Below are 132232 nucleotides of genomic sequence, written 5' to 3' on the forward strand. Positions count from 1 at the left end.
CGTAAATGTTGGTGTATGAAGGTGAATGAGGGTGAATAAAGGTGAATGAGGATGAATGATGGTGAATGAAGGTGAATGAGAGTGAATGAGGGTGAATGATGGTGAATGAGGGTGAATGAAGGTGAATGAGGGTGAATGATGGTGTATGAAGGTGAATAATGGTGTATGAAAGTGTATGAAGATGAATAGAGGTGTAGATAGGTGAATGGAGGTGTATGAAGGTGAATGGAGGTGTATGAAGGTGAATGAAGATGTATGAAGGTGAATGAGGGTGAATGAGGGTGAATGAGGGTGAATGATATTGTATGAAGATGAATGAGGATGAATGATGGTGTATGAACTGAAGGTGAATGAAGGTTAATGCGGGTGTATGAGGGTGAATGAAGGTGAATTAGGGTGAATGAGGGTGAATGATGGTGAACGAGGGTGAATGAAGGTGAATGAGGGTGAATGAATGTGAATAAGGGTGAATGCAAGTGACTGAACGTGAATGAGAGTGTATGAAGGTACATGAGGGTGAATGAACGTGAATAAGGGTGAATGCAAGTGACGGAACGTGAATGAGGGTGTATGAATGATCGTGGATGAGGCTAAATGAAGGTAAATAAGGGGAATGAACGGAAACAATGGGTGAACTAGGTATTATCAGCAGTGTTGGGTATGGTCAGCGGTTTATTATCAAAAGGCTCGCAGCCATTCTTACAATTAATGGCTACTCTGTCTGCATTCTGCCGCCATATTGTTCGTTGGCCATTAGAAGTCTGGGTTCTAGTCACCAGCTCCTGAGCGATTTTTCGCTTGAAACGCCTGACTGTTTTAGCTGAAAGGCTATTTCGACCATGAAGCCTCCAATAGTTACTTTACGTTTTGCCCTCTATGGCTGCAAGAATAGGCCTTTCTTTTTCATCGTGGCAACCAACAGAAAAAGGCCTCGAAACTATGGATATCTGGAGCAGGTGAGGAATACTTATATCCACGGTTATAACTTATTAGCTTTGTTTTGGGATGCGGTGTAAACAGTCACATGTTCATGACCTGTAAATGTTACTGTATGTAAAAGTTCAAGACGAGACTAGAGTATTAACGAAACAAAAATCTATCTATCAATTCATCTAGGTGGGGACTTTCGATCCAATACCTAACACCAGAAATGAAAAGCTGGCAAGCTTAAACATGGATAGAATAAAGTAAGTTGAGAAGTCACCTGAATTATGTTTCATAAGGCAGTTATAAGTTTAAGTTATAAGTTATAAGTTATAAGTTATGAACTGCGATATGTCGTGAGATTAGATATAAGAATTACTTGTGAATTGTTTCAGATATTGGTTATCGGTAGGAGCAAGACCTTCAAAACCGGTGGCTATTTTACTAGGAATGGTAAGTTGAGAGCAGCTTTAAGAGCCAGTGCCCATAATTATGGACCAAACAACGGCACAAGTCGAAAAATCGATTTTGCTCATTTTTTGCCCATAGATTGGCCCTAGCTAGTAAACAAACGGACCATAGTTAGTTTCTGCTAATGCAGCTTTTTTGGGGAGAAATTTGCGAAAAACGATTTTTTTCCGATTAGGCTCAAAATCTACTTCCGGTTTTGCTGAATTTTCTGAATATTTGTTTGCTTCGCGCTCCGCAGAACAGCTACTTGAGAATCTTTCAATGGTCTTTACATTCAGCTCAGGTCTTCATGGTATGACTGAGCGATAAATAAAATAAATCGAGGCTTCGTTTCAGCCTGAAACGAGATCGAACACGAACGGAAAATATTACGATGTGTTTCAAACGAATTATAGCACTAAAATATCGCCATATTTTTCTATGGGCTATAACTTTAAATGCCATAAAAACACTTTATACGGGTTAACTGTACACCCACCTGTTTGAAAATCAAAAAATATCTCTGGGCAAATGGTTTTAAGTCGCCCGCCTTGGCCTGTGCTTCTCATGAATTTTTCCCTGAACCGCCGTGAGAATGTAAACAATTGCGTGACTCTGGCGGTCACCCTGAATACATAATTCGTTTCCAACAAACCGCAGATGGCTATCTTAGAACATTTGGGTGAAAAAAGAAAAACATAATGGACCACTTTTAACTTTTATATTTTGAAAGTCATCGCTTTGGAAATTTCGTTAATTAAAAACGCCAATTAAAAGCAATTTACTCGGAGTTCGGGTGTTACTGCTATGTCGTTTTAGGCTGTCGTTCTTTCTCTGATCATTTTAATTACAAGAACGAGTTCTAGAAAGAAAATCGTTCTAAGTTCATTTGTTAAGCGTAACGAAAAGTTGATATTGTTGGTTTGTAGCCTTACGTGATCTGAAGGAACGCTACAGTGATTAAATTTGCATTTGTTGATTTCGACGGATCGATTTTCGGTTAAACCTTTTTATTTGTGCCAGCACATTTAGTGCTTTTTCTCCTGCTAAAAAGTCGGAAAAAGTAAAGTAAACAAATCCTAAAAGTCATAAATAAGAGGCATCGACAGTGCGAGTGTCTCGGTAAGCTGTTAATTTGAACAATTACTGTGCTGGACGGATTGCTTTCCTGGTTACCCACGTACTATACCTAGTTCATTGTGCGCGAATGTTTCTGTTTCAAACAACTGAAATGCTCAGTGCTTTTTCCTTTTTTTCTTCAGTCTTAAAACTAAAGGTTAAAGTTAGGCCAAACCCTAAACTGTTTTGGCGGCCAACCTATTTTTGGCTAATTGCTTAATCAAATTATATATATATTTCATTGAAATTCGCTCCTCTGTGACCGACTTCCGCGAACAAAACAAGATGGATGTTCGCTGTTCATTTAAGACTACAATCCTGGTCAAAAGTGTTGGGACAGTTACGGCAGATGACTTCACAGGCAGCCTCTCTTAAGACCAAAACCGCGCAAGCCCGCCTACCCCCTCCCCCTGTCAATGTTGATAAAAATCTTGAAGAAAAAAAATCCTTGACAATAGCCTCAGAATAGCCTCGTTTCAAGAGTTGTTCGCCTCCTAGAACAGTATTCTCGAACTAAAGAGACGATAAGATAGATATTCACGTCTTATTCCAATAATAGCGATTTTTCAGCAATCGCGTTTGGTTCCAACACAACTGTCTAACCACTTTCTATTGTCCCTTTTTCCTTTTTTCCCACATCCAATCTAGTCTTCAGAATAGCTTCATTTTCATGCAACATTGCTAGGGGAGAGGGGGGATCGATTGTACTTGCTTCCATTCATCTTTTGTTCTAAAACGTTAAGGACGTAGTTGAAATCGTGGGTTTCAGCGCGCAAAAATGGGAGGTGTCCCAACAACTTATGGCCAGGATTACAGGTTTACACTAGAGGAAATTGTTCCGGATTCGTGATGAATCCAGAATGTTTTAGTGCCGGATTGATTTTGCCATTTACACAAAAGTGGACGAAACCGAAATAAAAACCCCCCGGTTTGGTCGTGTCTCCGGAGATTTTGAATCCGGAATTTAGAGTGGGAACTTTGAATCCGAAAACTTTTGAATCCGGAGAGTTTTGTCGTGTGAACGATTTTCTCTCGAATCCAGATATTTTTCCGCCTGTGATCTTTTGAGTTTGCGGTGGAACGAAAATGGCGGATTACATGATCCAGTCGTAGTCGAGTCGTAGGCGCATTGATGGCCATTTGATGGCGGTCGCTGGGTGATTACCTCGTGCTGTTTCAGGTGTAGGTAATCACTTTTATAATGGGTAATGCCATACTCCTCAGAAACCGTGCCCAATTTACACTTTACTGCGCAGATGACGACGATGGCACGATCGAAAACCTCGACGGTTTTCGACCCTAAACCCTAAGTAAATACCTGGAGGAACCTGGCATGATGGACAACAGTACCGTAGTCAGCGAATTGAAAGAAAACTTCAGACTGTCTCAACCTACCCCTAGCCTTATTTTCGGAGGCATTTTGTTTCTCGTTGTCGAGGCAACAAACTGCTTGTTAACCATTCCATCATGAATGTTCCCGGAGTTATCGTCGTGTATAAACGATTAAGAATCCGAATATCCTTTCACTGTAAACCCCTACTAATCCGAATACTCTAAAATTGATGAATTCGGGAACTCCTTTATTGTAAACCTAGTCCTAGATCGACCACTGTAATGTTTATTTGTCTACCAGTGTTTTGATCTGCAAATTTCAGTTAATTGATCAAACAACCAAAGTAGAAAAGATGGATTTTTTTCCCAGTATGATTGAAACTTAAACGCAATTTCTTCCTCGGCTAATTCAATTCAAGAAATTCCGGGTTTTCTAGCTGAGTTTGAGCATATTGTGTAGGTACAAATTTTCTGCACAGATAGAAGAGCTGAGATGCCGTCACGCTGATAGTAGTCTATAGAAATTATGGTATTTCCACTTGACTTTATTTGTCAGTCAATGATTCAGTTGCCATAAATCATAGAGGATTGGTTAAGTGTATCTCTGAAACTGCTACTGTGTTGTAAGTTATCAGTGAAATCAATAAAATAAACAAGTGTTAAAATCATTTCCCGGAGTACTGTAGTAACGTTCTTTATCATGGATGTCGTGGGTGTCGCAATGCAAATGAAAAAACATATATGTTTATACTAAGTTAAACAAAAAAAACAAAAACAAAAAACAACAACAACAAAAACATTTTCCATTATATTATCCACACAACGTTTCAAAAATTGCTTTCATCGGATTGCTGGAAACGAATATTTTACTCGAGAGTGGCTATCCGCGTCACGCAATTGCTTACATTCCAACGGCGGATTTTGGGCAAAATCTATGAGAAACACAGGCCAAGGCGGGCGACTTGAAACCATTTGCCCAGAGATATTTTTTGATATCCTAACAGGTGGGTGTATATTTAACCCGTAGAAAGTGTTTTTATGGTATTTAAAGTTATAGCCCATAGAAAAATATGGCGATGTTTTTAAGCAATAATTCCCTTGCGACATACTGTAAAATTTTGCGTTTCAGTTTTACCTCTTTTCGGGCTCAAAACTAACTTTGATTTATTTTATTTTTCGCTCAGTCATACTACCAAGACCTGAACTGAATATAAAATCCATTGAAAGATTCTCAAGTAGTTGTTCTGCGGAGCGCGAAGCAATCAAATATTCGGAAAATTCAGCAAAACCGGAAGTAGATTTTGAGCCCAGTCGGGTCGAAATCGTTTTTGGCGTATTTCTACCAAAGAAAGCTGTATTAGCAGAAACTAACTATGGTCTGTTTCTATTCTTACTAGGACCTATCTATGGACAAAATACAAGCGAAATCAATTTTTCGACCTGTGCCATTGATAGGCGATTTAGGTCCATTTTTATAGGCATTCACTCTTAAAAGCTTTTCTACTGCATCTGCCTGTGCGTAAACACTCATTCAAATGGAAGAACCATTTCTAATTATTTATAACTATTTTTTAAACATTAATTAATGCAGTGGGGGATGATGTGGAGGGAATGTTTAATCAGAAAAATCATTTCATTTTAGAATATACAAATTTACTCATCTGTCGTACCTGCATGTTTCCTCTTGTTGCAGTGCCTCCTCAGAGTTATTTAATTTTAATTAGTAAATACAATTATACAGACAGTATACTTTATCCTACAGGAATAGTACATTTGTTGAAACTTCTACATGTATACCTGAAGTTGTTATTTCCTTATTTTCCAGTGTTTTCCCAAGTTGACTGACCATGTTTTGTGAAGCATTCTCCTAAGAAGATTCATTCCAAAATATTGTCTCCATGTTGTTATTACTGACAATTTTTATAATTAGAAATTGATTATTATCACATTTAATTATTATATGTACATGTACCTGTCTGCCATCAGGTGACTGAACACTGGTTGCAGAGGAGGTTTATGGTTTACTGTTTCTCTGAAATGTGAGGAACAGATACATGATGAAATGTTTTGGTATAGTTCTGGAACGATTTTTTGTGATAAGAAAGTAGCAAATATGCAGTATTGTTTTGGTGGGAAGAATTGGTAAATAAATAAATGAACAAAATATGGCTCCAGCCTATTTTGTGTGTGTGTGTGTGGACTTTGTGGGACTGGTATTTCAGTTTCAGGGGCATCAAATATTAGTTATATGTTGTATAATTATCTCAATGTTGCATTAGACCAAAGCAAGCACTTCAGTTACTTGTACTGGTGGAACATAGTCTGGTTCACTGGAGAAAACACTATCAGCAATCATGAACACTTATTACACCATCGGGTTCCGGGCTGGTAAGTAGGGACATTAGCTCCTACCCGATCAAAGAGACGGTGAAACCGCCTGGGGACTTTTCTTTTCGACAGCTCAGTGGAGTGCTCCAAGAGTGGAGACGAGCAATATTCATTCGCTTCCCGAGTGGCTCTCATCCAATGCCGAGTACAGGCCCAGCAATTTAAATTCCTGTCCACGAACCGAGCAATAGCCTCGTCAAACCGCCTCAATCGACCTTGGCATGTTTCTCCAGCTCGTGTTCGCTTAACAAACCAGAAAGTCCGCTCATTTGGTTTTGCATGTGGCCCAAAGAACAATAGAATGGACGTAAATAAAATCCAAAACACGGCGAAAGATGTCATCTCCGAAGTCCTCGATAAATCTATCGTGTCCACGCGCTGTTTTCACCAATTGTACAAACTTTAAACCCCCGTGTACAAAAAGGTATGTGCCGGCCAATGGTCGAGGGAACTAGTGTAAAGATTTCTTTCTACCGTTTTTAGCTTGGCTCTACTTTTTCACCATGAACCGGGCGCTATACGAAACTTTTTGAAAACGCCGCCATTTTTTCGAGGTTTGTTATGGTGTACAGGCCATTCGCGGCAGCGCGAGCCATGAGATCTCGCACATGCGCAGACGTTATTCAGCCCTGTTCTTCCGCCGCACTTTCGTGTGAAAGCGTACATCGAACTCAAACAATAGCTCTATAGTTTTTAAATATGTTTAAGATTGATAAATGTTTGAGAACATATTAAAAGCTAAGCTGAAAATATGTGAATAAAGCAGAAACAATCAGCAAAGTTACGATGACGCTTTCTTTAATCAACTGGGAATAACGATTTCGATTTTGTTGATCGAGTTATAAAAACTCCTTGTCTATTTTCATTTTCGCAGTGTAAAACTTCACTATGCTTATGTTGAAGAATCACACATGATGTTAGTAGCCTTTTTTGCATTCGTTAAATTTGTTGCAGCATCTCAACACAAAAGATAACGAAAGAAGTCTTTGTCAAGATTTGTTGACAATTGAAAACACCGACTCGGACTTGAAAGTGCACGAGCTGCGCTATGCAAATGAGCTAATTGTACGCGTCAGACTTTCCTTTTAAAAACCTTTGCAAACTTACCAAACAAGCAGAGACAATAAGAAACCATCAAAACAGGTTTTGGTTATGATTAAACATTGTCTGAGAAACTCACAAATTAACTCGATACCAGAGTAGAGAGTTTTCTTGTTATATTCTTAAGCATACGCGTGAGCTTACAACTAGCGTGAGCAGATCTTATTATTCATTCCCAGCGCGAGATTGAAGTCTTGTTTTCGACCCTGAAAAACTCACCTTTTCCGTTAGCTCAGAGCATTAAACTACATATAAGCGCTCTGGTCCGTATTCCCTTGCCTTATTCCCTGCCATCGCTGTGAAAAATACGCAAGAGAATCTCTAACTCTCACCATTTGATCACGCAACGTGACAACATCCACGCGAGAGCCCCTGACATGTGCGTGAATCCGCGCGGATGTATGACGTCAGGATGGCGCAATTTGTTCTAAAAATAGAAAAATTGTCCCATATCATAGGTGCGCGCGAATCCCGAGACTTACGGTCTCCGTCCCCGATTATGGCTCCTGATGAAACTTGAGAGACTACAGAAACTGGCAGCGTCACACAACGTATCAACAAATCGTGACCTCTTCACTAGCATGGACTTTGACACTAAGCATATCTGACTGTAAAACCTCGGTTGCTGCTGAAAAATGTTGATTTTAGCAATAGACAAAGGTTGAAAGTCAGCTAGTGAAATCATTTATTTACGATATAAAACTATATATTAAAGTGAGAGCGTCGAACGCACTCTCATAATCTCTGATTACTACTAGTTTTATATATTTGATTTCATTTGATTTTGATTTTTTTGTTTTCATTTTCTGCGTTTGTTTCCTTTGATAAATTTGAAGACTAGTTCGGATATTCGTTTTAAAAAAATTGAAACCCAAGGTGGCGGAACTTTTGAAATCTGACTTATTCAGTGGTATGAAGTATTGATTGATACGTGAGTACCTCCATAGCGTAGTACTTAGCATTCTTTTGGATGCCACGTTCGTTTGATTATTATTATATATTAATATTAAGTTAATGTTGGATACGGAGTATCTCAAACATGTCTTCCAAATTTAAAAGTGTGTAGTTTCTAATGTGTTAATACTTTGAAGATATATGAGGGGATGGAAAAAAACCCAGACCCATTTCCCCACCCCCATCAAGGCTAACGAACAAAGAAATAAGCACAGCCTAGATAGGGTTAGACTGTGTAGAGTTGTTATATCGAGACTGAACTGCTGCATGATATAGCTCGGTTGAATTTTTACCCTCAGCTAATTTAAGAGTCTAGGGATTTCGAATTCAGAATTAAAAGCAATTTCTTCCCCTGAAGAACTAGCATCCTTCCACAATGACAAATGAAATTTTGTATTAAATATTTCTTACCTCTGTTCCACGGTACACATAATCTGGGTTTTCCTCCAGGTCATTTTCATCTCCTTCATGAGTAGAATTATTCAATTCACATCTCTGTCCTTCATTTTCACTCTTCTCCATCAAGTTATAACTTGCGCAATTGTGCTCCATGTAACAAAGCGCATCACAGAAGTCCGCCATGATGACGTCGTGAACCCGAATCACATGATTTACGAGACGTTTGCTCTCCAATGTTTGTTCGGCTGGGAACTCCGGATCCAAGTCACGACATTGATCTGTAAAAGAGTTGGCATGCGCTGCACGTTGTAGGCTTTATAGTGTTATATTTCCAATATATTGTAACGGTTCTTGGATGTAATTTACTCTTAACCTCAATTATACTTTTCTGAACTTAACAGTCTCTTGATATATTTTACAAGCTCGAAGGCTTTCAAAAGTTATCTCATTCCACAGTTGTGATTATTATCTTGCATTGACATATTCAGTCCTTTTCTTTGGTATAATCAGATGCAAGAAATGAAATTGGTTGAGTTCTAGGACCTACTGGTGTCAATGAAGTTTGGCAAACTGATCATGAAAATAGAAAAACGAAACCTTTTAAGTTTAACCTTACTTGAGCAGAGATCATTTTGTCCAGCGGAAACAAGAACCACTTAATCATCGAAAAGGGGAATATTTGCTCGATAGACGAATAGAGTTCAGTTTTATTTATTGATAACAATGATTGCATTGATATGTAAACATTCGATAAAAAAAAGGTTAAAGCAAGCAACCGCAGACGATTTTTTTGCTGACATACGTTGGATCAATAGCGATCTAATAGGCTCATAATGAAAAACATAAATGAAAAATATAAAAGCAGAGGTCAATGCAACTTAAGTTTTCTTTTCTTAAGGCTAGGAATGCTATATTGAGGCCCTGCTAGGCCTGGTGGTCTTTTTGTCCCCCGTCTGAGTTTCAGACCTTCAGAACGTTCATTTCGCTGTCGGTATTTCGTCCAAAGCCACTAATATCGATATCGGAAAATGTTCAAGTACGGAATGTTTAACGTAAACGCGTGCACGTAATTCTTTCCTCTTTTTTTTTTTTCGGATGATTATCAACCAGGCTTAATGGTCTTGCAAATTGCGACACAAATGGGAATACAGAGAGAAAAAAGACCCAGAAAATAAACTTTTTGATTTTTTATGTGTTTGACGCTCGACCAGTTATTTTGTGTTTCTTTGAAGGTATTTTTTTGGAGATTTTTAAGCACTCTCTGGCTAATTCGCATTCGTAATTGAGCGGCTTGTCGTTCTTCGTCATTTCAGCTCCTTCATGCATGTCGCCGTTTCAGAGCCGTGTCGCCTGTCGGAATTCACCCTAACAGGGCCTCTATGTTACCACTTCTTTAGGTACAATGGGACTTGTAAAATTCCCTTTGTACCTGAAGGATTGGCCAGCCGAATACAGTACGCCTTTTAAAAAAATCATCCTACGTTATGTCGATCTGTGCTTTGATATTCTTCATTTAATGCACGTGGTACGCTTGCATCCAGGGGTGTGGGTTTGCAATGTACTAAGATTCCTATCCTTTGTTTGTTGAATCATTTGGGTCTTCGCCCTTAGCCATTTTTAGTCCAAATCTCGGTACGTCGACGGTGTCTTCTTATATCTGTCAATGCCCAGTAAACAAGCGCGGTGAAGCTACCTGTCTACCTACCGTGCATTGTTTAAGCTTGTTTAACATAAAGAGCAACAGGACGAAGAGAAGGCTGTTGACATCCAACTGAAAATAAACTCGTTAGTTGTTCTAGTCGTTTTACTGTGGCGGAATAAACTTCAATTCCAATCTATTTTCCTTTTAATTGAACAATTTTTCCTTCTATTAATGAATTTGCTCAAATTGTTAACAGAATTCTCCATTTCGCAAATAAAACAGAGCGACCCGCGGCTTCTTACACCATTAATTAATCATTCTTAATTATAATAATTATGTTTCCGTCTCGTATTTTATCGTCCTCTATGAATAGCCGTTAATGGCCGTTTTCGCTGATAACTTTTGCCATATTCATTACGATGTAATCAAAAATACATGGGAGACAATAGCCCTTTTCACGGTTAATTTTTCTCATTTGCATTACGATGTAATCCAAGGTGGATACGAGACTCTGATTTCGGGCTAAAACTACAAAATAGTCCGAAATAGCCCAATTTCGATATATTAAAATTCAGGCTTCAACAATAGATCCCAGCACGAGGCTCCGGGGAATAAACCCCACAAACTTTGTAGTTATTCCCCGGAGCCTCGTGCTTAGGTCTATTGTCTTAGGCTGAATTTTAATATATCGAAATTGGTCTATTGCCTCACACACATGCTAGATTTTATTGTAATGCAAATGAGCAAAGGTAATCTGAAAAGGCTATTGCGGGTAATTTTGTAGTTTCTGCCCGAGATTGTCCCATATCCATGTTGGACTACATTGTCATGCAAACGAGAGAAAGGGCTACACTGGAGGCGAACTGAAATAAATAATAACTAATGGTTTATATCGGAATCATTTACCAAATATCAGGACACGATTGCTAGATATTGGCCAGGCCCATAAATAAGTAACACTCACTAACACTTAAACCGATGTAAAGCAGTAGACGATAGATAATGACAGTAAAGTACGATTAACTGTTCAAGGCAAACCCTAGCAAAGCAACCTTCAAAATGAGAAATTGTTTTTAGAAAAATTACGATAACAGCCACACATCACCGTCAGTTGAGATTAAGTAATATAAGGTATAACAAAGTTGTAGTTGAAGACTAATTAAAACAGTAAAATCGACCTTTATGATAAGCTCATAATTTGTTTCCCTCCATCTGTCACTAAAATTTAAAGTCGAAAGTAAAAATATATGAACGATAAGTGGACCAAGCTTTTACAGTGGCAATTATAAAAGTACAGGCGCTCGAGAGCTTTTAGTGAAGAACAAAGACATTTGCCCCCAAAAAACACTGACTTAAAAACCAGCCTTTACAATTTCGAGTTCAAGCTGTAGGTTTTAACATTATTTACCGTAACTTTGCAGTTACCATCGCTAATGGGACGAGGAGATAGATGGGATGGGAAGGTTTTGCTTTTTATCGAAGTATTCGGACGACATTCTGTCGTTCTCCGTGGGGAGAATCAGAAGGTGTAACCTAAACAATTTTAAACTCTCCTCGCAAAATATGTATCGTCCTCTGAAAATAGGCAAGAGTACTGAAAGGGGAAATTGAACTTACCGGCAACAAAGCTGGCCTTTGGCATCAAAAAAGACAACAAGAAAAACTGAACGGGGCTGATGAAAAAGCTAAACATGCTCACTAATAATAAATACGTTTCGCAAGGTCGTTTGCTCTGAAAGGCTAAACAGAGTTGGCAAAGTTAATTTTTTATCGCTAGTTTTTACCAATGGACGTTGCCTTGGCTCAGGCTGTTATCTACTGGTTATTACCACTGCTATGTTGTTTTACTGTTTTGATGTGCCGCTATGTCGTAAGAAAATAATGCTTGAACCTTTTTGCAAGTAGTACAAATTCTAGAGTGTGTATATGGTAAGTCATAAAGTCACCAGCTTTAACTCGTGGAAAACAAAATCACTCACCACTCTACAATTTTCATTTGAAACGACGCTTTGTGAAATCAATCAGTCGATTTTAAACAATATTAACAAGATGCACCTGCTCTTCAGAAATAATTCTCGGTAAATCTAGTATGATTGAAGCTTACTTGATTCAAACGGAAGTTTGAAATTCGTGAGGAAGGAATTTTACATAAACGTACACCTTGAACGAAATTAAAATTCCTTACTTATTCGTTGTTGTATTCCTTCAAAATACAGTACATGAGAAAAATCAAAGTCCTAAAACGTTTCTTTGGCCGGTTAGCTGATTGGCATGTTTTAAAATGTTTACATCCTAAGTAGATTGCTTCCCGAGCGCAAGTTTGTTGTGTTGATTTCTACCCGGTATGGCATTGCGCGTCCTTAATTCGGGCAAAAATCTTTCAGGACGTAACTAGCATGCACACATTAGGAACAAGAGGGAGTTATCTCGTGCGTTTTTAATTTGGAAGATGAATAAATGGTAGAATATAGTAGACCAGTACACAAACTATCTTTGATTTTTCGGCACTTATCAGCTTTCATGTTGGTTATGTACAGCCGTCGCGCTCTTTCAGTGTTTTTTTTTTTTTTGCAAGTTAATTATGGTAGTTCTAATTATTTTTTTACAGGTAACCTTTAAGGAAATGTTATTTGCTGGACGCTTTGTTTCTTTGATACTCTAGGAAAGCGACTGGCAAATAGGCAAATAGTTAAGTAGGCAACCATGCACTTACCTAGATAGATCTAGAAAAAACTCGACTATGGTCTGCAAAGAGATACCTATGTTTGTAATCACGAAGTAGTGTAGAGAATGGGAACGTGTGCTAATATGCTTGACTATTGTTGGTAGGATCGTAGTAGCTACCTGGTTATGTAACTGATATTTTAAGGATCTAGAGACCACAATGTCAGTGGCCTTACATTAAAAACTACTTTATAACGCTGGCAAACTAGATGAGCGAGGTTTAAAGAAGGAATCTACGCCTTAGTGATAAAAATGTAACCCATCGCCTCAATGTACTTGTCTCCATTATCTGGTGAGTGTTTTGCCACGTTTCCACAAGTGTTTGAAACATCAGGATATCCTTCTGTACCAAACCCAATTCTGGAATCACACAACTTGCAATCATTTTCATTGTTGGCAAGAATACCGATCCTTACTTTGCTGTGAGATTGTATAGAACAAACGGCGTTGAAACCTTCCATGTTGCAGTTCTGCTGTAAGGAGGCTCGAGAGCCAATCAGCGTCTTCCAAGTGTCCCGACCCAGTGACGTAGCGCGATGTTGTCCGTCAGCGATCAGCGAATACAAAGAGTCAGCTGCACGGTTTACGACGAGAAAATTGATATTTTCCTCGCCGTGGATTTTCATTCCGAGACAGATCTTGGTAAAGGGTGTGTCCCAATAGGTAGTCAGTTTGGTCTCTTGTGTGTCAAATACGGTCTGCCCTCCTGCAACATTAAATGTTTCGTTGCTGCTCCAAAGGTCTGCATAATAGTGAAAGGTTCCCTTTAAGGCAAAATTTCGAGAAAGGTAACTTTGCAACTGAGGACTATGTGTAAACATATTTTACTGACATTATTAACAGCAAGACTTGACAAAATTCAATACCCACAGTCAAAATCAGAGTTACTAAGAGACGGGTATTAATGTACTTAATCTACTTACAATACACACTAACTGTATCTATTTTACTTTACAATACATTTGACGATTTTATCAGCCCAATAAATTACTTAAACTAGTTACTTGTTAAAGATATCAAGACAATCATGCCCCCCGTCTATCATTTAATTATCAATAGAGTGCATTTGCCCCGAACAGTAACGTTCAAAAACATCTAACATAGTAACGGTGTAGGTTAAACGTTCTCGGCTTTCTTTTAACTAGAGCAATCGCGTTATCGTTCCCTCTCATTCTTTTAAAGGGCACTTAACCCCCAAAATTTTTTTCGCTTAAACGAATCCACTTGTTATTCGAAGCATTTGGGCGAAAAAAAAATTTTGAATTTGGTTGAATCCTCGATTTTCTATGCCTTTTCAAGGTCGCGCTTGAAGTGTTGCACGACCGCGTTTTAGGGAGTCTGGGGCGGCGGTTGCTGATGACGTCTACCCAGGAACCAAACACAATGGCGCCTCAGTCAGCTCTCTGTATTTGCTCGAGAAAATGGAAAACAAAACTAATCGTTCCAATATATTTTGGGACTAAAACGACCAAGTTTTGTCTCAGAATCATTTCTCTTTCGTCACTGGAGTCAGAGTTAAGTTTCGATTCGGAAGAATCCGAAATAAACTTCGATCGAGCACGTTTGACAACTGAGAGCAATTTGCAATATTTCAAGCGACGACGGGGAAGACTTCTTTGCGGACGAGCTGCTTGTATATTAGATATGGAAAACTAGATGTGAAGTGGAGGAGCAGGCAAACGAAAACTAGTAAAGAAAACTCAAGGACTGCTTGGATGGTAATTTCGTCACCTAAACACAAGATTCCCACGCGTGTTTATAGCCCGTTTACATTTGTCCCTAGCGAGAATGTATTTTGTCAAGGTGTGGTTGTTCTATTAAATCCAGTTTGTGTTTTACTTTCTGGAATGCTTCATGTTTATAAGAGCGACGTAAGTGTTGCAGTTTTCGAGACTTGATGACCTCCAAAACACTGGCTTCAGATCGATTGAAAATCGTAGAATTGTTTGGACCTGTATTTTTGAAGTTGCGGGAAGCAAAGGCGGAAGGAAACATTTCATACAATTACCGATTTCACATTGTCACACGTTTTAAGTCGTAACTCCAAATAACCAATGTAAATTTTTCTCAAAGTTTGCAGTAAAATTCGACGGACAAGCGAAAAGGATGTGTTCCCGCGGTCCGCAGATGTTACGCGGTCATATTTTCGACACTATTGCACAGATTACGAATACGAACTATTGCACAGAATGTTTGTCGCACTGCTGATTTCCAAACCTTTGAAAAACTCTCTGAGTCTAACAGTTTTGTTATCATGTAATTCGTAAGGATTAATCTTCGACTTTTATCTCAATCGAAAGAGAAATAAGTGTTGGTTGGCGGCGTACAGCTGCGACCTACATTTACATATCAGTACGTCGGTCGTAACGCTTCTTGATTGATCACACAACTTTGCCGGCTATGTTATAAATACTGCGGGACTGGAAGATATAGGCTGTTGGTAGTGCTTCTACGAATTGCTGGTTGGCTTTAAGCAGAAAATTTTGAAAATAGCGTTTGAAAGTCGGCGGAACAAATTCCAGTGAGAGTTTTCAATGGTTCTCAGGGACTCAGTTCGCTTGTTTCGGTTCGACAAAATCAACCACCGTTTACGTCTTTATTGTAGCATTGACAGCCTATCGCCAGTAAATCGTACAGTACATGTATATCTTTCTTTATATCTGGGATATTGCTGCAACGGCCGATAGCTCTTCTGGAAGGCTTTTCTGAACACGTTTCGAATGTGTACTGCACCATCCTGAAGGAAATGAGAGGACGTGAGATATTCAACCTTCCTAGATAGACGTCACAACAGTCGCTGGACCCATTCTCCTCAAACTCGGTCGCGAAACAAAATGGCGGTGTCTTAGAGCTATTTTCGAGATTTCGTTGGGGCACAGAAAATTGAGGATTTAACCGAATCCACATTTTTTTTCGCAGAAGGATTTCAAATAACACATAGATTCGTTATAGCGAAAAAAAAAAAAAAAAATGGGGGTTAGGTGCACTTTAACTGTCAAGCTGCCCGTATTTAGAGTTATGTGGAGTGAAAACAAATTATGGTAAATGCAAGATACCATATTAATCCAGAGCTTTCTGACCTCGGAAAATGATTCTAACATGTGCAATGATTAAAACTAACAAGAGACTTATATTGCGTTTTCTATACCTTTTGGGGGCTGGAGAAACAATGAATATCAATGGTAATATCTTAACATTTAACACAGCAAGCAGAAGTTCAGATAGTGTGAACGAAAGTAGTCTGGTCACTTTCAATAGACCAGACTAAAGACACCAAGACCGTCTGACCAACACTACCCTCTTAACTCTCAGGCTCTCAAAATCTTACACACTAGCACATTTTGATTTATTATTATTATTTGCAGGAATATTTTCAACACAATGTGTAATAACCTTTGAGCCGTCAATCTTCATGACAAGAGCCCATCGGCTCACTCCACATGCTCCAAGACCGCAGTGTGGATTCGATCCGTTGGTCCTGTAGAATTAAATTGCTTCAACAATCACAGACCCAAAACTGAACTAATAATAATGATGATGATATCATAGGTGACAAATTAGTCCTTAATTTTGGCGCGAAATTTCAGCGTTAATTTATCATTTCTAACGCGATGATACAAAATTGCCAAGGCAACGTTCGACGCGAGATTTCTCCAACCAATACACAAGTCAAAAGGCCACGTGTAACTGGTCACCCATAATAAAAACGCAATCAAATGGTATACTCGTGAACTTAGAGAAAATAATTTCACTTATATTCTGCGAAAATTCTAATAAGGTCTCTCGCCTAAAGGCTCGGGAAATTATAATATAAAACGTAAAGTGTCTAAATAATTTCCTAATTTCACTCGTCACCATTTAATTATCCATACTAATTAGCGAACACTCCACTCAGTGATTTGAAAGGGCTCAGAGCCAAAGTTAAAGGTGCTTTAGGTGTAGTTGGAGTATATTCACGCCAGAATTAATGCAAAGCGAAGTAAAGTAAAACTTCATTTAGCCATGGTGAAAAGGATCTAAGACGAAGTCATCCGCTATATATATATAGTATCTGGAACACCAATATTCAAGGCCTAGTTTCAAGCCGCCTCTTAAATGTTTTAAATCTTTGCCCAAAGTTATGTTTTGCCACGTTGATGAAGATTTGATAACCGGCATAAAATAGGTGTTACTGAACTCGTTTTTAGTTCCATGACATACCATTATTATCATAGTAAAACATATCTATATATAGTGAAACTCGTAAAGAATAAAAATTATCAAACCTTACTTACAAATTGTTCTCGTAAAGTTCCTTGCATGACAAAGCTAAATAAAAAAAGGTAAAGCAAAAAGTAGAGTACTTTCGGGGAAAAACTGTATTACTCAATGGATAGAACAGAAAACAATTCAAAATTGTAGGACTGTCCAGACATGATTTTGTTTCCTTCTTGTCTTGTATAACTGTGGAACTAAACTATAATTACTCAATTAATGATTTCGGAAATGGTGCAGAATGATGCTTAAGGTGCAATATACTTTTTAAGCTCAGTCATATGCTGCCTCGGAGGGAATACACCCTTGATTGGTGACTAAATAAAATACTAATATTCACTTTTGGAAGTTTTGATATCAGGAAAATGTCCATATGATTTTATTTGGATAACATTTCTAATACTGCAGAGTCATCTAGCTATAGCTTCATCTGGATGAATCTGTCACCACACGTTATCTTAACAGTCATACCGCACGTTTATCGGTACGCTCGTTTATCGGTACGCACGTCATGCAAAACAAACAAACAAACAAAAGGAAAACGCACCAACTACAACAAAACCCTTCAATTGGAACTAGTTTTCCAAGCCAAATTTATTCATGAAATAACCTTTGGCTCTCTTTCGTTTGTCTTTTATCTTCCTTTCCTTAAAGTACCATTAAATTTAGTTTTCCTTTTTTCTTTTTTTTTTTTTTTTGATTCCCCTCCTCGTAAATTCCTTTACTTTTCCTTTTTAGTTCTCAATTCACAGTTTTAATTTTAAGACTCCATTAAACGTCTATTGTCTAAATAATTCGCCACTTGAGAAACGATAAGAAATCTGGGTCGAGTTGCGTCTCGCAGTGGCTTGTGGGATCGTTACTGAACTTTACTAGGAACAATGAAGCGTTCCACATTTCGTTTGTCTCCAGTAATGGTCCCACAAGCCACTGCGAGATGACACTGGCCTCAGTTTCTTCTTGTTTCTAAAGTGGGCAATGAGAGTATTATCTCACCTGTACAAACTTTTCCATCTCCAGAATAACCAGGACTACAAGAGCAGTTATATGAGCCTACGGTATTAATGCACACTGCACCTGCAGTGCACTTGTACGTTCCCAAAGCACACTCGTCGACATCTAAAACGAAAAAAAAAGGTATTCTTTGTTTCTGTAACGATGTTATCTAAATCACCTTTTAACCATATGAACGCAGAATGAGTAAGACAAACAAAGTTGATTTCATTCGTCTCTTTTAAAAATATTGTTTCTGTGAAAACTCTCCGAACCAGACGTTAATTTTAGCTCATGATATGAGCAACTGCATTTTGATTCAACAAACAAATCTCATTTACTTTTCTCCTGCAAGGCAATTTATTTTCGATAAAAAAGAACGTGGTGCCATGGGTATGAGACTTATACAAGAGAAGATGGACAATGAAAGAGTTACTGAAAAGGAAATTTAGTCGGCCACGACGGCAAAGGTAACGAGAACGTCGCCAAATATTTGTTTTGATTAGTTGCACAATGGCCGTGTACGTGCGTTATAAATCGGTGTACATTATTCTTCTTGACCGTCCTTTGTTAACAGCAGCATGAAATGACAAAGGTTTCCGTATTTAGGTAGGGCTAATTTTTCGCATTTCCTTTTGAAATTGAATGTTGTTGTTATTAGTTATTTAGCGTGAGAAACTTTTTAGATCAAAAGGCACAGCGAACAGATCTAGGTGATGGCAAAATTGGAAGGTAAATTTAAATTCCTTTAACAATTGTATTAAGAGCTCGAGATTTCTAGCACGTGAACTATCATACATAGAAATCGAGAGCGAATAGTCCGCCAAATTTGTCATTTTACGTTGTTGTTTCGCAGACGACAGCTAAATGTGCAACGATCTACAACGCACTTGCATAACCATGGTTTTGGTCATTATATTCTCTTGTTTGTTGAGGTTCTCGTTTCCGTGGCCCGTTTGTTTCAGCTCCAGTTTTCACTAAACCACCAGTTTCTCTCACCATTTTGACATTCCTGACCCTGGAATCCAGCAGTACACAAACAGCGGTAGCCTTTCTCCGTAAAACCGGTTTGACAGGTTGCGTTGTTCTTGCAGGGGCTATTAACACAAGCACTCTAAATAGGCAACCGCAAAGTATGTCAACATTCAATAAACGCGGAATAAACGCCACTAGTATCACCCAGCTAGTGGACTAATGCAAATCCTGCATTTTGATTGGCTACGCTACTAGGGGACTATTAGTAATAGTCCTCGAGTAGCGAAATTGGCGCAATCGAGCGTGACGCTTTCTTTCGTTTTATTCCCAAATAAATATTTCTTCAACTTGCATTTGCTAATTTTATTATTACCTTTTCTGTCCGACTAGTTGGGTGATACTAAAACAATTAGACCCTTCGCCCTCAAGGGCCACGGGTCAATAGCTCATTCGGCTTCGCCTCATGGGCTATCGACCCGTAGCCCGCAAGGGCTATGGGTCTAATTGTTAATTAGTTGAGCTCATAAACTAGTCATTGGCATTAAATATTTTTGTATCAAGTTACATGTACATGTTGAAACAACCAGAAACATCTACCATCTGTTTGATGTGACCAGCATATTTAGCCATGTGGAAACATTACTCATTTACTTTCTTTATTTACCTTTTCCGAAAGGTTTGTTTCCGTATTTTGGGAGTGAGAGACGTCAATGACCTCACCATGTATCTTTAAAAAATCGGAGCTACGACAATGGAATTAACTAAGGGGGTTTATATAATGTCAAAAAGTATTTCCTCTGACGTCCGTAATATGGAACTATAACGTCATATTCCCGAAGAAGCCACCGTTTTGGATTCGCCATCTTCTTATGTAATAACTTAAAGAAAACGCTAAAAGAAGCACCAAAAACGTCAATAAAATTTGAGTTCATTTTTTGATATAATTCTTACTTCTGTCCCACGGTAAACATAATCTGGGTTTTCCTCCAGGTCGTTTTCGTTTCCTTCATGAGTAGAATTATTCAATTCACATCTGTTTCTCTCAGCTTCACTCCTCCTCATCAAGTTATAACTTGCACAGTTGTGCTCCATGTAACATAGCATATCACATAAGTCTGTCATCAAGGGGTCGTGAACCCGTATCACGTGATTCACGAGACGCTTGCCCTCGAACGCTTGTTCGGCTCTGAACTCCAGTTGACGACACTGGTCTGTGAAAAAAAAAAAAAAAAAAAAAAATGGTGGACAGGCTTACACAGAGTTAAGAGATTAATGTAATATCGTGACGGTTCGTAATCCGATTTTTTAATCTCGGGTAACTTTTACAGTCTCTTAACTGATGCATTTTACATGACCTGACACTCCCAAAAGTTATTTTCTATTGGTTGTAAAGATATTTATTACTTTACATTGAGAAACTGTATGCACTATTTTTTTTTTGAGACACCGCCGGCATTTCCGATCCCATTTTGAATGCCCGGGTCGAGACAGCCAATCACATCAAGGTTTGGTTCATCCATAGTTAATAGAGGGAAATGGTTAGGAAACCTGGCAAAGTTTTGTTGTATGCATGTTTTTGTTGGCTATTTTAGGAGTTGACCCTGCACAAAACCTGGCAAAATACAAAAGGCGGTCATGGGTGCTCTTGCAACTAACCAATATCAGCATTGCGATTATGTAACTCATGAATAGTCTATGAGCATAAAACAAAAGATGTGCAGGGTCAAGGACCTTAAAAGCAGGACATAAATCTGAGAATTTTTGTTTGCTTCTTTGACATTTACCGGCCTTCTTAACCATTTTCATCTATTAACTATGGTTCATCTTACACGCCCTCTGAACTGACTGTATAAATGTATGTTATTGAACTAGCTTCTTCAGTCCGTGTTGGACTTTTTTGCAGGTGTATGGACCAATATTTTCCAATACGGACCGAACAAGCTAGTTGATTAAAGTATTTATTTAAATGGCTCTTTTCAATCTGCTGGTAAATTGATGTGTCTCCGGGATCATTTTCGTTGAACGCGAGCGCGAAAGGCGCCTTTATTTAAGTTGTTTTCGTCGCTTTTGTGAACATTTAGGTTTTTTAAACTGAAATTGCCCTCTAAACATAAAAAAATGTTTCTCCTGTACAAAACAATAATTACTTTATGCAACGAATGAAAAAGCATTTCGCTGAAATTAATTAGGCGGTCCACCTTAGTGATCCATATTGACTACTAAGGGAACCAATCAGTTCAGGCATATAAAAATTGTAAATAATAATGCCAGCTGCTTGCTTAGTTTAGTGCAATACCCATTAATAACTTAACGAATGTTTATGCCATCACTGTTACTTGGTATTAAAGAAATGTAAACAACGTGATAGTCGAAGAAGAAAAAATTACGATAAAGTTATGTTTTGTTTTCCCTTGACCCGTAACAAAAAATTTAAACACAGAAAATAAATACATGAACATTTTAACCTTTCTACTTTTTGTTTTTGGTTTTGAATTTTTAATATTTTATTTCAATCTTTATTTTCGTGTCCGCAATTAGTGCTTGTAACGTAAAATTTGTAAAGGTTTTTATCCTATATGATCTTATCTTACGTAGAACAAGATCTGAAGTGGCCCTTTTTGTACAAAATGTATTTTCACTATTGGATGAGGAGATAACAGTAATGTTTGGCTTTTTCTTGTAGTTGCATGTCCAACGACAGTCGTCTCCCCTGACAAGAGTCAAATGGTGACAGACTCAAGTTAACAATTAAAACGCCCCATGCGAATTTAATGCCGTCCTTTAAAAGTGAATTGGAAAGCAAGGCAAGTGTACTGAAGGAAAACAAACTTACCGGCATAAGAGCTGACTTTTGGTATCAGAAAAGACACTAACAAGAACTGAACTGGGAGGACGAAGAAGCTAAACATGCTCGCAGGCGGCCCAAGAAAAATATTAATGAAAAATCCTGCTAGTTATTTGCGTTGCAACGTGTAACAAAGAGATATTTTGTTATTAGTATTTTTTGACAGAGTTAATTATTTCACCGATAGATTTTGACCAATGGACATTCTCGTTTGTTCAGTTTACTAATCACTGGTTATTACCACTACTATAGATGTTGTTTTGGATAGGCAAATTGTTTTTGATGTGCTGATACATGGTAATGTCAGCACCTTTTAGACCCAAATGTTGCCAATACTACAAGACAAATTTGATGGCCAGGTGTATATTGTAGGTCTCCAAGTAAGCAGCGCACGCCAACCTCAGTATTCATTTGAAGTAGTCGCCTGTGGCATTAGCCAGTCGCTTAAACAGAATCACCGACGGATGCAGCTGCTCTTGTAAATAATTTGAAATTGATTAAGAAAGCTTTTACAGGTCTTCACATAAACGTAACATTTAAAATGGAATGACGGTTCAGACTTTCTTTTCGACAGCTCAACTGCCTCCACATCCCGATCTAGAGATGGAGATTACGTATACTTTTAGAAAGTTGAATTAAACTTTTAAGGTCCTAGATTGATACTTTGATCTTAGCTCCGTAATTAGTATTTTGCATGCACATATCTCAATTAATGCATTTTATTCCAGTAGTATACACGACCCCAGAAGCTTTGTAGCATCTGTTGATATAAATGTATATTGGGAAAATTGTTCTTAGTTCTGTATTTAGTATTTTATACTCGCTCTAAACGAAGCAAAACAAAGCAAGTTTAGTTTAGTTTAGTATTAGGGCCAAAAGGTTCAATACTTTTACAAACTAAAATTATGGGCTACTTTAACGTTAAGTTATTGAAGAACATCCACTAAAGTACAGATGAAGATACATACAACAAAAGTTTTCTTTTAGTTATATTTCCTTCCAACCCTCCAAGAGGAAGAAGAAATCGATAAAACAAAGCATAAAAAAAAAAAAAAAAAAAAAAAAAAAACACGTCGTTTTATCTTTTTTGTGCGGTTGCCCGCGTTAGGTGAATAAACAAATAGATAATTACAACAATTACAGGTAACAACGGTATATCAGATAAAATACTACATGAAGTAAATACTTTAATAAAATTAATTATATAACAATGTTTTTGTTTGTTTGTTCTTTGTATTCCGTTGAATGTTAATCGATCAAGAATATTATGGTTTGTTTTTAAAACAGCTTTGAAAGTCTCAAAGTCTGGTTTACTCTGTGAATATATCGGCAGATTGTTCCAAGAGAGAAAGAAGAACGATAAGAATAACTGTTAAGGCGCTGGACGTGAAGTTTAAGGCTGTCTCTTAGATTTTTCCGCGAAAAGTGTTTAGTAAAAAGAGAGTTTATACGATCAGGTGCTCTATCTATGCCATCAGGTGCTCTATTGTAAAATGCTATTAGTATGCGTGTCATTCTCTTCTTATAAATGTTTAGCAGAGATTTTCATTTCGCTACCGGCAAAAGATCAACAATGCAAGTGGAGTCCTAATATCAAAAACTCTAGCTGCTCTAATGTGAATATCTTTGAGGGCCTAGGGTGAGTTGGAGGACCCCCGGAGAGGAATAGAGTACGCAATACTTGGTAGGATACCCTGTGATTCTAGAATGCGGTTATCAAGGCCCTGGAATGCTTTAGTTTCTTCAGTCTCGTAGAGAAACGTTTACGCAATGACTTTATATGAGGCGACCAAGAAACTTTAGACAGTTCAACCCCTATTAAACTGCCACCCTAGGCCTCGGGGAAATGGATAGTGGCCGCCTAAAAGGGGTTGGCCGTTTAATAGAGGTAAAAGCAATAGAAAAGTCCTCATCGGGACTTTCATTACAGGCCGCCTAATAGGGATGGCCGTTTAACAGGTGGCCGCTTAAAAGGGGTTCGATTGTATTGTCGATTTGAACACCTAAACATGTTAATTTTACGACAAAATTGGTTTCGTTGGAACTAGATTGCAAACCAGTCGTATTTTTTGCGAATGCAGGCGACGGTCAATATTCGAACGAAAGGTCTGAAGCGAATGTAAAAACGGCGAGGGAGAATGGGGAGAGACGCTAAAAAATACTTCAGGATATCGACCAGCAAATAGGCAACCATGTACTTACATAGATCAGATAGAACCCGACTCTGGCAAGCTAAAAAGATACTATGCCTGTAATCACGGAGTAGTGCAGAGAATTAGAACGTGTACCAGTATGCTTGACTAAGTAGTATTGTTGGTAGCTACCTGGTTCTGCTGTTAACATTTCAAGAATCTAGCGACCCCACGGGTCAATGGCTGGTAAAAATGGGGTCCGTAAGCCGGAGGCATTACATTAACCACAACTCTATAACGTTGCCAAAAAAAATGTCGGATATTTAAAACGTAATCTAAGTCAAATTAGATCCCGAATGTTTAAAAACGGAATTTAAGTCTTAGAGGATAAAAATGTAACCCATCGCTTCAATGAACTTGACTCCATTATCTGGTGAGTATTTTGCTACGTTTCCACACGTATTGGAGTCATCAGGACTGCCTCCTGTGCCAAACCCAATTCTGGAATCACACCTCTTGCAGTCATCTTCATTGTTTCCAACAAAACCAATTCTTGCTTTGGTGTTAGATACCCGAGAACAAACAGCATTGAAACCCTCCATGTTGCAGTTGAGCTGTAAGGAGGCTCGGGAACCAATGATTTTCTTCCACGTATTACGACCCAGTGAGGTGGGGCGATATTGTCCGTCAGCGATCAGAGAATACAAAGAGTCAGCTACCTGGTTTATAACGAGAAAATTGATATTTTCCTCGTCATGGATCCTCATTCCGAGACAAATCTTTGTGAAGGGTGTGTCCCAGTAAGTCGTCAATTTAGTCTCTTGGGTATCAAATACAATCTGTCCTCCTGCAACGTTAAATGTCTCGTTGCTGCTCCAAAGGCCTGAATTATAGTCAAAGGTTCCCTGAAAGACAAAATTTCCAAAAAGAAACTTTCTTTCCAGTCAGGTAATAAGTTTTAACATATCTTACTTACATTATTAACAACACAAAATGACAAATTTTAATACTCACAACCAAACTTAGAGTTACAGAGAGACTGTCACTACTTAGTCCACTCACAAAATATTTCTTACAATACTTGCTTATATTACTTAACCCATGATACTTTTAACGATTTTATCGGTGCAGTTACTTGGAAACGGTGTGACAATGCCACTGTGTCTATGCCATTTATTTATAGCCAAGTAATAGTAATTACAGTAGAGTGCCGATAGCTTCTATTCAAGAGCACAGGCTCCTTTTACAAACATTCAAAGAAATGAAATGATTCTCTTGTAAATCTAACTAGAGGCCTATATCGCGTTTAATCATAAAAATGACAATTTCCTCGATTTTGACTGGTTTAATTTCAAAAAAACTCCTATTTTCCACTAATTCACTTGCCAAGTTGCTATCGGACAGTTTATTAACGGACAGTTCAATAAGCCAATCACATTCAAAATTGTAGTTACGTGCGTGCGTGCTTGTTTTTGTGTTTTTTGCGCCTAATTGCCCGTAGGAGGGCGGTGGCCTTAAAATGTTTACATCTCCTTTGTAGGTATTTTAATGCAAATTTTCCCTTTCTCTCATAACTTGGTTATTCTTCTTTTCTCGGAAATTGTAATTTCTACCATTAAATTTGGTCTGTAATCATACTCGTGATAAACAAATCGGACCCCCGCTGCTTGGTCGTCCGATTTTTTTATCACTCTTATGAAAACAGACCGAATTGGACTCCACTCAGTCCTATTACCATTACTTATTTACCTTTTGGGGTAGGTTTGGTGGAAATAATGAATATCTGGTATTATTAAATTCTCAGCCTCGGATAATGCAATTCTAGCTTTCTGATTGGTTCACTGGATCTCGGTTACCAGCCATTATACCTGCGTTTGACCTTATATGGAAATGAAAGCGGCAAATGTCGCTCAGCATAAGCTTTTTCGCGTGAAGCGAAGTTTCGTCGACAAAAAAATTGGATGAAAAAAAGCACACTCGGTGAGCTATCTACACAGGAAATACAGGAAATTATGGACAATGCCGTCCCAGTAACAACAAAAAAGCCACAAAGTTCGATATAAGGTTATTTAACGGTACGTGTACGTTAAGTTTCCCTTAAAGTTGCAAAATTAAAATATGACCGGCGAGATTTTACGCATTCATGAAGATTATGTGACAAAAACAATGTTTACCTTAACAGAATGGCTTGCTAGTCCTGGTGGCACCAAATTTTCGAAACCGATATAAGAAAAGTCAAAAGAAGAACTGAATGTTCAGTTGAAGTGTTTTTACTCGTCTGCGAGGAAGAAAGATGACACGTATTGCAAAAGTTCATTGATTAAATCCATTAGAGCCGCCGGTTGATCATTTCCTTTGCACGCCGCCGCACAACAAACCGTTTTCCTTTATCTCTGACCAGGCAAATAAATTATTAGAGCATATGCATTTGTAAAAGGCCGCAGGAAAACAGGCATAATTGCCGGCGTAGTCTATAAGAAACCAGTTTCCAATGAGCAGATGAGGAAACTCTTCGACTAAGCAAGCTCGGATCGGCCGAGTGCAAAAATCCCGTACAGTTACAGAGGACGATCTAGTTTCATCTCAGTCTCTTTTTTGGCCGATGACGACGAGAGAATCAACGACAGCTAGCGCCAACAATTCTGTCCTTGCGAAAAACACCTCAAGGAGTTGAGTGTTTTGAGCTGAACCGAAGTGAGCCCGGTTCTTTACCAGCCACGAAAAATCACCAGGGTGGCCTCGGAGATTCTGAAGATGAATGTGACGCTAAGATAGTTTCTGTCCTTGACTCTAAATCTGGCCAACAATGAGCTCCACACATACAGCTCGAAATGCCAAGGTTTTCAAAGCAAGGGAATCCTGAAAGGGGTCTTGTCGAGAATAATATTGGCACAACGTCTGTGTCACATTGCGATCAAAGTTTTCCGCGGCATTATTACAACGGCAATGTGCAAGTGCACAATTATTCGGCTCTTCTCCATGACTCGAACTTGAACGCTTTTCAAACTTTCTGACCAGGGTTATATCTCCTTCATTTGATAGACTTTCCTTGAATTCTACGTGATTGTAATTTCATTCAGCAAATTCGCTTGCTTCGCTTTCAAATTTTTCATTCAACTAATTTTACAAACGACGCGCATGTCATGTGATTTCCCACTTGTTGTTGTTTTTGTCACACCGACTTCCGGTCATTTTGTAAAATTAAAATCCAATAAAATTAAGCTATATTTCCAAGAATACAAAAGCACCGAATTTAATAAAACAATTATTCCATTCGCGCTTGTTGGATATGAGATTGGTTATAGCCAACTCGGCCCTACGGGCCTCGTTGGCTATTAACCATCTCATATCCAACGCGCGCTCATGGAATAATTGTTAAATATCTTGAAATTTTAATACTGTGGAGCAAACAGAAGTTCGTATAGTTTGATGGAAAGCAGTCTGGTCACTTTCAGTACAACAGACTAAAAATAACGAAGACTGTCTGACCAACACTTCCCACTGAACTTTCTGGTTCTCGAAACCTTGCACCTTAACATAATTCTTTTTAAAATACTGTCAATACAATCTGTAATAACCTTTGAGCCGTCAATATTCATTACAAGCTTCCAACGTCCAACTCCGCATGCCCCCAGATTACAGTGAGGACTCGTTTTGTTGGTCCTGTGGAGTTAAATTGGTTCAACAATCACAGAACCGAAACTGAACTTTATAATCTTTCGTGCCTTGCACTTTTTTTACACCATAAGCTCTGTAAGACCCACTCGCTATTAGCTGAGGACAGTTTTTTAAGTGTAACGAGAGTATACAGACTCGACAGAAATCGAAAGGGATCAAAAACAAAATTATCCGTAAAGTCTTTGAATCCACCAGTATTGAAGGTTTGTGGTTCCAAGCCGCATCTTTAATGTCTTTAGAACTTTATTTGCAAAACGTTGTGTAATGCCATGCTGATAAACATTTAATAACAAGAACAATTGAATTATTGATTTCGTTTTTGATTACCGAGACATACCAGCATCGCAGTATTAACTAAGGAAGGGTGATAGTATTGAACAATCAGAGAAAACAAGTCTGTAAGTGCCCGAAACCTTACCCAGCCAGCTTAAAACATATCTGTATTGTGAAACTCGTGGATGATAATAATAATAATAATAATAATAATAATAATAATACAAATTTTATACTTACAAATTTTTCGCGTAAAGTTCCTTGCATGACACTGGATGAAAAAGGGCAATGCGGAAAGTATATCAATTTTAGAGTAGGATTTGGTAAAACTGTACTGCTCAAAGGATAGAGTAAAAGTTAAACTGTAGGACTGTCCAGACAAGGTTTAATTTACTTCGTTTCTTGCATCATTGTATAACTAAAATATAATTACTTATAATAACATCGGAAATTCTGCGGAATGATGCTGAAGGCGCGATTAACTCATTAAGTTCAGTCCAATGCTGCCTTGGAAGGGATACACACTTGATGGCTTTCTATAGAATACTGACCCTTTACTTAAAAATAATAAATAAATAATCAAATAAATAAATAAATAAATAGACAAATAAAAAAATAAATGAATAAATGTATAAATGAATAAATGAATGAATGAATGAATGAATGAATGAATGAATGAATGATCGAATGAATAAATGAATAAATAAATGAATAAATAAAACGAAAACAAATCCCCACTTTAGGAAGTGTAAAATAGCGGGAAAATGTAATGTCCATGATTTCATTTGGATAATATTTTTAATTTTACAGAGTCATCTGGATGTATCTGTCAGCAAATGGAACTTAATTTGCCACACCAAATTAATTCATGAAATTACCATTGGGTCCCTTTCGCTTGTCTTTTAAATTTCTTTCCTTTCCCGTTTAACTCAGTTTTTTTTGTCCTTAGTTTATTCACCTCCTCGTTAAATTCCCTACCTTTTCCTTATTATTTCTCAACTTTTCCTTTCTAACGCCTTTTAACGTGTTTTTTCGATAAGAGGTATCACTTACCAGTTCATGTTACCATTACCTAAAAACGATTTTTGTCTTAATAGAAGAATACAAAAGCAAAAACCGACACAACGTAGAATGATTTTTTGAAGGTGTACTATATTTCGGCTGGCCAAACCAACCTTCTTCAGGTACAATGGAAGATTTTACATTGGTGCGTGTTTTTATGTAGCCGATATTTACGTAATACCGGAAATACGCAAAAGTAATAGATAGTGTAAATTGAAGATAAGCCTACGGTAAAATAAAATAACATGATAAAAGAACATAATGAACATTAAGAACATAAGAACATTATGTTCTTTTATCATGTTATTTTATTTTACCGTATGCTTATCTTCAATTTACACTATCTATTACTTTTGCGTATTTCCGGTATTACGTAAATATCGGCTACATAAAGACACGCACCAATGTAAAATCTTCCATTGTACCTGAAGAAGGCTGGTTTGGCCAGCCGAAATATAGTACACCTTCAAAAAATCATTCTACGTTGTGTCGGTTTTTGCTTTTGTATTCTTCATTTTATATGTAAAGCCGATTAGATCCCGGCCTTCTCACCACTTTGACATTCCTGACCATGGAATCCAGCAGTACACAAACAGCGGTAGCCTTTCTCAGTAAAACCGGTTTGACAGGTTCCGTTGTTCTTGCAGGGGTTATTAACACAAGCACTCTGAATAGACAACCGCAAACCATGTCATCATTTAATAGACACAACATAAAATCGTCTGTGTGAGTGGTTGAGCGAGCCATTAATATCAAATAGTTTTTGCTTAAACCTTACTTGTTAAAACAATCAAAATTATGTACCACCCGATTGACGCGACCAGTAAATAAGGACAACTACTTTCATTTAGTCTTATGGAAAAGTAGTCATGTACTTTCTTTCTTGACCCTTTTCAGACCGAGTTGCTTTGGTCTTCCGGGAGGGGGAAAAAATTATGGCCCCCACCGTGAAACTCTTACAAAATTGAAGGCGTTACATTAAGACTAGGACGGTTTATACCATGTCAAATAGTATATCATTGGAAGTCCATAGCACGGACCAATAAACGTCATTTTTTCCCAACAGCAGCCATCTTAGATCTACCTTCTTCTGATGTTGTGGCTTAAAAAAACTTTAAAAAAGCACTAAAACGGTTCAACATCAATCGCAAATGGTTGCCATTATAACGTGCAGATCTTAAACAAACGAAACTTAGCACCAAATTGTTTCGAGATAAATTCTAAAACATCAATAAAGTTGGAGTTCATTATGTGATATAATTCTTACCTTTGTTCCGCGGTACACATAATCTGGGTTTCCCTCCAGGTCATTTTTGTTTCCTTCATGAGTAGCATTATTTAATTCACATCTGTGTCCCACAGCTTCACTTCTCCTCATCAAATTATAACTTGCACAGTTGTGCTCCATGTAACATAGCTTATCACAGAAGTCTGTCACCAAGGGATCATGAACCCGTATCACGTGATTCACGAGACGTTTGCCCTGGAATGCTTGTTCGGCTCGGAACTCCAGGTGACGACACTGATCTGTAAAATAATAATTGTAAACGCAATCTGATTTTTTTTAAATCTCGTGCAACCTCTATAGTCTCTTGATACATTTTATGGCCCCATAACTATAGGAACAGACCCATATGTATGCATAGGAATAGAAAACCGTGCACCTCATTTTTCATGGTCAACTTGGCTAGCGGTGTGGGTCTTGGGCTCGTGGCCCTATGACCAAAACCGACGACTCCGCACAATATGGCAACCATTTCGACGGATCCATGCAGCCAGGCTTGGTTTACAGCGTACATATTCGATATTGAACACCCATGTTATGTCAATTGGACTGTCAATTGATACCCGACAAAGTAAGGTATCCGCTGACCTCTATCACGTTACCAAATTACGGGCACGGATTTAGAGCTCATCGAGGTCACGTAGTTTCATGAAGCTGACCACTGACCAGGAACTGCTTTTCGATTAGATCGTAGGCTTAAGTCAGGTTAATTTATTGCAGTCGGAGCTCCACCTTTAAGCTTGGTTAAATTTAGGGTTTGTTGGGTTAAAAGTGACCAAATGGTTGAAGTGTCACCTTAATTTCGCTGAAGTAAAAACAAATAAGAAGTTCAATTTCACTAGAACCAAGGTTACAAGCGGCACAATTAAGGTTTTCAGGGCAGCACTAACTTGCCTAAGCGTACAAAAAATGCTTTTAATATCTTTCTGTAAGTTTTAAAATAATTTCTCTTCTCTTTTTTTCGTACTTAAAAAGATTACAGTAGGACGGGAAGGCTGTTTCACATCAAACGAAGGCAAATGAAAAGAAAGTTAGTTGGTTTTCAGTTGTCTAATCAATCCGAAATTAATTTTCTTTCTAGATGAAAAGAATTTGCGATAGTCTTAATAATATTGTCCATTTCGAATTTAAAACGAAGTCATCCGTTTTTCCGTAATTACTCTATCCCACTGCCTTTGTAATTACCGTCAATTTTTTCACATTATTTTTTCTTCTTGATCCTCGGGGGAACAAAGGGGATGATGGATGTCGAGACCCCCGTTCCCCCTTCCAAAAAAGGTTTTTTCAAAGTTTTGGAAAGAAGATTTTCTCTAAGAGGTTGAGACTTTTCGTAGCTGTTCATGATTCATTCTCTGCAAAAACATGTAAATGTCAATTATGAAGTCATAACAAACAACAATTGTGTCATCTTGTAGAGCAAGCTTAGGGCTATCTACTCAACGTAAATTCATTTCGCTTGCCCTCACAAAACGAAAATCTAGGGGAGGGGTTTCATCCCCCCCCCTCCCTCCAACTACTTGTATTATAGTGGGGGTATGAGTTAGCTTGTACGTCCGAGTGTTACTAAGCGAAATGAGCCACATATTAGCCATTTTTGATACATTATGGGTTATTAGACCAAGTGAGAAGCCACCATAGGCTGGATATTGACATAGCTTGTTTTTATTTAGTATTTTCGTGTTTATCAGTGAAACAATACTCATTCGAGGGCCATAAACGTATGAAAAGATTAGCCAAACAAGCTTGGTAAATAAAGGACTTATTACATGGCGTAAGGAACAACATTTTCTTCAGGAACATAGCCGGAATTTCCAAGCCCATCTAGAATGTTCGGTTAGGGGAGCCCAACCGCAGCGCAAGCCGTTTGGTGCATCTTACACGCTTTCGGAGCTTACCATATAGATATATGTTATTTAACTAGCTTGCTCAGTCCGTGTTGGAGAAATATTGGTCGAGTTCTTCTTGTTTGCAGGTGTGTGGACCAATGTTCTCCAGTACGGACCGGACAAGTTAGCTTACTTTTTGTTACAGTTTCCGAACGAGTCTTTCGTTCTGGCAATTGTCAGATGGTGGCAAACTTAAGTTGACAATTAAAGCGCCCCATTCATATGCGAAATAAATGCTGTCACTTCAAAAATGAGTTGGAAAATAAGGCAAGAGTACTGAAAAGAAAATTAACTTACCGGCTAAAGAGCTGGCTTTTGGCATTAGAAAAGATACCAACAAGAACTGAACTGAGTGGACGAAAAAGCTATGCATGCTCGCTGATATTTTAAACAAGTTACTCGAGGAATTAAATAAAAACAAATGTCAATAAAAATCCCTGTCAGACATTTGCCATGTAAGGTGTAACAAAGAGATATTTTTGTTATTAATATTTTTTGACAGAGTTAATTATTTCACTGATAGGTCTTGACCAATGGATGTTCGCGTTTGTTCAGTTCACTAATCGATGTTTATTACCACTACTATACATGTTGTTCTGAACAGCTAAATTGTTCTTGATTTGCCTCTACATCGTATAGAGGAATGTCTGCAACTTTTTAGTCCCACATTAGGCCAATAATATAAGACAACTTTGACAGTCAGCTGTATACAGTAAGTCGCTTTCGCCAATCCTCATCATCCATTTGAAGCAATCACTTTGTGACGTCTGCCAGTTGGATTTAAACAACAACGCTGAAGAATACACCTGCTCTCGGTGAAGAATTTGAAATTTCTCAAGAAAGCTTTTACATATAGGTAAATTTAAAATTGAATGACGGTTCAATAGATATCTGTTAACGTTGCCACATTCCTCCAAAAAAATGGTGCGTGTAAGAAGTGTCTAACGTTGCAAAATCCTATTTGGTCACAAAGCTGTTATGCTAAGTTAATCGAGAGGAGGTCGTTTCCCGAGCGCAGGTGTGTTGAGGTAGTCTCTGGTATTGCATGCACGTCCCCCGACCTAGCGGACACAATAAATATGAAGAAATTTTAAGCCGCAAGTTTAAAAGGCAAATTTGCAATATCAAATACCGGAAATAAGAACTGTTCTGACCAACACCTAGCGACCCATGACACAACAAACTTTGGATAAAAACAAAAATATTGAGGCTAAATTAAATTAACATATCAAAATGTTAATGGTCTGGCACCAATGCAGAACAAGACCATCTGAACTTAAAACGATGAAATAAAGAAAAGACATAATTCATGGAAATACGTTGCGAGAGGAGCCAAGGTATAATACCATTTGGACATTTAACGCGAAAATCAACGCAGGCCTTGTTGTTTACTCTCAATTACATTTGGTTAGCTGACAGTACAGCTATTACAGTCTATAGTTATCCATTTTTATGTTTGCTGGGGTATTCCTGGAAGCAACGTTTTTCTATTGTAGAATTCTGTTGTACGAACTTCCTTATTTGCAAACTATTCCTCTGGCTTTAACATTCTACCCATTCCAACCACGTCATCGAACCTTTCCTTGCTACTTTTACTTAAAGCTCATCACCCAGAGGCGTTACTCGAAAAAGTGGCAAAAAAAATGCTGAGTGAAAATCTGAATTTCGATTTATATGATAAAAACGACGAAAATTGCTTCAATGAGTTGGTCTCTATTATCTGGGTTGTGCTTTGCCACATTTCCACACGTAATATAATGCTGAGGAGATCCCCTGTAATCCGATTCTGGAATCAGTATTTTTACAATCACCTTCATTGTTGTCAACCACACCAATTATTGCTTTGAAGTAACTCCCCGCAGAACAAAGGGTATTGAAACATTCCATGTTATGTTGCAGTTGAGCTGCAAAGAGGCCTGTGAACCAATCAGTGTTTTCCACATGTCCCGACCCAGTGAGGTGACGCGGTGTTGCCCGTCGGCTATCAGTGAGCACAGAGAGTTGGCCTGCTTGTTGATGACAATGAAATTAATCTGTTGGCCGATCTTCATACCAAGACAGATCTTGGAGAAGGATGTGTTCCAGTAGGTCGGTAACTTGGTCTCTTGTGTGTCAGACCCAGTCTCCCCTCCTGCAAAACTGAATGTTTCGCTGCTGATCGAGAGTTCTGAATCATAATGAAAAGTTTGGTGAGAGAAACAATTTCGATAGATAGTTATTTCAAGTTCTAATATGATATCTTGGATGCAAATTTTGTGTCAATTTCAGAGGAACAAAACGGTCGTCTTATTTGAGTTTATAGTCGTGAGGCAAAAAGGAGAAACAACAACCAGTATCATAATGTCATATTTAATGCATATTTAATGATACGTTCTCCATTTTACATTGTCCTTGCGTTAAGACCGCGGGAAACTTTCTCGTTGATAAACGCAGTAGCAAAATTTAATTCTCTGCTCTGAACTCTCAATATCACTCCTCCAGACTTATCATGGTATCAGGGGATGGTCAGATCACATCACGAGTGTCACTGTACTGGCAGATCTCCGCTTGCGGTGATGTTTTATGTTCCGTCTTGAAATGTCCAGGAGAGAAACTTAGACACAAATTTGCATTTATTATCCCATCTAAAAACCACCTTAGTCCCCTGTACATTTTTCGGGAGAAAAGGAACTTAAGGACATATAATCCTTTTGGCCATTCCTAGTGAAAGTTAATCTTTAATTTACCATTTTTGCATTGATTTTACCAATAGACGTCCGGTTTCCGGAGCATAGATTTTTGATGAAATGCTAAATGGAACACTGCAGTTTCCGGATATTCAATATAAATAAAAAAAACAACCACTTGTTTTCAAGGATTCTTAGAAAGAAATACCTAGTGACATTGAAGAGGGTGGCAAAGTGGGTGTACCTATCACGTATCATGCTGAATTTTTCTATTAAATCACGCATTACAGATAATTTTTTTTTTCACCAATCACGCGTCACTTAAAAAGAAGTAAGTACACCGCCAATTTTTCTTTCTCGACCCTAAAAAGCGTCTTTAAAAGGAGAACTTTGCCGATTCAACCACAGAACTGCATCGGCAAATTTTCTGAACATTTTCCCACGAAAACGCCAATTATGGTCAAATATTGGCCAAAAATAAAAGTGGTGACCCGTACGGGAGACCGGAAGATTCAGTCTGTATTCAGGAGGTTCGAATTCCTGGATAATCTGGAAGAGTTGGCACCGTCTGTGAACAGGCTCCTTACATGTGCGGAAAAAAAAAAAAAAATAGCGTGAGTGAAGCGAGCCTAGCGGGCTGGGATTTTTCCCTCTCCATACCACCGCCCGACTATCTCCGCCCACCTGTTTTTTCTTTCCCCTTCACCACAAACGGGAGCCTAGTTGGCGGAGACATTGTATACGAATTTAGAAGACGTCTACGCCACCTTTGCCATGCTTTGATATACAGGCAATATTTGTGTCAAAGTTTTAATCTTAGGCCTGCAAATTCTCTTCGTTGCGGCGACGTTTATGTGTCTGTGAATGACATAACACGGCTTTTGAATTCAGTAAGGTCTTTATGACGACCTTCATTAAATGGTACACAAACTTTTTCCTTGAATCTCTCATTGCTTACACAACTGTCTTCTCGAGGGGCATAAGATGACACCAAACTCTAGCGTCTCTTATAGTTTCAGCCGTTTGGGGCGACTTTCTTTCAGACCTTTCACGCGATAGTCGGATTTGGATATGGTCTGGTGCACTGCCAATAATGATCGGTCGGCAAAATGGACAAAAATTACACTGAAGCTCATAGTCGTGTTAAATAGTTACAATTGACTTATTCCTAATGAGTCGCAATTGTTTGGACCTACAGTACCATGAAGATTCACAAAGGTCAAAGACATCAGAAGTCTCTTTACTATTACTTTGAATGGATTCTATCCTTCTAGTTCAAAGAATGTTCAGTTATCACGGAAATCTAATTGGTAAATCACGCATTACGTACTTGTAAAATAGCAAATCACGTATCACGTTATAATGTCCCGTCCCGCGTCACGCGGCTAATTTGGTCTCAATCACGCATCACGCTGCTAATTTTGGGGTGATCACGCATCACGCAAAAACCCTTTGCCACCCTCATTTCAGTTTTTAGCTGATACTTGCCTTTATTGGAAGCCCTTATAATATATTTCAGGTGTCCACCTCTAGCCTATATGGGCATGACGTTTTATGAAAAGGACATTATCATGGTATTTTGTTGCAGTTTTCAGCTGTGGAGCAGACGAAATGCTCAAATAAAATCTGAAACATTTAAGTCAGTCTGAAATGAGGCGGGAGTAAATTGTCATTACTCCACGCGAGAATTTGAAAGTGGTCGGCATGAAGTTTTCACAACTTTGAATTATACACGAGTAACCCGTTTAGCGACAATGCAAGTTTGATAAGTTATGTATGTATTTAGTTGGTCGGAATGTCGCCATACCCGTGAGATAATATTTTGGCAGCCCCCCCCTCCCCCGGAGTACTTTCAGAAAAGTTGGGAGGGGGTGTGCAGTTCACTTCCTAAAACCCTTACCCTATTTATGACCAAAATCTGCGTTTTTTATGCTACCCTATTTATGACCTGTCCAAAAATTCGATAGCCTATTTATGACCGTTGCGGCTGACACAGTTGCCCCAAACATAAGTTATGTAGGGCCTTTGTTGACGGTTTTATCGATGAAGATGAAAAGGTAGCTTCTTCTAAGAACATACCCGATTCAAGACTAGAGTGTTAAAACCATACCCTATTTATAACCAAAATGGGCAAAATCGATACCCTATTTATGACAAAAACGGCTGAAAAACCCTACCCTTTGGGGCCGCACATACCTGTATAGCCCATATAAGGCAGTGCCCTCGGGTCGGCAACACTCAGTGGGTTTCCTGCGATGTCAAATTAATTTACGCTTGCAACATCGGAGCAGAACATTTTATTCATTTCGAAACAAAAGGAACGAAAGGTCATAAATAAAATAAAGACCTAGCTATTTACTCATACATGTAGCGCGTTAAACAATGCAAATCGCATCAAACCATCTGTCACAAAAAGGACTACCAAAAACATCACTTTCAAAAAGGTCACTTTTAGACAAACTTAGTGTAGTGATGAAGTGTTAGTTACCCATTTAAGTGGAATATATACACTGTAAGCTAAACAAGACAAAGTGAAGAGTACTTTTGAGACGCACTGGTTAATTATCGTGTGATATGTGTTCGTTGGTTTATTTAGTCCAAAAGAAAGGTGAAGGGGAAAAAATAATCCTCCAAATCGGTCTCTGATTCCCAAGGTAATCTGCCTCAGTGATTCAGTTCTTCCGAGAATGTTGCTACGGAAATTGTGAGGATGCTTTTCGCTCTTTTTTTCTTCTTTTTTTTCTTTTTTTACGAGTTATCTTGCTATTTCAAACTTAGACTATTTCAAAATTAGACTACGATCTCGGTCAGCTCGATGTATCAAACAAACAAAGATGTTTTACGTGATTATTTGTACATATACAGCTAAAGATTCTAACAAAGTCAGTTAGCCGTGCGTCTGGAACCCATAGCACGTGGATATTATGGTATGTTTGAATTTGCTTCATATTATATTTATTTCGCGACAATTTAACACAAGAAATTTTTCATAAGTTCGGTGACAAATATCAAAAGCCGAGTGTCACACATGTTGTTTTTACTTAATTCCTTTCGCCACTAACTCGCTTTCAGACGTAACACTCTTATAATATTAAAACAAACTTGAGTTCCTTTGGTGCCCGAGTTAAGTTTCTCACTGCTTTAAAGCAAAGAATGGAATCAAATTTCCATTAATGATTTCTCCTTCCGCGTTATTTATAGGAAACCGTTGACTGGTTATGACTGAAAAGCTACTTAGTGGACAAAAATGTAGCCCATGGCTTTAATGAATTTATTTCCATTGTCACCGTTTTGTGCCGTGTTTCCACACGTATTGGAATCGTCAGGAGATCCACCCGAACCAAAGCCGATTCTGGAGTCGCAAGTCCAACAATCGTCTTGATTGTTTGCAACGAAACCGATCCTTGCTCTGGAATTAGGATCCCAGAAACAACGAGCATTGAAGCCTTCCATGTTACAGTTTACCTCTAAGGAGGCCTGGGAACCAATCAGCGTCTTCCAAGTATCACGACCCAGTGAGGTGGCGCGATGTTGCCCGTCAGCGATCAGCGAGTACAAAGAGTCAGCCACCTTGTTTATGGCGAGAAAATTGATATTTTCGTCGCCCCGGATCTTCATTCCGAGACAGATCTTGGTGAAGGGTGTGTCCCAGTAGGTCGTCAATTTGGTCTCTTGTGAGTCAAATATTGTCTCTCCTCCTGCAATATTGAATGTTTCGTTGTTGGTCCAAATGTTTGAATCATAATGAAAGGTTCCCTGTAAGAAAAAATGTCGTTTGAACATAAAGGAACTGTTGCAATATAATTATAAACTAAGTTATTCTAGTTGTAGGCGTTGATCTTTTAAAGATACTTACTCCAAAACGTTGCATGCATGTAGCTTTTAGCCCTTTCATAAGCCCCCATCTCGTGGCTTGAGCAATATTAAAGATTTAAATTAAACTTTTCATGGAAAAACAAGGACTTTGTCATTCAGCATTAAAAATGAAAATCTTTTTTATCCATTTGTCCAACCACCAAATAGATGGATTGAAATAGAGGTCTATCTTGCAGTTATAATGCAATGTGCAAAACGATGGATTGGCGATACTGTACATGTTAACGTTTACGCTCAGGCGTAGGTTATTTAATATTGTGTCAAGCTCATAAGTAGGACAAGAGTGGTCCATTTACACTGGAACATCGCTTTGTTTTAGAGGTTGTCACATTCGTTTTCCATCCAGCTTGACGGATATTGAACCGTTTGATCAGCTCCTGAGTCCTTTTAAAACTAACAGAAGTTAGACGTTTAAAGTGCTGTATCTAAGGAACTCGCTGGCCAGCGAGTTCCTTGGATACAGCACTTTGAACGTCTGCTGAAAACTGTTTCCTTTCATATACGCTTTTAGTTGGTTTGTTAAGAAATTTATTTGTGATTACTCTAAACCTTTGAGCCGTCAATCTTCATGACAAGTGTCCAGTGTTCTTCTCCGCACGCCCCAAGACCACAGTATGGGTTTCTTTCGTAGGTCCTGTGCAGGATTAAAAGTCCCCCAATCGTAGATATATGAGATTTATCAATATTTTATATCTACATGATTTGTGCTGCATTTTTGTACAATAAATTCCGTGAAACACTCTTGTGCTTCATTAAGGCCAGTTTTTTAGTAATTATTAGTAAAAGTACATGAGTACCACTGGCACAAAGCTCAGGCGACGAACTTTACTGGACGCTGGAAAGAATAAGACCCCGTTCCCAATACGCCGGAGAAAGTTCAATACGGCGTTTTCACTCTGAAACCGCGTGAAACGTTTTCCATCCACACTACGCCAAACAGATTATAAACGCAGCAATCACCAGTCATTTTGGATTTGTGTTTGAGGAAAACTCGGCAGGGAAATCATATGATCATCGTCACTTCATCATTTTCGAAAAGTTCCGCTTTCAAAATGTTCCAGCTGCGCTAAAACGCAAAGCCACCGTTTTCAAATTCTTCCGCTTTTTAGAGCCTATTCGAAACGATTTTCGAGACAGATTAGTGTGGACGGTAGTCCTCGCCGTAGAAACATAGCATCGTTTGAAATTCATCCGGTTTGAAGAGGCTTTTGGAAACGATTTTCGTGACAGATTAGTGTGGATGGTAGTCCTAACCGTATAGAAGTTTAGCATCGTTTTCAAATCTCTCCGGCACGGTGTAGCCGATGCCTAAAGCAAACGCCAGCGCCTTTGTCAGACTGTTTTCTCAGACGAGCTCGGATCTCTAAGTGCTTAAACAATTATTTTTAATTGTCTTTCTACTATTTCTACTGATTACAAAATAATTGCACTTAATTTTTCTGCAAATTTTAGGGTGCTCATTTCCTTCTTTTGTGTTAAGGAACGTTTGTTCTTCTTGTCCTTTTTTTGAAGTCCTTTGAAGGTCGTCCGATCGTTTTACATTTTAATAATTAAGAGCTTACCTTCATTGTGAAACTACTTTAGCAAAACAGTTATATATTTTTTTCCACTCACAAATTCCTCTCGTAAAGTTCCTTGCATTGGTAAACTAGATCAACAAAAAAGTACCGAGAACTCAGAATAGAATCGACCAAGACTATATTAGAATGAAGCAGTATATTGAAAGAAAAGTATTTACGCACTTGTGGAGACGCCGTGTAAAATAATTTATTAGTAATATTCTCAGAGAGTAAAATAACGTAAGATTCAGTACTGAAGGTGAATATTCCTCTCTTTTGTTCGGCTTAGTGTGGGTTGGAGAAAATGAAAACAGTCTGTCGGTGATCAAACAATATTGGAGCCATATCGTGAAAAAAAATTGATTGTTTTGAAATTTCTAATTTTCAAGGAATTGTTAAAATTTATGATTATATCGACTATTTTTGTGGGAGGGGGTGGGGGATTTTATTGCAAGTTTAGGTTTTTTTCTTTTTGATTGTTTCCGTTGTTTTGTTTTGTTTTGCTTTTTTTTTTTTTAATGGATTTTTTTCCCGTCTTAATTACGTTTCTTTAATTCTGTGTTTAATCTTTAAAGGATAGTTTTCACCTGTACGACAAGCATAAGCAGTGGATAAGCAGAGACGCAATGAAATGTCAAAAGATCAGCGCCTTTGGTCGGGAAGCACCTAATTGTGTATCCGAAGGTTACTTATGTTTATACTTCTGCGCTAGTAAAAGCCAGCCTTGAAATGGCTTACTAACTGTCTTTTTTCATTGTAAAGAATAGCTCACCTGCGCAAACTCGTCCATCTCCATAATATGAAGGTATGCAATCGCATTTGTATGATCCCTTGGTATTACTGCACACAGCATTGGCATCACAGTCGTGTGTTGCTAAAGCACATTCGTCAGTATCTAAAAGGAAAGATATATTAGTTATTGAACAAGTGCGAGGTCCATACAGTAGGATATTTACCAAGTTATTTAGTTTGCCTTATGTTTTTCTGACGGAATGCTTAGCTTGTAGTGTTAGGATATTTTTTTAAGGTTGTGTTGTACTGCACTGTAGTTATGATCAAAAAAGATATATGATACTCCTGAAGATAACATCATTATACTACACAATTAGATTATGAACTCGAGATTTCTTTCGCGTGATAGTTGACGAGGGGGCGGCCCGAGTCAACCATCACTCACAGAAATCGAGAGCGAGTACACTGTACGCTACTCACGATCTATCACAGAATAGATTGTAAGTATCGTAACTAATCAGAGATCGGCATTCGTGAACGCTGGTAGATTTATACTAATACTGAATAAACATCGTGCAAGGGGCAGATAAAAGGGAGGTGCCGTGCCCTAAAGGCATTGTTGGATATTTCGGAAAAAAAAACAGTGTGTGGTGCTGTAACTTTATTAGACGGTTCCTGGACGTCGTTTGGTATTAATATAGACTCCTCAATTTAACATGCAATTGAAGCTGGTTTCCTTTTGTTTCTATCTTTATTACTCTGCGCCAATTTTTGATTTTCTGAGAAAATAGCGACTTCAAAGATGGCGTAATTAAAGACGTCACAAAACGTCGGATGACGTCGTAACCAACAGAAAATATATCATCTAATAGAGCGGGCCGTGGACTATCTAGCTTGATCTATTAAACAGAAAGCAATGTTGATGTGTCCTCTTTTCTTTTTTTTTTTTTGGGAAAGAGTTCCGTCCTCCTCTCTTTCTCCCCTTTTGCACACGATGGGCATCTGGTTGCTACACATCTGAGGGCTAATTATTTCTTCAGATTATGTGATTCATTTGAAACATCATTCGGCTACTGTCATTAGCATAAATATTACCTTATGTTAGAACAGAGCTCACCTTTGCAGCGCATACCATCGCCATGATATCCAGGTCTGCACGTACAATTGTATGACCCCTTGGTATTATTGCACATCGCGTCAGAACTGCAGTTGTGTTTCCGTGCAGCGCACTCGTCAATTTCTAGAAGTTATGTACGTACTTTGTCAACACTTAGCCACAGCCTGCTTTCACACACTAACCACTTAAGGTTCGTAGGGAATTCTAAATATTTGGCGTTCTTTTATGTTGTCCTTCAGACTTGAATTAACGAAGGGGAATCATCGTATATAAGCCCAAGAACAACGAAGTTGTTCCTCTTTTTCTTTTGCTTTCTTTTGTTTTCTTTTGTTTGTTTGTTTGTTTGTTTTTTTTGGGCTAATGCTTAGCATTTTGGATTTAAAACCATATGACAATATTGGATTCCCTCTCAGGCAACAATTCTGCTATGTTCTCACGTACTCTCCCTTGACAACCATGACTCATGAACTGTGATTCACATCCAAAGTCATTAAAGCTCTGGCCAAACGGACTCGCAAGTAGAAGCAAGTTGAAAACTTGGGTCTACCTGCGACTCCGTTTGGACAGGCCTTAGGCGCACTTGCGTTGACTTGCGATGACTTGCGCTCACTTTGGTCGAGATCCACGCAAGTCCACGTAAGTTTTTAGCCGTTTGGCCATCCAACCCAAGTCAACGCAAGTTGAGTGACGCCCATTATCCTAAAATACAGGATGTCTGTCTTGAAATGGGTTTTCTGCGACTTGGGTGTACTTGTGAATAAATTTGCGAGTCCGTTTGGTCACCCAAAGCAAGTCTCCACGCAAGTTCACCTTGCGGTTACTTGCGACTATTTGCGAGTCCGTTTGGCCAGGACTTAAGACTGTATTTCTTTAATTTTTCTTTTATTTATAAGATTCTAGAGAAAGGGAAAGATATTAGTTTGAAATACATTTACCCAGACAACTCCGGCCATCTCCATAATACCCAGGTTTACAAGAGCAGTTATATGATCCCTTGGTATTAATACACTCAGCATCAGCACTGCAGTCGTGTGTTCCTAATGCACACTCGTCAATATCTGAAAACATATATCCATGCACAGATGAATTTCCTTTTATTTTGTTGCGAGACTGTTTTGTTTGTAGTGTCTCGGAATATTTCTTCGGGTGCCTTGCCATACAATCGGTCCTGATAACCAGCAACCAGCACTGCGTAACCCTGCATAGTAAATGTAATCTTAAACTAACAAGTGAATATTGTCATTTATAATTATACTGTACCCTAGGTAGCGTGCCGTAATAAGTGTAAAGCCCTGGCCAAACGGAGTCGCAAGTAGTCGCAAGTTCTCAACTTGCGTCTACTTGCGACTCCGTTTGGCCAGGCCGTTTGAGGGCTAATTATTTCTTCAGATTATGTGATTCATTTGAAACATCATTCGGCTACTGTCATTAGCATAAATATTACCTTATGTTAGAACAGAGCTCACCTTTGCAGCGCATACCATCGCCATGATATCCAGGTCTGCACGTACAATTGTATGACCCCTTGGTATTATTGCACATCGCGTCAGAACTGCAGTTGTGTTTCCGTGCAGCGCACTCGTCAATTTCTAGAAGTTATGTACGTACTTTGTCAACACTTAGCCACAGCCTGCTTTCACACACTAACCACTTAAGGTTCGTAGGGAATTCTAAATATTTGGCGTTCTTTTATGTTGTCCTTCAGACTTGAATTAACGAAGGGGAATCATCGTATATAAGCCCAAGAACAACGAAGTTGTTCCTCTTTTTCTTTTGCTTTCTTTTGTTTTCTTTTGTTTGTTTGTTTGTTTGTTTTTTTTGGGCTAATGCTTAGCATTTTGGATTTAAAACCATATGACAATATTGGATTCCCTCTCAGGCAACAATTCTGCTATGTTCTCACGTACTCTCCCTTGACAACCATGACTCATGAACTGTGATTCACATCCAAAGTCATTAAAGCTCTGGCCAAACGGACTCGCAAGTAGAAGCAAGTTGAAAACTTGGGTCTACCTGCGACTCCGTTTGGACAGGCCTTAGGCGCACTTGCGTTGACTTGCGATGACTTGCGCTCACTTTGGTCGAGATCCACGCAAGTCCACGTAAGTTTTTAGCCGTTTGGCCATCCAACCCAAGTCAACGCAAGTTGAGTGACGCCCATTATCCTAAAATACAGGATGTCTGTCTTGAAATGGGTTTTCTGCGACTTGGGTGTACTTGTGAATAAATTTGCGAGTCCGTTTGGTCACCCAAAGCAAGTCTCCACGCAAGTTCACCTTGCGGTTACTTGCGACTATTTGCGAGTCCGTTTGGCCAGGACTTAAGACTGTATTTCTTTAATTTTTCTTTTATTTATAAGATTCTAGAGAAAGGGAAAGATATTAGTTTGAAATACATTTACCCAGACAACTCCGGCCATCTCCATAATACCCAGGTTTACAAGAGCAGTTATATGATCCCTTGGTATTAATACACTCAGCATCAGCACTGCAGTCGTGTGTTCCTAATGCACACTCGTCAATATCTGAAAACATATATCCATGCACAGATGAATTTCCTTTTATTTTGTTGCGAGACTGTTTTGTTTGTAGTGTCTCGGAATATTTCTTCGGGTGCCTTGCCATACAATCGGTCCTGATAACCAGCAACCAGCACTGCGTAACCCTGCATAGTAAATGTAATCTTAAACTAACAAGTGAATATTGTCATTTATAATTATACTGTACCCTAGGTAGCGTGCCGTAATAAGTGTAAAGCCCTGGCCAAACGGAGTCGCAAGTAGTCGCAAGTTCTCAACTTGCGTCTACTTGCGACTCCGTTTGGCCAGGCCTTGCGTGCACTTGCGTTGACCTGCGATGACTTGCGCTCACTTTGGTCGAGATCAAATTTGCACGCAAGTCGACGCAAGTTTTTCACCGTTTGGCCACCCAACCCAAGTCAACGCAAGTTAAGTTACGTTCATTAACCTATTATTAGCCAATGAAATACAGGATATGTCTGCCTTGAAATGGGTTTTTTTGCGACCTGCGTGTACTTGCGAGGAAACTTGCAAGTCCGTTTGGCCACCCAACTCAAGTTTCTACGCAAGTTCAACTTGTGGCTACTTGCGACTACTTGCGAGTTCATTTGGCCAGGGCTTAAGCTTTCTATTGAAATAGCTATTTTCTTGTAATTAGTGTACTTGTATTATGTAGCATACCGTAAGATGGTTCTATGTAATGTGTAGATTGTAATGGGTAAGAACGTACTTTGTAGACTGTTTTTTTGTAACTGATGCAATGTAATAATTGTTGTAGTGTAACTGATGTAATTGTTGTGATTGTTCAAGCAAATAATAATAATGCAAAAAAAATACACAAATATTTTAAAGGTAATTACAACAGACGACCATCAGATTAACTCAGTAAATAAGAATGCCAAAAAAAAGTACCTATCGATATTCATTGACACTACATTTCGCTTCATGTTTGTTCCCTATCTAGGATTCCAGAGAAAGAGAGAGATATTAGTCTTTAATACATTTACCCAGACAACCCCGTCCATCTCCAGAATATCCAGGTTTACAAAAGCAGTTATAAGATCCATTTGTATTATTACACACAGCATCAGCACTGCACTCCTGGGCTCCTGATGTACACTCGTCAACATCTAACACAAAACGGGATAGAACGTTTAATGAAAAGCTAATGTGGCATGCCAACTAAAAGAATTCAAATGCCTGATACTGAAATTTGCAGATGCAAATATTGATTTATTTAAAGTATACAATTTCCTGATGTTTTGATACGTAAATATTATTGTATAAAATCTTATATAGAAATATGTATGCTATGGAAACTGTTCTACTTTGAGAATTCCAATATTCTTCATCAGTGTTACACATTATTCAGTGAGCTTTACTAATTCAAATAAAGTCAACTATGTAAATATTCAGTTATAGCTTGTTCTTGAAACACTACTCTAATCTCAGATGTAAGTTCTACAGAACATTTCACCTTCGAAAAGACTCCCATCTCCAGAATATTTGGGTAAAAAACTGCACAGATATGATCCCTTGGTGTTACTGCATACGGCGTCAGCACTGCAGTCGTGTGTTCCTGAGGAACACTCGTCAATATCTGAAACATATAGCCATACACATATGAATTTCCTTTTACTTTGTTGCGAGACAGTTTCGTTTGTAGTATCTCAGAATATTTCTTCGAGTCGCACTGTATTTCACTGCACCGTACTGTAAAATTGTCTTATGAACTACAGCGTCTCAAGTTAACCTGGTGTTTCTAAACAATGAATCTTATGTCCATTAGGAAATTGGTTCTCTCCTTAAGCAAACGTTTCTTCTTATCAAAGGAAAACAGCTTGGGCGTCATGTAAACGCTATCTATAAAAAGATTATGATTTAAAATCCTAGATTCTGATTAAATTTTAGCAACGCAGTTTAGTCTCCTCTAGAAGCATGTTTAGATTTCAATCTTAAATTTTAAACTTATATCTTCTTAGTCACTTGTTGAAGGTATTTTCTCAACTTTAGTTCTTTTATTTTACTTTCTGTGTTATACCAGCAAACTATAGCTAGCTTGTGAGTTTTCTCACAGAAGTTAAGTGTATATACACAATAAACTTGATTTACTTACTTACTTACTTACTTACAATTTACTAATCTCTTATACATTGCCTGCAAAACTATGACAAACGGTTCCACCTATACTGCTACCGTTTATTCACGAAGCTGCCATAATTATATTTTTACTGAACAAAAGTTACTTCACCATTTTGGCAGTCCAGACCCTCAAATCCAGCACGACACAGACAGCGGTATCCTTTGTCTGTAAAACCAGTTTGACAGGTTGCTTCGTTCTTGCAGGGGTTATTGATACACACGCTCTATTATGAGAAAGAAAATACAATGAATACAGAGAAATAAAATTACCACTCTATTTTATTTCAATAATTTAGAAAGATATCTTGTAACATAATAATGACTTTATAATATAAAAAGTATCTTTGTAACATAATAATGAATGAAGTAAATAACAAAACAAACAAACAAATAATAAACAATCAAATAATTTACATCCTGTATGTATCGAGAAAAGAAAACTTATATTTTGAAACAGAATATTGACTCCTGATAACGTCAGTTGTGTTAAGGAATTTTTCATCGCAAAAGTGATTTTGTTTATTGCGACCTCATTATCAAAGGATTCATAAAAAGCCACGTAGTAATATGATATTTTTTCAACATGGCAATCCCATAAATAATTTGAATAGGATATACATTTAATTTTGGCGTATAAGAATTGAAGTGGCTTGAAGCCGTACGTAAAAAATAGTACTTTTTCAAATCATTCGAGAAATCATTGTTACCTTAGTTCCACGGTATTCATAATCAGGGTTTTCCTCCAGGTCGCTTTCGTTCCCTTCATGAGTAGCATTATTCAATTCACATCTGTGTCCCTCAGCTTCACTTCTTCTCATCAAATTGCAACTGGCACAGTTGTGCTCCATGTAACATAGCACATCACAGAAATCCGTCATTGTGACGTCATTAACCCTTATCACGTGATTTAGGAGGCGTTTGCCCTGGAATACTTCTTGAAACTCCAGGTGACGACATTCGTCTTACAAAAAGAAATTAAGAGTCAATGCAATTGTTCTGGTTGATTATTAATTATTTCACCTGAAAGGCGATTCATAGAGTAGAAAGAGAAATACAAGTTTGATGCAAGGTGGCAAAAGCAATGTACGTTCCTTTACTTTTATATTATAGAAGAAGTAAAATATGTTATTTCTCCCAATCTTCTCTTTAATAATGTTCAGATTTTCAAGTTAAAAAAATATTTTCCATCTTGCCGTGCGTCTGTTCAGTAGTTGATCACAGATGACGTCAAAATGTGGTAAGAATGCTAATGTTCCTACCATATACAAAGATGCAAATGAAACTTTGCTTGATCCGGACAACTTAAATTATTCTCACCAAATAACTCAGTCGGAGAAGATGCTGATTATTGCAACTCGTAGGAATGGGAAACTGTATCTTTTAGCAATTTTGCTGCAGTTTGGTACACAAAAGCAACTTCCTTAGAATTTACGGTTAGAACTTTTATTATGCTAAGCCTAAGCGACCAAGTGCATCAAGTTTCGAATGTGACCTATAAATTTTGTTCAAGTAGGGAATGTTTTAATAATTCCGAATCTTTTGAATCGAAAACTGGAAGAATATTTCGCTCCTGTACGAATTTGACATTAGAAATCTGTAGGCGTGTTTCACGGAGTTCAGTTCTAATAGCGCTTGTTACGATGAAATAATAATTGTGTCGCTGCTTTGTGGTCTGAGTGCAAAGTCTAAGGCCTGGGCGATTTGACTCGTTGTTGTTGTTTTATATTAAAGAGAATTCTAGAAAAGGTCGCTGTAGTCCTTGTTTAGTAAATAAGCCTTTGTTTAAGTGATTCGCACAGAAATAGACTGGTAGAAATTGCATGTAAGGCTGAGTTTAATTTCGCAGGTAATTACCTACCATAAAACTTGTTGATTACAAGACAGCGCTGCGAAAGAATTCTTGCTTATTGCATAGCGGTCAAACTATTGTTAAATAATTAACTAAGAAAGCTACTCTAGAACCCGAAATTTGAGAAATTAAGTCATATTTTCGTTTTCTTTGATCAAGCGTTGCAGTTACATGTAATACTGAGAAACCTTCAAAGGCTAAACTATTTTAAGTAATCAGTATTTTCCTGTGGTTTGAAAGCAGCGCTGATTCTGACTCGAAAATATTTGTTTCGATCCAAATGAGCCGTTTAACTTAGCCAGTTAATATTAAAACAAAAGTAAAGAGTTTAAATTACTTTTCTCTAGCAGTCATTGTCCCAGAAATACTCAGAGGATTCGCTTCCGCGAGACGAAATCAGCTTAGTAGACGATTGACCGGGCGAAATATTGAGGTCTGAGAAGAAGGCAACGTATTTAGTATACTGAGCCATGCGCGGTGGCCTCCTGGTTAGTGCACTCATCTCCGGACCGAGCGGTCCGGGTTGGAGTCCTGACCGGGAAAATTGTGTTGTGTTCTTGGGAAAGACAGTTTACTCTCACAAAGCCTCTCTCCACCCAGATGTATAAATGTGTTCCGGCTAATTTAAAGATGGAGGTAATCCTACGATGGACTAACGTCCCAGGGGTGAGTGGAAACACTCCTAAACACTTCATGCTACAGAAACCAGGAAAAGCTCCGGCCTTACGGACCACTTAGGTCATATGCAGACTTTACCAACGCTTCCGTTTTTTTTTTTTTTTTTTTTTTTTTTTTTGCACGAGCAGTAAATACCATGCAGCAACTTCTCGAATTTAAAATTTGCCTAATAAGACGGTGAATATGGAGAAAAAGCAGTAGTGAACATTAGTTTGTACTCTGTTTTTAATTAATCTAACCAATGAAACTGACTTATTATTCCGTCTATGCAAACTGAAGAGTATTCAGTACAAAAAAAAAGAAATATTCTTCTCTTGTGAAATAAGGCATGATAAATATTTAATATCAGTTGCTACCGCGCTATTCTTAACAAATATCGCTTGGCTTCTTCAAAGAACTCGTGTCAACTTGGATATCTGAAAATGTTTTGGCATTTTTCAGTCTCCCGGGTAAAAATATATTAAAAATTACCGTGACGATTGAGAGCAGTGAGATAAAATTAAAAAAGCCTCTAGAAATTAAAGCGAAATGTTGGCCTTAAAAGTTAGTCAGAAAAACAAACTAACAAACAAGCAAAAAAATGAGACAAGAATACTAATAGGAGAAATTTACCTTCAAAACAGCTTGACTTGGGTATCAGAAACGACAACATAAGCAGCTGAACGCAGTGGATAGAAAATTGATACATTGTGCCAACATGAACTCAAGAGGTTCGAAAAAAATGTTACATTTCCATGGAAATCACTTCAAAAACTTTACACTACATGGTTTAAACTGAAAACAATTTTAGTTTTGTAGCTATTATTATTGCTTTTTTTTTATTTGAGATATCATTTGTTACGTCAGTTTTGACCAATAGACTGACTCAGTCCACCATTCACCTCTAAATATTTTTTGTTGTCAGCAATAACATAAGGCCTAGCCTACTGTTAACGGCCTAAAAAAGCCGATGAGTTTGATAGGATACTAAAAATACTTTAAGTAAAAGTTTAACTGCAAGTAAATTAATTTTGATACGTGTAGTATGTTTTTAGCTAGCCAGAAAGTAGCAATTCCGAGTGAAATGGTGAAAAAAACATTCCGCCACTACTCAGCTGTCTTGATGCGATGTGAACCAATCTTCCCTAACAACAAAGCAAAGCATCTGGGATGTCGTTTTAAAACAATAGGCCCGCGGGATTGAACTGATCCAATGCAAATGAAAGTTTCTTTTTATCGTAAAAACGTTTTTGAACAGCCCAAGTGAGCTTTGGCGAAAATTGGCATATGCTCTTGGGCTTTTTCAAGAGATAGATGTTGTTGCTTTATTCATATTTAATTTCTAGTTTGTTCACAGCCGTTTCGTGTACTCAAAAGTGGCCTCGAAGCTCGAAGCAGTTATTGGTCAGCTGCATGTAATTCAATTCAATTCAGTTCATTCGATTCTTTTATTTACACTATACTCGGTATTTTAAATACAATTTATGGGTGAAGTTAATGAAAGTAGTAAAAAAGAAATAATGTTTAGCAATTATATTGGGAAAGCTTTCGTAACCCACCACACACTAGGGAAATAGGAACATAATTTTAAGTATTATTCCCAGACAAGAAAAAAATGACTTATACTCTTGATCAAAGGAAATTAAAGTAATAAAATCAAGTTTTAACACTGTGTGCTCTGAGACAAACTCACTAAAAGCCTAACATCGAAAAAAAACCCTTTTCCAAGAAAAAAAAAAAGATATATATATTTTAAAGATGGATAAGGAAAGCCTTTTTCTTCTTTTTTTAAGTACTCGTTTTGCATCATGATCAGCAGAATTATAGCCTCTTGCTGAGCTCAGAAATCTGCAGAAACAGCCAATACTCCGTGACTTCCATCTGAAAGCCGTTTAATTTTCGTAGATTTTCGGAAAGCAACTTTTCAAAATACATTAACCCATCCTACCTCTGTCATTCTTCTCAATATTAACATCATTCTGGCAAATTCTACATGTCCGACCTTTCAAAAAAATTCATAATATATTTTCGTAGCTATTGGTTATAGGAGAATTATGAAAAAAAAAAAAAAAAAACGTTGCTCAATTTTAACCAAGAATTATATTTTCCCATTTTGTACAGCGCGTCAGTGAGACAAAGCGTAGTATCTGAAGATGGTCCGATAAGGCATGAAAACTACACGGAGCTTCAAACGGTTAGCTCTGGAGAACTGCACAATCTCGGACATGGAAATAAAATATTTTGAAGGCCCTCGTTTTTCCATTAGAGCAGTCAGAGTTTATCGAATAATTCAACAAGTTATAATTAGAACGATCACTAGCTGTTTAGTGACGAGGGACTTAATGAGGAGATAGCATGAATGCGATATGCCTGAAAGCAGTTTGAGTAATTCGTATGTTAAAATTTCGAAGCCGTCTGTCAACTGTTTGACCATATTTAGGCCTGCTTTTAATGTAACATAAACTTAAAGACCCACGGAGATCAAAAAATACACTTTATAACTTTATATAATCCCTCCAGATATAAAAAAATAAATCAACCGAATAGCAATTGAACCAGATCTTAAGTCAAAGAGAAGAACGATAAATTTGATTGTAACTTCGCACTTAAACCGTCTGCCGTTACTCTTCAGTTGCTTTGCTGTATCGTGTGTTTTGACAATGATTTCGCAGGTATAACTATCAAATACATTTTAGAGAGAGAAATAGTAATATCAATAAAAATTATTCAAAAATAGTAGCCTGTTTGGTGAAAGTTATTTAACAGATTTTACAGAGCTCGGTAAGCTCGATGTTACCACATAAAAAGAAACGTAGATATTTGCTTACATATTTCATTTTCATTCAGATGTCAGAGTAGCATGGCAGCGCTAATATCTCTGAACAGAGAAAATAATGATGGCCCTCAACGAACAGTCTTAAAAACGTGGAAATTGTAGCATATTGAATTTGATTTCATTCTTCACTTGAATTCTTCTGTCTTGACGAGTGGCTAATTTAATTATAAAAAGAGAACTGAACTCGCCTACGTATACCTAAAATACTGAATTAATGCTCCCAACCCAAGAACAGCAAAGGATACACAGTAACAGCTTTTTGGGAAAAAGGGGGAAAAAATGCTCGCACAGGTCAAGACTACAAACTAACACCACATAACAGAAAATAGTCACAATCCTCCCTGCAAAGAGGGACATAATCCCCAAACCCCCCTTCCGGGGGTCGTAATCCCCGCAAGATAGGTCCTTATCCTATCCGAGTTAGGAAGCTTAAGGAGAGGTCGTAATCATCTCCAGCCAGGGATTCTTAATCCCTCAATGCTCTCCAAGGAGTCAAGATCCCCAATGAAAGAGATCCTTATCCTAAAATATGTTCGTCTAGTTGCTATAGTAACAATGTTATAACGCTGCACTGGGGCTCGGTACCCCAGAATAGAAGAAAAAAGTTCGCCTAAAGGGCAAAGGGGGACTTCTATGGGAGCACTTCACTCCAAACTCGTGTTTAATTGAAAGTTATAGAAACTTGAAACTAATTATGTTAGGAAATGTACATCAGATAACTGGAGTGTCCAAGTACAGTGGAACCCCACCTTACGGTCACCTTGTTAACACGATCGCCTCGTTATTACGGCCAGTCGTTTTTATCCAGGCGAAACGCCCGTACGTTTTCTTATAACAAAACCCCGGTATTCCGGAAGCCCCGTTAATACGGCTGCCCCAACGTCCACATTCTGAAATCCCAACCTGTATAATCCTTTATAATTTTACCCCGTTTATACGGCCACTCGAACCAGTTATGTTTATTTTCACTTGGTTAAAATTGTATTTACTGATTAGAGATTCAACTTTATGAAAAAAATTAACGCTGCATTTGGAATGCTTGTTAAAGAATAGTTGTTTAGAAGAGCAATTGTGCTATATCTGTAAAGAAATCACTAAAAATTGACTAGTCATGAGATTTGACCCAAGCCCTTTAATAGTAGCAGGCTACAGTAGCAGGCTACAGTGGAAAAACTAAATTGAAGCACATGGCAAGGATGAACCAGCGGAATTACTATGGCAACGCTACGTGCATAAAAGCATCACTTGATTGGCCAAATGTGACATGAGATGCCGTTTGCACTTGAGTAAGAAACGACCTTTGAGAGAAACAGCCAAGCCCTGCCCAGATAGTCTGTCCCACAATGTGGTTGTCACATTAATTTTAATTCATAGTGCTATAAATTTGCTTGAACCCTATTTCCCGACAGTTTGCTCATGTACTTTAACAATTTAGGCTACCAATGTCAACATCCGAGTATCACACAAGTCGTTTTCACTTCATTCAGCTCGACATTCTCTTTCGGATTCGCTCTCTTACGATATTAAAACAGTCGAAAGTCCCATTTGGTGCCGGTGGTAATTACGTTAACTTGGATGTGCACAACACTGAAACAAAGAACGCAATGCTTCCATTAATATAGAGCGGTTTTCATTTGAGAGTCGAAAGTAATTAGACAATGCCTTTGGTTTTGGTTTTGGTTTTGGTTTGAGACTGGCTGGTCTAATTGGCAAGTAATTGGTTTGGTTTTGGTTTTACGACACTCAATTGAAAAGCACTCTGCTTCTACATCGCTATTTATAGGACATTTGACGGAAAAGCGATTTTTCTTGTCCGATGTCGACTTAGTGGACAAAAATGTGCCCCATGGCTGTGATTTCTCTGTTTCCATTGTCAGGGCGTACAGCAGCAGCGTTTCCACACGCGTTGGAATCGTCAGGATACCCTCCTGTACCAAACCCGATTCTGGAGTCACAAGTCCAACAGTCGTTTTGCTCGTTAGCAATAAAACCGATCCTTGCCTTGGAATTAGAATCCTTGAAACAACGAGCATTAAATCCTTCATATTACAATTTATCTGTAAGGAGGCCTGGCGACCAATCAGCGTCTTCCAAGTGTCCCGACCCAGTGAGGTGTTGCGATATTGTCCGTCAGCAATCAGCGAGTACAAAGACTCAGCTGCCTGGTTTATGACGAGAAAATTGATATTTCCCTCCCCGCGGATTTTCATTCCGAGACAAATCTTGGTGAATGGTGTGTCCCAGTAGGTCGTCAATTTGGTTTCTTGAGTGTCGAATACAGTCTCTCCTCCTGAAACATTAAATGTTCCCTTGTTGGTCCAAAGGTCTGAATCATAGTGAAATGTTCCCCGAGAAACAAAATGTTGACATACCATTATGTTACGTTAAAAATCTATCTATTTATCTAATTTAATATTTCCGCTGTGATCTCGCGGCATTCCCAGCTCTGAAAACTATGTGCGTTATTCATACGTTTTGTTTTAATCTTAATATCAAGAAAATCTAGTGGGTTTTGCTAAAAAAAAATTACCCTCCTGATTTGTGATTACTATGATTTTTAATAACCTTTGAGCCGTAAATCTTCATGATTGTCCAGTGTTCTTCTCCGCACACCCCAAGACCACAGTATGGGTTTCTTCTGTTTGTCCTGTGGAGTAAAAGTCCCACAATCTTACAACAGAATATAAAATTATCAACATTCTATATCTGGATGATTTATGCCACATATATGTGCAATTAACTCCGTGAAACGCACTTGTAATTTAAGAACAGGGTTTTTTGAATAATTCTTAGCTCTTGCTATTGCTAGGAGGGAGTAGTCAGTGTACACAACTGACGCAATGTGATCAAGCTCAGACGACGAACGTCATAAAATAGCGAATGTTTCTTGCGATATGATCATTTGCATGTTCTGAAGAGTAAGGTTATGGGCGATCCTTTTGTCCAGCTTTCTTCTCTTCATGAAGAGTTCGGATCTCCAAGTCTTTTTAATTGTCTTTCTACTAATTGTATGACAACATAAGTGCACTTTTCTGCAATTAGCAGAGTTCCTATTTCTCTTTTTAATTTACGATGACGTTTGTTGTTCATTTCTCTTTTAATCACCTTTCCTTTCGTTGTAAGCCTTATTTACTGTATCTCGTTTTAGCTGGATTCTTCCTATCGTTTTAAACTTTGCTAAATATGGCTTATCTGTATGATTGTGAAACTACTTCAAACTAACAAAAAACGCTCTTTGATCGTTTCCACTCACAAGTTCTTCTCGTAAAGTTCCTTGCATTCTGGAACTAGATCAATAAAGAAGAGTGAGAACTTAGAAGGAAATCGACCGAACTGGCTCCTTCGCAGAGGCCTCTTTCGTGCTGCTTTGACTGTAGGCTGGTGGTTCGGAGGTTGTGAAGAGGGAAAAACGAAAGTGCGTGGGGAACACCGGCAAGGAAAAAGACAGAACAGAGGCTCCCGCCGTTTCCGTCCTCCAATCGTCCCCCGCGCGCCTTCCGGCTCTCAATTCAATTTCCCATAGGGAGCCTCTGCGAAGGAGAGAGGACCTAGCCTGTATTGGAGTGAAACAATACATATGGAAAGAAAGTATTTACACATTGGTGGAAACATGGCTTAATTTACTTGTTTTGTTATGTCGGTGAAGAATAAAGAAAGATTTCGTAATGAGACAATGATACTATGTTCGAGAAATTTTTATAATTTAAGATTGTGCGAACATGGAACAAAATTGGAAACATAACGTGAAAAAGCACACATTCTCATTATTTGAAATTTCTAATTTTCAAGGAATCATTTAGATTAAAGGGTAAAATTCACCATTTCGACCAAATCTTTTCTTTTTTCTTTTTATTTTTAAAGAACGTTTCACCTGCGCAAACTCGTCCATCGCCATAATATGGGGGTATGCAAGTGCATTTGTATGATCCCATGGCATTACCGCAGACAGCATTGACATTGCAGTCGTCTGTTCCTAAAGCACACTCGTCAGTATCTAAAAGGAAATATATGTGGAATTTTGTCCGATCGTTAGGTCAAGATGGTTGGATTTTGGCCATTTTTTTCCCAACGGTTATTGAACAAGGCACAGTCAAGGTTCATTTACAAGCAGAAAAAGAACGAATTCAACAACAAGCCTTCTAGGCCGAGAAACCTAACTTATTAACGGGAATATGCGATGCTAAAAAGAACGCCACATTCTTTTGGGAACAGAAGGTGATCACTATAGCATGCGAGATGACTCCTTCTTGCCCGCTCGGGTAACCATCCATTTACAGAGGAGGATAAAGGTTCATCTGGCCAGTTCGCAGAGCTATAATAAATATGTTTAACTCATGTCTTTCAGTTCCTATGAAAGATGTCATATAAAACGAACAATTTTCTCTGCTTCTGTTGAAAATTTGTTAAAGAAATACTGTCTGTCACGCGGTCTTTTGAGCCAGTTCTGATATGATCCATTTGATTTTGTTTAGACAACGACAAATATCAATAACTTGAATCTGAAAGCAATTTAGCTACGATGAAAAAAGAAATGTAACAATCCAGAAGATAAATTAGGAACCCTCTGGGGTGGAAGCGCGCGGTGGATAACACCTAACCTCCGATATAATTATTATTATTATTATTATTTTTAAATCATTTTTGAGGCAGATTTCATCTGTGGTGCTGAAACTTTCAGTAGCTGTTCATTCATCACGAAGCAAAGTAATGATATTGATATATGTATAACCTCAAGAACAACGAAACTACTCATTCTTCAGTTTATGCTATCTTTAGATCCCTAATATAGCAACTGCTTTGTTTTTACGCATCTCCCCGAAGAAAACTAGGAATCGATGAACTAAAAAAAAAAACTTCACATAAAAAATCAGATTTCGCTCCATGTTTGCCTCTTATTCATGATTGCAGAGAGGGAGTAAGTCTGAAAATACATTCACCAAGACAACGTCGTCCATCTCCAGAATATCCAGGTTTACAAGAGCAGTTATATGATCCCTTAGTATTATTACACTCAGCGTTAGCACTGCAGTCGTGAGTTGATTGAATACATTAGTTAATATCTAGCAATAGTAAAGATACAACGTTTAATGAAATAAATATGTCAAAATATGGGAATTCAAAGACTTTGTTCGCAAAATAATCTCTATAAATATTGATTTATTTACTGAGTGAACTATTGCTTGTTGATTTGATTCGCAAATATCACAAACTCCTTAAATCAAGCAATATTTCTGCAGAAATATAAACTATGTTTGCCATAGATGGTTTAGCTTTTTGAGAAATTCAGTGTTGTTTATTCAAAGTGTGGTACAGCATTATTCGATTAGGTTTAATAAGATACATGCTAGCGATGTTAATACTTTGAAACTGTTTCCTAAAAAAAGCACTTTCCTCTCCTATATTAGCTGTACGGAACATTTCACCTTCGCATAGCCTTCCGTCTCCAGAATATGCGGCTAAACAACTGCACAGGTATGATCCCTTGATGTTATTGCATGCGACGTCAGCACTGCAGTCGTGTGTTCCTGAGGAACACTCGTCAATATCTGAAAACATATATCCTTGCACATACATGCATGAATTTCCTTTTACAATGTATTTGTTTCAACACAGCTTTGTTTTTAGTGTCTCAGGACATTTCAACGACTCGCACAGTGCAGCACCGTACTGTCAAAAACATCTGACGAATCGCATCGTCTGACGCTATCCTGGTTACATCGTTGTTTCTAAGCAGTGAATATTTTGTCCGCTGAAAAATGAGTTATATTCTTTAGCAGACACTTCTTCTTGTTCAGGGACAACAATTTTTGTCGCGATGAAAACACTTTCTAATTCTAATTCTAATTTCTAATTCTGGAATCGGATGAAAGTTTAAGCTAGGCCAATGTATCCACTTTTTGGAGCTTACATGAGTAGTTAAAAAGTACAGTCGTACCTATGCCGCTGATATTTGTATTCAGCAAAATGTTTCATGATCGTTACTGTTGTTGTTGTTGCTTTTGTTTGTTTGTTTCAGAGTTTTTTTTTTTTTTTTTTTTTTTTTTTAGACTTTGCTTTCACATTGGTGTACTGTTACCATTACATTACTTTTAATAAAATGACTGAGCTACTGCGCGCGCTCTCATTGGTCGACAGGTGTGTTTAGATGAGAGTATGTAAACACGGTTGTGGCGTTTTAGATTCGCGCGTATTTTTGAGAATTATTTTATATAGCGCACTGTTTCCGTGTTTACATAGCCTCATCTAAATACTCGGGGGGCTGGGAGAATTCTCGAATGTTATGCAAACCGGAGACTACGTGTCGGGTTTGCATAACTGTCTCAAATTCTCCCAATCCTCCTCGTGTTTAGATGAGGCTATGTGAACACGTAAAAAGTGCTCTGTTGCTTTAATCTTGAACGGAAATCTTGCGCCCAGGATAAACGATCTGTCACGAAGTAGAGAAAACACGATTTTTTACTACTATTATGTATCCGACAACTGTTTACCTTGGCAATTTCGTCCATCTCCAGAATATCCAGGCTTACAAGAACATTTGTAAGATCCATTAATATTTTTACACTCAGAATCAGGACTGCAATCGTGGGTTCCTGATTCACACTCGTCAATATCTGTGGAAAGGTGACATTTCATCAATCTGCAAGTCTAGAAGCTAGACACTTGACAACAAGCAAAATCCCATTTTGTTGGAGATTTTATGGGAGGGCTCAATCAATGAACTGAAAATCTTGGTATAGCAACCCCATCCATACTCTCGTTTATGTGCCTCAACATGTTTTCAACTCTTTCCATCTACACATAAATAATGTTCCGGTATTCGAACGAAGGCCAACTATGCCATAATTATATTTTTACTGAACAAAGTTACCTCACCATTTTGGCAGTCCGGACCCTCAAATCCAGCTCGGCACAGACAGCGGTATCCTTTGTCTGTAAAACCAGTTTGACAGGTTGCTTCGTTCTTGCAGGGGTTATTGACGCAAGCGCTCTATTAAAGAAAACAAAAATGATTGAAGAAAAGTAGAATTGTCTCTTTTATTTTCATTCTGATGAAAATAATGATTTTCTGAGCAATATGAAACTTTTCTCGTAATTCTCTGACCACACTGAGAAGGCGAGAAAGAATTTAACCCTAGGAGACCATGACTTGATATCTTTGATTGCATTTTTTAAAAAGAATTTTCCAACTTAAAAGTGATGATCTTTGCTACCACCTCCGTAAAAGCTCTTACGACTGCTTTCTTTTGCCCAACGTAAAGCTCTGATCACTCACCCAATTTCTAAAAACATCACAGAAAATTTGATGTTGTTGAAAGCCAATTTATCCTCGAATATTACACCAAAAGAGCCAAAAATTTCACCACTTACTAAGTTTCACAAGCTTTCTAAGCTGTTCTAGTAAAATCGTGTCTAGCATGATGCCTTCTATGCGCAAAGTCGTATGTTAATGAGGAAAATGTAAACAATGACGTCTATTGAAGGGGCTTGAAACCTTATGTAATACAAAGTGCTTTATAAACTGACCCGGGAATTTCAGGTGAATGATTAACTAAACCCTGCGAAAAAAATAGCAATAGGCAACAAGCAAAGCTTCTTGCATGAACTGAAAAATAATAATTCTGAGAATAAACTTTCACAAAGGACTTTTTTCTCGACTCCACGCTTACAGCAAAAAAAAAAAAAAAGGTTGTTAAAACACTATCCATTAACGCTGTAACACAATGTTGACAGATATGAGCCAACGTTTTCGTGACTCAAATGAAACCTTTCGTAGCGTCCGGTGACGTCGCCGTTAGCTGATGTACGCCCGAACGATTGTGATTAAAGCATTTCCCGACCAACAAATGAACGGACAGTGACCCGCCAAACCATACAAAGGTCTCTTAAATCACAGCTTTCCAAAAGTGTATTACATCTTTGGATTTAAATCAACAATAATGTTTTCTTTTTTTTTTTTTCAAACAAATAGATATTACCCAGTCCCTTGGTACTTCGGAACATGGCTAATTAATCTGGGTTACTTGAACTAACAGCTGCAAGCTGCCGTTAACTCTGATCAAGAAATTAACCAGAGGTTTTAAACAACCATTTGATTTGAGCTATTTGAGCTACCCGTTCCATTTTTAGCGCAACACTCGAAGTTACCTTACCTGTCGTAGAAATGTCAAACTCACGTACACAATTCACGGGTTAAAAGCTAATCCCACATGTATTTCACATCATTCGAGCAATCATTGTTACCTTAATTCCACGGTATACGTAATCTGGGTTTTCCTCCAGGTCATTTTTGTTTCCTTCATGAGTAGCATTTTTCAATTCACATCTGTGCCCCTCATTTTCACTCATCGTCTTCAAATTATAACTTTCACAGTTGTGCTCTATGTAACATAGCGCATCACAGAAATCTGTGATCATGACGTCATGAGCCCTGATCGCGTGATTCACGAGACGTTTGCCCTGGAATGTTTGTTCGGCTGTGAACTCTAGGTGACGACATTCGTCTGCAAAAAAAAGTGTTCTTGTTGATTATTACTTAACCTGTCTCTTTGGTCGGTTATAAATTCGTTTTCCACTGCGCACAAACGTGTACGATTCGTCAAAGTAGCGTTACGATCACTGCGATTTGTTGAAATGTTTATTATCATTACTCTTTTGCTTTTGCTTTTTGGTTGTTTTGTTTTTTGTTTGTTTGCATTTCCTTTTGTACATTAGGTTTGATTTTCTTGATTTTCTTGTTTTCTCTTGTTGTTAATATTAAGGTAATCCGCTGCCGTACGGGTGTTTATTTTGTTTGCGCGACAAGTTAATTTAAAAAAATGCGATGTAATCAACGCCTTCACCATTCGTGCCAATCGTACGAATCGTTAAAACGTTTGTGCATGCATAGCGTTGCACCGAATTATGTCAATGAGCCAACCTGAACCGATTTTGACCCAAAAATGATATTTTACGGATAGCTAGTGGATTCAACTTCGGCTTTTACTGTTTGTTCGAATGGCACAAATGCTGGACGAACTTTAAAGAATCGTACCGGATCGTATATTGCATCTCTATTTGAGAACGAGGAGAGGGGTTCATTGTTTATGGGAGATCGATCATGCCAAACAGTTCAACAGCGATTGGAGTTATGCGAGTTATGGTATTGTTAGGAGAGAAATATTCTCCTCTGAGAAACATGACGAATATTTAGTGTAGTTTCATTGCTACTTCTCTGATCTACTCCTGATAAATATGGTCTGGCATCTTTGAAGAAGTCATACAAACTTGGATATATATGAATAAAACTGTTTTGTTATTTTCCGTCTCCCAGATAGTGTCATCCGAAAATGAAAAATACAAATAATACTAAAAATGGCCATCACGATTGGGAACAGACAGGAAAAAATTTAAACCCTAGCAACCGACATGTCTTCCTTGAAAATTTAGTAGAAAACTAAAAAAAAAAGACAAGAATATGGAAAGGAGAAATTTACCTTCAGAACAGCTTTTCTTGGGTATCAGAAACCACAGCACGAGGAACTGAACGCAATGTTTAGAAAGTAAATACATCCTGCCAATATGAACTCAAGAGGTTAGATAAAAATATCACAATTCCATGGAAATCTCTTCCAAAGCTTTACAATACGAGTTTAAAATGAAAACAATTTTAGTTTGTTTTTTAATTATTCTTGATGCTATTTTCAAAGATTAATTAATTTCTTTTTTAATGTCAATTTTGACCAATGGTTTTTTTCATGATTCACTCAACCATTCAAGTATTTGCGTTTTTGTCAGTATCTTTTGTCAACTATTGTCTTGAAAAGGCTGATAGGTGTGGTGTCCAAATACAACGTATGAGGTTACATTTGAATTGAGCTGTTTATGCCTACAGTTTAACGGCAATGCAGGTTGATAAAAAAAAAAAAAAAAAAAAGAAAGGGATGTATTTCGCTAGCCAGAGAGATATTTCATCGTTAACCAGTGGAATCTAATAACACTTACTTTGCCAACAAACAGCTGGCTTCAAGCAATGTGAACTGATACCCATTTACAACAAAGAAAAGCATCTGCGATGCCCTATCAGGTCAATAACCCCGCGGGATTGAAACTTTTACCTTTTCGAGTCTTTCAAATGAAATTTTCCTTTTCTCCCAAAGAAAAAGTCACAGCACAAGTAATCGATCACTAGATTTTTAATGACATGGGACAAAGAGAAAGAGAAAATGAAGCGAAAGTATAAATGGGATGTGCCAGATAGCAGGTTAGCGAATTCGTCAGTTAACTATTGTGAAAGCACTTTGAAGACTGCGTCTGTGAGCTGTTTGAAAGTATTTGTATTAAACTTTAGAGATATTTCATTTTATAGTCCGACTCTAATATGCAAAATTGGAAGATGAAGAGAACTCAGGGCAGCTTGCGATGAGTAGTTTTGTTTTATTGATGTCCAGAAAAAGAAAACAACTGAAACAGAACTATTCAGCCAGCACGTTATACAAAAAAAGTCGTCTCACGACATCAGTCAAAAATAAAAACTACTGGAAAACATGGAGAAAAAAATGGGTATTTCAAATTATACATAATTATACAGTGTGATAATACATTATGATTTTACTGATACATTTATGTGGAGTATAATCAAAATCTAGACTAGACAAGATAACAAGGACTTTTATAGGTAACCATAAATAGAAAGTCAAACAGTAGTGCTACATATTTGAGGAGCAGTCCATAATTATTTTTCTACGATATACGTTAGTTAGCTTACTGAAAGACAAGACGAAGGGTAAGAGAGTTAGCCAAAGGAAATCCCTCTGACCCAGTTCTCTCGCGGTAAATAGTTACCACGCACGTTGCGTGGACATTCTCGTGGCGGATCAAAATGCACGTAAAAGTCGTTTTGGCTGTCTACGTGCGCAAAACTCATGTCACAGGATTGGCTATTTCCAGACCCTCCAAGGCGTTTTACAAAACTGGGAGAGACGTAGACAGTCCGGGATCGTTATCAGATTTGATAACTTCGACCAAAACAAACCATTAACCAATCGCTGCACAAGTTTTCGTTCACGAGACATTATTTGGTAGCAACAGTGTATAATTCAATATGGCGGTCGACGGGGCGCTGCGATGAAATGAGTTACTTTTTTGACAACATCACAATGCAATTTCATTTAATTAATTGTATGTTTGCTTCACAATAGGTTACTGGATTATGGAATAGAAACAGAGATGTATGGAAGAAAACTGTCTTTGTCCAAAAGCTACTGCGAAAAGGATTTTCAGATCGACACCGTATAATATTTGTTCCGAGTAAAAACACACGAAGGTAGACAACAGTTATTCTGTTCACAAAAGCGTTGTTTATTGATACTAATATGATAGCTTCTATTTTCACTCAGTTTTCATTTTCTTGGTAGTTGGTGAAGCTGGCTGTTCAACAGTCTGTATAAAATATAAACGAAACACTAACAGTAAATACATCTTGAGTTCACAAATTGACACTGAACAAGTTGCTTCTATATTCCAAGCGGAGAGCTGTAACTGAATTTCGTTCAATTTGCATGAGCGAAGCGTGATTAGGACCGAAACATCTCCTACTATGACTCATCACTATGAAATGGAAATAACAGTATCGAAACAGTTCGCGACCCTCCCTCTGTCGACTCTCTGTCCAGATATACTGAAGATAGAATAGCTTACCTAGATGGCCATATCCCATCCCTCGCCTAATGCCATTTCTGCGATTGCTAATTCAATCCCCTCCGCCGTGCTGTACATTTCGTTTCCATCTTGGTTGTGGGCTCGCCTGATATGGTTCTGGCACAACAACAAAAATATAGCAGGTATATTTACTTTAATTCGTGATACACCTCCGTTCAGTTGAATGGGTACATGCAGCACTTTATGTCGTGAGATGTGACAGTAAACTTGGAAGTCTTGGCATTTCCGGAAAAAAATTGTTTTAGTTGTAGATCAGTAGTCTATTGTTGTCCATTCGGTAATATGGAAAAAAGCTTTTAATGACCGATTCATATAAAAGAAACTATAATTCACGTAATATGTTTTCGTACCATAGTTCACTCGCTAAATCCAACAATAAGCTTTATTATATAACGACTGATGTGCCAGAAAACTGACCTAGTTTGGCCGACATTTCCGGAAAATATTTCAGGACCGCGCGTTGTTGAAATTGACTCTAAAATATAGGCAACTTACCCTTTAAGGTGAATGCCGATTTTCCGGCAGTCCGAAAGGTGTTTTAGTTCCCTGTTTAAGAAGTATTGCACCGGGCCTATCTGTCTTCCAGCAACTTCTCTCAAAGTGTCATTTTGCTTAGCGCCCTTGGATACCAGACTGTGGCACGTCTAGAAGTTTCTCGGGTATTTCTCTAATTTCTGGCAAAACACAACGAGGTGCGAACGGGTCTTTGTTTCCAATTTTCAGGAAGGACATGAAAAGGAGTTCCTTCTGACCCCTTGATTTTGAACTCATGGTAACCGTTCAAAAGAAAATAAACAACTAATGTTAGATTCGCAAGTGGTTTCCCGACCACCTGGACTGCCGTACCATGAATCGAGCGACTCACTAAGAGCTATAATTTTTTCTGAAGGGGCTTAGATGATTTATGTAAGTTACTTACATTACTTAGTTGCTATTTTGATTATATGGGTACCAGCATCCGCCATCTCAATACCTAGGAACACATCAATTACAGCTGTAAATATGGTCGCCGTTACGAACAACACATCGCAAATCAAAATACCCCCGTGCACTTTTTTCACAGATCGTGCACAACACTACAAACACGTTAAATCCCAAGAATATGGCGTGAAGATTAACGAAATATTTTTTTGTGATTTTCGCAAAAATCTCCAAGTAACTTAAATCTAATGACAAAATGAAAAACATACCTGGTTTGGATGCAAAATTGCAAGCGCTGTTTCACTTTACGAGTAGCATTTTACATCGTTTACGCTGGTCTTCAACCGCCATCTTCAAAACACGTGAGGCTCCTTCCTTTCTGGTAATTATCGAATAGAACTGTGGGTAAATTACCCGAGTATAATCGAACAAATAACGAGCAAAGCGAAGTGAATACGAAAATTCCCGGTTTTTGAAATGGCCGCCATGTTGTGACGTCACATGGTTATCAAATCTGATAACGATCCCGGACTGGTAGAAATAGTCTGAGAGGTATTTCCTTGAGTATAAGGCCTATATGGGCGATGTCCTCTTACCTCTTTTGGCCTGGGGCGTACTAGATAGATAGATTGTTTATTGAAGCCTTCAAATCACTGTTCTGGAGCTGAATTAGATAAAATTTAACAAACGAAATCAAATAACAGAACTATACTAAAATGTGATCTATGAAAAACACTAAATAAAATCGTCTGCATACATATACTTTAGTCTGTTTGTTTTGAGAATAAAAAGATTAAATCACGATTATTTCTCAGATTAAAACTACATTTGCCCGGCTCTAGTGCAAATCTGTATAATTAGATCTGTGTATCCTAGATCTTTTTAGCGGTACACTACTTGAAAATGTAATTAATAGTAAGTTTAATTTATATCTGTGATAACCGATTTTTGTGCAAAGAAAAAGTAATTTATCAGAAGAAACTCACAATTCCTGCTAATATCAATACGAATCTACACTGCAGCTCTTTAGAAAAACTATCACGTTACTAAACACGGTATTTTATCAAAGAGAGAGAAAGAGAAATAGTAATATCAAGAACGATTATTTTTGCTGTTTCAATGATTGATATTTAAACCTTTCAAACGAAACCTAGATGCCTACATGACTTCATTTTCATTCTTAAGAGTAACATAGTAGTGCCGATATCTTCGATGATGACCTCCGACGAACAGACGTTACATGAAGTGATTTAGTAGGCTGATTTAGCAAGAGAACGGGAACGTCACTTGACGACGGCGCGCGCAATACAAATACCCAAATATGGTCAGATGACGACTGCAGGGCGCGCGGAATAACCTGGATTCTGTTCTAATTTGACCATATTTGGGTATTTGTACTGCACGCGCCGTCGTCAAACGACGTTCCCGTTCTCTTGCTAAATCAGTCTAGTGAGTTCCCGCCGCCCCCCTTACCCCCGCCCATAAATCAACAGTCACGGTATATTTGAGTTTTTATTCCTCGCTTGAATATTCTATTCCTCAAAAGAATCGAACAGCGATTTAAAAAACCGTTGATGTAAACTTGGAATACTGAATGAACTTTATTTTTCCGACAATCTTGTTAAATTTTGCCTAATTATAGCTGCAAACATTAACAGCTGAATATCACACACATTTTTTTAACTTCATGTTACTCGACATTATCCTTTAGGCTCACCCTCCAACTTAATATATTGAAACCTTTGGTACCCGTGTTAAAGATAGCCAGTAAACTGAAATCTCGCTATCTATAAGAAACGTGTGACCTGTTCTGACAGAAAAAGAAATATTTTTTCTTGCCCAGAATCTCAGTGGACAAAGAGGTAACACATCGCTTTAATGAAGCTGTTTCCATTATCCCCGTTTTGTGCTGCGTGCCCACACGTATTGAAATCGTCAGGAGATCCACCTGAACCAAAGCCAATTCTGGAGTCGCAAGTCCAACAATTGTTCTGATTGTTAGCAGCGAAACCGATTCTAACTCTGGAATTAGGACCCCAGAAACAACGAGCATTGAAGCCTTCCAAGTTACAGTTCATCTATAAGGAGGCCTGGGAACCAATTAGCGTCTTCCACGTGTCACGACCAAGTGAAGTGGCGCGATTTTGTCCGTCAGCGAGCAGCGAGTACAAAGAGTCAGCTGCCTGGTTAATGGCAAGAAAATTGATATTTTCCTCGCCAGGGATCCTCATTCCGAGAAAGATCTTGGTGAATGGTGTGTCCCAGTAGCTCGCCAATTTGGTCTCTTCTGTATCAAAAATAGAGTCTGCTCCAGCAGGATTATATGTTTGCTGTTCGCTCCAAATGCTTGAATCATAGTGAAAGGTTCTCTGAACGACAAAATGTTTATATTTGTTTTAAGTTATTAAACCAACAATAAAACAAACACATAAATAGTTATAGACCTTAATCTTTTAAGGTCAGTTGACCTGCCATAGTATGCAATTTGACGAAGTTGAAAACGTCGCATGCAGAGAGCAAGTAGTCTCCTTGTATACCCATATCACGTGGCCTGCACAATCATAAACTGACACTTTTTGATGGATGCTTGAATGTTTCCAGAAGAATTGAAAATATTTCGTGCAAATCAGCCTTCAGTGCTCTAAAAAATTGTTCTGTTATATCTACCGTACCCAAACGTGCAATTAGCCAATCAGAAGCCGTGACTACTGTCCTGACATCCCGCAATGTCAAGCCACTGACTTAATATTTCTACGACATCGTGGTCACTTGGTCGAATTTGGGTACGATAAATACCTAATCGTTTCTTTTTCGGTGCGCTTCGGCGATGTATGAGGTTCGTTTGATCTCGCCCTAGTATTTTGGCGAGACGTAGTGGCGTACACCATGGTTCGACCAAAGTCTCCTGATGTGACGCCGAAGACTACCAAAATGGAACGGTAAGGTAAAAATATTTTTGGAGTCCGCGAAAGTATCTTTGTTGCTTCTGCTTGGTCTGTAAAAAAGTAATCTCGTAATATTTATTATGGTCTCTGAGTAACCTTTGGGCCGTCAATCTTCATAACAAGTTTCCAGTGATCTTCCCCGCACGCACCAAGACCACAGTATGGGTTTCCCTCGTTAGTCCTATTGAGTAAAAATGGTCCCCTTAGTCTTGAAACAAAATATTAAATCATCATTCATTATCCCGATGCTTTGTACTTTATGTCGTGCTTTTGCACAATGAACTCCGTGAAGCGTGGCTGTGATTGGTTGAGAGCAGTTTCTTGTAATAATAATTAGTAGTTGCAAATGCATATGCATGTGCAAACCAGTGACATATATCCATCGAGCTCAGGTGACGAATATTTTAAGGAAGCACATTTTCATTCATGCTCATTTACATGCTCGCTAAAATACGGTTTAAGTAAAATCCTTTGATGGGCTCTTTTCCCTCAAAAGATCGGATCTCTAAACAGTTAGAACTTTTTAATTTTTTTTCCACTGACTTATAAGAAAAAATTATTTCATTCTTTTAACTTCCCTCTTTTGAGGTAACGTTTGGTCTAGTTACTTTTCCTTTATTTCAAAGCCTTGTTTACCGTCTCTTGTACAAGCTGGCCTCATCCTTTCGTTCTAGATTTTATTAAAGTAAAAGCTCACCTGCCCTGATAGCCTACTTAAGCAAAATTGTTAAATTGAATGTTTCCACTCACAGATTCCTCTCGTAAAGTTCCTTGCATTGCAAAACTAGATCAAGAAAGAAAGGTGACTGAAATTTAGCAAAGAATCGACCAAGACTGTGTTGGAGTCAGACAATCAAGATGGAGTCGAGACACCGATAAATTTACAGAACTTCGCCTCTTATAATACACCCTAAACAATAAACTAAAGATTTAGTGACGGGACAATGATACTGAAGATAAATTCCACTCTCGTGTTCAGCTGAATGATGCCTTGGAACAAATATAATCAATTTAGTGGGGATCAAACTAAATTGGAACCTTTAATTAATACGTGGAACAGCACGCAATTTATTTATTCTGAAATTCTTAATTTCAAGAAATTATTACTATTTAAGATAGGGGGAAACGTTAGGCTCAATAAAATTCTTTTTAGAATTCAGTTGCAATTCTGGTAATGGAATTACTTCAAGTAATATAGTTGCACATGCATATAATATGCTTTTCAATAAAGCTCAAAGAAAAAGTCCGACGAGAGACAGAGTTTCTTCATTTATAAATCGTTCAGTTCCGATCGAGCGTTTGGATTCTTATCGATCTTTTCATTCATGTTTTCAATTTGCTTATTTCGTTTCTTAATTTTAATCATAATTTGTTCCCTATTCGATTTTTCTTTTCTTTCTTCCCTTTTCCTTTTTCACTTCTTTTGCGTGTTCAATCGTTGAAGGCACAGTAGTTTCCACCTGCGCAAAAGTATAGGGCCTCATACACAAACGCAGTGAGATGTCAAAACTGTTTCCGTGTGCTTCTTTCTCTTCTACTTATGCGAAATTTTAAACCAGCCTTAAACATATTAATCAGAAACGAGAGACTAAGATCCTATTTCTTATCAGGAACAATGTTATCTTTTCACTGTAAAGAATACTTCACCTTGGCAAACCCGTCCATCTCCATAATGTGGAGGTATGGAAGTGCACATGTATGAACCCATGGCATTATCGCAGACAGCACTGACACTGCAGTCGTCTATTCCAGAAACACACTCGTCAATATCTAAAAACAAGATATATGAGATATTGACAAAGCGTGCAGTTAAGATGCTGGATATTGGCCAAGTTGGCTATAAACACGCTAAAAGAGTACGAGACCAAAATCAAGCAATCTTGGCGGAACAAGCTTGGTTAATAACGTGACCTTAGTTTTCAAAAGATGAGTCCTTTTGTATTAAATTTGGGAAATCTATTAAGGCAAGCTTGAAAACATCACGAATGGCGCAAAAGTTGGATAGTAGGCCTTTATGCGCATAAAGGTATTATTATTTCAATTTTTTCCCTCTAAAACAGCAGGTAGCTATAGTCCCGAGCGGGCAAGATAGTCCCATCTTCCCTGCTCTGGCCGGTAGCCAATCACGGAGTAGAATTCTGTTCAATATGCCCGTCGCGCTAGGTTAACGATAAATATATTTTATGTACCAACGTTATCAATTTAAACGGTATGAAAGTTCCAATGAACGATTTCGTGTAAAATAAAATTGCAATTTGCCCTGTTGGTGTTGAAAATTGGTCAAAAAAGAGAAAGTCTTAAAGCCTTTTGAGTTTCAGTAATTTAAGTAACTCGAAACTGTTTCGATACCAACAGGGATCAGTAACATGAATCTTAAAGCAATGTAGTTATGATGAAAAGAATGATATATGATATTCCATGGTAATAAAATTATTAAACGCTGACCGTACAAGGGGCGAGGGAGGGGAAGATGGCAACCTCCCTTCCCCCTCCCCCGAGATTTATTTGAATTTCGAAATTAAAGTTGCGATGCCGAGACATTGAGAAGCCTTACGTTCATCCCTCGCAGAGGTTTTAATGTGTCAACTGTCTCTTGACGTTATTTGGCATTGCCTTAGCAAATTTTGACATGTTGCTTTGATAATCAAGATAACTAGCTCTCACTGACAATGTATAACCTTCTCGCTAGCAATATTTCGCAAAAATTATAAAGTATAATTATATATAATTGACTAGCTTGAGAATTTCAATATTCCTCAAAAGAAACATTGTTCGGATAGTGTTAATCAGATAAAGTTTACTTAACGATGAAGATATTTGAATTAGACTTCTTTCTCTCTAAGAATAAAATTTGCATTCTTATTTTATCTTATTCGTATAGAACATTTCACCTTCGCAAACCCGCCCATCTCCAGAATATCCAGGCAAACAAATGCACAGGTATGATCCCTCAGTATTATTACACACAGCGTCAGCACTGTAGCCATGTGTCCCTAAGGAACACTCGTCAACATCTGAAAAAAGAATATTTATTGGTCTTTTGTGGTAGGACGGCTAAGCCATGCGGCTTAGTTTGTAGTACCTTACGATATTTCCACCACTTGCACTGAACTTAGTTTGGCTAAATATAAGGGTTGTTTATCTTCTCATGACGTGGAGGACCGGTTGCTCAAAGGTTTCTGCAGATGGTAAGCCAAAATCCCTGGTGGCAAGTTCCATCCGGATAGGCCATTTACCACTTACTTAACAACCCCCAATTTATCGAAAGAGACTATAGTCACTATTGGACGAGTTCGCCCAGATCATGATTCCAAAATGGCGGCTAGAACTGGTGTAGAATTGCAAATGGTAATCATTTTCCGTTCGGCTATTTCGGTTGGAAATTTTGAACTACACCGGTTGTCTTGTCCGAAACCTTTGAGAATTTTGGAGTAAATGGTAAACAACCTAGAATGTCTCACGAACTGTAACGTGTTATAAAAGTCACGCAGGACATATTGGTATTTTCAAACATTGAGACTTTTCTCCTATAGAAAAGAGTTCTTTCCTTAAGCAAGCATTTCTTATTCTTTGGAAACGCCAATATGACTGCTGTGAACACGCGCTATTTCTCTCTAAAAATTCTCAATCTGATTCGTTTTTAGCACTTTTTGGACAACGTCTTAGTACCTGACGACAGCTGGTTCTGTCTGTCTAACTTGGTTGTATAAATAATTATTATTAACACTCAACTGTTGTCTGTTTTTTGTTTTTTTTTTCTTTTTTTAACCAAACTGTAAATGACCGTTGCTGTCCTAGTTTGCTGTTCAATTGTTCAGAAATAGAAGAAAAATAGGGGTCAAAACTTTCGTCTTTGAAATAAGGCGTACGGAAAAACTTTAAAAATTAGAAAAAGATTGCGCTCGAAACTCAAGCAAGTTTGTTTTAAAAGGTTTTATTGGTAAACAATATAAAAGATGAATCGCTTATTTTCTCATATTTTGTGTTAGAGGATCTGCAGTGTTAAGAATTCTAACCTTGACCCTTAAAGATACAGCTAGACCATAGGTAATAGAGGCAATAATAATGAATCCTGGCAAATTTCTTTGTACTGCCGGCCATTTTGGGGGTTGACCTTGCACAAATTCTCGCAAAGTACAAAAGGACGTTACGTGTGTTCATACAACTAAACAGTAGAACCATTTCGATTACTTCATAGTCTATGAGCAGAGAACAAAAGATGTGCACGATAAGCACCTCCCAACATAAATCGTAGCCCGTTTGCTTGCTTCTTTGATGTTAACCTTCTATCTATTACCTATGGCTAAACGAAGAGCTCATAAGATAGCAATTTGAAGATGCCTAGGGCAAAAATTTTAAATTTTACGACTTTTTATTTGCTTTAAAAAACAGGTAAGGAAACGATAACAAAGTGATCTAGCTATGAAAGAAAAATAGGGGTCTCCGAACGTCCAAGATCGATAGACGTGGCCTTTAGGACTGTAACTATTGTTCATCTTATTAGTTAGCGTGTGCACCCTCGACGAGTGGCGTAGCGTGTAAATTGCATGCACAGTAAGCATGGGCTCAATCAGTAAGTGCAAACGTATTTTTTAAGACGAATAAAGATAGTGATAGTTGTTCAACATTTTGTTCAAAATCAACTCACCTTGGCAATTTCCTACATCTCCAGAAGTTTCAGGTTTACAAGAACAGTTGAACGATCCCTCGACATTATGGCAGGCAGCGTCATCACTGCAGTTGTGAATTCCTGTTGCGCACTCGTCAATGTCTGTAAAAACATGGCATCCTTAAAAATAGCTTACATCAGTCTGTCCGTCTCATACTCGTGAATGAGAAGATTTTAGTTAAGATGTTGTTCCGAATAATTAATTGAATGTTGTGTTTACTGGTTACAGCCAAAACCCGTGATGACATTTAGTTAATTTTCGGGAAGTGGCGTTGCTTCGATGTGACACTGTTATAACCTATTTTGAAATGGCTGTGATTTTCGGGATGGTCGGCATAGTGTATTTCGAGTAGTTTTTTTTGTTTGTTAATATACAGAATATCTTTTATACCTCTCTACACGAAGTTTGGAAATGTGTAATCGAATATCGTCTAAGTTTACTGAATCGTGAACTGAATAATAGGGACAGAAATAAAGAAACCATCTCTCGATTTGTTATGAGAAACTTTTAATAAATCAAACGTCTCAGAGAGTTTGGAAAGAGGATGTTTCGATCTAGCATATTTCTAGGAGCAGAGAAGAGGACTGATGTCGTCGTCGTCGTCGTTGTTATTGTTGTTGTTAAAGTTGCTGTTGTTTTGTTACTTTAGAGAATGGCTGTTTTTCTGTTTGTGGGAGAGGAAAACTCATTAATCCATATCACTTACATGATAAAGAAACAAAGGCCCATTTGGTGATTTCTGTAATGAAGTTTTGTCACTTTCCCCGCTCTCTTGATGGACGGAAAGATTTCATTAAGCATGCCGTATTTCCAGTAAAAGCGTCAACAATATTGAACAGTTTAGAGACAGGTATACATGTATAAGGGTTCGGAATGGGCTTAACTGGTGCCTGTGAATTGGTCACAACCGCATTTGTCAGAAGAGAATTAACGCATTTTTAACTGACAGCTGAGATCCAGGAGCTGCAACATAGACTGATAACTTAGAATACGGGTGGAACTATAATGGACAGTTAAAAATGGTCGGAAAATGTAACTGATAAATTAGATAACACCAACCTCATCCATATCCTAGTCTGGCGTCTTTTTTTTTTTCTGTTATGTCTGTTACATTTCACGAAAAAGATCTCTAAAATTTTCGTCATTTGCCCCAAATTCTTCGGAAGGGCTCTGGGTTCGAGCGGCAGCGGTTTCTGCCAATCTAATAGGCACCTTAAGCAACAGACGTCGCCGGCCTGACGACGGCAACCGGAAACGTGACATTTCTTTCGAGACGTCACTGCGCATGTACAATACGTTGTGACCTGACGTTGCCCTGAGGTCGAGAACGTGAGAACGTGGAGTTTCACGTCGCGACGAAAACGTGAGTACTTAATCTTTTGTTTTGATCCCCTTTAGCTTACTTTTGTGTTATTTTGGTGCCGAACCAAGGTAAAGTTGCATAATGATTTCCTTTATGCTTAAAACAATGTTCTGGAAGTATTCCTGGACTCATTTTTTCTTAACCGAAAAATTGTTTTTGGCATGTCAAACTAGCCTTCAGCGAAGAGCTTGCTTTCATCCAACGTAATGCCGCTCAGTATAATTAGTTTTTTCAGATTTTCTCAACGTGTAATCGGTAGATTGCTATAGCTTGAAATAACATTGATTTTATTTTTGCAATCCCCTCATCTTGGTATTTCGTTTAACGTAGAGGCTTTTTTAATCGACTCGATGAATTTTGTATTCAAACTGTGTGTACATGTACATTTTTAATGTTTACAAGAGCTGGCAAACTTCGCGCTACCAAATTGTCTCGCCTGGATTTTATTTCTTGTAAATACAAGATTATTGCATCCTTTGCAGAATGCTGTTTACGATTCTTTACCAAAAGAGCTGGCGAAACTCCTGTATTTGAGCGGCCGATAAGTATGTCGAATGAAAAACGCAGTGAGCTGAGATTTTGTTCAAAATCTGTGTGTGTAATCTTGGCAGACTAAAAATACACCTGATTTTTTTTTCTCAATGAGCAGTGATCCAAACTTTGGTTAGAAATCGCAATTAATTGCTTTAGCAATACACGTTTTACAAGTAAAATAATTTTTGTTCTTTACGTTTGACATTTCAAAGCAGGCAAAGTTTATAAACTTAAATTGTTTCGTTATTTTTCGCAATGATTTTACATCTCTTAGTAAAACATGAATAGTATAAGGTTTAATTCCATCGAGTTATTTTTAAACTATAGTTTATCTTCAACTCGTAGACGGAGTGGACAAAACAAAAAGATGTGATGCTAGCCCGAGAAATCCTTCTTTAAGGATGGTAACTTGCTGTCGCGACCGCAACCTGAAGCCGTTCTAGCCCCAGTTTCTTATCGGTCGTCACGTCGCCGTCGTCAACGAAAACGTCTGTTGCTTAAGGTGCCTAATATATTTTACTGAACGACGTGTCGTTACCATATTGGCAGTCAGGACCCTGGAACCCAGTAGTACACAAACAGCGATATCCTTTGTCTGTAAAACCGGTTTGACAGGTGGCTTTGTTCTTCTCAGGGGTTACTGACATGAGGGCTCTACTAATAACAAAAAGAAAACAAAAATAAGAAAATTACCACCTTTATCATTTATTTCAATGAAAATCGTCACGAAGAAAAAGAAGAAAAAGAAGAAAAAGAAGAAGAAGAAGAAGAAGAAGAAGAAGACGAAGAAGAAGAAGAAGAAGAAGAAGACGAAGAAGACGAAGAAGAAGAAGAAGAAGAAGACGAAGAAGAAGAAGAAGACAAAGAAGAAGAAGAAGAAGAAGAAGAAGAAGAGTATATAAAGGATGTTGTTATTGTCACTGAAGACCTAGGTTTGCAGCGTATGCAAAAGTGGTCGCTTTTGAGTAATTTGTCTTGATATCTCTATTACATTTTTGTCCAAAAAAAAAATGACTGACTACGGCCTAGAGGAAGTAAAAAGTCTTGTAAGACATAGGTAACCACTCTTTTTTCATGCTTTTATATTTTGAACAATCATTGTTACCTTTGTTCCACGGTATATGTAATCTGGGTTTTCCTCAAGGTCGTTTTCGTTTCCTTCATGAGTAGCATTATTCAGTTCACATCTGTGTCCTTCAGGTTCACTCCTCTTCATCAAATTATAACTTGCACAGTTGTGCTCCATGTAACAAAGCGAATCACAGAAATCTGTCATCAAGGGATCATGAACCCGTATCATGAGACGTTTGCCATGGAATACTTGTTCGGATTTAAATTCCAAGTGACGACATTGATCTGAAAGTGAGTTGTTCTTGATAATGTCTTTGTTTTTATGATTTCTTAATGGGCTGCCACAGTGGTGGACAAGAACTTCACAGAATCACAAAACCCACAACATAAAAACAACGTAAAACACAATTACAACACCCACAGCAGTTTACAACTTACACAGTCACAAAACGCAAAGAAAAAACAAACACAAAACCCACCTCATAAACACAAAACACGAAAAAGAACCGCAGAAAACACACAATACATTGCACAACCCAGATCACTAACACAAAGCGCACAGGACTAACACAAAGCTTAAATTCTTTGCTGTTTTGCTGTTTTTCTTTTGTTTTCTGTTTTCGGTTGTTGTTTTTATTGTTCCTGGGATGTCGCAGGGCCTCTCCCTTGACAACGCCTGTGAGGGACCAGGTTTGTTGTCCTGCGCCCCTCTGTACCACCCTCCCCTAGTGTGGGTCAAGTGATGCTCGGATGCCATGTACTCTTCGCGGTCAAAACGTTTGTTCTGTTTGTTCGCTTTCATTCTCGTTGTTAAACAAGAGGCCTAAAGATGCCCCTAAAAATATATAAGCCATTGGTTTTGGTCACCTGTTTTTATTACTTTCTTTTGCACAAGAACTTAACAACAATTTATTTTGTACCTCGTAAGAAAAAACATTATTTATACCATGACGACGAAAGAAAAGGAAATTAGGCGTCTGTTTAATTTTAATGCAAGCTTCCTATTTTGTAAATTTAGCTGTACCGAGGAATGAACGAGTCGAAGTAACAGATGAAAACCTTTCACTGCCCAAATTTTGTTTTGTAACTTTGTTCAAAAGAACTTTTCTTGACCCTTGTTGAGTGGCAAGATTTAAATGCTTGAACTGAAAATTTTCAGTTGTCTTTCAACTGGTGCGTAGATCGAGAATCGACTCTTGTTCCAAGCTACAGCCCTTTCGGGTGCTATCTGTTGGCTTTTACAATAAACTAGTTGGTGTCATGTTGTCTCATTTTATGTTCCACTGCTAGAATACATCATCGATATATACATTCTAAACACCGAGGGTGTCTTACTGTTTTTTGTTTTTGTTTTTGTTTTTGTTTTTTTTTCTCACATTTTTATTTTTTACTGCAGCTTTGGTTAAATATTTCTTTCTCCACTAAAAAAGAAATTGGCGAAACAGTGTACCATTTTTATAGTTGACATTGCGATAGGTTCTGTGAACTGATCTGCTTTAAATTTTGCGTTAGATTTGTGAGTTTTGTAATTCTGTTTTGTTCTTGTGTGTCACCGTAGGTTGGATATAAGAGGCCTTAACAAAACTGCACAGCTCGTTATTCAGTTTCACATGTACTAGCGATGTAAAATATCTCTAGTACATCTTGACGATACAAAATGTAACAACAGAGTTCGGCCATAGATAGGTAAAATGCGGAGATTATAATACAGCTGAGAATAGACTTGGGATCTTGTGATGTGTGCATATGATCACCAGTGGAGCATCAGCCGTTTTGTTTTACCTAACGCAGTGAGGTGAGTTAAGAAATTAACAAAACAAACACGAAAAATTCAAATAGTGAATCATTAAATATCACTCCTCACGCAGATTATTGAGTTGCCGAAGATACTCGAAGAAACCATATCATGCGTAAATAAACCAAAAGTTAGTTCTTGGCAAAAATGTGTACATAAAAATGTTAGATAATTTTCAAATGATTTTTCCAGTTTGCTCCAATGTTCTGACCTCCACGGGAATATTTACAGACGCTACGTAATAAGTTTAAAAGCAATCTGCTATTTCATATATGTTGTCTGTAGAGTGAAATTAATGGTTTCGTACTGAATCCCGCTATTTCGAACAATGGAGAAAAATTAACTTGGCAAAGGTATTAACAGAATACCTTTCCTTTTCTTCATTTTTGACGCCAATAACTTACCCCAATAAGGTTCTAGCAGTTTCGTGTCCCACTTTTCTTTGCCCCCAAAAAACACAATTGATCTTCTTACTACAACATGCTGCAATTTGATTCACTTTCTCCAGCGGTGCAGTTGGCTAAAGTGTGAATAATAACTATACTATTTTTATTTATTTATTTATTTATTCATTTTTTTGACATTTAGTAAACCTATGACACTATTATCATCTCATGCAAAGAAAAATGCTGGTAACCGACATTGAGGGATAAACCTCTAACCTAGATCAGAAAACACCTGTTTCTGTTTTTTGTTTTGCTTTGTTTTGTTTCTTTTTTTCTTACCCCTTATACCTTCCATTTCGTTTCCCCTTTTGTTTTAATACCTGCAGGAAGAGAAAAGTTATCTTATTTTTTTGGCTTTCTCGAAAAAAGAGGGCAGAATACTGATTGGTATTTTTTTATAAAGTAATCGATTTCGTTCATGTAATCTTGAAGGATAAAAAAAGGCTTCCACTGAATTTACGCTAAAATAAAATAGCATAATTCATTTCTCAGAATAAGGATAATGGCGCTCAGAGATAGAAAACTAACGATAAAAACTAATGACCTGAAATTAGCATATATATGAAAAAAAAAGTCAGAACACGGCAGTGTTGAAAGTGGTGCAAAGCGATGAGAGATGTAAGCACTAAGCGTTACGAAAAGACGAAGTGACAATATTACCACTTTTATTTCGCAACGCCTAGTGCTTACATATTTTATCACGTTGCCCCGCTTTCAACACTCCTATATGTTGGAAAGTTGTTCTTCTTTTATCGCTAGCTTTTTTTTTTTTTTTTTCCTTCTTAATAAAAGCAAACAAGCAAATAAACTTGTTGATTTCTTTGTTTTTCGTCTTTTGTTTGTTGCCATATTATAGTTGACATTTAAATGTCCGCCGGCCGTTTTCGTCATTCCTTAAATTTCTTACTTTTAATTAACAATATAGGAAGCAAGTAATACGCAGCGGGAGAATATTTTTTTGGCAGGAAATACCTCGATTACGCGGTAAAGAATTTGAATCTTGATTTACAATAGTCGAAAATTACAAAATTGGCATAAAGATAACTTAGGGTCGTCAATAAAAAAAAGGCAAATGTCAAATCTTTTTATTACGATTATTTTTCATAGCGTTCTTCTGAGATAAAAACTGCTAATTGAAAACGATGTATTTTAACATCTGCTTTAGCCACACATCCAGTGTACTTTAGATTAGGCCCATTCATTAGTCGAAACTAGTTTTGAAAGGTTCTAATCTGTTTAAGCGATTGATATAGTTATGCTCCGCCAAAAAGATCGCCTTTGAAATTTAATCTGAACGCAGGACTGATATAAAGAATATTCGTTTCAAGTTAGGTCAAATTGTAATGTCATCCAGAATATATTGCAAAATATAATAAAACTCTGTTTTCTTTTGAATCGAAGTCATTCGGGGATTTCTTTGGAAAATAAGGCTACAAATCAAACCTCCCCTCACGAACGATGCTGTCTTTTAAAGAATAGTTGGAAAACAGACAAGAAAGAACAGGAACGTTTGTAAGTAATGACAATTGATAATAATAACACAATGTGTTGGCAAAGATGGTTTGTCCAAGTGATGAAAATAGATGGTTAAAAAATAATAATAAAGGAACGGAAACTGACCTCCGGTAGAGCCGCTGACCTCGGGTATTAGAAAAGGCATCAAATAAGACATCCAAGAGATGACAAGGGAATGCATGCTAACCCATATAGATCTCGTGAGGGTAGAGTTGGCTACTAAACAACCCCCTTTAATAGAGTTGTTTGTGAACTAGCTGAAAGTAATGGCGTTGTTTGTTTGACCTTAAGTTTTGGCGTCATTTTGGACCAATAGGCTTTCGACTCGCGCAGTCCATTAATCAATCACTCATTGCGAAATTTGTTTCTTGTTGAGAAACTGCAGATCGATTGTTTTGAACAAGCCTATCATTTTAGCGTTTTCAAATTAATCTAAAAATCAGTCTCCTGTTCCTAGCCAAACTCGACAAATTGCATACGTAGGTGGTTCATTTAGTCATTTATCACGATAATTAACAAATCACCCTCAGTTTAAAGTGGAAGAAGCCAGCTGCACAACCCCTCTGATCTACTCCTCTGATCTAACCCCCCCCCCCCCGCCCCCTCTTCCACTACATGAAGTCAGCGCAACTGCCCTTGCACTTTTTCACTTTCAACTTCAACTGACGTCGGTACATTTCTCGCATGAATAACACTGACATTTGTTCGACTTGATATTGTTCGATGTCTTGCCCAAGTTTAAGCTTCTTCCATCCGAAATTTGCCGAAAAAAGCGATGCTGAAAACTAAAACCAACAGCCTTTCAAATGCCAGCTTTTTTTTGATCAAAACTAATCAATAGTTCGACATTTCGGTTGCAAACTTAGCGACCAAAGGAATTCGAACCATGATGTCAAGCCCAACTTTGTTCGCGTTGCTCTTCTTTTCATTTTTAATCCTCAGATCAAACGAGCTTCTCATTTTTTTTAATTTCACGAAATGACGCTCGATAGGACAAAAAATAAACACTATATGCATTACTCGATTAACTTTTCTTTTACCGTGTCTCAATACAGTTTTTCTGAAACATACCATACATTTTTATCAGCTTTTTAATAATCTCCGTCCAATCCGATCGATATGAAAATTGCACCCGTGTTTGAAAATGAAATTTGGTAATCTATATTTTCATGGGAGCGATAAACAAAAAAGAAATCAAAATAGGTAAATATGAATTTTACGTGAACTAGCACAAAACTACAAACTATATGAGAAGTTAAGGAGTTTATAGTGCCTATGAAGTAAAAAATAATCACTGCTTATTTAAAAAGCTTTTCAAAAAAAGAGATATTTACGTTTTTGTATTATGGAAATCAGGAAAGTGACTACGTAACAAGTAGTTCCAGTAAGACAGTAAAGACTTAATGAAAACCATCTCTAGAAATAATGGCGCGGTATTCTTCAAATGTGGTACAAGAAATATACAGAAACAGAATCACACCCATTGTGACTTTGCCATGGCAACACTCTTGGCCCCAGTCTTTTTTCTGTGGAAAACAAAGTATTCCTATTTGCAACGCTTTAAAGTGGGACAGAGGGTCCTGCTCGGAAAACACATGGTGTTCAAACTGTCTTAGCTCTCCTCATTAAATTGTCGGGAGTGGATGATCTTGTTTGGAAAACAAACTGAGAATTTCAGTCTTAATGAAAACAGGACCAGCAGCAAAGCTGTTGTCAAGATTATTATTTTGCGCAGCAATGATGCAAAATTTCTTGTTATTTGTACGGCTCAAATACGTGAGCGAGCGTGAGCAAAATCTAAAGCTTTTACCAAAACACGGTATTGTTTTGAATCTACGTTACATTGTCCTAAAACGGCGACAAATATAGTTGTCTGTGAGCAATATGCGTGGAAAGCTTTGCAAATTTGACGCGCAAAACGCACACGCACTTTTATGGCCATCGTTGACAGCTAAAGATGGGCACGTGATTCTGATAGCAAAAACTGAGCCATAATCTTTTAATTTCCCAATCTTTGCCTCTGTCTTAAGTGACTCATCTTTCCCTGATAATGGAAGCTAAAGTAGTTCATAAGCGACATAGCCTACAAGTACGAATCCCGTGATCATGAAGGGGGCATTAACCTTCTTGAATACCAAATTTTCGTCAAACAATACCGTTTTTAACCGTTTAGTCAGGTTTTTTTGGCAGCCATGACGCTAAATAAGCCTAGTTTTGCTAAGAAAGGTTTTTTTTTTCTTTTTTTTTTTTACCTAAAAGAGAGAGTTTTCGAGGATTACGTAAAAAATTGAGCGATATTTCAATTCCGTGCGTGCGCATAAGCCAAATAAACTACTTTTTGTGCTGCATTTTCTTTCTGGCTGCCGTAAAAAGTTGGATGCTAATTCCGGGCGAAGCCTAGTAATGGACTTTGATCAATCATAGGCATAGTGGACCATTTTACCACCGTTTTTGCACCAAAACTGATAGCGTTGTTTTTCGATTTGCGACGTCGGAATGTCGTCGATATCTAAACCTGACCATTGTACGGAAAGGAGTAGCCTAGTTCTACTATCTGCTTATCAAGAATATCCTGATGACATTTAAATTGATGACATCACACGTGGTACAAAGAACACGACCATTAAATACGAGTATATGCGTAATTGGGGCTCGAAGGGTTAAGTGAGGTACATGAAATTCGACTTGGAGACACAGATGATCGAGAAGCGCTTTGGATCTAGTGACTTAACCTCTCCCCTCGTGGAAGAAACAAAACAGCCGCATGAGCGAAAAATACGCCTGTTACGCAGGGTACTAAGCCGCAGGGTACTAAATCTACATTCCTGGACACCGAAATGACCACTCCGCTTGATTCTTGCATGAAATGTCACGGCCAGTAAACTGGTACCGTTACTAAGACATTTGATAAGAGATGTGACGAGCAATCATGTGAGCAGGCCATGTGAGCTCTTCTTTGTGCTGGATCCTTCTTCCCATTTAGTCGCCGTAGGCTTTGCTATTTTGTGCTCTCAGCGTTGGATTTTGGTGAGTTTAAACGCTTCGACGGTAGCATTTATCGAAATTTGAGGGAATTGTCCTTGTTTATTATTTATGTTCACGAACACGACCTTGAATCTTGGCTTTGAGATGTTAACCTTGGGACAGCTATAATATTTCTTTGGCTGTATTCGGATTGCATTTAATGATGGTTGTCCGATCAAATATTGTGTGGAATCGGTGGAAAAGTGCTCTGAAGGCAAGATCCATTAGAGAAAGCCTGACCAAGGAACGGCAATTTAAATACTCTCTACTTTATTCATCAGGGTAAATACTCAAATCAGTTGCAGTTTCTTTGCTTATATTGATTAATTTAATTTGAAAACAAATAAAATTTGAGCTTGAGGAAAAAAAAAATTGTGCTTCCAGCTTAGAATAATGTACGTAAAAGAATATACTTTTACAAATTAGGTTTTTACGCTTAAACATTACCAGCTAATGTGAGGATATTTAGCACGAAATTTGAAGGCTGATGTAAATATTTTAGTTCTATTAGACTTGTAAGTCTACGGAAACTGGCGCCGCTACGCAAAGTATCAACAAATCGTGGTTCATACAGGGGACCCCTTAACACTGGCATGAACTTTGGCACTATGATATATCTGTCTGTAAAACCTGTGTTGATGATGAAAAGTGTTGATTTAGCAATAGACAGAGGTTGAAAGTCAGCTAGTGAAATCATTTATTTAAGGTCTATATATATTAAAGCGACGGCGTCGAACGCACTCTCATAATCCTTGATTACTACTAGTAATATCGATATGCACTTCGCGCGAGAAAATCAATGGTGTACAAGAACATCGACATAGACATATGAATATTCCTCTCCCTCTAGAAGAAAGCTTACTTTAAAAAGTTTCCAGACTTTCGAGGGTGAACATCAATTGCTTGAATCTTAAGGGTTGAGCACATCCGTATATGCAAAGCATGCGTGTAAAGCACTCAGATATCGGTTACACAAGTCAATTCCCAGCACATTTAGATTATTTGTTATATACTTGACAGCTGTTTCATATACTGACACACTACGATGATCAATATGTGAGCTTCACATTTATGTTTTCTATTGATCAGGCAATCGCCTACTGGTTTCTAAAATTTCTAAGTCAGTTTTCGTCTTACTGCACCAGGATGTAACACATGGCACTGGCAACGGCAGCGTTTCCACACGTGTTGGAGTCATCAGGATACCCTCCTGTACCAAACCCGATTCTGGAATCACAAGAACCGCAGTCATTTTGCTCGTTATTAATGATGCCGATTCTTGCTTTCGAATGGGAAGAAGAAGTACCCACAGCATTGAACCCTTCCTTGTTACAGTTGATCTGTAAGGAGGCCTGTGACCCAATCAGCGTCTTCCACGTGTTACGTCCCAGTGAGGTAGCGCGGTATTGGTCACAGCGATCAGTGAGTACAGAGAGTTGGCCTGCTTGTTGATGACAATGAAGTTAATCTGTTGCCCGATCTTCATACCAAGACAGATCTTGGTGAAAGATGTGTTCCAGTAGGTCGGTAACTTGGTCTCCTGTGCATCAAACCCAGTCTCCCCTCCGGGAAGGTTGTATTCGCTTTTATTGCTCCAGTACCCTGAGCCATAATGAAACGTGTTCTGAAAAGAAAAATGGCGTAAAATATTCATATAACAGTATGGACCTTACTGAATTTTAGTTTAATTGATAAAGCTATTTATTTATATATTTATTTTATTTATTTATTTATTGACAGGGAACAAACTATTGTCTGAAAGCAACTGGTCAGTAGAGTCTTTTTTACCATATGATCACCACGATCGCTGCTAGGAACTGAGGAGCAGGGATGGAGCAGTGGTGGGAGCGCTTGCTTCCCACCCATGTGGCCGGGGCTCGATTCCGGCCCGGTGGATTGAGTTTGTTGCTGGTTCTCGTCTTGCTCTAAGGGAATTTCTCCCGGTTCTCCGATTTTCCTCCCTCCATAAAAACCAACATCTCCAAATTTTAATAGAGAACCCGCATGAAACCAGTTAAGAATGATGTGGCTTCCTATCTAAATATTAAAATTAATTAATTAATTAATATTTTCTGTACATATTTATCCATTTATTTATCTATTTATTTATTTATTTATTTGGTTTATTTATTTATTTAGCGTTCAGCGATCGTTCTGATATGGATACTACCCTCCATTGATCGTAGTGCACGCAATTATATATTGTATGGAAACCAGCCTTTACGAACTTCACACAATACTATAGAAATAAATAATTTCTGTACCGTTTATTACAAAAAAAATGTGGTCAAAGAAATTTTTTCAATTTATGAATTGTGCAATATCTGCGAAAGAAACGTTTGTGAACAATCGAAAATTATAACATTATAAAACGCGGCATTGAGGTTCATCTTATGAGCATAACTTTCCAAAAAACGTTCGGTTTCTTTCTTCGTGCGAGTCGTGATAAGGGAGCTGTAATCTCATCAGTTATCGATCAGTTAAACGTGGGCGATCTGTCTGCCCATTTCTCGAAAACCATTAAATTTTGCAGCGCTCAGCTCTCTAAGAAAAAGCCTGTTAATGCCATACCTTGTTGCCGTCAATCTTCATGACCGGCGTCCATCCTCCATCTCCACATCCAAAATCTCCCAAGTGACAGAGAAAAGCAGTTTGTTTTGAGTCTATGTGGAGCGTAACCAGCTGACTCACCTTCGAGCTGCTGAATATAAAAATGTCCAATACTAAGGGATTAATATTAGACTATTTGGATACTAGAGGTTTAGACAGACAGTTATCAGTCTAATCGATATTTAAGAAATAGAAAACATGTTCTGTGTTTCTATCGAGAGAGAATTTGGGAGAATGACAAATCTTGTGGGAACACGTGCCGACAGGTAAGTGTTTCCACAGTTTTCCGTATTATTTACACAGCTGATATACGCAACTTTAGCAGTTCTGGAACAAACGCTCGAAAAAAGTCCGTTTTATCAAACTACCGCCTCTTATAGTTGGCCACTAAAGTTTCCCCGATTGTTATTGGTTTAAGGTGATCACGTGACAAAAGAATGTTCATTGGCGAATAGACACTATCTGCCCATAGTGCCAGTCCAAGAATATACTCGGACGGATAGGACTCCTCCTTGAAAATTTTTCTGTAAGCAAGCGAGCTTATAAAAAAAAAAAAAAAAAGAAAAAAATGATTTACCTGCACTTTGTTAATGTTTTCCTTTTTCTTTTTCAAATTTTAAATGTGGCTGTCACGCCTTTCGTCTCAAAAATACGAAAATAATACAACGTAATTTTTGAACTGGCGTGCGGAAGAAAATTTGGTGGCGAGCACTAAAGACAATAGGGTGTTTATGTCTCGGAACTATTGGTCAGATAGTTGCCCCTCGGAAATATAGAGCACATTTGCCCGAGAAGCGAGCATTCGTTTTAAGAACATAAAAATTTCCGCGGGGCATCTATCAGCCGATAGTTCCTCGACAAAAACGCTTTATTGCTTAAATAGAAATCACGTAGTCAAATTGTTAATTAAGAAATAGAAAACATGTACAGAGTTTCTATCAAGTTCTAGAAGCACGAAAGAAAGTTTGGGAGAACTCGAAAAAGCTGTGGAAACACTCGCCTCCGGCTCGTGTTCCCACAGCATTTCTCGTTCTCCCATACTTTCACGAATGTTTCTATAACTCGATAGAAACGCGGAGAACATATTGTCTATTTCTTTTAGAAAACACCGTGACGGAAAAAACGGAAACAACTTGTTTACTTTGATCATCAAAATGTAAATTCTCTTTGCTCGCGCCATCATCACGTCAATAGCTAGTGCTAGTTCTGTGTTTCTGTAGGGTTATAGAAACAATTTTTAACCAATTTGCGAGCGTATTTTCCTAGGGCTGTTTTTTTAAAACTATTATATAGAGAACGATTCATTAACCCCAGTTTTAATGTTTCTAGAGTTTTTTAATGTCCCCCTGACGACTTGATCACTCAGGAAATAAACTTTGCAGAAATGGTCTTCACGCGATTTGAACAGTTTTGCCCAGTCGTTTATGACTTACTTGTATGTATCATAACGTTTCTTGCAAGACTCGAGACCTGCAACCGGAAGACAGAGAAAAAAGGATTGGTTTGTTTCAGAGCAATTAAAGCAATAGGCTTTTTAGTGAAGAAAAACCGTCTCTCTGAAATTGACTTGTATAATTATTATATATAACAGAATCTTAGACATCCTGAAACAAAAATAACCGATTGAAAATCAGTTTAATATCAACTCGAAGAGAAAACCAAAGCTAGAACAGTCAGTCAATAATCAAACATACGTTATTTTATATTCTATTTTATTTTATTGTGTAGGACTCTTAAGAGGTGTAGTATTTATCTATTAAGCTATAAGTGCTAGAAAGAGCTTGAAACTCTTATCAGCACCCGAATTGTAAATAGTGATAGAGCGGTTTATAACATTACTTAAGGTGGCTCAAAACAGTTTCCAGCACTTAAATTTTGATGGGTTGTTGTAACCACTCTTTAACACTAGATGTTAAAATTAAGGTATCAAATAAAGTGCCCAATCATTGGTGAGCACGTTTTTATCATCTTCGTGACACAATAGATTACCATAGCAACAGTATGATCTGCTTAAAACATTCTTTATTACAGCTTTAGGGGCTTATAATTCAAAAGCGGCACGAATATTTTGACATATACAATTATATTATCAAATTTTAATATGCACGTTAAGACGCAACTTGTGGCAAAGTTTAAAAAAACATTCTGTACATAGGGTTCAGAGCCACCATGAGCTTTCAAAACTTTGAGCTACCTTAACATAATTTATTGTGACTGGAAACATCTTCGAATCAATTGATAGCTATCTTTAAATAACAAATATTAAATTAACTCGGAGGAAATGGTAGAAATGGGAGATAACAATTTTCGTCGTTGGACGCTGCTGCCGTATTAAAAAAAATGAATTATAGATTCCACCTACCTTTTTCACAACTTTTTCCGGAGAAATCGTTCCTGCAAAAGCATTCAAATGTGTCATATTTGTAGTTCGCCACACAGGTGCCTCCGTTTTGACAGGGCGAAGAAGAACACGGTGACTGTAGAAAGATGGACAATTAGTTTCAACAAAATGGCGACATCAATTATAGCTTTACGTCATCATCATCATCATCATCATCATTATCACGTCGTCGTCATCGTTGTCGTTGTCGTGATAATTATCATTATTTTCTGTTCCACACGAAGTTGAAGTTACGAAAAGGATAACAAAACAAAACAAACTATCAATAACAAAAACAACAAAACGCATCACTGATTAGTTAATATTTATACCTTAATGGAAAAGTGATGTGAACTCTTATTTTCTTCGTACTCTGTAGAGTTTCTGTATTTATCAGAGGACAGAAGCTCGCACCAAAGTTCTCCGTTTGCTCCTTTGTAGGCGGCAATGTTCACAGAAAGGCAGGAAGGATTGCTGAGGCATTCAAAGTTGCAATCAAAGATGTCGTACACGGTGAATGTCCCAACTCGAGACACATGTAGATAATGGAACTCGTGTTTTACAAATATTTGTTGTCGGACACTTTGTAAAGTTGAGTAGGTATCCTCGGGATTCGACTCTGTGTAGGAAGAATAGGATATCAGACTCAAAAACTAAATGACCAATACTTTAAAGGTGCACTAATTTAATGAGCAGCCATGCCAAACAACTCTGATCGTCCACCCAAACAATGAAATTATTATAGTTTTATATTTTCTTATTATTGATAATTTTCACTTACATTTTCTGCCAAGCAAAACAAAAAGAAAAAGAAAAGAAAAAGAAATTAGAAAAAGAAAAAATGCAACTAATCTTGGTAGTTGCCGTCAAATGACGATATCGTGCAAATCGTGCCAGCAGCTTGACGCAAATACTTCGATTTGACAAATTTAAGTTTTTCCCATGCCTTTGAGCAGCTTCACCGTAATTAAATGTAATCACCACCTACTTTTCTTTACAAATGCACAAGTTGCCTCTACAGAACTAGAAGGGGAGGCTAATTGAGTCAAAGCCTGTTTTATTGTTCAACTCAGTAGCAATATTTTATGATCAAAATATTAGAAATAAAAACGAAGGTGTTCCTCAATTCTGTTGAAATACAACGTTTTGAGCTGCGGTCAAATTTATTGACTTCAATATTCACTATTTTAAATTGGCAAAACACCTCGCGGCTCATCAGTTGTTTGTTCGATATGATGGCTCACTGAATGATAAATGCAAAGAATAACGTGTACAACAAGAAGCAAACATCATGTTAACGCGACGAACCAACAAAAAATAACGTTCTTCCTATCCAGGCTGTTGCAGAGCTTAAGTAACCACGACGGCAACGCCGAGGACAACGTTGATTTAAAAAATGAATTTATAATATACGAATCTTGCGATACTCTAAAATCAATAGAGTGCACAAGAAAACCACAACGGCATTGGGAACGTCCCCAAATAAAAGATTTAATGTGCAGGACAATAGCAGTGCACGTGCGTTATAATTCTTGGTACATTTCTTTGCCGTCCTCTGCAAAGTAATTTAGGGAGCTTAAGGTCACTCCCCAGTATTGCACTGCGTATCCCTGCTGCGCATAATATCACGCGAGATTAGCGCGCGCGCATTAAAATATGGCGGCTTTTTCTTTACGGCTGGACCTCGCTATAGAGGTAAATCGTCATTTTCTCGCAAACAAGTATGGTGACCTATCATTTTTTCCCGTTCTTTTGAATTGAGTAATAAATTTCTCTGTGTAAAATAAATATTGACCAATTCTCAGTGTAGAATAAAACACAATCGTCGGAAAAGTGTATTTAGCAAGCAATCGTGACTAAAATCATGGTGTTATTATAAGGATTTATATGGGTATAAACAAGGTGCTGTTGCTCCTAAACGAACATGGGGACCCCTCATTTTTGTTTCAAAATGTAATTTCCTATAATACAAACAATCAATAGGCAAAGTTTCCCAAAAATCTCAGCGTAGGTTCTATTTCTATTTCAACCACGACGGCGATGCCGAGGGCAAAGTCAATTAAAAAAAGGATTTTATATTTTACCTGCGAACCTCGCGGTACCCGAAAGTCATTTACTTTGTTTATCGCTGTCAAAGCTATCACGAAACTGAATCTAGGACACATCGATAAACTCCAGATAAAAATTTAAAAAATTAGCCGTCGTGGTTCACGTTCTCCAGACAACGCAGAATTTTTGTCATTTCACGTTGTTGTTTTGCAGAGGACGGCAAAAGAAATGTACCCAGAATTATAACGCACGTGCACAGCCATTGTTCTCCTCATTAAACCTTTTGTTTAGCGGCGTTGCCGTTGCCGTTGCCGTCGGGGTTTTCTTAAGTTCCCTAAACAAAAAGGTTAAGCAACGACGACAGTGACGCCAAGGACGATGCTGAGTCAAAAATGAATTTATATTTTACCAGCGAAATTGGCAACTGTCTAGATCTGTTCAGTACGCCAATGGCTCCAAAAACATGCTCAGGCTAAATATACAATGACAGCGTTCAATTCCAAATGGAAATACGAAAAATTCGCCGTCGTCGTTCGCGTTCCTCAGACGACACAGACCTTGGTCATTTCACGTTCTTGCTTTCCAGAGGAGCGCAAAGATTTATAACGTACTTGCAGAGCTATTGCTTTGCTCATTAAATCTTTTTTTTTGGTGACGTTCTGGTTGCCGTTGTCGTCGGGGTTTGCTTAAACTTAAAGTATCGCGAGAATATAAATTTCCTTTTTGATCGACGTTGTCCTCGACGTCGCCGTGGTCGTTAAGCTTCCTATATTCACCTTTTTCATCACTGTCAAAACTTCACGAAACTGAATCTACGACACAACGATAAATTGGAAATAAATATTTAAAAAATTAGCCGTGGTGGCTGACGTTCTCTGGGCATCGCAGAATTTGGTTATTTTACGTTGTTGTTTTGTAGAGGACGGCAAAGAAATGTGCCTACAATTATAACGCACATGCACAGCTATTGTCACGGTCCTGCTAATCTTTGGTTAGCGACGTTCCCGTTGCCGTTGTCGTTGTGGTTAATAACGTTTTGACGTTCATTAAATAAATGCGTCACCCTCAGAAAGAAACAACACTTGCTGGCGTTTGTGATTTCACAATAAACCAAAACCTAGCCCTTTTTAGTATGGGCGCAATTCTCCAACGACAAATAAGTCTCTTTCGATCTTGGCTATAAATAGCAATTTGATGCTCTTCATCCCTAAAACAACTAAACAAAAACATTTGTGCAATCCTGAAAGTAAACAATTAAGGCAAATTCCACTTAATACCACCAGCAGGAATTTGTATAAGCAAAGGGTCAACGGTGCAAACAGCCCAAATATCACGAATGATTTTTATGATTTTGGCTTCCCGCTAAACCGGAATTAAGTATTGGAGCAAGATGTCTCATCCTTTATCGTCACCGAAGCAACGTTAAGACTGTTAACGCGATACAATAGGACAATCTTTGTTTACAATATTTGCTCATTAGCCACAGTTTTTGCTGGAGTTAAAAAAACATTAGTTCTGAATTTTGAAAGGCCACAGCACGATTAACTGTCCCAAGGAATTTGAGCCCGATGAATTGAATACTTTTTGTGAGACGTGGATTTAAAAACTCAAAATTTCGCAAAGAATGTATGAGCTCTTTTGCCAACAAGAAGTTTTGCAGGTTTTGAAACTCCTTGAATATTATTCCCAAAGAGTCAAAACATTCACCAATTACTAAGTTTCACAAGTTTTTTAAAGGTTTGTAGTCAATTCGTATCTAGCGTGATGCCTTATCTGCGAAAAGTAGTATGTTGATGAGGAAAAATGTAAACAATGACATCAACAAAGATTAATTTGTTGTTTTGCTTGTGGGTATAAGTAATTGCTTAAATGCGAGTGCAGTTAAGAGTTTACACTGCGGGTGAAATTTAAAATTTCTCTTAAAATTGCACGGACCTTTAGCCGAGGACAACTTAAAAGAATTTTCAAATATCACGAGGAGTGTAAATTGCGCCAGCGCTCACAAAAATTACTCGTTTATTATATAACTGAGAAAATTACGAACACGCGTGTTCGTAACACGCCCTGCCAAGCAATTATCAATAAATTGTCCATCTCTCCGACGATCACGGTGGAGTTATTTGTTTTTTTTTTTTCCATTGCTTTTAGAATCGGAGAGGAAAATCTCTTAGATGAAATGTCATCGAGTTACAAATCAAGCGAACCAACAAAAACACGTTTCTAAACATGCAGCCTTGATAGTGAACTTCTTGGATCAAAGTTAGACTCTTCCGGAAAAAGAAAACACGAAATAATAATAGTAAGCATGCATTGTTATTAGAACATGAGTTAGAAAACAACAAGACTGGACTCACCTTTAGCACAGGTTGCCTCTTGCACTAGACCAGACGAAACCAACAGAAAGGCGAAGATCAAAACATGTAGCATAGTGTCAGGTAACGAAGGCTAAATCAGCTATGTTAAATTCCAATGCGACGCTCACGGCTTTTCGTTTTCCTCACAACAAGCTGAAAGCTTTGAAGTCAATATTTGGCTTGTTTGGTAGCCGATGGCTGTATATTTCCGTGTTTTATTTGTAACCAATCAGATAAGCTCTTTGAAGACAGCGTCCCCCATTAGTCAAGAAGTGGAAAATCCACTAATGGGCTCGGTTGATGCACTGTTTAACTGTAGCGCCAGCATGCCTTGTCGTTACTGACAATAAAGAGACAGATGTATCTTTTGGAAAATGGGTAAAGAATGTTTTCTTTTTTTACAGAGCAAAAATTCCTGCTGGCGTCCTATTTTTCCAGAAATATATTCAATACAGTCATAATTTTATTTATGAAAATAAACTAGAGAGAACAACGGTTCAAATGTCATGGTCAAGGCAACAAACCAGTAAGGATTTTAGAATTTGTGTTTGATACTTCGGTTCATATTTTGATGGGTCATTTTCTCGTTTTCCTGGTTGTATGATATTTAGTTAAGATGTTTGGCAAATACTGCACTTAAATATAACTTAGGTGCATTAGTGGTTAACCGCTGCGAATTTTATTGTTGAATAATTTATTAGGATATCGATGTCTTGACTAAGTCCTGCACTTTATTGTGGCAAAATATCTGATTATGGAAAAGTCGGTGCTCGTGTTAATTAAGATATTTGAAATTAACACAACTTAAAGCGAATTAAATAGAAGCGAAACTTATTTTAAGACTCACGTTAATTTTCTAAAGCGTTAATTTCCTATAGTGCTTTTTTTAGTCAGGAGATAGTGCTCCAAATCATGTGCACAATTTTTAGGCTTCATTTGATATGGAACACTTGGTAATAATATTCAGCTTAATGTTGGTTAACCCTTTGAATACCAACTACGCATATATCCGTAATTAATGGTCGTGCTCTTTGTACCGCTTGTAACGTCATCAATTTAAATGTCATCAGATATTCTTGATAAGCAGATAGTAGTACTAGGCTAGGCCTTTCCGCAAAATGGTCAGGTTTGATATCGACGACATTCCGATGTCGCAAATCGAAAAACAACGTTATCAGTTTTGGTGCAAAAACGGTGGTAAAATGGTCCACTACGCCTATGATTGATCAAGGTCCATTTCTAGGCTTCGCCCGTAATTAACATCCAACTTTTCACGGCAGCCAGAAAGAACATACAATGCAGAAGGTAGCCAGTGTAAAAGGGCCGAGAAAAACAGAAAGGAAAGGGGCAACGAACAAAATTGAGAACGGTTAATGGCAAAAAAAAAAAAAAAAAAAAAAAGGCCAAATTTCGCCTTATGCGCATGCCCCGAATTGAAATTTTGCTCAATTTTGTACCTAATCCTCGAAAAAATCTCTCCTTTAAGTAAAAAAAAGCTTTCTTAGCAAAACTTAGGTTTATTTAGCGTCATGGCAGCCAAAAAAAACCTGACTAAATGGTTAAAAACGGTATTTTTTAGCGAAAGTTTGATATTCAAAGGGTTAAGATAAATTAACCGCCGTAGCGAGTTTATGACACTGACTAATAACCTTGCTGGTTCTTTTCATTTTATATTTAACAAATAAAGAAGCCTAAGCCGTGTATTACACTGTGATAAAACACGACGGGCATTTGAGAACACGATGGAAATGTACCAAATGTGGCAAAAAACAGTAAAACAAGTTTTCTCTATGTTTTACACTCTGATAAAACATAGATTTTTGACCAATCAGTCCAGCGCGCAGGGTCTCTATATTATAAAGCGAGGTAACGTGAAAGCCAATTACACTATACAGTTTATCATTTAAAGAGTGCCCACCTCATAGAATGTTGGATCACACCCACATGTGCAGTGCATGCGTGTAAAAGACTTAAATATCAGTTAAACAAGTCATTTCCAGCAGTTAGATTATTTGTTATTTAGAAAACAGTCCTAAGAAAATATGCGCGCTGATTGGTTAAAAATCGTGTTTCTATTAAGCATATAGATTATGAGCTAGAGATTTCCATCGCGTGATAGTTCATGAGGGTGCAGCACAGAACTAGCACAAGCTGTTGACGTAATGATGGTGCGAAAGAAGATAATTTACATTTTGATAATGAAAGTTAACAAGTTGTTTTCCTCTTTTTGTCGCGATGTTTTCTAAAAAAAATAGAAAACACGTTCTCCGTGTTTCTATCGAGTTATAGAAACACGCGTGAAAGTTTGGGAGAACTCGAAAAAGCTATGGACACACTCGCTCACGGCTCGTGATCCCACAGCTTTTCTCGTTCTCTCAAACTTCCACTCGTGTTTCTATTAAACAATTAGATTATGAGCTCGAGATTTCTATCGCGTGATAGTTGACGAGGGCGCAGCCCAAGTCAACTATCACGCATAGAAATCGAGAGCCAATAATCTAATTGTTTTAGTGTAAATCTACTAGTTGTTCAAAACTTTTAATTATCGAAATCCTCTTCAGACAGACACTTCGAAAACGTCAAGAAGCGGCCGTTATTTTGTTAGTAAGGGCACATCAGTTGCTACGCTACTCACTTTCTATCACAGAATAGATAGTGGGTAGCGTAGGTAATCAGAGAACGGCATTCGTGATAGAATGCTAGTAGATTTCTACTAAAACTCGATAGAGGTACATGTTTTTTATTTCTTAAATATTGAATAGCTGTTGCTTATACTGACAAACTGATTAATCAGCGCATGCCAGCTTCAGTTTAGTTTCGAGTGTCCACTTTTCTGTGTTCTGTTGATCAGCCAATCGTCTGGCGGTTTCTAAAGTTTCTAAGCCCGTTTTCGTCTTACTGCACCAGGATGTAACCCATGGCTTTGATGTGTTTGTTGCCATTATCTGGTGCGTGCGTTGCCTCGTTTCCACACGTGTTGGAGTTATCAGGATTCCCTCCAGCACCAAACCCGATTCTTGAGTCGCAAATGGTGCAGGCATCTTGCTCGTCACCAATGATGCCTATCCTTGCTTTAGATGAAGAATTAACAGCACACACAACATTGAGCCCTTCCTTATTACAGGCGGTCTGTAAGGAGGCCTGGGAACCAATCAGAGTCTTCCATGCGTTAAGGCCCAGTGAGGTGTTGCGGTATTGCCCGTCAGCGATCAGTGAGTGCAGCGAGTTGGCCTGCTTGTTGAGGACGGCGAAATTCATTTGTCGGCCGATCTTCATACCAAGACAGATCTTGGAGAAAGAAGTGTTCCAGTAAGTTGGTAACTTGGTCTCTTGTGAGTCAAACCCAGTCTTCCCTCCAGGAAGGTTGTATTCAGTTTTATTACTCCAGTACCCCGAGTGATAATGAAAAGTGGTCTGAAAAGAAAAAAAAAGGTATAATAATCCTTTAAATAACATTATGGACCTTAATGAGTTTTAGTTTAAAAAATGATAGTGTAATTTATTTATATATTTGTTTCTTATTTATTGACAGGGAAAAAACATTTGTTCTGAAAGCAAATGTGACTAGTAGAGGCGCTTTACCATATGATCACCACGATCGCTGCTAGAGACTGAGGAGCAGGGATTGCGCAATGGTGAGAGCACTCGCTTCCCACCAATATGGCCCGGGTTCGATTCCGGTCCGATGCCGTATTTAAGGTCATCCCACTGAAATAGAACCTGCCCTGAGATTTTTGTAAAACTTTGCCTATTGATTGTTTATATTATAGGAACTTAAATTTTGAAATAAAAATGAGGGGTCTCCATGTTCGTTTAGGAGCAACAGCATCTTGTTGATACCCATTTTCATTTTCATAATAGCACCATGATTGTAGTCACGATTGCTTGCTAAATTCACGTTTCCGACGATTGCTTTTTGTTCTACACTGAGAATTGGTCCATATTTATTTTACACAGAGAAATTTATTACTCAACTCAAAACAACAGAAAAAAAATGATAGGTCACCATACTCGTTTGAGAGAAAATGACGATTTACCTCTATGGCGAGGTCCAGCTGTAAAGAAAAAGCCGCTATTTTTTAATGTGCGCGCGCTAATCACACGTGAAATTATGCGCAGTAGGGATGCGCAATGCAATACTGGGGAATGAACTTAAGGTGGCTCCAAAGGGTAATCATTCATGGCTTCGCACGCGCAAGTGTTATGTTTTGAATGTTATGGATATTGTTTTTGCATGCGATTTTACATCCTGTCCAATCAAACTTGTTACATGTAATAAGCAATGATTAAATATTATTCTACTGTCATGTCTGTTAAAATTTTGGGTTCTGGTCTTGAATTATAACTACCCAAACAAATGTTTTTTTTGTTTTTTTGTATACCTATTTATGGCTTTATTTGTGATTTTCTTGAATTTCCTTCGGTCAAATCTTCTAAAATTTTCACAGCACATTGCATCCTGCGGGATACGAATTTTAAACATAATAAAGTAGGGTCTGTCAAGGCAATAGAAATTTGCCTATATTCACTGTATAGAAAGAAGGTCATCGCTGCATTTAGTGATCATTGCGATATGTAAACTACTTTCCATTGATCGTAGTGATCTTAATTATCGCATGAAAAGCAGCCTCTAGCTTCACACAATACTACGGATACAAAAATTGTATCTGCTCTGTTTATACTAAAAATTACGGTGAAAGAAAATTACACCTGTAGATAAATGCCGCACCTTGTTGCCATCAATCTTCATGACCGGTGTCCATCCTCCATCTCCACATCCAAAATCTCCCATGTGACAGAGAACAGAAATTGGTTTTGAGTCAACATGGAGCGTAACCAGCTGACTCACTTTCGGCCTGTTGAATACAAAAGTGTAAATCACCACGTAAGGGATCAATTGCTGGTTTTCAGTGTCACGCCATTCAAAACAGATCAAAATCAAAATCAAAACCGTTCAATTGATTAAGTCCAGAATCCGAGAAAAGAAAGAAAGTAAATATGCAAAGACTCTCGCCAAGGTTGAGGTCACAGCAATTTTTCTTATGCAAGATATGCGGAGAAACTTTTTACCCAAATTTATAGACATTTGTATTAAGACGCCATGCTGGTGCCCATCCGGATGGGCACCAACATGGCGGCCGGAAACCAACAGAAACATCTCTCAACGAGTTTTGCTACAAAAGCGTGAATTTATCTCTCGAAGAACTCAAAAACATTAAAATAATACTTTTTCTAATACAAGAACTGTTCGGATAGCCAAATTACCCGAATTAAGTCACATTTTTAACCAACATGACAGCTCTCTCGGCCGTCATTTAAATGCCGCGTTACGTAAAAGCTTAGAAATTCACGCGTAGTCTATCACAAAACCAAGAACCCATTCGGAGCAAAAACTTGTATGAATATTAGTTTTCAGCTGCTCTTATACATCATGGAAGTAAAATGTCAGGAGGATCAATAGTTTTGTAGTTTGAATTTTAGTGACGTGATATGAAAACCGGCAATATAAGGCTACTTAAATAGTTTTAGACGGGAAATCTTCAGCCTAGCTGATATTTCGAGCCACATCCTTAAAACAGGATCTTGATACCTCTTAGGGGCTCTTTTCAAAATTTCCAACGAGCACCCCCGTCCTTTTCCCATGGGAGTCCCCACGCGGGACAGCAGCATTATCGAGGCATTGCAAAAGGCAATAAAAGAAAAGAATGTTTATTGTTAACTGGGCAATGTCCTGTAAGCGGTCGTCCATCTCATCAAATGTGACCTCGTAGAAATCACGAGCTCATAATCTAATTGTTAAGGTGGCTCGACACAGTTTCCAGCACTTAGATTTTGATGGGTTGTTATTACCGCTCTTTATCACTTGATGCTACCAGCATGATATCAAAAAACTGCCCAGAGATTGGTGAACATGTTATCATTTTCGTCGCCTAATATGTTACCATAGCAACAGTACTACCTGCTAAAAACACCCTTAATTACAGCTTTAGGGGCTTATAATTCAAAAAACAGCGCGGTAAATGTTTTATATATATATATATATATATATATATATATATATATATATATATAAAACGGTTATAAAATGCCTCAAGCCAACAAAGAATGCCACTGCGTCAGGAGGATCAATGAAGATTCACAGTCCAAGCCTCACCGCAAAAATGAATTTAAAAACGTTTGATAAAGCAAGGACGGACAACTTCTGACGGTAAAAAAAGTTAAAAAGTTAAAAATTTAATAGAAAAACGTTTCGGTCTTAGACCTTCATCAGTTACAAGAGAAAAAGGACGAAAACTAAGTTTAAATACGGTTACAGTATGGAAGATTACGTAACGAAATGAAAAATACAATGTTGTGCTATTATACATCGTGATTAATACAATACAGGAAGAAAATGCAAAACGAGAAATACAATGCTGTACTATAAATTGCGTCATACAGGGTGATAATTAATAGACCAAACGAAAAGAATACAATACTGTGCATAAATTACATTATATATAATGTAATTTATGCACAATGTATCTGCGAGCGCCTTAATTACTAAGTGTATAATAGTCAGTCTAATTCTGTATTGTAACAAGCTAATGGCAACTTACAAGAACGCGCAAGTGATGAGATTACAACAATGTATCTGCGAGCGCCTTAATTACTAAGTGTATAAGTGTATAATAGTCAGTCTAATTATGTATTGTAACGGACGCGATTTTTGGATCTAAATTCCCGTCTTTTATTAAGACCATGAGGGCTGAGTGTAAATAGCTGGGAGGTCCAATAGGCCTCTCTGGTCAATAACAACTTATCAATATACGCAGCAACCCCCTGGCTAGTAATTTGTTCGATGACGATAAAATTAATTTCGGACATTTCGTGCCTAGTACAATTAAAATGGACTGCAAGCTCACACGTCTTTTTGTTGGTGAGCATGGATGATTTGTGATTGCGAAAACGTACTTTAAATTCTGTTGTGGTGGAACCTACATACTGCAATTTGCATTTATTGCACGAGGCCAAGTAAACAACGTTTTTGGAAGAGCAAGACAATTTTTGCTTTATCTTGTAGACTCGGCCTGTGGAAAAGCTTTTAAATTTGGAATCTTGAATTAAAAAATTTTTGCAAAGATCACAACGAGTACAACATTTGAAGCACCCTCCCATTTCGTTCTCTGCCTGGTTTGCCCCGTTGTCGCCACGAAATTTAGATGGTGCTAAAATATCTTTGAGATTTTTGGTACGGCGATATGCTGGAAAAATCGATTTAGATGGAAAAATTTCAAGTAATTCGGGCGACGATCTCAAAAGATGAGCATGTTTCTTGATAACTCTCTGAATATCAGGCAGGATAGGATTGTAGTCAAGAACTAACGGAAAAAACTCTCTTGACAGGCTTGGCTTTTTTCTTAAGCAATTCTGATCTCTCAATACTAAGCGCTTTGTGAAATTGTTTGTCTACTAAAGCTGCATTATAGCCCTGGGACTTAAGATACCCTTTGTATTCAGCACACCTCTTGTTAAGAAAATCGTCAGAGGAACAATTACGTCTAATTCGTAGAGCAACCCCATAGGGAATAGCCCTTTTACAATGTGCCGGATGAGAACTTGAAAAAGGTAAATAAAGGTGACTATCTTTAGGTTTAGCATAAATATCTGTCTTAATAAAACCTTCCTGGAGGTGCAAAGTGAGATCCAATACATTGAGGGTATGCTCCGAATAAACCAGCTCAAACTTGATGGTGGGATAAAGAGAATTGATGTATTCAGTAAACTCTAACAATTTAGGTAAACCATGTGGCCAAATATCGAAAACATCATCTCTATAACGCCACCATAACATGGGTTTCACGGCACCTTCAGATTTAGCTTTCTCATCAATCAAACCCATTGCCAAGTCGGCATAACTATTATACACTTAGTAATTAAGGCGCTCGCAGATACATTGTTGTAATCTTATCACCCGGCGCGTTCTTGTAAGTTGACATTAGCTTGTTATGTAATCTATTATTTCAGGTTGTATAGCATTATGTAACTATATTTACATTTTTCTGATCTTATATATATACATGCAAATCTGTAAACTTACTAGGATTTTTAACGTTTTATTTTTTAACTTGTAAATATTGTTCCAATCTGAAGAAGGCCGAAGGCCGAAACGTCACATTAAAAGCCGGAACAGTTAGAAGTTTGCTTCATGACGCCTCATCTTACACTTAACTATATATATATATATATATATATATATATATATATATATATATGTCACATTTTGATAAGCATGATAAGACGCAACCTTTGGCAAAGTCAAACACTATTCTATACGTAGGGTTCAGAGCCACCTTAAATTTTCAAAACATTAAGGTGGCTCTGAACCCTATGAAAAGGATTTGTTTTTAAACTTTGCCAAAAGTTGCGTCTTAACATACTTATCAAAATTCATTGAAGGATGAAACATTAACTATAGTCAATGATTCTGAATCTTTTATCGCCCTGACCACCTGATCACTCCGGAAAATATATTTTATGCTCTTGCACCATTTAAGCAGTTTTGGCGAGTCCTCTATGACTTACATGTATTCACCATAGAGTTCCTTGCAAGACTCAGGAACTGTAAATGGAAGAACAGAAAATAAGGACTGGTTTGTTTCAGAGCAATTGAAGCCATACGCATTTTATGAAAAAACTTTCCTTTCAAATTGACTCACTTTTAGATTAATAATATAACAAAATTTAAGACAAACTGAAACAAAATAACTATGTGAAAAGCAGTTCAATATGAACTTGCACAGAAAAAGGAAACTAGAACAGTCAGTCAATAATCAAAGATATCTTATTTAATATATTTCAATTGTATTATTGTTTTACACTCTTCAAAGAGGTAGTATATATCTATCAAGTTATAAGTTCTGGAAAGAGTTGGAAATTCTTGTCATTGTCAGCACCCGAAATTAAGATAGGGATAGAATGCATAGCTATCTTTAATTGAATAACAAATGTCAAATCAATAAACTCGGAAGAAAACGCAGACATGAGAGGTAATAGTACTCATCGTTGGACGCTGCTGTGTCTATTAAAAAACTAATCCTAGATACCATCTACCTTTTACACAGCTTTCAACTCCGGAGAAACCTTCCGCACAAAGGCATTCAAATGTGTCATATTTGTAGTTCGCCACACAGGTGCCTCCGTTCTGACAAGGCGACGAAGAACACGGTGACTGTAGAAAGATGAACAATTAGTTTGTCAATAAAAAAGCGACATAAATTATAGGTTTTTTTCATTATCGTTATCGTTTTCTGTTCCACACGAAGTCGTTGTTACGAGAAGAATAAAAAACCAAACCAATAATAAAAATCTGAAAAAACACCATCACTGATTAGTTAATATACATACCTTAATGGAAAAGTGATGTGAACTCTGTTTTCCCTCGTACTCTGTGGAGTTTCTGTATTTATCAGAGGACAGCAGCTCGCACCAAAGTTCTCCATTAGCTCTTTTGTAGGCGGCCAGGTTCACAGAAAGGCACGAAGGATTGCTGATGCACTCAAAGGTGCAATCAAACGCATCGTACACGGTGAATGATCTAACTCGAGACACATTGAGATAATGGAACTGGTTTTTTACAAATGTATGTTGTCGGACACTATGAAAAGTTGAGTAGGTATCCTCATGGTGCGGCAAAATGTTTGTCTCTGTGCAGAAAAATATAATATCAGACTACAACACTATGTAACAAATAATTTAAAGGTGCAAGGGCATGGGATATTTTAGCAATTTAATGAGCACCCATGTTAGACAGCGCTTATGGACCCAACCTTTGAAATTATTGTTGTTTTATTTTATTTTCATACTAGCTACAGTTGCTCCCAAGCAAAAAAGAAAAGGTTTAATTTTAGAAATTAAAGCCCCGTCCACACGTATCGGGATATCTTTGAATCCGCAACTTTTTCTTTCCGGATTCTAAAATTTCCCCGTCCACACGTAGCGTAGTCAAATCGAATTCACCTATCCACACGTATTCGATGGTATCCGGATTCACTCTCGAGAAACTAGGACTACACTTTGTGCCGCCATATTGGTTCATTGTTTGGTAAGAGACTGGACACGGAGAGGAAGATTTCTTACATAAAATATTATTGAACTGTAAATCAAGTGAACCGACAAAAAGACATTCTTAAACAACCTTGATAACTCAATTTTCTTCGTTCAAAGTTAGACTCTTGAGAGAAAAGAAAACAGCAAAAAAATGTATATGTAGCAAAGCATACATTGTTATTGGAAAATATTTACCTTCAGAGGAGGAAAAAAAAATGGCTAAACTCACCTTTAGAGCAGGTTGCCTCTAGTATGAGACCAGAAAAAATCAACAAAATGGCGAAGGTCAGAACATAGAGCATAGTGACACGAAACGAAGACAAAATAAGTTATATCAAATTCCAATGCGAAGCTTGTGTATTTTGTAACGACCGAGTTTGCTTGGCTTCCCAAGAAACTGAAAGTTTTGAAGTCAATATCTTGGCTTTTCTGGTACCCGGCGATTGTATATCTCCGTTTTGTTTTTGTAGCCAATCAGATAAGTTTTTCGAAAACAGCGGCAAATATCTTTCGTTAAGAAGTGGAACATTTACTAATGAGCTGGATACTGCTGGCCCATCATTATTATTATTATTTATTTATTTATTTATTTTTTTTTTTTCATAGACTGTAAACAGACAGGTGTTTTATTCAGAATATGGGTAACGAAATTCATTCCTGTTAAAAGTCTTACAGCAAATCAAGTTTGAAGGAGTTTTTTTTTTCTCCTGCTGGCGCCTTTTGTCGAGAAATATTCCAATCAGTCGTTATTTTTTAATGCAAATAAACTAGAGAGAACAATTTGCAAACGTTCAAATTAATTCTTCCGGCCAGTGAGGAGAGTTTGTGTGTGGACATAGGGGAGGTGAATCTTCAGTTCATATTTTGATGAGTCATTTTCTCGTTTTCCTGTTTAGATGATATTTAGTTGAGATGTTTAGCAAACTTTATTATTCAATAATTTATTGGGATATTGATGTCTTAACTATAGCCCTACACCTTATTGTGACAAAATACCTTATTTTAGGAAATTAGCGCTCGTGTTAATTAAGGTGTTTCAAAATAACGCGACTTGAACTGACTTGAATAAAAGCGAAATTTTAAATTCGTGTTAATTTTCTGAAGCGTCGCATTTCTTTTCTTGTTTTTGATGCACTGTATTGCTAGTTCAGGTATAAATGTCTGACATGTTATCCTCACAATCCCTTCGGGCCAAACTGGAAAAATGGTTTATATATAATTATTATAGAAAACGGTAATTAAAATCGTGACATGGTTCTCAAAATCATGTGGACCTTTATTTCCGAGAATTTATGGCCTACATTAATTTTCCTTGTTCCAAGTCTTGGTTGAAAATCGCAGTAAATGACATCATTTACCGCACGGGTTGAAATTGTATATAATAACAATTAGTGCAGAAGATTGCACGAACATAAGAGCCAAAGGTTTTTGTTATTCTTGTTGCGAATAGGCCACATTCGATATATCAATATTCTAGCATACCTCAGAGGCCTTCAGGACAAACTTCTCTATTTGGTGGTGTTTTCTTTGTATCCAAGTCTCTTTTGAGAATTGAGGGACAAAAGAAACTTGCAATTTTGACCCGAAAGCACCGGAGCCATGTTAGAATATTGAGATATCGAACGTAGCCAATAGCCCATATTCACGATAGCCGCCATAATGGTTTTCGTATTATAATGCTTAAATTAGCTACGTTGTCCGCCAGGGGGCAGACATTGAAATAGTTCCCATTTTTCTGAAAATCGGCTCGCCTAAATGGTCAGGTACCTGTACTAAAATCATATTTGGGAGCGAAGTTATGGAATAATGATTTTATTATCAATTTAAGTTTGAAATAGTTTTTTGATAACTTGACTTATTAACTACGCGAGCCGTTTTCTTTTTGTAAAAGCGCCGAAATTCTGTAAAACGTGGAATATTTTAGCCCCAATACTGAAACCAAAACATGGATATGAAAAAAATTATCAGACAAGGTTAGAAACCAGTTGAAATTTGTTGATTTTAGCTTGTTTGCCCCCTCAGAAATCACGTGCTTGATTTGCATTGTAATGTAAAAACAAATATGGCGGTTATCGTGAATATTGCTGTACTAATTGTTATTATAATTTCAACCCGTGTGGTATTTTTGTGTAATTGACGTCATTTACTCCAATTTTCAAGCAAGTCTTCATTGGAACAAGGAAAATTAATGAATGACTTAAAAATTAATGAATCTCGTTGAATCACCTCGCCCAGCCCATGAAGTTTGAACTACTTGTAAACTTTACGTATTATCTTTTACTTTCGTGACTGATTCCGGCCACGAGTTCCTGCATTTTCCCGTCAAAGTCCTTTTGAATTAATTAGTACACTCTCCTCTGTCTTTCAGCTTTTTCTTTCCTTTCCTAGAACATTTATAGCGCTAAATATTGTCGTCGCTTTGCTTTGCGGATTTTGTGCCCGGCGCCAAGTCTGTTCTTTGAGAATAAGCAACTTGATCACCAAAGTACATTAATTTTTTTTTCCAATTCGAAGACAGATGAATTTTACTCGTTCGTCTCACGACGGATTCACTTTCAGATGTTGATCGCGACGTTTTGACTGCTGTATCGCTAGCCAACAAGAGAAACAGCCAACCAAGAACCCACGCAGGAATTTAAAGCAACTGCGGTTTTACCCTATATCAAAGGTGTATCAGAGGCTCTTCACCGTTGCCTACAACAACAAGGCGAACGCACTGTCTTTAAATCTGACACAGCTTTTAGGTCCTACTTAGTGCGACCTAAAGCCAGCCTTGAACCAACAAAACAAGACAGTATTGTTTATAAGACTCCTTGCGAATGCGGTAAAGTGTATATCAGAGAATTAGAAACAGGGAGAGCTATGCCAGAGAGGATAAAAGAACATGGCAAAGACATAAGGCCTGCTCGTACGCAAACCTCCGCAATTTCAGAGCACGCCAACGAGACGGGGCATTTACCCATTTGGGACAAAGTCAACTTTATTGATCGTGACCTCACTAGTAAACATCTGGAACTTACTTTGGCTATCTAGGCGACTGATTATCAGTACTGATCAAACAAGCATTTACATAAGCACATTTCCTAATGCTTTAACTTCTAAAAAGGCTCAAAATCATGGGATAAGTATATATTTTTCGACAAACTCGATCATAGCCTTGTGTCATGCACCTCCATAACCCTGAAATTCAAAATGCTCTGGATTCCAAACGAAGCACGCTATTGAGCTGTAAAATTGTAAACAGATATAAATATACCGCCTCTTGTGCCTGATGAGGACAAAAACTTTGGTGGCTCTTTCGTTTTGGATTTTAGAAAGTGATGACGTCACGTGAAAACGATCTATAGAGGGAATTTTGAGATTATTCTCAATAAAAAAAGGCAAATGTCAAATATTTTTACTATGATTATTTTTCATAACGTTCTTCGGAGATAAAATTGCTAATTGAAAACGATGTATTTTAACATCTGCTTTAGCCACACATCCACTGTACTTTAAATTAGGCCCATTCATTGGTCGAAGCTAGTTTTGAAAGGTTCTAATCTGTTTAAGCGATTGATATAGTTATGCTCCGCCAAAAAGATCGCCTTTGAAATTTAATCTGAACGCAGGACTGATATAAAGAATATTCGTTTCAAGTTAGGTCAAATTGTAATGTCATCCAGAATATATTGCAAAATACAATAAAACTCAGTTTTCTTTGGAATCGAAGTCGTTCGGGGATTTCTTTGGAAAATAAGGTTACAAATCAAACCACCCCTCACGAACGATGCTGTCTTTTAAAGAATAGTTAGAAAACAGATAATAAAGAACAGGAACGTTCGTAAGTAATGACAATTGATGATAATAACACAATGCTTTGGCAAAGATGGTTTTTCAGAGTGATGAAAATAGATGGTTACAAAATAATAACAAAAGAAGGGAAACTGACCTCCGGTAGAGCCGCTAACCTCGGGTATCAGAAAAGGCATCAAATAAGACATCCAAGAGATGACAAGAGAATGCATGCTAACCGATATAGATCTCGTGAAGGTAGAGTTGGCTACTGAACAACTCCCTGCAATGGAGTTGTTTGCGAACTAACTGAAAACAATGACGTTGTTTGTTTGACCTTAATTTTTGGCGTCAGTTTAGTAAGTAAGTAAGTAAGTAAGTAAGCAAGCAAGCAAGCAAGCAAGCAAGCAAGTGAGTAAGTAAGTAAGTAAGTAAGTAAGTAACAACTTTATTTACAGAGGGTAACACATAACAGTAAAAAACTGACGAACCAGTGGCCCTATATCCTAAGTCAAAAATTAAAAACGATTTACACTTATAAGATAATAAAAATTACAAAATAGAATACAGCTAAAATTTAAAGATATGATAAAAGTTAAAAATTTTAAAAATCTAAGTCTAGATATGCACAGCTAAAAACTAAGCAAAGAGTTTTTGGACAAAAAAAAATTCTAACAGAAGATTTAAAGGAGCCAATGGAGTCTTTCTTGCGAATGTCTAAAGGGATGCTCTTCCATAGTTTTGCTCCATTGGCTTGGAAAGTTCGCCCCCCTTCCGTTTCTCTGTTATAGGAGAGGCACACTAAGTTATATTTTGCATAGCGACTGGTTATTGTGTGTCGGTCTGAGTTTCTCGTTAAAAGTTCTGTTATATAGCTCGGACAATTATTTTCATCTTTGATGCGCCTAAATATTAAACTAGTCCTTTTAAGGTTTAATTCTTTAATTCAATAGGCTTTCCACTCGTGCAGCCCATTAATCAATCACTCATTACGAATTTGCTTCTTATTAGGAAACTGCAGATTAATTGTTTTGAACAAGCCTGTCATTTTAGCAATTTCAAATTAATGTAAAAATCAACTTCCTGTTCCTAGCCAAAGCCGAAAAATTGCATACATAGTGGTTCATTCAGCCATTTATCATTATAATTAACAAATCACTCTCGGTTTAAAGTGGAAGAAGCCAGCTCGTGACTTCAAGCCCAAAACCCCTCTGATATACCCCCGCAACTACATGAAGTCGGCGCACCTACCCTTGCACTTTTTCACTTTCAACTTCAACTGACGTCAGAACATGTCTCGCATGAATGACACTGACATTTGTTCGACTTGATATTGTGCTATGTCTTGCCCAAGTTAAAGTTTCGTCCATCCGAAATTTAAATTTCACAAAATGACGCTCGATAGGACATAAAATAAACACTATATGCATTACTCGATTAACTTTTCTTTTACCATGTCTCAATACAGTTTTTTTCTGAAAGATACCATGTATTTTTATCAGCCTTTTAACAGTCTCCGTCCAATCCGATCGATATGAAAATTGCTCCCGTATTTGAAAATGAATGAAGTTTGGTAATCTATATTTTCATGGGGGCAATAAACAAAAAATAAATGAAAATTGCTAAATATGAATTTTACATGAACTAGCACAAGACTACAAACTATATGAGAAGTTAAGGAGTTTATAGTGCCTATGAAGTAAAAAATAATTGCTGCTTATTTGAAAAGCTTTTCAAAATAGAGATATTTACGTTTTTGTATTATGGAAATAAGGAAAGTGATTACGTCATAAGTAGTTCCAGTAAAACAGTAAAAACTTAATCAAGACCATCTCTAGAAATAATGGCGCGCTATTCTTCAAATGTGGCGCAAGAAATGTACAGAAAGAGAATCACACCCATTGTGACTTTGCCATGGCAACACTCTTCGCCTCAGACTTCGGTGGAAAACCAAGTATTTCCATTTGCAACCCCTTAAAGTGGGACGGGGGGTCCTGCTCGGAACACACATGGTGCTCAAACTGTCTTAACTTTCCTCATTAAATTGTTGGGAGTGGATGATTTTGTTTAATTAAGAAAACAAAGTGAGAATTTCATTTTTTATTAACAGAGGACCAGCGGCAAAGCTGTTGTCAAGATTATTACTTTGCGCGATAATGATGCAAACTTTCCTGTTATTTGTACGGCTCAAATACATGAGCGAGTGTCAGCAAAATCTAAAGCTTTTACCAAAACACGGTATTATTTTCAACCTACGTTACGTTGTCCTAAAACGGCTACAAACATAGTTTTCTGTGAGTAATATGCGTGGTAAGCTTTGCAAATTTGACGCCCAAAAACTGCCTGTACGAGTCAAGCACAGCACACTTACTTTTAAGGCCATCTTTGACAGCTAAAGGTAGACAGGTGATTCTGTCAGCAAAAAGCTGAGTGATAGGCTTTTGATTTCCCAATCTTTGCTTCTCTCTTAAGTGACTCATCTTTCCCTGATAACGGAAAGTAAAGTTGTTCATAACCGATATAGGCTAGAAGTACGAACCCCGTGATCATGAGGTGGGCGTTAAGTGAGCTACATGAAATTCGACCTAGGGACACAGATGATAGAGAAGCGCTTTGGATCTGGTGACTAACCTCTGCCCTTGTGGAAGAAACAAAACAGCCGCATGAGCAAAAAATACGCCTGTTACGCAGGGTACTAGCTAAGCCGCAGGGTACTAAATCCACATTCCTGGACACCGAAATGACCACCCCGCTTGATTCTTGCATGAAATGTCACGGCCAGTAAACTGGTACCGTTACTAAAACATTTGATAAGAGGTGTGACGAACATGTGAGCATGTGGATCCTTCTTCCCATTCACTCGCCGTAAGCTTCGATATTTTGTGCTCTCAGCGTTGGATTTGGGTGAGTTGAAACGCTTCTACGGTAGCATTTATCGAAGTTTGAGGGAACTGTCCTTGTTTATTATTTATGTTCACGAACACGGCTTTGAATCTTCTTGGCTTTGGGATGTTAACCTTGGGAGAACTATATTTCTTTGGCTGTATTCGGATTTCATTTGTTGATGTTTGTCCGGTCAAATATTGTGTGGAATCGGTGGAAAAGTACTCTGAGGGGAAGTTCGATTAGAGTGAGCCTGAACCAAGGAACGGCAATGTAAATGCTGTCTATTTTATACATCAGGGGAAATACTCGAATCAGTTGCACGGAGTTTGTTTACGGTAATCAAGCACGCGATTGAAAACGTTTCTTTACTTATATTTGAGCTTTCAGCTTAGAATAATGTTCGTAAAAAATATACTTTTACAAATTAGCTTTTACACTTAAACATTACCAGCTAATGTGGGAATATTTGGCACGAAATTTGAAGCCTGATGTAAATATTTTAGTTCTATAAGACTTGAAAGTCTACGGAAACTGGCGCCGCCACGCAAAGTATCAACAAATCGTGGTTCATACAGGGGACCCCTTAAAACTGGCATGAACTTTGGCACTATGATATATTTGTCTTTAAAACCTGTGTTGATGATGAAAAATGTTGATTTAGCAATAGACAGAGGTTGAAAGTAGTCAGCTACTGAAATCATTTATTTGAAGTATATATATATATATATACTTCTTGAACTTGAACAGAATAAATTTATAGAGCGCTCGACTCTGAGAGGAGCAGTGTAGATAATAAACAATGGTAGCAAGACTTCAATTCATCGTTTTATTGCAAGCTGGCAATTAAAAGCTAACTTTAGGTTGCTATGAGATATACTTGCTTTCACTTGCCAGCGGGATGTTCTTGGTCGAATAACTGAAATCTTTAACCTGGTAATTCATTCTTGACAGCGCTCAACTTGGTGAAAGGAGCAGTAGAAACTTCTTGAACTTGAACAGAATAAAACGATGAATTGAAGTCTTGCTACCATTGTTTATTATCTATATATATATATATATATATATATATGTGTGTGTGTGTGTGTGTGTGTGTGTGTGTGTGTGTGTGTGTCTGAATTTATGAAAACCGTGTTAAAGACTTTGCACCAAAATAGCGGGCATGTTTTTGAAAAAACGGTTAGAAAATGTACATAAATATGGCCATGTCGCACCGGGAGTGCTATCTACCTCGTGTACTCTTAATAGAGTCCATACCATGCCTATACAAGCCTTTAAAGTCGCTGCAAATGAGTCGAACGAGCCAAACAAAACTAAATTAGAGCTTAAATTGATCATTTGGTTCGCCGCGGTACTAATTTAGACAGGGTTAACCTCTGCGATTTCACCTAAATGACCTCACTATGTCTTTACTGTGGGTTAAATTAGCCAGTCACGCTAACAAGAGCATGGTAAGCAGTGGAATCGGTTATTTACCTCTATATTTCAGCCAAAAAGTAGCCGTTACGTGACATTTCATTTCAATATCTGACCGGATTCGCAAAAACATAGCCATAGAATTTGACTTGTCACTGATAATCCAACTTGCTACAATTCTGTCCTAGAGCTAGCTTTCCACGAGGCTTATCGTAGCTCAAATAGCAGCAAATAACTCTCCTGTATGCCTTTTGAGGCCAGGAAGACTAAATTCACCGTCTTTTCGTTGAATCATGAATTGTACAATTTAATTAAGAGTGCTTTTAACATGAAATTGGAGTCTAAATCAACACGAACGTACAGATATCAAAACCGCGGCGGAGAGCTAATCTATCGCTTTCTAAAGGCCTGCATCGTCCTAAATGGACTGAACAAGAGCTTCCTACATCGAGAATCGATTGAACTTCAGACAAACTAGGCCATAGTTAGCAGTAAGCGAACACTCAACATGTTGTCGTTACGTCAATTATCGCTCGGAAGCCACGCAAATAAATTTCTTCCGCGCTAGCGAATCACAGACAGTTCTGATACTTAGCTAAGCCGAGAACGCCTAAAATTGATAAAACAAGGAAATTCTACCCACGATCAGCGCTTCAATTTTGTAGAGCGCGGAACGGCACATCCAGATTTCAACAGATTTTTTTTCGAAGTCTTTAGCTACATCAAAGTTCAAAGCAAATGACGCCAACAGCAACTAGAAATGTCTAGTCCATTGCACGTCTAAGCCCTAAATTGATGTGGCGAAAGAATTTTTGCTGTCTAAAGCAAGCACAACATTATCGCCACAGGGCAAACGGCTTTCTGTTACGGGACTAAATGTGACCCGTACAGTTTACACATGTCCTCAGGCCCGCCTCAGGTACGATAATGGACGACGCTTACTAGCAAATCGTTAGACTTGGGCCTTCATTGGACTTAATGATGTCCTCGGGCAGACTTCCTTTAGACAGCAAATACAGAACGCTAATCGGTCGCTCCTTGTCAGAGTCACCGCGCGAACTGAATTCAGACGAGTGTAGCCTGGGCTAAACTTAACGAAAATTGAAAAAAGGGGGGGGGGGGGTCGATAAATAATGAAAAAAATACCTAAATAAATGAAACATGCGGCAAGGAGTTCCTACATTTCATGCTAGGTAAGATTTACAAGCTGCTGTCATAGCGAAAGCAGAAAAAAAAAACAAAAAAAACAAAGAAATGAAAAAAAAAAAATCAAAAAACACCTGATTCAGTCTTTAACACCGTTTTCATATATATATATATATATATATATATATATATATAATGTGGGAGGAAAAACACAAATAAACTACAAGTTCATCCCTACAAGCCTGTTTCGTGGTTGCCCACTCATCAGGGGATTTAATAAGAACAATCTTTACCACCGTTTATATACAATATAATTTACATAATATATGCAGCGCGAATTTAACGGGTTAGTTGTTTCGTAGGAGGGCTTTGTTTCTGTGGCGGCAAGATGATACGAGTTCATATATATATATATATATATATATATATATATATATATATATATATATATATATATTCATTAAATGTAGTTCAGGGCTTCAGGAGTGATTCATCGTTTTATTGCTACAGACCTGTTTCGTATGGTCAACAAGTGACCACACTCATCAGGCAACATCAACGAATGACCGGTTAATTTAAATGCTGGCGGTTAAATACAAATTCAAATAGTTGCTATGGTGCTGATTATTGCGTTACGTTATCTGCAGGTTTTTGAGTACATATCTGTTTCTGTGAGGGCACGAAGTTGCTACTTCATTACGTTTGTTGAGGCTGTCAAAACATGTATGGAAACTGAAAGACGCCAAGAAACCATTCAATATAGCATGGAAAGTCCTCAGAAAATCCAAGCCTTACAACAACGTAACTAAAAAATGCAGTTTATGTCTTTACGAAAAATTTCTAATAATCTGCAGGAAAGACCTATGTAGCCTCAACAAACGTAATGAATTAGCAACTTCGTGCCCTCACAGAAACAGATATGTACTCAAAAACCTTAAGATAACGTAACGCAATAATCAGCACCATAGCAACTATTTGAATTTGTATTTAACCGCCAGCATTTAAATTAACCGGTCATTCGTTGATGTTGCCTGATGAGTGTGGTCACTTGTTGACCATACGAAACAGGTCTGTAGCAATAAAACGATGAATCACTCCTGAAGCCCTGAACTACATTTAATGAATATACTATGCTCCTCTAAGAGTTGAGCGCTTTTTGAAATCCATTCACCACAAGGAAATAGAATTTATATATATATATATATATATATATATATATATATATATATATATATATATAAAGTATATCTTTCGATGTACCAAGAGAAGCCGAATTCCTAAAGGCCTTTTGTTATCATTTGACCTTCAACTTGTTAAAGACAATGGCAACTTACAAGAATCCTGCAAACAACATCTGCTTGCAGCCTCATCTAACATCCTGCGGGAAGTTTCTGAAGCAGCATGGTCCAAAACAAAATCGTTACAAAGGCAGTTAAACTTTGAACGCGAAAAACTTTTTGAGAATTATGACGAGACTGCTGCTAAAACAATTTGGAGAACAGCACGGAGACATATGGAGAGATTAGAATTTGATCTGTTAAAGAAAGCCCGCCGTAAATATACATTGGCCACACCCTACAATCCACCACAAGAAGAAGTCCACCATAACCACCGAACTGGACAATCCAGGAGAAGAAAACGGCGCTTCACTAGAAATCTCCTAGGAAGAACGGCACCACACCCCAATCCGCATCAAGCCAGTTTACCGCTTGCTAACGATGAGAATCTACCGGATTTACAACCCATCAATTTAACATCTGGTGAACTTTCGGAGGCTGAACAATCCCTTCTGGTGAGGGGGCCAGCGTTCTGCCCGGCGCCTAAAGATGTTAACTGGCAAAAAACCATCGATGACTTGGACAAATTCGAGAGACGAATTCGTCTTGTTGTATTCCATCATGGCAAAGATTCTGACGAAAGTAACCAAACAGTAGATGAACGACTTCCATCAATCCCTTCTACTAGCAATTGGATGCCTCCAAAGTCCAGCTTTCCTGAAGTCGAAATTTTCTTAAACAAAGTTAAGAAAGACATTCTTGAGCCCAAAAACTTAAGAAGAGCCAAAGACAATCTGACGAAAGAGGAAAGGTTAGCCTTAAGTAAACTTAAATCTAGTGATAATGTGTTTAGAATTCAAGATAAGGGATCCAGATTTGTTATTGTTTCTAAGAATGAATATCAGGATAAGATGTTTGAGCAACTTAATAACAATCTCCATTATGATAAACTTAACTATGACCCTACCATGGAGCATTTTGAAAAGATCAAAAATTGGCGTCGAGATTGGTTAGGTAAAGCCAAATTAGTCAAGAGATTGCCACATGGGTTGCCAACTTGGAACCAAAACCGGGAGTGGCTTTTGGCAATGTAAAATCGCATAAGGAAGGCAACCCTCTCCGCCTAATTACATCTTGTTGCGGAACGGCAATCGAAAGACTTTTGGCCTTTACTGAATTTTATCTAAAGCCCCTAGCTCAAAATTTACCTTCATTTGTTAAAGATACTACAGATTTCATTAACAAGATCGAAATTCTCAATTCCGAGAAAGGCCCCTTACCACCTGGGTGCTTGCTGGTGTCTTGGGATGTAGTCGCTATGTTTCCCAACATTGACAATAATTTAGGAATTTCAGCTGTTAGAAAAGCTCTTGATTCTAGATCTGATAAGTTTCCATCAACCGATTGCATTGTAGAGGGTATTGAAATTTGTCTCCAGACCAACAATTGTCAATTTTCTGGAAAAAATTTTGTGCAAAAACACGGTACAGCCATGGGGCCCAAAAACGCTTGTAGTTTTGCCGACTTGGCAATGGGTTTGATTGATGAGAAAGCTAAATCTGAAGGTGCCGTGAAACCCATGTTATGGTGGCGTTATAGAGATGATGTTTTCTATATTTGGCCACACTTCACTTCACTTAGCTTCTTTGTGCCTCGTGGCACATAAGGCCTCCACAGAATGCCTCCAATTTTCTCTGTTGGCTGCAGCAGCTCTTGCCTCATCCCATGTACGCCATCCTGCACTGTTCCTCTCTCTCTCAACTGTTCTTCGCCAGGTGGTCTTAGGCCTTCCTCTCTTCCTTTTTCCTTCAGGTGTCCATGATAGGGCTATGTTGGTATGGCTGTTTCTGTTTTGTCGTAAGACATGCCCTATCATCTTCCATCTTCTCCTCTTAACCTCTTCACTAAGGAACTTCGTCTCTGCCTTCTCAAGGAGCTCTCTAGTGGTAACGTGATCTTGCCATTTTATTTTGAGAATCCTCCTGAGGCATTTGTTGTGAAACACATCTATTCGTTGGTCATCTCCCATGTTCATCTTCCATGTCTCACATCCATACAGTAGCACCGGTACAACTAAGGTTTTAAACAGTCTAAGCTTGGTCCTCTTCATGATGTTCCTTGAGTTCCATATTCTTTTGAGTCTGGCAAATGTCCCTCTCGCCTTGGACAGCCTGTTTTTCAGATCTTTCATTCCTCCTCCCTCCTTACAAATGGTAGCCCCCAGATAATTAAACTCCTCAATTTCGCCGATATCTTGCCCATCTACTGCAACCTTCTCCTGACTCTTCCCGTTGATCCTCATCACCTTTGTCTTTCCTTTGTTGATTTTCAGCCCGACCCGTCTTGCTTCCTCATTCATTTTAGTAGTCTTGTTCTGTATATGCTGTTTAGTAGAAGACAAAAGCGCCACATCATCTGCAAAATCTAAATCATCGAGTTTAGATGTAAAGTTCCACCTGATTCCGTTTTCTCCTTTTCCTACAGTCCTTCTCATAATCCAATCCATAGCTATCAAGAATAGAAATCCAGACATATTGCATCCTTGCTTGACGCCTGTTTTGATGCTGAACCACTCACATGCTTCTGCCTGATCTTCTACAGCACAATTGAAGTCTTCATAGAACACTTTTACCATCCTTACTATCTTGTTCGGGATTCCATATTTCCGCATAATTAACCATAGACTTTCACGGTGGATGGAATCAAATGCTTTTTCAAAGTCTATGAAGTTAATATATAAGCTTGCCTGCCACTCGTTTGCTTGTTCAATGATGTTCCTTAATATGAAAATCTGTTCTGTTGTTCCCCTGCCTTTTCTATACCCTGCTTGCTCGTTCCTCAGTCTGATATCAACTCCATTCTGTATTCGATCAATCACAATCCGTCCAAGTATTTTGCCGACTACTGAAAGTAGAGTAATTCCCCTCCAGTTCTTACATTCTTTGAGGTTTCCCTTCTTTGGCAATTTGATGATCAACCCTCTTTTCCATTAGTCCGGGATCTTTTCATGTTTCCATACTTTCTTCAGTAGCTGATGCACTTTCGTTGCCGAGAATTCCTTGTGCGCCTTTAACAATTCAGCCGTGATGGAGTCGACGCCTGGAGATTTCCCATTCTTTAAACGCTCAATTGCTACTTTTATCTCGCCAATTGTTGGTTCAGTGATCGCGATTTCTTCAATCAATTCGCCTAGCTCGAACTCACATTCATCTTCCATTGTTATAGGATCTGTTGGTTCTTCTCTGTTCAGTACTTCTCTAAAATGCTCTGTCCATCTTGCCTGCATTTCTTTCTTTCCACTCACGAGATTACCGCTCTTATCAAGGATGGCTGTGCTGCTCTTAGGTCTTTCATTGCATAGCACTTTCGTCAATCCGTATAATTTTCTCATTTTTTGTTTTCTTGCAGCATCCTCTGCCTCACTTGCGATGCCATCCATCCACTTCCTTTTATCACTCCTTATGCTCTTCATAACTTCTTTACTCTTTTCCTTGTATTCTGTTCTTAGTCGTTTTTTGATCCTCTCTGAACGAGTACTTAGAATCTTCTTGTTTATCTCTTTTCTTTGGTCAATAAGCGCCCATGATTCTTCTGTTATCCATGGCTTTCTTTTCTTCCTAGGACGGCCTAATACTTCATCTGCTGTTTTCGTGTATGCTTCTTCCATTATATGAAACTCCTTTTCTATCTCGTCGTCCTCCTCTCCATCCGGTGACTCCTCTTCCAATGCCTGATATCTATTCTGCAAAGTGATCATAAAGGTTTCCAAAACATTCTTTTCTTTCAACTTGTTGGTGTCATACCTTGCCCTTATACTTCCCTGTTCTTTGGGTTGTTGTTTTCTTAGTCTTAGCTTCACTTTCATGCATACAAGATAGTGATCGCTTCCAATGTCTGCTGATCTATAGACTCTGGTGTCAATTACTGAGTTGAGTTACGAAACTTCTTGTTTATCAGCACATGGTCTATTTGATTTCTCGTTTTTCCATCCGGCGATACCCAGGTGGCTTTGTGAATATCTCTATGTGGAAACCACGTTCCTGTTATTATCAGTTCATTCATATCACAAAATTCGCAAAGTCTTTCTCCATTGTCGTTCATTCTCCCAATGCCTTGTCTACCCATGAAGGTGCCGTGAAACCCATGTTATGGTGGCGTTATAGAGATGATGTTTTCGATATTTGGCCACATGGTTTACCTAAATTGTTAGAGTTTACTGAATACATCAATTCTCTTTATCCCACCATCAAGTTTGAGCTGGTTTATTCGGAGCATACCCTCAATGTCTTGGATCTCACTTTGCACCTCCAGGAAGGTTTTATTAGGACAGATATTTATGCTAAACCTACAGATAGTCACCTTTATTTACCTTTTTCAAGTTCTCGTCCGGCACATTGTAAAAGGGCTATTCCCTATGGGGTTGCTCTACGAATTAGACGTAATTGTTCCTCTGACGATTTTCTTAACAAGAGGTGTGCTGAATACAAAGGGTATCTTAAGTCTCAGGGCTATAATGCAGCTTTAGTAGACAAACAATTCGACAAAGCGCTTAGTATTGAGAGATCAGAATTGCTTAAGAAAAAAGCCAAGCCTGTCAAGAGAGTTTTTTCCGTTAGTTCTTGACTACAATCCTATCCTGCCTGATATTCAGAGAGTTATCAAGAAACATGCTCATCTTTTGAGATCGTCGCCCGAATTACTTGAAATTTTTCCATCTAAATCGATTTTTCCAGCATATCGCCGTACCAAAAATCTCAAAGATATTTTAGCACCATCTAAATTTCGTGGCGACAACGGGGCAAACCAGGCAGAGAACGAAATGGGAGGGTGCTTCAAATGTTGTACTCGTTGTGATCTTTGCAAAAATTTTTTAATTCAAGATTCCAAATTTAAAAGCTTTTCCACAGGCCGAGTCTACAAGATAAAGCAAAAATTGTCTTGCTCTTCCAAAAACGTTGTTTACTTGGCCTCGTGCAATAAATGCAAATTGCAGTATGTAGGTTCCACCACAACAGAATTTAAAGTACGTTTTCGCAATCACAAATCATCCATGCTCACCAACAAAAAGACGTGTGAGCTTGCAGTCCATTTTAATTGTACTAGGCACGAAATGTCCGAAATTAATTTTATCGTCATCGAACAAATTACTAGCCAGGGGGTTGCTGCGTATATTGATAAGTTGTTATTGACCAGAGAGGCCTATTGGACCTCCCAGCTATTTACACTCAGCCCTCATGGTCTTAATAAAAGACGGGAATTTAGATCCAAAAATCGCGTCCGTTACAATACATAATTAGACTGACTATTATACACTTATACACTTAGTAATTAAGGCGCTCGCAGATACATTGTTGTAATCTCATCACTTGCGCGTTCTTGTAAGTTGCCATTAGCTTGTTACAATACAGAATTAGACTGACTATTATACACTTAGTAATTAAGGCGCTTGCAGATACATTGTTGTAATCTTATCACCCGGCGCGTTCTTGTAAGTTGACATTAGCTTGTTATGTAATCTATTATTTCAGGTTGTATAGCATTATGTAATTATATTTACATTTTTCTGATCTTATATATATACATACAAATCTGTAAACTTACTAGGATTTTTAACGTTTTATTTTTTAACTTGTAAATATTGTTCCAATCTGAAGAAGGCCGAAGGCCGAAACGTCACATTAAAAGCCGGAACAGTTAGAAGTTTGCTTCATGACGCCTCATCTTACACTTAACTAAAATTCACATTGAAGCACGGTATCTTTTGATCCTTCTACTGGAAGTCACCGTTTGGAAAACCATATTATTCTGCCTATATATATATATATTTATATATAAAGTGTAAAATTTGATTTTCGTAGAACAGTGCTCAATACATCAGAGTAGAGCGATGTATACAATGTGGGAGGAAAAACACAAATAAACTACAAGTTCATCCCTACAAGCCTGTTTCGTGGTTGCCCACTCATCAGGGGATTTAATAAGAATAATCTTTACCACCGTTTATATACAATATAATTTACATAATATATGCAGCGCGAAATTTAACGGGTTAGTTGTTTCGTAGGAGGGCTTTGTTTCTGTGGCGGCAAGATGATACGAGTTCATTACGTTTGTTAAGTGTTGATAGCTCGGGTTGGCAGATGATATTGTATATTTATATATATATATATATACATACACACACACACACACACACATACATAGACACATACATACATACATACATACATACATACATACATACATACATACATACATACATACATATACAAAGCTCTGCTTTCATGTCCAGTTTGAGCACTCTACTGGGATGAGTCGTTACTGTTGCAATTGCGTATGCTCACTACCTCGCTAGTTTGAGCACTCTGGTAATGGCTTAGATACTACCACATGTGTAGTATTTGGGGCGGCTCTTTAAGCTTAGCCTCCATCCTAGTCTTCAGCACTGCACTGATGAGGCCCAGAAGGCCGAAACAGTACTGTCTGCAGTTATATATATATATATATATATATATATATATATATATATATATATTAAAGCGGCGGCGGCGAACGCACTCTCATAGTCCTTGATTACTAATGGTGATATCAATATGAACTTCGCGCGAGAAAATCAATGGTGTACAAGAGCATCGACATAGACAGATAAATATTCCTCTTCCTCTAGAAGAAAACTTACTTCCCATTATAAAGTTTCTAATTGCTTGAATCTTAAAGGTTGAGCAGATCCGTTGGTGTAAAGTGTTTCGAAGCTTTATTCACGCAGCTAACGGTAGAAGACTAAACTAACAATTCAAAATACATAATTTATATGTACGGCAGAAAGTCCGCTGAAAATTACAGCTACAGAATTTACATAATATCTACAGAAATTTACATAATATCATAACATCCTTCCCTCAAAAGAAAAAAAAGGAGAGAGAAAAAACAGAAAAAAAAGAGTCAGTTCTTCTATACGCTAACAGTTCTTAAAATGTCACTCGTTAGACCTTAAGAGTTACAAGATCTGTATAACGACTAGGCGGTTTGACCAGTCTCCCACTTGTTGTCTCAAGGGCTGATCTTTGATGGTTCGATCTTGGTCTACTGAAGTGGCCGATAAGGGCTGATCCTTATTTGACTCAGTGGTGGTCGTGGACTGATTAATTTCCGTCGTTGCCACTGGCTTCAGCGTTGGCTGTTCATTGGCGAGGTGATCCTTAACTTTAGAGTCATGGTGGTTTGAAGGCGTTGACCATTCCTCAGCTGGAACACTATCAGCCTCTGCAGAACGTTTCAAGTGTCTCCGATTCCTGATATAGAGCTGACCATTTGACTCCACTACATACGATCTTCTGCCCAGTGGTTTCAGCACTTTCGCTTTCTTCCATGTTTTCTCGTTCAGCCGAAAGGGTTGCATCCGAACAACGTCATCTTTCTGAAGGTCCTGTAGGTCGTTTGCTGATCTGTCATAATAGAACTTCTGCTTCAACTTTCTCAGCTTGTCTTTCTCTAGAGTGTCTTCAGCCACGCTAGGTTTCAGCAAGTTGCTAGAAGTAGGGAGGTTTGTTTTTGTTCTCCTGCTTAACAGACGCTGGGCAGGGCTGGTACCAAATCCTTCCTGTGGGTTGTTACGATGAGCCAACAGCGCCAGGTAAGGGTCACTTTTGGACGCTGCAGTTTTTTTGAGGATCTTCTTTGCTTCCTTGACAGCAGACTCAGCTTTACCATTGGACTGATGGTGGTAGGGACTTGTTGTCACGTAATTGAAACCGTACTCCTTGGCGAAGTTTTTGAACTCTCGACTTGTGTACTGCGAACCACTGTCCGACACAACGTCATCTGGAATCCCATATCGTGCCATATGTGACTTCAGTTTTCTGATGACAGTGGAAACCTGCAGGTCATACAACCTGTCGATCTCAAAGAAACCGGAGAAATAATCTACGGTCTCCATGTAACTCTTGCGGTCTAAGTCGAACAGGTCGGTGGAAATTTTGGCCCAAGGGCGATCTGGAACGTCATGATTGATGAGCGCCTCCTTCTGCTGTCTTGTGCTGTAGGACGCACACGTTTCGCACTTTGAGGTGAAATCTTTTATATCACTCTTCATATTGGGCCAATAAATTGTTTCTCTGGCGTGCCTCAGCGTCGATTCTATTCCTTGATGGCTGGAGTGCAATGTCTGAAGCATGCGCTTTCGAAGGGTCTTAGGGACCACGAGCCTGTCTCCTCTGAAGAGTAGACTATCCTGAATTACTAATTCATCACGGATATCATAGTATATCGCCACTGTTGGAGGTAGCTCTCTCTTTTCTGCTGGCCACCCAGACTGCACTATGGCCTTCACAGCTTGCAAAACTTCATCGTTCTTAGTCTCTACGCGGAACATTTCTGCTTCGCGCTCGCTCACCAGCAAGTGGTTTATTTCTTGAACGTCTTGCTCGACTTCCAGTCCCTCTTCAAAGGCAGATCTTGGGAACAGGACATGTTCTCTCTGATCTTGAGTTGCTTCTGCCAACTTGGGGTAGTACCGACTCAAGGTGTCTGCGAGATGCAGCTCACTTCCTTTCTTGTATCGCACGTCCAGATCATAACGTTGAAGCTTCAAGATCATCCTCTGTAATCTCTTAGGAGCAGAGACCAGCGGCTTGGCAAGAACCGTTTCCAGGGGCTTATGGTCTGACTCTCTGTTGAGAACACAATTGCAAGGAGCTCTTTTTCTATTTGGGCGTAGTTCCTCTCAGCTGCAGTCAGGGCTCTGCTTGCGTATGCCAGCGGCCTTCCATCTTGAAGTAATGCGGCTCCCAGGCCCCCTTCGCTTGCGTCACACTGAATGACTAGGTCCTTCTCTCGCTCATAGTACTTGAGCAGTGGTGGGGCTGTCACCATCTCTTTGATCCTGCTGAATGCTCTATCATGGATCTCGTCCCATAAAAATTCTGTTCCCTTCTTGGTGAGCTGTCTGAGAGGCTGTGAGACCTCGGATAATCTCGGCAGGAACTTTGCTAGGTAACCCACGGTGCCCATAATCCGCTGAACACCAGTTACATCAGCCGGCCTCTCCATCCGTAGTACTGCTTCAACCTTGGACGGGTCTGCCTTTATTCCCTCTGAGGTCAGGAGATGTCCGATGTAGGGTACCTCTGTTTGCTTAAAAGCGACTTTTTGCTTGTTTAGCTTAATGTTACGTTCTTGGCATCGCCTCAACAGCTTCTTAATTTTGAGGTCATGATCTGCTATCGCACCCTTCATAGTGTCTCCAGTGCCTGCTACAAGGATGTCATCAGCTATTGCATATACTCCGTCAAGGCCTTCAACAGCTTCATGTAAACGGAGCTGAAATATTTCACTAGCGGGTGAAATCCCGAAGGGCATACGATTCCATTTGTATCTGCCAAATGGTGTGGCGAAGGTCGTAAGCAGTGAACTCTCTTCTGTAAGTTTTATTTGCCAATAACCATCCTTGCAGTCGACTTTAGTAAAGATTTTGGCCTTGCCCAACTCCGGCAGTATGTCTTCAATGACTGGCATAGGGAAATGGCATCTCTTCAACGCTTTGTTCAAGGGCTTAGGGTCCAGGCAAAGGCGAAGGTTACCGTTAGCTTTCCTTGCGATCAACGCGGAATTTACCCATTCGGTCGGTCTCTCAACTTTCTCGATAACACCTCTAGCTTCTAGATCGTCAAGATATTCTTTAAGCGGGGTTCTTAAAGCTTCAGGCACTCTTCTTAACGGTTGTTGGACAGGTTTAACCGTTTCGTCAACTTCAAATCGCAATGGAGTTCCCAGATTGCCAAGGCCATCAAAAACATCTTCGTACTGGGAGAACACGTGTTTCAGGGTAAGTCCTTCGAACTGTCGGCTACTTGTCAGGTTCACGTCCACATTTGCTGTAGAAGCGCACTCTGCAGGTTCGGAACACAGCTTGATCTTATCATTTCTGATTGTAATTAACTGCATTTGCTGGGCGGTTTTACTCCCGATCAGATTGACACGGTGTTCATCCTCTACAATGGTAAAGTTAACTTTGTACTTCCTTTTATCCCTGAAATGCGTCAGTTGAACCTTGCACTTTCCAAGCGGCCTGAGCGTAGAGGCGTTGTACATTTTTAGGAGTTGATTTGTGGGCGTGATCCTATTAGCATACTTCGTTCCTTTGATGGAGCTTAGCTTGAGTACATCACACGTTGCTCCGGCGTCGATTTGGAAATTAATTTCGGATCCTCCCTTTAATTTCATAGCCGCAGTGATCTTTGATGGGATGTTACTCTGTATCGCGTGCACCGAGTCGACTTCTGGTATACCTTCGGGTCGGCAATTTTCTTCAAATTTGGATTTTTGAGTCAAAATAGTGGTCGAAGAATAATCTCTAATTTCTGGAAAAAAAATTGAAAAAGGCTAAATATTGGCGGAGAAATGGCGGTTTTACGTTTTCACCGGAAGTAAAAGTTTACCTCTTGATTGACAGCCCTATGGCGCGTATGCAATCAACCGAGACGATTTTCGCGGGAATTACCTATATGGATGTCACGAATTGACTGCTCAGTTGATCAGCATTGTTGTTCTGACTACCCAGCATTTTTGGTATTAGGCGTGTCTCTATTATGTTGTAAGTAAACATAGACCACGTTTAAACCATGGACCAGTTCGAAAAAGCGAAAACAGCGAAGAACGAATGAAAATACATCAACGAGTGAAGAAGCGAAAGTTCGCCACGCGGATGAAGCTATAGTTATCGTATAAGGCGGGCAAATATTCGTGGTAAGAGAAAAGAAAGGTTCTGTAAACATTTCGGAACTTGACAGCAATAACAGGGATGCTGACAGAGACTCTCCTGATGAGTCCGATATCGACGAATCGTCGGACTCATTGAGACCATTTGAAATATTATCCATGCACAGTTGCCCACACACAGTTGCTCTCCGCGCTTTCTTGTGTTTGTTTCCTTCGCTCAGCCACTCTAGCGTTCGTATCCGTTTTCAGTCTTCCCCATTTTGCCAGACCAGCTTCAAGAAAAACTGAGCTACAGAAAAATTATCTCTCTGCCTTCGGTTCCTTGAGCGCATTGCGAAACACAAGAGTTTTTTTAGAGATTCGCGCGTAAATTTCACCAGGAGGTTAACGGTAGTAAACTTTCCCTGCCCTGATTGGCTTAGTTATCTGAGAACCCAGTTGAAGGCGTTTGTGGGCGGAGTTTGTTTGCGAAGCAGAAAATTTTTCTTAGCGCTGTTTTCTCGAATAAATTTTTTCACTTGAAGCAGACACTTTAAAGAGTTATAACTCAAAGGGAATTTGTTCAATTGCTCTTAAATTTGGACAGTGGTTAGTTTAACATATAAACTACAAAAGCGTGTCTGGGAATTGTTAATTTCGAAATACTTTTTCTTCGAGAGCGATTTTTGTACAATCACTCCACATTTTTTCAATCCTATTTCGAAAATGTTCTGTAACTTTTTACTGCAATTGAATATGCCAAAACGCAGACACGTTTTTTAAGCGCTTTGGGCCCTGAAACCGAGGAAAAAATTAAATTGGCGAAAAACGAAATTCGCTTTGACTTGTAGCTTTCGAAAGGTGATTCGGGCGCTCGCATTTAGTGGTCGTGAAAAATTCGACAATTCATTTTCTTTCAAAATTCTTGGTATAGTTTGATAGCCAGCTCCATAAGCTTTAATTTGATATCGGGGTTTAGGTATCTACAGCTTAAACTACACGCGCTACATCGCTTGCGCGCGAGACACCCCTGAAGGTATACTGTAACCTTAATTGGATCGTAAACAGTGATTCGCCAGAGTCACTGGAAGAGACTGAGACTGTGTTGGCCGGTTTTTTCCTTCGTCCACGCTGCTTACATACTCTGGCGAAGTGATTACTCTTTCCGCACTTTCCGCAAGTCTTTCCATAGGCCGGACATTTTTCCCTCTTGAGCACGTGATTTCTTCCACAGTACTTGCATTTTTTGGCACCCTTTCTCTTGTGTCTTCCGGTAATCTTGGTTTTCTTTCGTTGCGATGTTTCAAAGCGTGTATTTCATTCGGATCCGTAGCTGTGGCGAGATCCTTTAAATGCTGTGCAGTTGTTTCTCCGCTTTTGCAGATGTCGATTTCTTTTTCTAGTGTGAGTTGTCTTTCTTGCAACAGCTTCTTTCTCAAGGCAGGCTCTTTAACGCCAAACACTATTTTATCACGTATAAGTGAATCATGTAAACACTGACAAAAATTACACGATTTCGCAAATGTTCTAAGTGTCGATACATAGTGGTTGATACTTTCATCCTCTTTCTGTGATCTGGAGTTAAATAAATACCACTCGAAGGTCTCATTGGTTTGTCCAGTGCAATATTCCTCGAATTTTTGAACAACAGAGTCGAGTACTTTCGAACTTTCGGGCGGGTTGAATGTCATACCTTCATAAATTTCAAGAGCTTCTTCGCCGATCGCAGAAAGAAAAGTTGCACTCTTATATTCTTCGTCGAACTGCTGGAGCCTCACAACTACGGCGTAATTATCCCAGGCTCTTTTAAATTTTTTCCAGTTAACGGCAACGTTGTCAAGATTTAACGGTTTCGGCATTGGTATTCCACTCGGCAAAGAAGACATTTGCTACATTTGCGCACTTCCAACGGACGCTGTATTAGTTGTATTTGTCGCCGTAGTTCCCTCGTCGTCTGACATCTTGTAGTTACGCGGCGATTTTTTATCCTGACACCATGTTTCGAAGCCTTATTCACGCAGCTAACGGTAGAAGACTAAACTAACGATTCAAAATACATAATTTATATGTACGGCAGAAAGTCCGCTGACAATTACAGCTACAGAATTTACACAATATCTACAGAAATTTACATAATATCGTAACATAAAGCATGCGTGTAAAACACTTAGATATCAATATACACAAGTCAATTTCCAGCACATTTAGATTATTTGTTATATACTTGACAGCTGTTTCTTATACTGACACACTACTATGATCAATATGCCAGCTTCACATTTATGTTTTCTATTGATCAGCCAACCACCTACTGGTTTCTAAAATTTCTAAGTCAGTTTTCGTCTTACTGCACCAGGATGTAACCCATGGCTTTGATGCTTTTGTCTCCATTGTCAGGACTGCCACCGGCAGCGTTTCCACACGTGTTGGAGTCATCAGGTTGCCCTCCTGTACCAAACCCGATTCTGGAATCACAAGAACCGCAGTCATTTTCCTGGTTATTAATGATGCCGATTCTTGCTTTCGAATTGGAAGAAGAAGTACCCACAGCATTGAACCCTTCCTTGTTACAGTTCATCTGTAAGGAGGCCTGTGACCCAGTCAGCGTCTTCCACGTGTTACGTCCCAGTGAGGTGGCGCGGTATTGGTCATCAGCGATCAGTGAGTACAGAGAGCTGGCCTGCTTGTTGATGACAATGAAGTTAATCTGTTGGCCGATTTTCATACCAAGACAGATCTTGGTGAAGGATGTGTTCCAGTAGGTCGGTAACTTGGTCTCCTGTGCATCAAACCCAGTCTCCCCTCCGGGAAGGTTGTATTCGCTTTTATCGCTCCAGTACCCCGAGCCATAATGAAAAGTGGTCTGAGAAAAGGAGGGAAATATTCATATACCATTTATGGACCTTACTGAGCTTTAGTTTAATAGATATAGTTAGTTAGATAGTCAGTCAGTCAGTCAGACTCTAATGTAACCCATAGTACACTGGAATTTTGTGATTTTCTGACGGTTTTTTGAGAAACGATACCGTTCAACTTTGAGTGATTAGAGCACCACCATAATCAGTCCAACAGAAAATCGAACGTTACCGGTGTACTAGAGCAAGATTAAAGTCTTAAGTGGGGTACATTTTATCAGGATCTGAGTTACCGTAGCAACGAAATGACGCCATACCCCATTTCACATAAGACCGAATAACTTTCCATCAGGGATAATTTTCGAAATACGACGTCGGGATCTCGGACGTTGCATAGTTGTCTTAATGATGTCAACATTGTAAAAAACAAAAATCTCTAACGCGTTTTCGAGAAAATTGCGAGGGAAGTTTCAAGATGTCAAAACATAGTTAGTAGAGGGGAATTGTTATGAAACTCAACAAAGTTCTTTGTTGTATGTTTTTGTTCTCTTTTTTGGCCTTGTCTGTGCATAAAACAGTGACAAAAACACAATAGTTGCTTACTTCTGACTAACGGACTAACCAATAGAAACGTTCATAAAATACCCTGTGCCGATTGTGATTGGTGTTATGTAGGCGAAACTGGCCGGTGTTTTGAAACTCGTAAGAAAGAACATATCAGGACTGTCAAAACACGTGCTAATGGATCAAACATTGCGAAACATGCGTGGTCATTCGACCATCGCATAGATTTTGTAGCGCCCGCTTTTCGGTATGAAACGGGGCGCGAGAACGCAGTAGTACGAGTCATACGTCTAACAATCTAATCCGTTTATTCAGTAACGATGTTGAGACAACTTAAGGCTTACAAATCATCCGGGTTCAGGACTGTCAAAGACTGTAATGAACCATACTCATAAGTGGCTTCGGGTGAAGCTAAAACTAAACTAGGTAGCGACAAAGGCCCTTTTCACATTAGAAAAACTTTGGAGGCTTGGCACACCTCTGCTGCCAAGCATGCTGACAATATTTCTAAGCCGATCCCAAACCAGTATGGTATTCATTTTAAACAATAGTCACCTAGTTTACACATTTTCACTCTGCTTTTGTTCTTCTTCTTACTTTTTTCTCGCCTTTTCTTGCATATATTTTATTATTTTGCATTCCATTTTTTATCCGTCGAAGGCTGTAGATTGACAGCCGAAAGCCCATATTCTTTTTTGAAATTTTTTGCTAGCAAACAGTTTTTATCGTATAAATTTAGAAACGTTTTGGTTACGTAATTCATGCATAGTGTATGTGTGCGAAACAAAAGATTTTGCACGGTCGAGGACCTTCCAACATAAATCTTGGCATTTTTGTTTGCTCCTTTGATGTTTGCGGGCTTCATAACCATTCCTCTAGGCCTCTATTAACTATGGTCAAAATTAAACAAAGGCAAAACAGTTTTCAATGTTATTGGAAAAAAATGTTCGCAAGACTCGACTAAATGGCATCATTTTAGTCATAAATGAATAACATAACATCTGATTTTCTTGAGTGAAAATCTCAGAGAAATCGACCAGTTTGATTTTCAGAAACACTGGCTTGAATATCAACTGGTCGGCAATTTAAATACATATGAATTTTTTTAAAACTTGGCTCTCAATTGCAAAAAAAATCAATCAATATTGAATGGAACCATGGAGTTTCAACTTCATTGAAACATTTTAAGCCCTTTAATTTTTATCCTCAAATCAGGAAAATATTCCGCTGATTTTGACACTTGTGGTTATTTGTTTTCATTAACATTTTCTATTGTCTCGAATCGCCATGCCAATGTATATTTTCGGCTTAAGATGGCGGATCCAAGATGCCGGGTCAAATGACCTCATTTGGCATCCGAATGACGTCATAACCAACGAAAATCGTATCATCTTGTAGAGCAAGCTCCCTCTCCCCCCTTGAGTCACGGTCGGGGTATGAGTTAGCTTGTACGTCCGAGGGTTAAATCAGAAATAAAACTAAAACGATACTCAGTTGAAAATCGCCCTTTCTAGTTTGCGTAATTTGTGTAATAAAAGAGAGAAAACGATCGTTCTGAAAGGGGCTGAGTCACGCAATTTTAGGCAATTTCAGCACTGATCAAATGGTCATAGAATTAACTAAAATATCACAAAAACGGCTCAAAACTATAGAAGTTCTCAAACAAAACACCGGAAAACCAAGAAGGGACACGGATGGACAAAACTGGAGAGGATTAAAGTGCATTGCATTTGGGTAAATTTGAAAAACGTCGGCCCACCTTTTTTTCAAATTTATATCAGTTTATATCAAAATGTCATTTGCACAACTGGCAAATCATTCTCAGTTGTTATGTGGCCGTGATTTTGCAAATGAAACACTCTTGCTCTGCCAATTTGACGTTCAGAGCTCATAATTAACAAAATTAAACAAAAGTACCTAAAATAGCGTGACCTAGCCCCTTGAAGCAACTGACCAGTTTTCACTATTGCGATCATTGAGAACATACGGAAACCACTGTCCAGTGATCGCAGCGATCTTAACGAGCTTCACCCAAAATTATACTCAAGATATAAAATGTTTCTGTTTTGTTTTTAGTAGGAAGAAAATTTCCAGTTTATAAATTGTGAAGTATTTGAGAAAGAAACTTTTGTGAGCAATTGAACATTAGCAATATATTAGCGGGGATTGAGGTTTATTTTACGACCTTAACTTCCCAAAAACGTTCTTTCTCAAATGCGAGTCTGGATGGGGGAGCTGTAATCTCATCAGTTAATTGTTAAGTTTTTCCGATCTCTCAGTTATCTGTTAATTATGGACCTTACTGAGTTTTAATTAATATGGTTATTTATTTATTTATTTATTTATTGACAGGGAACAAACTATTGAAAGTGAAAGCAACTGTTCAGTAGAGGCTTTTAAACATATGAGCACCACGATCGCTGCAAGAGATCGTACGACTGGGGAGCAGGGAAGGCGCAGTGGCACGAAGGAAACGTTTCTGGCCAACATTAGAAATAGTTTATCGGGCATTGAGGTTCATTTTACGAACTTAACTTCCTTTAAAGCGCTGTTTCTTAAATGCGAGTTCTTGATGGGGGAGCTGTAATCTCATTAGTTATCAGTTAAACTTGGGCGATCTGTGAGCCCATTTCTCAGAAGTATTTAAACTGTGCAACTCTCAGTTGCCTAAGAATTAAGGCCTATAAATAGCACACCTTGCTGCCGTCAATTTTCATGACTGGTGTCCATCCTCCATCTCCACATCCAAAATCTCCCATGTGACAGAGAACAAAAATTGGTTTTGAGTCAACGTGGAGCGTAACCAGACGACTCACCCTCGACCTGTTGAAGATAAAAATGTCTATTTCTAAGGGATTAATGTCAAGCTAGTTAGGTAGGTTTAGGCGGAAAATCTTCTAAACGACTTTTAGATCAGTGTACGAAAACGAGAAGTACTTTTTAAACCTAATACATGTACTTATGCTTTCGATTGTTACGTTTAATTTCGCACCATTCCCGTAGAGGCGTTCCCTGCAAAGAATAGAAACAAGGCGAATAGAGGAGTTTAGGAACGTAATTATATTGAAATTCGACAATCGCATTCTTTCATGATCTTGTACTGCAACAATGGTAACTAAAGGTTATTGGTAGAGTTTTTTGCCCGTTCCTACTGACGAGAAAGGAAATCCCATGAGCCCTGAATCTTGTCCTTGTCAGTCAACTTCGCATCGCTGTCGCCACAATGATTTTTTTTTATTGTTTAACCATTTGTAAACTGCATCGTTACAGTGAGAGAGCGAATCTTGGGAGAAATAGATGTGTTAAGACATGAAAATCATTTTCAGTAACTAGAGGTGGTATTGTCTTCAATGTTTACTTGGAAAATGAACTTTATGCCCTTCACACGTTTGAACAGTTTTGGCGAGTCTTTGATGACTTACATGTATACATCATAGAGTTTCTTGCAAGAATTAGGACCTGCAAATGGAAGACGAGAAAATTAACATTGGCTTGATTCAGAGCAATTGAAGCAATGCGCATTTTTGTGCAGAGATTAAAAACTTTCCTTTCAAATTGACCTGTGTAGATTTTTATAACAATGAAAAGAAGTTCAATGTAGAAACTTGCAGATAAAACCGAAATTCGATCAACTGTCAGTCAATAGTCAAACACATGTTATTTTATATTTTGACTTTATTATTGTAAAGAGAGAGGTAGTATTTATTTATCAAGGTATAAGTGCTGGAAAGAGTTGGAAATTCAGGTCTGCCCCCCAAATTTTAGATAGTGATAGAACGTTTTATACACCATTTATATCAATGGGAAGATATCTTCAAAAGACAAATGTTAAAATAAATAAACTCGGACGAATTGGCAAAAATGGAAAGTAACAGTGTTCATTATTGGATGCTTCTCCGTTTTATTAAAAAAATAAATAATAGATTTTATTTACCTTTTTCACAATTTTTTCCGCTGGCAAATTTCGCACAAAGGCATTCAAATGTGTCATATTTGTAGTTCGCCACACAGGTGCCTCCGTTTTGACAGGGCGACGAAGAACAGGGTGACTGTAGAAAGATGAACATTTAGTTTGTCAACTTTTTTTTCCTGTTCCACCCGATGTTACATTTACCAAAGTAAAATAAAAACAAACACAAAACAAAACAAAACAAACCGTCAGTAATATTAACAAAGACAACAAAACGCCGTCATTGATTTGTTAGAATAGTGCACTGTTTTATTAAGAAATGTTCCTCACCTCAATGGAAAAGTGATGTGAACTCTTGTTTCCTTCGTACTCTGTGGAGTTTCTGTATTTATCAGAGGACAGAAGCTCGCACCAAAGTTCTCCGTTAGCTCCTTTGGAGGCGGCCATGTTCACAGAAAGGCACGAAGGATTGCTGAGGCATTCAAAGGTGCAATCAAAGATGTCGTACACGGTGAATGATCCAACTCGAGACACATTCAGATAATGGAACTCGTGTTTTACAAATGTATGTTGTCGGACACTTTGTAAAGTTGAGTAAGTATCCTCGGGATGGGGCAAAATGTTTGACTCTGTTTGGAAAAAAATATCAGACTCTAAGACTAAATGACAAATATTTTAAAGGTGTAAGCTAATGGATGTTTTTGACGACATGGTATATTTTAACAATTTAATGAGCAGCCATGCTAAACAGCGCTGATTGACCCTACCTTCCAAATTATTATTGTTTAATTTATTTTATTTTATTGCATTTTATTTATATTTTTTTACATACTACATTTTCTCCTAAGCAAAACAAAAATGTTTCACTGTTAGAAAAGAAATTACTGCTAGAATTCAACAACATACATGCAGCTTGGCCAAAATACCTCGCTTTGACAAATTAAAGTTTTTCTTTTTCATGCCTTATTTAAGCAGCCTCTCCGTAATTAAGAACGTTCTCCTCGTACTTTTTTTTTCGTTAACGTTGTTCAAGGAACTTCTAGAGAACTAGAGGAGGTGGGTGATTAATTCGAAGCTTGTTTTATCCTTCAAAATTTCGATATCATTTTTTTAAAGGAAAGAATATTGTAAAATAACAACAAAAGTAACTTCTACAACTGCTGTCAATATATCGCTTGTGTACAATAAAGATGCAAGGGTCGATTTTGACCTGATGGACCAACGACAAAATTCTTCCTGTCAACGCTATTGATAGGGATTTGACGTTCATTAATGCACCCGGCCGTCCGCGGAAAGGACAAAATCGACAATGATACTTGCTGGTAGACTTCAAGGAAAAAAGTTAAGAAAAAATTCTACTTCAATCATTCAAGAAGAATTTCCATTAGTATATTACGTTCATGAGCCAAACAAGCCAAATATCGTAAATAATCTATATTTGTTTGTGGTTTTTTGGTTGTGATTTAACAGTAAGCCAAAACCTAGCCCTTTTTTGTTCAACCCCTAAAACAAAGAAACGACAACATTGCGCAATTTTAAACGGTAAACAATTTTAAAACCAAATTCCGCTTAAATCGACCACCAGGAATTTCTATTGACAATAGGTTAATGGGGCAAACAGCCCAAATATCGTGAATAATTTACATAATTACATTGTGGTTTGACGCTAAACCGAAACCTATATGTCTTTAGTATTGAATTGGAGCAAGATGTCTCCTCCTTTGTCACTAAAACAATGTTAATGGTGTTAAGGCAATGGAATACAAATATAATTTGCTGACCTTGAAATCCTACCAGCTGAAATTTTATTTTGGAAAGAGACCGATTTGGTTCTTTGCCAATTAGTCTAAGTAATCACATGAAAACGAATGCAATTAAGAA

General features: G+C 38.1%; 7 protein-coding genes, 1 long non-coding RNA gene and 3 pseudogenes across 9 annotated transcripts; 2 read left to right on the top strand and 9 right to left on the bottom strand.

The window, feature by feature from the left end:
- The first annotated feature begins 681 nt into the window (after nt 1-681).
- LOC149110149 (small ribosomal subunit protein bS16m-like) lies at nt 682-1597 on the top strand. The gene is made up of 3 exons (XM_089292221.1): nt 682-956; nt 1117-1187; nt 1320-1597. The coding sequence occupies exons 1-3, from the start codon at nt 840-842 to the stop codon at nt 1384-1386; spliced, it is 255 nt and encodes an 84-aa protein (XP_089148347.1). The 5' UTR covers nt 682-839; the 3' UTR covers nt 1387-1597.
- A 10907-nt stretch (nt 1598-12504) lies between these two features.
- Nucleotides 12505-22173, bottom strand: LOC110051354 (uncharacterized). The gene is made up of 6 exons (XM_089291392.1): nt 22089-22173; nt 20207-20466; nt 19280-19394; nt 18241-18406; nt 16427-16511; nt 12505-13797 (listed from the first exon to the last, which is right to left on the bottom strand). Exons 1-6 carry the CDS (start codon nt 22162-22164, stop codon nt 13267-13269), a joined length of 1233 nt encoding a protein of 410 aa, XP_089147518.1. The 5' UTR covers nt 22165-22173; the 3' UTR covers nt 12505-13266.
- Nucleotides 22174-24612: 2439 nt separating this feature from the next.
- Nucleotides 24613-32789, bottom strand: LOC110051355 (uncharacterized). The gene is made up of 6 exons (XM_020757394.2): nt 32714-32789; nt 30513-30772; nt 29798-29912; nt 29237-29255; nt 27811-27895; nt 24613-25137 (listed from the first exon to the last, which is right to left on the bottom strand). Exons 1-6 carry the CDS (start codon nt 32787-32789, stop codon nt 24613-24615), a joined length of 1080 nt encoding a protein of 359 aa, XP_020613053.2.
- A 4560-nt stretch (nt 32790-37349) lies between these two features.
- On the bottom strand, nt 37350-50279 carry LOC149110150 (uncharacterized). The gene is made up of 11 exons (XM_089292222.1): nt 50166-50279; nt 47734-47987; nt 47136-47250; nt 45892-46014; nt 44768-44890; nt 43302-43424; nt 41290-41412; nt 40830-40832; nt 40573-40606; nt 39508-39592; nt 37350-38838 (listed from the first exon to the last, which is right to left on the bottom strand). Exons 1-11 carry the CDS (start codon nt 50239-50241, stop codon nt 38317-38319), a joined length of 1581 nt encoding a protein of 526 aa, XP_089148348.1. The 5' UTR covers nt 50242-50279; the 3' UTR covers nt 37350-38316.
- Nucleotides 50280-53211: 2932 nt separating this feature from the next.
- Nucleotides 53212-62387, bottom strand: LOC110051358 (uncharacterized; annotated as a pseudogene).
- Nucleotides 62388-66833: 4446 nt separating this feature from the next.
- Nucleotides 66834-79506, bottom strand: LOC149110151 (uncharacterized; annotated as a pseudogene).
- On the top strand, nt 73694-75509 carry LOC149110152 (uncharacterized). Its single transcript, XR_016208030.1, has 2 exons — nt 73694-73964; nt 74844-75509. It is a non-coding gene; the product is annotated as an uncharacterized LOC149110152 (long non-coding RNA).
- Nucleotides 79507-82597: 3091 nt separating the features above from the next.
- Nucleotides 82598-92039, bottom strand: LOC110051361 (uncharacterized; annotated as a pseudogene). Its single transcript, XR_016208028.1, has 6 exons — nt 91743-92039; nt 87672-87958; nt 87322-87436; nt 86393-86429; nt 84921-85050; nt 82598-83973 (listed from the first exon to the last, which is right to left on the bottom strand). The product of XR_016208028.1 is annotated as an uncharacterized LOC110051361 (transcript).
- Nucleotides 92040-92130: 91 nt separating this feature from the next.
- Nucleotides 92131-102133, bottom strand: LOC110051360 (uncharacterized). The gene is made up of 5 exons (XM_089291394.1): nt 102061-102133; nt 101130-101428; nt 100843-100953; nt 96472-96642; nt 92131-95156 (listed from the first exon to the last, which is right to left on the bottom strand). The coding sequence occupies exons 1-5, from the start codon at nt 102131-102133 to the stop codon at nt 94638-94640; spliced, it is 1173 nt and encodes a 390-aa protein (XP_089147520.1). The 3' UTR covers nt 92131-94637.
- Nucleotides 102134-123214: 21081 nt separating this feature from the next.
- Nucleotides 123215-124908, bottom strand: LOC149110153 (uncharacterized). Its single transcript, XM_089292216.1, has one exon. It carries the CDS (start codon nt 124906-124908, stop codon nt 124072-124074), a length of 837 nt encoding a protein of 278 aa, XP_089148342.1. The 3' UTR covers nt 123215-124071.
- On the bottom strand, nt 124306-130939 carry LOC149110154 (putative skeletal organic matrix protein 5). The gene is made up of 4 exons (XM_089292223.1): nt 130682-130939; nt 130376-130490; nt 129138-129283; nt 124306-125885 (listed from the first exon to the last, which is right to left on the bottom strand). Exons 1-4 carry the CDS (start codon nt 130796-130798, stop codon nt 125367-125369), a joined length of 897 nt encoding a protein of 298 aa, XP_089148349.1. The 5' UTR covers nt 130799-130939; the 3' UTR covers nt 124306-125366.
- Nucleotides 130940-132232: the final 1293 nt, after the last annotated feature.

This window comes from Orbicella faveolata, unplaced genomic scaffold, assembly GCF_042242905.1.
Source record: "Orbicella faveolata isolate gen_17 unplaced genomic scaffold, um_ofav_v1 contig_24, whole genome shotgun sequence".
Taxonomy (NCBI): Eukaryota; Metazoa; Cnidaria; class Anthozoa; order Scleractinia; family Merulinidae; genus Orbicella; species Orbicella faveolata.

Bases quoted from the DNA above. Each gene is read 5' to 3' on its own strand.
- LOC149110153 (XM_089292216.1), bottom strand. From the start codon at position 124,908: ATGTCTTCTTTGCCGAGTGGAATACCAATGCCGAAACCGTTAAATCTT.
- LOC149110154 (XM_089292223.1), bottom strand. From the start codon at position 130,798: ATGGCCGCCTCCAAAGGAGCTAACGGAGAACTTTGGTGCGAGCTTCTG. The intron at 129,284-130,375 runs GTAAATAAAATC...CCTTAGAAATAG, and splicing joins CGGAAAAAATTGTGAAAAAG to ACATTTTTATCTTCAACAGG. The intron at 125,886-129,137 runs GTGTGCTATTTA...TCCTTTTCTCAG, and splicing joins TGAAAATTGACGGCAGCAAG to ACCACTTTTCATTATGGCTC.
- LOC149110150 (XM_089292222.1), bottom strand. From the start codon at position 50,241: ATGTATCAATTTTCTATCCACTGCGTTCAGCTGCTTATGTTGTCGTTT. The intron at 47,988-50,165 runs GTAAATTTCTCC...TCTTTTTGTAAG, and splicing joins CAAGTCAAGCTGTTTTGAAG to ACGAATGTCGTCACCTGGAG. The intron at 43,425-44,767 runs GTAAATGTATTT...ATATGTTTTCAG, and splicing joins AGATGGCCGGAGTTGTCTGG to ATATTGACGAGTGTGCATTA.
- LOC110051354 (XM_089291392.1), bottom strand. From the start codon at position 22,164: ATGTTTAGCTTCTTCGTCCTCCCAGTTCAGTTCTTGTTAGTGTCTTTT. The intron at 16,512-18,240 runs CTGAGGCCAGTG...TTAATTCTACAG, and splicing joins ACTTTAGAAACAAGAAGAAA to GACCAACGGATCGAATCCAC. The intron at 13,798-16,426 runs GTTATTACACAT...TTTGCCTTAAAG, and splicing joins TGAAGATTGACGGCTCAAAG to GGAACCTTTCACTATTATGC.
- LOC149110149 (XM_089292221.1), top strand. From the start codon at position 840: ATGAAGCCTCCAATAGTTACTTTACGTTTTGCCCTCTATGGCTGCAAG. The intron at 957-1,116 runs GTGAGGAATACT...CAATTCATCTAG, and splicing joins ACTATGGATATCTGGAGCAG to GTGGGGACTTTCGATCCAAT. The intron at 1,188-1,319 runs GTAAGTTGAGAA...GAATTGTTTCAG, and splicing joins TTAAACATGGATAGAATAAA to ATATTGGTTATCGGTAGGAG.
- LOC110051360 (XM_089291394.1), bottom strand. From the start codon at position 102,133: ATGCTCTATGTTCTGACCTTCGCCATTTTGTTGATTTTTTCTGGTCTC. The intron at 100,954-101,129 runs GTATGTATATTA...ATCTTTCTACAG, and splicing joins CACATCACTTTTCCATTAAG to TCACCGTGTTCTTCGTCGCC. The intron at 95,157-96,471 runs GTGCGGCATTTA...TTTTCTTTTCAG, and splicing joins TGAAGATTGATGGCAACAAG to ACCACTTTTCATTATCACTC.
- LOC110051355 (XM_020757394.2), bottom strand. From the start codon at position 32,789: ATGCATAGCTTTTTCGTCCACTCAGTTCAGTTCTTGTTGGTATCTTTT. The intron at 30,773-32,713 runs GTAAGTTAATTT...ATTATTTTACAG, and splicing joins AAAAGCCAGCTCTTTAGCCG to ATCAGTGTCGTCACCTGGAG. The intron at 29,913-30,512 runs GTAAGAATTATA...TTGTCTATTCAG, and splicing joins ATGTGTACCGCGGAACAAAG to AGTGCTTGTGTTAATAACCC.